This window comes from Hydra vulgaris, chromosome 02, assembly GCF_038396675.1.
Source record: "Hydra vulgaris chromosome 02, alternate assembly HydraT2T_AEP".
NCBI classification, from domain to species: Eukaryota; Metazoa; Cnidaria; class Hydrozoa; order Anthoathecata; family Hydridae; genus Hydra; species Hydra vulgaris.
Genome location: NC_088921.1, coordinates 71,040,634 through 71,184,812, shown reverse-complemented (window position 1 = coordinate 71,184,812; position 144,179 = coordinate 71,040,634). Strand labels below are relative to the sequence as shown.

General features: G+C 27.4%; 3 protein-coding genes across 4 annotated transcripts in view; 1 reads left to right on the top strand and 2 right to left on the bottom strand.

The window, feature by feature from the left end:
• LOC100208676 (collagen alpha-2(I) chain) overlaps positions 1–6,277 on the top strand; it is an 85,127-nt gene extending 78,850 nt beyond the window's left edge. The window contains exon 65 of the mRNA XM_065791853.1: positions 5,913–6,277. Coding sequence (XP_065647925.1) covers positions 5,913–6,068 — 156 coding nt within the window. The 3' untranslated portion in view covers positions 6,069–6,277. The remainder of the gene's footprint in view (positions 1–5,912) is intronic.
• Positions 6,278–38,298: 32,021 nt separating this feature from the next.
• Positions 38,299–86,238, bottom strand: LOC136077149 (uncharacterized). Of its 2 annotated transcripts, none has more exons than XM_065791852.1 (5): positions 86,025–86,238; positions 85,376–85,715; positions 54,646–54,766; positions 38,833–39,124; positions 38,299–38,641 (listed from the first exon to the last, which is right to left on the bottom strand). In XM_065791852.1, the coding sequence occupies exons 1-5, from the start codon at positions 86,048–86,050 to the stop codon at positions 38,464–38,466; spliced, it is 957 nt and encodes a 318-aa protein (XP_065647924.1). In that variant the 5' UTR covers positions 86,051–86,238; the 3' UTR covers positions 38,299–38,463. The 2 variants fall into 2 exon arrangements, with proteins under 2 accessions (XP_065647924.1, XP_065647923.1); XM_065791851.1 differs by having other exon boundaries at positions 85,376–85,727; positions 86,025–86,236.
• Positions 86,239–114,059: 27,821 nt separating this feature from the next.
• LOC136077148 (uncharacterized) lies at positions 114,060–116,282 on the bottom strand. Its single transcript, XM_065791850.1, has 3 exons — positions 115,837–116,282; positions 115,458–115,692; positions 114,060–115,359 (listed from the first exon to the last, which is right to left on the bottom strand). Exons 2-3 carry the CDS (start codon positions 115,531–115,533, stop codon positions 114,896–114,898), a joined length of 540 nt encoding a protein of 179 aa, XP_065647922.1. The 5' UTR covers positions 115,534–115,692; positions 115,837–116,282; the 3' UTR covers positions 114,060–114,895.
• Between the last annotated feature and the right edge of the window lie 27,897 nt (positions 116,283–144,179).

Here is a 144,179-nt window from a genome sequence, read left to right as displayed (position 1 = left end):
TTGATATATGACTTTTGTGATTGTCCTTTTTAAAAATTATGGATGATCCTTGATAGAAAGTCTATACTCCACAAAATGATCAAACCATTTGAAAAAATTTTCCAGTTTTCTGATATTTTGATATTATTTTTTATTGCTTATTGGTATACATATTGCTTTATTTCTCTAAAAGTTCATATTGCATATTAAATGCTTGATGAAGATATATTAAAAGATCATCTTCTAAAGTATATTATAAATATACTTATGCTGTTCATCAAAATATAGGTTATAGTAAGAAGTTTCTTTATAAACCTTTATTTTCTCCTGTAAACATGACTTTGAAATTTGTACTCTTGTGCAGCAGCTCGTAGTGATAAGCTCCTAGATTCAACAGCCATCACAGTGGCTTGTTTGTTTAATCATCATGCTTTAACTGATTTGTCGCCTGTTTGTACTTTCTTGGGTTCTGAAAAAATATTAGGCGTGTCACTCAATAAGTTGTCGAAAATTTTTTTAATTGCATTAGCTTAAATCCAGATGAAGTTATAAATTTTGATTTTAATGAAAATAAAATAGTCCCACTAAAAAACATATAATGAGATTAAAAATGAGATTAAACTTAAAAAGGGTGAAGACCTAAAAAAGATAATAATTTAATCTGAATTTAAAAAGTGTTAAAAAAATATTTGTCAACAAAACAATACTTACTGTGAAAAATGTTTTTATTAATCAGGGTAAAATTTAAAGACAAAGAAATCCTATATAATTAATTTTTTTTCTTCCATAAAAAAAGCAATCACAGTAACATAAAGTAAACATTGATATCTTATCATAAACATAAATAAATTTTTTTTGTTTACTTTCAAATTTTTTGCTTCTTTACAAAAATTTTAATTATAAAAGTTAAAGTAAAGTAAATTTAAAAAGTGATGAAATTGAATAGTCCCATTTCACTCCCATTCTTCTGTTCCGATTCATCCCATCACTAGTAGGTGTGAGATTAGGAGAGAAAACCTTTTTTTATAGTTCTCTAAACAATATGTTCATTATTTTTCGTCAGTAGTTAAATTAGACAATAGTGATTAATTAAAAACTATAGACATAAAAATACATAACAACACATTAATATTTAATATTAACGATATCTTCAAAATCCAGAAAACCTGTTAGATTTTTACATATTTACAATTAATTTGAAAAAAAAAATTCTGAAACTCAAAAACACAATAATATGAAGTAGTTTTTGTAAACTTATCACAAATATAAAAAAACATTATTACTGCTGAGATATTGCCTTGCCTTAGGTACCTTATGTCCCTTATGCACTTTATGTACTTATGTACCATATGTCTTATGTACCTTTTGTCCTTATGTACCTTATGCTTTATACACCTTATGTACCTTATGTATACCTTATGTATACCTTATGTATACCTTATGTACCTTATGGCTTATGTACCTTATGTCCCATTTCACTCCGTTTTTCCCTAACTGTTTTATAATAATGTAAATAAGCTGATTTTAAATTTGAAGTTTGTTTACCTCCATAGCGCACAACATTTTTGAAAAATTATAATTTATTTTTGAGATTTGTTGGAGATTTTTTTGTTTTGAAAATTATGAATTTTAAAAACATTTTTCTACTATAGTACATTATACAGTACTTAACAAACTATAGTAATTACACAGTTCTTACAAAAACTTTCTATGAGCACTAGAAGTGTTTAGTGTATAATTTCTGCATATCTTGTTGGATTTACTCTACATGCTGAATATTTCCCATACGGTCAGGGAAAAAGCCCATGCGTGTCATAAAATTGAATTTTAGGGACATTTTGCATCCTAAAGCTCCATATAAGTGGAGCAGTTGTTGAACAAGACCCATGTAGTTGGAAGAATGATGGTTACCAAGGAATACTTTACATATAGTTTGGAATGCTTTCCAAAATGTCAATTGAGAGTTATCTATGGTTTACTCAAACTGATCATCTGTCTTACGCCAGGCCCCACAAAAACTCTCTTTTTTAATCTTGGCCTTTGTTCAATGCAGGAAATTTATAAACCAGGTATCTGGAGGCTGCACTTTCCTTAACCAAAGCTTTTACCAGTTGCTTAATAAGACCCAGTTTGATTTGTAGAGGTGGCAATATTACATTATTGTAAATAGGTATTGGAATTATTTAATGAAATGAACTTTATTTGTTATGTGTAATTTTTATAGGAAGTGCATTTTGTTTATTTTGGTTTTATAAATATATTTTTGAATTCTTTACTTTTTTCATGTCTTCGACAGAATTAAACGAATAACTGACCTGAGTAACCCTAAAATTAGCTTAACTTGAGTTAGGTACAAAATGATTCAAAATCACAGCAATAATTTTATGTCACAATCTATATTTGCAGTAGAAAAAAAGGTGTTAATAAGGTTATTATTAATATATAATAACCAATTCTGTAGATATTATGCATTAAAAATTATTAGGTAAGATGTTTCATTTTTGACCCAAGTAACCTCATTTTATGGTGCGTTGCACAGTGGCCAATTTTCCTTGTATAGTGCTTAACTCAGTTTTAAGGAATCCAGAGGCAAAAATAACAACAGTATTTGGTGTATCCTGACTGTAGTCCTAACAAAATGATCTAACAAAATGGGGATGATCTTGAAGTCAGCACAGATAGTCTTTTGCTCTCATCATGGCAGATACACTGTAGAATTGTCGTAATAGGTTTCTTTAACTGAGACAGAAAGAGCAACAGGAACAGATGAATGTACATTACAATTGATAAGAATAACAACAATTATTCTGGATTTTGATGCATCAATGATGGTGCCATTCTTGTGTTTTACAGTCAAACAGAATAGGTATGTTATTAGAATTACCCAAATCTCCACTCATAGAAAATAGAGATGTTAGGTTGGTAGTTGGCTTCCAAAATAATGTAACTTTTCCTCAACAGCACAATCAAAGTACAGTTTGTAGTGGTTTTTGAGTTTGTTCATGAAGGCTCATTCATATTTATTCACTGTATATTTACCGCATATACAACAAAAACTCAGGATGGTTCATGCAGCCTCGAGAAGCTATAATAATGCACAGACAATAATGATGAGATAAAATTTAAAGTGGTTTGTTATAAAATAAAATTAAAAGTCGTTTGTTATAAAATAAAGTTAAATGTGGTTTGTTATACTATCTAAAAAGCAAAAAACAATAAGCAATGTGTAAAACAAGCGGTCAGGTGAATCAATAGATATGTATACACATAATTACATTCAAATATTTTGCTGTGCTATACAAAAGAAATTTTTTTTTGAAAAGGTGGTGATTAATGGACATGATTTTACAGTAGAAAATCTCAATAAAATCACAGTAGAATTAGTATAAAAAAGATAATGACTTTCATGAATTTTTTTAAAACCTTATATTTGTTCTTAGGGTAAGTAATGGTAATTTATAAGTGCTACTTTTTTTTTTCTGTTGACTTGAAAATTGCACTTCATGTGTATTTAAATACAAATTGTGAAATTATTATTTATATAATCTTGCATGTATAATCTATGCATCTTTGATTGCAAGATTATATCTTTTGTTGATCTATTGACTTTTATTGGTTGTTAAGCTTTTTTTTTTTTCTTTTTTTTTTACCTAAAGCAATATTTTAACAACCTTTTCTTCATTGAATATACCTTAATAAGATACTTAACTGGAAAATAAACTATGAGCTAACTGGACTAATTTTAAATAACTGGAGAATAACCTATAAATAAAAATTTTGTAATTATAATAGTAAACAATTAAATGAATTTTACATCTATTTTTTTACTTCTTAATTTATTCTAAACACAACTTTTTTTTCCTAAATTTTTTTATTTGAATTTATAAGCATATTAAAATTGTTGATAAGATGACATGATTAATAACGAATCTATTAGCAACTTGGCTATTGATATTTAAGATTTTGAAGCAACTTTTTTTTAATTTAAAATCATCTTTACTGTTGTGAAAGCTTAATAAAATAGTAAAACAATGTCCTCTCTCTATACAGGTTTTAAAATTGACTTTTTTAAAGTATAAATTAAATTCTATTAAGAATACTTGATTTAGAATTTTATTATCACAGAACTAATAAAGTATTGCTATTAAATAAATTAACTAAATTGAACATTCTAGTACATAAGTTAAACATTCTTTTTTAATTAAACATAAATTAAACGTTCTAGTACATAAATTAAACATGCAGTAGTACATAAGTTAATTAAATTAAACATTTAATTAATTTTTTTTACATTGAGTATTCATAATTTTTTCATCTTGAATGTTTTTTTTTTTTTTTAAATTAAAAATCAGTACTCAAATGACTCTAGTACAAGAGTATTCTTGTACAAATACTTTTTTCCTCTGAACAACTTACGAAATGTTAATAAGAATTTTTTTCCTTTTTTAAAACAAGTTTTTTTAAAACAAGTTTTGACCTACAAATGTTAGTTGTGGTTTTACACCAATTTGACCCATTTTAATAGTGAGTTTTATGAGAATCTTCAACATATGGAAAATTTTGTAGATGATTAAAGATAAAAAATTTGTTCTCTTTGACAGATGGATTTCAACGAAAGGTTTAAGTGTAGTATAGAAAAGTTCAAACGGAAAGTTTAAATGTAGGGTAGAAGAGTTCAAACGGAAGATTTAAGTGTAGAAAAGTTCAAACAAAAAGTTCAAGTGTAGAAGAAAGGTTTAAGTGTAGAAGAAAGGTTTAAGTGTAGAAGAAAGGTTTAAGTGTAGAAGAAAGGTTTAAGTGTAGAAGAAAGGTTTAAGTGTAGAAGAAAGGTTTTAGTGTAGAAGAAAGGTTTAAGTGTAGAAGAAAGGTTTAAGTGTAGAAAAGTTCAAACAAAAAGTTCAAGTGTAGAAGAAAGGTTTAAGTGTAGAAGAAGGTTTAAGTGTAGAAGAGTTAAAGTTTATAAAGAATAAGATTGGAAATGAGGTTTAAAATTTTTTGGCTATGATTTATCATTTATAAAAAAGGTGTTTAAATAAGTGTAAAAATGACGTAATCAATGTTCTAAAAATGATGAATGTGCAAAATTTAAATATAAATAAATAAAAATATGCAAAATTTATAAAATTATGAATATACTGGGGCATGGCTAAATTTGTGCCATGACTTAAAAATTTACATCAAATACAAGAATATTTAACTTGAAAAAATCTTTTTGAGGTTGGCATTTTATAATCAACCGTGGTGTAGTGGTTAGAGTTCTGACTTCAGAACTGAAGGTCCGTTATTTGAAGCCGGCTCTGGGCATAAATGCAACATTAGTAAGGAAAGAGGCGTTAACCTCCTCGTTAAATGCTATTCCGTTATAAGACTTTTAGGGCTTGGAGCACCTAAAATAACTTAAAAAAAACAAAAACAACATTAATTATTATTCAAAAAACATTTGCTCTAAAATGTTTTACAATTAATTCAAAGATTTATTACGTAAAAGGGTCCAAGAATTTTTTTGTATTAATTTTTACTAAATTTTATTATAAGGTTCTAGTTTTTTATTATAAAGCACTATTTTTTATCATTATGTACAACTAATTTTTGTTATAAGATTCCCGGAAGTTTATAATATTATTACCAACTTTTATTATTAGATTCCAGGAATTTTTTATTATTAGATTCCAAAAAGTTTTTATTATTTAGTACCTCTAATCCTCTCTTGTTTTTATTGTAATGAATTTACACAATTTGTTTTTGTATTATATAGAAGACATTTAGTTTAGAGCAGCAGACTATTTTTAAAAAAGTTGTTTTTTGAACCACCCTAATATATATCATATATAATTGATATGTTTAAATTATGTTTATTTATATGAAATATATAATTAAATTATTTAAATTTATAAAATATATTATGAAAATATATTTTATGTTTTTCATTATAGGGAATCACTTGCACCATATCTATGTTCTTAACGTCGTCTGACTTGCACTTGTTGCCTATTACAGACTTTCAAATTTATAGTGTTTACAAAGATCAAAACGGAAGTATGAATAGTTCACTCCTTTCATTTAAAGTGGGACCTGTGTGTTTTAAGTAGCAGATAATGGAAGAAAAAAAAAAGCCATTTTCGGGAAAAAAATTTCATTTATAAGATATATTCATATAAATATTGCTCCAACGTTCGAAAAGTTACATTCGCTTTCTACGCATCTCGCTGATTTGATAAAAATGTTATACATTTATACCTAAGGAATCACGAAAAAAGATGTAAAACCTTTTTAAAAAAAGCAAAAATATTTAATAAAACTTGAATTTTATGCGCAAAGATTTTAGGAATTAAAGATTTTTTTCACGCCAAGCAACATTGTGCGGACTTCGTAATTCTTGCGCAATTTTCGGAAACCGAACGCTGACTTATTTTTTCGTAACTATTTGATATTCACAGATATTTCGCATCGTTAGTTACGCAAACTTACTAGAAAAATCTATTAATTTTGAGTTAAATTACAAACAAATAAAACATTATTAGTTTAAATTTTTAACTAAAATAAACAAGGTAGTATAAATGTATTAATTAAAGAGAAACTACTATATATACTCAGAGAAGAGTACTATATAAACTCAGTCAAGAGTACTATATAAACTCTTTAATTTTAATAATTTCAAAATTTTAGCTCAAAATATTAGCACCAAAAATTTTAGCTTTAGTAGGCCTAAACGGAAGAACGATCAGTCCCACTTTTGCTACTTTGAGAAAATCAACTTTTAAGATTTAAAACACCATTATGTAGTTCAATCAATTCAAATCACACAAAAAATCTTTTTATTTTAGAAAATATTTATTTCGCAATATAGCAATTCAAAATTTTATGTGAAAATATTGATTTATATGTTTGATATTGATACTGTAAGAGGGGAACTGCTGTTCGGCCTTTGATCGTTTTTCTGTTGCATTGGTCCAATACAAGCCAAAATATTCAACAGGTTAGTTCCTAGTCATTCATTCTTATAACAGGTTTTCTTAATTGATTACTACTCACACCAAACACAACAGAATTGAAATGCACTAAAAAAATGCTTTACAATAATATTATTATTACATGAGTGTCATCTTTATTGCAGGTACCAAATCGAAGAATAAAAGAAAGAAAGAAAATAATAAATACTAATGTTTATATTGCAATAATTCCATAATTATAGATTGATTGATTCAATCATCAGCATAATATGGCATGTCTGTTGAAGAACCATCATCACAATCAGAGGGTCCAACAACTGGGAGATTGTTATAAAATTTCTGGTTCACACGATTGCATAGTTTTTTCAGATACTGCAAGTCCTTGAATTTCTCCCGACTGTTTGGTATCAGGGCAGTATTTAAACACTCAAGTGGCCTTGTTTGCAGAGGGTTTGTTTTTGTTTACCTTTAGGTCTCAATGTAACAATCACAGTTTCGATGGTGTCGTTCCAGGAACCTCTAAAGTTGATGTATTGCGGATGAGCGACTTCAATGTAGACTTCTAGTAAAGGTCTTGTTTTAAAGGGATAAGATATCTTGCAGCCTGGCTTCTGGAAATCTTTGAATGCCTTGAACATATTCTGGTCACAGGGAATCACTCTAAAGGGAGATAGCTTGACACGTGCATTCCTAAACACTTGAACCCACTGGCTGGGAGGACCCAGACCTGTTGACTGTTTGATCAGGGCCATGTCACAATTACATTCAAGAGTGACCACGAATTGGAAAACAGATTGAAATGCGCTAAAATCGCCTTTTTGTGTTTACCAACCAATGCATAAATATTAGTAGAGCACACCAATCACAAAACAATACCAGTCTTGTCACTTCCTGCGGGATGTATGTCTCTATGAAGTAATAAAGCATGGAGCGCATTTCATCAGCGCCCTTTTTGTCAACAATCTCATCGTAAAAGTGAAAGAACACATCATCTGTTGACAGCATGTGAACCTTGAACGAGACACAGGTCACTTGACGCTTGTAATAAACATCGTTGGAAGTTTTGTTTAGAGTGCATAGATTTTCTGAAAATCGTAAACGACTGCCTCTGTAGAATTATCTATCCGGGATCTTTTGCCTCAGGTTTTTTTTTTTTGTAGAAAGTTGTAGCTTTTCTTTAATGAAGCTCCGTTTCTTGCTTCATTTTGTCACTTTCTGAGTTGTTTTCTGACTTTCTGCATGTAACATCTTCTGCTTCCGCTCACCACAGATATCACATGTATTTTTTCTTGGTTATCCAAATCCAATATTAAATTTAGTGTTGAAGATATGTCTATATCTTTTATAAGAAACTTCGCGTGCAGGGCAAGAGTTTACAAACATTTGATGCATCTTTGCAATATTCAAATCCTCTGGAAAGTATATTTTTCTTATAGCACCCTTGGGATAGTGTAATCTCTGCCACGGAAGAACCGGATATGATCAATCACTGCTTGTAACTCTTCTCGCTTTAGTCGATAAGGTTGATTTCTCCTTCTCATGTTTATAAGTGGAAGTCCTGTGGTAAAACAGATATACCAACAATATTTAAATAGTATTATTATTTGAAAAACCAACACAGCATGAGCCTACGAAAACTTTGTTTTTAAGTTACAGTTTAAGTTTAAGTAACTTTAAGTTTAAGTAAAAGAGTAACCAATCACTCAGCATTATTTTACAACCTTTGCGACACATAGATTTATTACAAATAAAATGAAGCTTAGCTATCTTTGACAGAGCAAATTTTATAGTTTGAATCCTCCTGTTTGTTATTCCAAACAGAGCTACTAATGCTTTGTGACACACTCTTGCTTCAAATGGCACACCAACTCAAATAAACCAGACCTTGTGCTCATAGGAGAGGTCCCTGAATTTGGTTTTCTCTTCACCTTTGCGAGGTCTTCGCTTCTCCACTACTTTAAATAAAAATCAGTTCACTTATTTTCAAGAATCAAGATGTAATAAGTGTGGAGAACTTTTTTTACTCGATGTTATGATTATTTTAAAAGATGTTTACAAAATTAATGCCAGATAACTAAGGCATTGTTTTAGCTGCATAATCAATATTTGTCACACAATATTTTGAGTGACAAAATTATGTTTAATCTGTTATAACCGCGTTATTAATTTTAATTAGTTTTAAAATGGCTCGTAAACACCGCCACAACACAATAAAAGTGTATTAAATAAATCAACTAAGTCGAATTAGGGTTTGGGAAAACCCGGCATTTTTAGACCCGACGAGTCCGAGTCGAGTCTAAAAATATTTATCGGGTCCGGGTCCAATAAGTCTTTTTAACTTGCAATTTTAACAATAGCATGAAAGGATTTTTTGTTCTCACACCGATTTTTATAAATGGACTTTTATTATAATCTTTAACTACCAAATAAACATGACATTACATTTTTTAAAAAATCGCATTTTATAAAATGCATGTAAATATACTAGCAAAAATAAACTCAACTCAATTAAAATACTTGCAAGTGTTTAATACAAACAGAGCAATAATTTTTACATAAAAAATAAAACTTTAAAAAAACTAATGCACTTAATGAATTGTCCGAATATCTAGAATGAATTCTTGTTCAGAAGTTGGATGCTACAGAAAATGTTCGTTCGGAATTTGTTGATGTTGGTTTTATCGTCATCAACGCTTGATAAAATTTTTCTAAATATACAGTTCTTTTTTTAGCTTTTGAAAATAATAAAAATTCTTTTTTAATATCAGCTAATTTATCTCCGCAACTTGGCAAAATTGGACATTTCGCACTTTCTAATATTTTATGTAGTTCTTCCTCCAGTGTTAATGGTAGTGTGTTTCCTTTAGTATTTTCGTTATTTTCAGCTGAATGCCCCTGTTCATGTGTGCTTTGCTGTTCTTCATCTTCACCAAATAATCTCTTCAGTAAATCTGTTGTAAATAATTGTATTTTCTTTGAAGCCATACCGTACCATTTACAAGAGAATCTAATAGCTCTTCAATTTCTTCGTTTTTACGGCTATTTATTCGAGTTTTCATCGTCATTTATAGCTCTCTACTTAAAATACCATTGGATTCTTTTAATTTTCTTAACACAAAATCAATTTCTAATCGGGCTGTTGCAAGATTAGCATCGTCTCTGCTAAGAGCTTCAACAGTTAATTTAATAGAGTATTTTCCAACTCATTTAATAATCCAATATTAACATTTTCTATTAAATGTACACTTCCAATATCTTGCAAAGCTTCTTTAATGATATAAAATAATTTTAAAAACTTAGATATCATTTCGATCATTGAGTTCCAACAAGTTTTTAGGTCTTACACTAGCTGAAGTTCATTTCCTAAAACTATTTTGATCTTTTCTTGCAAAATATTATTTCTCACAGAAGAACTTTTAAAAAATTTAACAATTATACAAACACTTTTTATATTTTTTTCTACATTGCCTAATTTTGTTAGTTCAACTTGTCTGTACTCTTCGACGTCACCGTCGCTCTCGTCAGAATAATAATTTTCATCTTGATCATCATTAATATCATCTTGACCATGGTTATTTCTATCTCCATCAACGTCATCTTCATCTTGCAAGACGGTAATATTTATCTTTTTCTTTGTTTATCACAAACAGCTAAGTGTATAGTGTGATTCAAACACAAATTATAGAGACTAGGAGATTCTCGTCCAAATTTTATCATAACATTTGCACCGTCGCCGGTTGAACCACCTATATGTTTTTTAAAATTGATATTATCTGTGTTTAAATGTTGTTCTACTTTTTCAACTAACTGTACAGCTGTACACGAGTTAAAAATTCTCACTAAACCCAGATTATAAACTTCAGAGTCAATTCCATGCAAACTGATATTAAGGTATTTCCGAACTTTTATACTCGTCCATTCATCAAGTGTAATTCTAAATCGTCGGCCTTCTTTAATTTTTTCTTGTAACAATTCTACTATTTCCAACTTCCTTTTTTCATAAAACTTATGAATTAAATTCATAACATCTCTTTCGGCTTTAGGAAGATTATAACTTGATTTTACTAAACTTTCACGAAGAAAACTAGACTTTCAAAGTCTAATTTTATTCGTCAATGGCCGCTCTTAATGGTATATCAGTTAGGGCGATTACAAAGTGACTTTGTAATCGCCCTAACTGATATACCATCATAAGCGGCCATTTTAGAGACAATTTCTTTAAAAGGCTTTTTTGCGACGGAAACGAAAGTGCCGATAGTTTTGAATCGTTTGGTGCCAGAATTTTCTCCTATTTCTTCCCGTGTTGGTGAAGAAATTCTATATTTAACTTTTAAATGTTTAATCATTGATGAAGTATTTCATCTTTGTTTGATATTATCGTTGAACACTTATTGCATTTTCCACTTTTCAAATCAGTACATTGAGTGAAATACTCACACACTTTGGAGTGTTTCGGCATAATGGGGCTGTAAAAAATGTTCTAGTAAAATTATGATATTTCACTTTTTTCCTAAACCAGAGAAGTAATTAATGAAAAGTGCTTTTTTTTAAGTTTTTTAAATACGCGCAAAAAGAATTAACTTATTAACTTCAACCTTTCTAATCAAAAGTTTTTATATTAGCGAATGCTTTTAAAACATTTTCTAATATAGAAACATATTATATTAGCAAATTCTTTAAAGCATTCGCTTATATATAAAAACATTCGATTAGAAAAAATTTAAGTTATGAAGTTAGTTCTTTTAGTGTGTATTCGGACATATATGGAAACATACATAAACTTAAATGTTCTCAAAACATCTAAAAAGCCGTGGCCAAGTTCAATTTCAAGTTAGATTCACAAACCCTACTACTATATTTTTCTATAAAAGGTAGGGCTTGACAACGCACCGCTGCCTACGAAACAAGGCAAAACATTCAAACCATGAGACTCGCCGAGCCTTAAACCGGGTATCGGATCCTGGTATTTATCAGCAGACTCGCCGAGTCCGGGTACCCGGAACCGAAAAACCATAGTTCTACGTACCATAAAAGTGCACCAACATGTTTACAGCAACCAGAGATTCTAAAATTTAAAAGTGAAAATTGCAGAAAACAATGAAAAAACAATTTTAATGATCAAAATATTAAAATCTTTCTATCAATATAAAAAGTTTCAAAATTTCAAAATATTTGCAGAAATAAATTTTTCTTTAAACTAGATTCCATAACATAGATTTTGAAATAATTTTTATTTATCAATAAAATAAAGTTAGTTATTCAGACTGACATAAAACCAAAAAATTGTCGAAAAATTTAATTCAGAGAAACATATTACTTTGAAATAAATTTTAATAAACATACCCAGCTGCACAATCACAATCTGCTGATTTTATTGTACCATGCTATTTGTTAATGAATACCCAAACATTATAAACAGGTTTATTGCTTTTTTGTTCAGGTAAACAATAAGCTGTAATGTAGCAATACTTAGAGTCAGAGTTGATATTGTGATACCGAATATTGGAAAGATGGTCTAATTTAAATAAACTTTTGCCACCTCTAAAAGCTTGTCTAGAATTTCTTTTTTTTAAATATAACTGAACTTCTGCATATGTTACATCTGGGAATAGCGAAGGACCAATAACCCAACCATAAGTTAATGATTTTGGGTCTACAATTATTTTTGATGAAGTTTTTCTTTTATTCAACTTGTCATTTTAAAATTCACTTTCTTTATCCTGAACACTCTGCACTTGAGCTTGCAAGTTCAAGCAATAAGCATAGTAAGCAATCTTTGCTAAAGTTGCTTTATTTCTGGTTTGATTAATGAATCGTTTTGATAAAAAGTTCTGTAGGTCAGATATATTCCATTTTAAAAAGTCATCTTCAGTCATAGTGTCTGTAATTTGTTTGAAAAAACATTTCTTTGCTTTTAAAACTAAAGCTAAATTTTCATTACTAACACACAAATTGTCATCAAATTTATTTTCTTCTAAATCATATGAGTAATAAAGTAGAGACATTATTTGAAAAGAATTTACAGCCAAAAGCTTTTAATAAAAGTGTAAACAATCACTATCACCCCTTAAGCGATACAAGAATGCAATGCAATAAGTTTACGGCAACCGGACTGGGAACAGATCTGTTATATTAGGATCTATTATACCACGTTTAGTTTATTACCTCATATTTATTAAGTTACCTAAAGTAATTGATTTTTCCATTTTAGAAGTATGGAGTTATACCACTATTTAGTATTTTAAATTCTCTATTTTGGTATATCGTTTGATATACCACACAAATTTAATAAATCAATTATTTATGAGTTTTTTTAAGAACTTTTTATTTCAGCTATTACGCAAAAACTTAATTGTTTATTATCTCAAAATGATGATTATGGATATTTCCCTTGTATACCGACGATATTAAACTCTTCTTTAATTGATCAAATTATTTTTATGATAGTATAGATCATTTTAAATGCTTTTACATTTGGTTTTGATTAGATTTATTTTTAGTTTTGATTAAATTATCTTTAAGTAATCATTGTTTTAACAAAGATATTATTTTTAAAAAAACTATAAAGCAAACTTTTGCAATGAAAAGATGTTTTTCTAATTCCTCTCGTTACTTTTTTATATAAGTTAAATGTTAATTTATGATAATTTATTGATTAATTGCATCGAGACTTTCTTGCTTCTCCACTACTTATTGCATTTTATATTGCTAAATATGTTATTGATATTGTTTTGTTTTTTTTTTTAAGGAGTTTGGAAATATATAAACTTCGAGACAAACTTCGAGAAAATCTACAATTTAATTATACTAAATTTTCAAGAAATCTACTAAACTAATAATTGATATGTGACTGACTGCCGTGCTATTAATTAGGGGCTAAATTATGATACTATCTTTTTTAGTCGTATAGTTTATTATATTTATCCATATATATTATATATCATCATTATACGTTATAAATGCGTTGAAAAAATCAGGAGAAATGCCTCAGCGGTAAACAAGTTGTCATTCTTATATAATACATGGAGTATGAAAAACTTTTCAGCAGATTTAGGTCTTTATTTTTTAGCAGAATTGTTAAATGTCCTTTGCTCGATATTTTGAAAGCGCGACGTATTAATGTTATATATTTTGCAAAATTTTATTCCAATTGAATCCAAGTCTGCTTTTTTAATAATAGTAGGAGCGTGTCAGATGTCTGGGGTTGTCCGTCGATTAATTAATTAAAGAATTTTGCGTAAGAATTTTGCGAGCACCACCGTATTGTATAATTTTACCCTTAATTTAACCGTTAAAGAAAGGATTCTAACCATTTTTTTTTACACATTTTTAGTTTTACCAAAAATATGAATAAAGGGGTTGTCCATAAAGTACGTACGCTCGGAGGGTAAGATGGGTTTGCAATTTTTTTATTTTTTTATTTTTTGTTTAATTCATAGTCAACAAAATTTACATAATGTTGACAAAGAGTGGCACACCAGGCCACTCTGTGATGAAAACAGCTTTACAGTTGTATTTTAAGTGGAGTTGCTGGAGCAAGAAAGTTCATACTTAAAAGTATTTAAGTTTTTTGAGTTCACTGCTTTTTGGCTTAAAGCCAAAAAGCAGTGATGAAGTTGTTTCTTTCAACGCAATTTCTAATAAATTGTGCCTTTAATTGTTTTGTGTGTCCACGCGGACGAAGACTGTACTTTGAGACCTCGATGATTGGTTGAAATTTGGGGACCTGGAAGTTACCTTTGTCGATTTCGTTTGTAATTTTGTGTTACTCAATTAGATCTCTTTCACGTCGTTCGGTTAGTGTTGTTAGGTTAAGGCTTGCTAATCTCTAAGTATACGGCAGGTGTTTTAAAGTGGCAGTATGTTTTGTGGCTCGGCGTTAAACTTGCTCGAGCTTGGCTATGTTTTGAGCTAGAAATGGCTTGTACTGCAAATTCAAGGTGTGGGGGCACGTATGAAGTGTACAGTGTGCGACATAATGCTGAACCTCGACCTCTAAAAGCCTTCTTGAGCCTGCCAAGCATTCAATTGCCAGCTGATGCAGCCGTGCAGACTTGTTTTTTAAATTTCAAATCGTTTGTCATAACAACGTCTAGGTCTCGTTCAGATGATGTACATGAAAGCTGGTGCGGTTGGCCTACTAGGTTGTTCATTGTATAAGTTTTTTTCTAAGTTTAGTTTTAGTTTACATTATTTACATGTCGTGATTTACATGTAATATATAAATATATAAACTTGAAATCTGGAAGAAGATCATAACGATCTTGTCGCCAGAACCATATAAAAATTACAATATAAATATAATGTAAAATAATACAAGTAGATTATGACAAAATAACAATCCAAAACATTTCAAATAATAAATCGTTAAAATAATCTCTCAAAATTATTTCAATATATTATCCGTTGAAAAAATAATATTCTTTAATTTGTTTTTAAAAACAGAAAAAGAGATAGATGAATCAAAATTAGGCTGGACAATTTTATTCCAGAGATAAAGTGCTCGATAATCTATACAAAATTGATTAAACTTTGTTTGACAAAAGGGTTCTTTTAAATAGTTTTTATTTCGCAAACTATATTTATTCTTTTCTTTAAAGGTAAATAGATCTTTAAAAATATGTAATTAAGGGTTGTTTATACAACAAAACGTAAAACATAAAGTATTATACAAATTAGGTTCAAAAACGTTTAATACATTGATATCTTTGAATAAAGGTTTTGTCTTTGAAAAACGATTTAAAAATTGTATTATTCGCATTGCGTGTTTCTGATGGCGGTAAAGACATTGCAACTTACTTTTACCTGTACTTCTCCAGGCAATATTTGCATAGTTTATATAGCTATGAATAAATGAGTAGTATAGTTGTTTTAAATTATTTTTATTTAAATAATTTCTGGCTTTATAGAGGATTCTAATACTTTTTGCAACTTTTGTTGATATATAATCAATATGAGTTTTCCACTTCATATTTTCGTCAAGATAAATACCTAGGAATTTTAAAACGGAATCTTTTTTTATTTCTACTTCATCAATATAAAGTTTTGGTAAATCATTAGGCAAAAACGCTTTTTTGTTGAGGAATGGAAAAGGATTCACTTTGTTTTGTCAATATTTAAGGTTAGTTTGTTGCATTTAAACCAAGTCGAAATTTGATAAAAATTAATTTGTATCGTCTGCAAACATGATGCTCATAAGGTTCGAGGCCTTATTTAGATCGTTGATGTATACTAAAAAGAGAAGTGGACCAAGTATAGTTCAAGTTGCAGTTGATATTTTATTTTTGCTGCGCCCAGTGTGCATGACTTTGCACTTGTCAACAATAAAAGATATGAGCCAGGTTTGCGACCACTTCACAGCTTCGTTGATGTCGGCTTGGAGTTTTATGTCATGATTTGATTATTTTACAGTCATCTGCGTACATTTTGTACGCAGACAACTGCTTGTGTAGCAGGCGTCGGTGTGGAACTTTGTCGAATGCTTTTGCAAAGTCTGTAAATATGATGTCGGTTGAGTAATCTTTGCGGGCAGCTTCGGTCAGGATGTCGTAAGTTTCAAGTAGGTTTGTGACGCAACCTTTTCCCTTTCGGAACTCGTGTTGAGCAGAGCTGATAAGTTTATTTTTGTTCAAGTGGTCAGTTATGTGTCTGTGTACAAGACTTTCCATGACCTTGCAAGGAACAGAAGTACGTGAGATAGGTCGATAGTTTGTGGGGTTCGACTTGCAGTCTTTTTTGAAGATGGGAGCTATTTCAGTTTTCTTCCATTGAAACGGTACTTCGCCAGCTTCAAGCAATTCAGAGAATATAACTGTTAGTGGGGTAGCAAAGCCTGCAGCACAGTATTTCAGAACGCGAGGGTGAATACCGTCAAAGCCTATTGATTTGGTTTTGTTCAGGTCTGAAGGTTTTTCTTTAACGGATTCGTATGATGCGAGTGTGGTTGGTTGGTGTATGCTAAGCGGCTCGATTTCGAAAACTGATTGAAAATAATCGTTAAGTTTGTTGCATATTACTTTAGGATCTGTTGTAGTTTGATTGTAAGTTGTTTCAATATGAATATAATAATGATTTTTTAATTATTTCTTAAGTGCCAATTTAAAAATTATTTAAGCAAAAAATTTTGCAAAGAGTGTTATGTAGTTTGGCTTTAGGCACGTCCATTAATTTATCGTGTAGATAAATTTAAAAATAATTAAATAAAAAATTTCAAAAAGGTATTTTAAACGCATATATTTATTTAAAAAAAGATATTAAAAATAAAATGTTCTTTAAATTGTAATTAATTAATGTAAATTAATTTTTTTTTTCCTCTTTTCTTTCATTTTTTCATTCATAAATGGTTTTAAGCAAAAAAAATTTTTTTCAGAAATTTTGAAAGTTCGATTTAACCCATGTGTGCACAACCGGGTACCCGGGTGCCCACCACAGCACATTTTTTAATGTAAATAAGTTTGTAGATAATATTTTACTTTGGGCATTTAGATATACATTATATGGCTCAAATTTAACATATTTGTGCATAAAAAATACCAGAAACAAAAAAATTTCTCAAAATAATTAAGTTTGAAGTAAACATGCTTTATGGACGCAACCGGGTACCCTGGTAGCCGCAATAAGAAATCTCAAGATTGGTTGAACTTAAAAACTCGGTTATCAATTTGCTACATTTTTCTAAATAAAATGTAAAGTTTATAAAAAAAGTTAACAAAAAAACACTCATATATTACATTCAATACATTTAACAAAACCAAATGAATGTTCGTCGCACACAGGATTATTGCATTGAGAGCAACTCTTTCTTGTTTTTCTTCTCTTTTTTGTTGGCTGTTGGTAACAAATATGGCAAGAACCAGTAATTTTTTTTCTTCCAGATGAATCTCTTTCAACTGATGGAATTAAAACTTGATCCACTAAAACACTTTGCTGTCCAATCACACTTTCAATAGCCATCTTAGTATTGTAATGCCTTCTTACCTGCAAGTTGTGATACCTAATGTTTATCATTGGTTTAGCAAGCTCTTCACTTAATTGGCGCATAAACAACCTTCGCTGATTGGTTTTTTTTTTAATCGTCATTATTTTCATAATAAATCAAATACGATGCAAGTGTACTGATGTCTAACATGTTAAAAAAAATTACCAGTGGCCATCTCAAAGTGCGACGTTGTGTAGTGTATCTACTTATCATTTGGTCCATGGTATCAACTCCTGTTTTATTTGTTATAATAAACAATAATGTGTGGCTTTTTTTTTAGATCCTCATTTACAGCAATATCAGAGTGCATTGTTGATAAAAGAATTACTGATTTTTTTTTTTTTGGTACGTAAGAGCACATTGTTATGTTTTCATGGAAGGCAAATATAGATGAGTAAAATTCTCTTGGTTTATTTGGACCCATTATCGGTGGAAAGTATGGTTTGCTTTTCTTTAATGTGCCAACTATAGTCAAGTTTCATGAGAGCAATTGTTGAGCAAGAGATAAACTAGTAAAAAAATTATCCATGCAAATGTTTCTCCCACTGCTTTGTACGTCGACCGGCCGGAAAACACCTCGATTTACGTTACTGCCATAAGACTGTGAAGCATGGTGGAGGCAATGTAATGGTCTGGGGGTGTTTTTCTACTAACGGTCTAGGTCCAATACATCAAAACGATGGAATAATGGATTGTTTCATGTATAAAAATATCCTGAAAGATGTTATGTTACTTCACGCTGAATGGAATATGCCAATAAAATGGGTTTTTCAGCAAGACAACGATCTGAAACACACTGCAAAAGTTTCAAGACAACCACCTATCGATGATGGATTGGCTGCCTCAATCACCGGATCTCAACTCTATCGAGAAGCTGTGGGAGATCGTCAACCGCAGAATTATTCGTGAAGGTGTTCGTAATAAGGATCAACTGTTTGAACAAATCCAAAAGGCCTGGGCAGCGATTCCACAAAGTTTCATTGATCACCTGATCGAATCTATGCCTCGAAGATGTAAGGCTGTGATCGACAACAAAGGATTCGCCACGAAATATTGATAGCAAAATATAGCTTGGCCAACATTTTGTCGAGTTGCACTTGTTTTGTCCAAAAGGAAATCAACTTTTTTTACTACTTTTGATTAATTTATTAATTTTCGTGTACAAATAATGAACTTTGTGATGAATAAAACTTGATGAACTTTGTCTCTAAACAGTTACATAGTTATTTCTCTAAATTGAAAAAATGCAGCACTTTTATATAAAGAAACTAAATTAGCATTATTTCGTTGCACTCGTTTTGTCCGATACTGTATATATATATATATATATATATATATATATATATATATATATATATATATATATATATATATATATATATATATATATATATATATATATATATATATATATATATATATATATATATATATATATATATATATATATATATATATATATATATATTTTTTTTTTTTTTTCCTGATGAATCTTTGTCGATGAAACACAGTGTTAAATGGAAAAAATTTTTGTTAAGTGATTTTCTACTACTAATATATATATACATATATAAAAGTAAAATAGATAACAATTCGTTGTCTTTTAAAGAAAAATTTAAAGAATCAAAATTTAAGGAATGAGAAAGATCAAGTGAATAAGAAAAAATAAACAAGATATTATCATTCGCTTAAAACTTAAAAATTTAAACTAAGATTTAAAAATAAAAAGTAAATAAATTGATATACACCAAAAAAATAAAATAAATAAATTAGCGAACGCCATAGAGGTAATACAATAATAAAGGTAATAAAAAAAAATGTCGGTACACTCAGTGACATAATTTTTGTATTAATTTTTTTTTGTATTTGAGTTTTAATTGATAAAAACATTTAAAATCGGATATATTAAAATCCATAAGTAAGAATGCCTGTTTTGATTCATTTTTAAACTGCTCTTAACTAGTTTTATGTGTATTTACAATTTTGGGAAACATTTTCCACAGGTAAGGTCTACGATAAAGAATTGAATATGAAGTTAGTTTTGAATTATATTTTGGGACAACAAACTTGAAAATTTTGTTGGATATTTATAAACTATTTTGTCACAATAAGATTGAAATATTTTAGGAGATAACCCTATATTTGTTTTATACATGAATATTAAAACTTGGTGTAAGTTGATTTTATATATATTTAATTCTCCAAGTATACGCAGATGAGGCTCACAAGGTAGAGTTCTATTAGCTCCAAAAATTACTCAGCACGCGTGTTTTTGTTTACAGTACAATTTTTTTAATTTTGTATGGTTTGTACTTGTCCATGCAATATTGCAATAAATTAAGTAACAATAAATAAAAGAGAAATATAAACTTTTTAAAGAACGACTGTTTAAAAATGGTTTAGTCCTATATATCATTGCTAAATTTTTTGATATTTTATTTTCAATACTTTTTATATGTAAACTCCAACCTAAATGTTCATCTAAGATTACGCCTAGAAAGTTTACTGAGATTTCTTTTTTAATGTTAGTGTTATTGATTATGAGATTAGGCAATTTGATGGGAATATTTTTTTGATTTATTCACTTTGTGAAACAAAATAAATTTGGTTTTATCCACATTTAGAGAAAGTTTATTACTTTTGACGTTACGGCAGTCGGAAATGTTTGTTTTTGTTCATAAACTATAAATTGTTTTCTGTCGGTCAAATAACTTTTGAATTAAAGTAAGTTGTTATTTTTTACACCATAGCGTTCAAGTTTTTTTATTAATATATTTAGATTAACAGTATCGAAAGCTTTTGACAGGTCAATGAAAACTCCTAAGGTAGTTACTACTGAATGCACTTGATATTTTATTTACTAGTTCAATCACTGCATGCTCCATTGAATTTTTTTGTTGAAAACAAATTGTTTTGAATACGGCATGTCGTTTTCTGATAAGTGATTAAAAAGGCTATTGTACATTATTCTCTCAAGTAATTTTGAAAAACAAGGTAAAATAGATATAGGCCTGTAATTAGAGATATTTGAGCCATCTCCGGACTTAAATATTGGCGTGATTTGTGCAATTTTTAGCTTTTTAGGGACGATACCTGTTTTAAATGAAAGATTATGTGAAATAACGAGGTTTCTATTATATTATATACTGATTTTACAACATTAACGTTAATTTTATCAAACCCAGCACTTTGTTAGTTTTAAGGTAAAAAAAGGCGGTTTGCAATTCAATTAGTTTTAAATTAGGTTCATCCATAACTTTATCGTAATTTTTTAAATAAGATTCAAATGGTGTTGAATTCATAGGAATTTTTAATGCCAAATTCGGACCAGTATTAGTAAAGAAGCTGTTTAGTTTTTCAGCAATAATTGGTTTATCATAAATTGTGTTTTTATTAATTGTTATTTTTTTTTGGCAGAATGTTTCTCGCATAATTATTTTTTCCTATTATTTCCTTAATTACACTCCATGTTTTTTTAGTGTTTCAGGTGGCTTTACTTAATAGCTTTGCATAATAAAGCTTTTTTGAGTTCCTTTTTGTTTTTTCAAATATATTTTTATAATTTTTATATGTCATTTTGTTTTTATAAGTTTTTTTTTTTATGTACTTATCATATAACTTTTGTTTTCTTTTTGAAGATTTTTGTAACCCGTTAGACATCGATGGAGTTAAAACAGTTTAGGTTATTACCACATTTTTTTTTTCGCAAATCCAATTTCTTATTTTACGCGATTTCTAATTATAAAGTATCTTTTAAAACGGTTATTAGTTTTTTTGAATGCTTTTCATTACTTGTAATAAAATAAATGAATACTTGTAAAAGTAAATAAGTAATCGGTAAGCGCAACTTTATAAAATGATATTTCAAAATGGTAGCAAACTTTTCAGCGACTAGTTTTTTCAAGGATGTTTAATAATAGGGGACGGCATAGTTTATATTTTGTATAAAACGCGCTGAAGCCACTTTTAAAATTCAGTCGCAATCTTGGTTAACCCAAAACACTGTTATGCTTTGCGAGCAACTTTATATTTTATCAGAAGTTTTTGCTGAAATCAAATGAAAACATTGCAACAAATGATTAAATAATTAGGCAGTTATGATTTCTAGATTATATTTTTCTACAAAGAATTGTTTCCTACCTGATTATTTGTTTCAGTTCATTCCAAATATATGGAATACTGAAATCGACATTCAGATAGTCAATAAATTATTTGCGGATTACCATATATTTTTTATACGGTAGGAAGATCTTGAGGAATAAAAACAATTGTATGTGAGTTTTTTCAAATAATATCTAAAAATAAATTGAAAAAAAATTAAATATACATATCTGTCTATCTTTCTATCTCTTTCGATGATATAGTATAATACTTTTGATATTATAAATAAATAAATATACTTGTGTATATATATTTAAATATATAAATATATATGTATATATATTATATATATATATATATATATATATATAAATATATATATATATATATATATATATATAAATATATATATGTATATATATATATATATATATATATATATATATATATATATATATATATATATATATATATATATATATGTGTGGGGGAGACCGGGGCTAGTTGCAACAAAATTAAAAAAACTGCATTTACCTCCTTAAACTTTAATATTTTTGAAATTTTTTTTTCATGGTTATAAAATAGATCTTAGAGACATGTTAATCCAACATTGATAAATATAATATAAAAACTTAGTTATTCCGCAATAGTGAAACAAAAATGAAAAAAAAATTGTTGCAACTTACCCCGCGTCGGGGCAAGTTGCAACAGTGAACGGGGCAAGTTGCAACACATTACTTTAAAAGAATAAGCCTTGTAGAGTTCACAGAAAAATTACTAGTCAATCTGTAATTTCTATCTGGCAACAAAAATTTTATAATTACAATAAAAGTAGTATTTTCCTTGAGTTGCAATACATTTATTATGCTCGACTTCACATATACCTGACTTGTTTAGTAAACTAAAAACTGTTTTTTTAAAAAAAAATTTCTCTTGGTCAAATAAATAACAATTAAGTTTAAAAAAAGACAAGAGGAGTATTTAGGATATTTAAGTTCTGTTTTTTTCTGTTTTTAGGATATAAAAACACAATAACATTTTGTTTAAAAAACAATTTTTTTAATGCAAAAAATTACATTAATTCCATTTTAATTCACCTTTAATGTTTTTCTTTTTGATTGTTGATGTGGAAGTATTTTTCTCTTTCTCTGTGGAAGTAACTTTCTTTTTTTAGAACTAACTTCTTTTTCAGCCATAAGTCCCTGTTTTACTGGAGTATCTGTAAGAACTTCTGCATACTTTCTCTTTGATCTAATGAGTATTTCTTTCCTAGGTTGTGCTTTTGGCAGAGGTCTTACATTCTCTGGGAAAAATAGATGGAATTGCATCTGAGATTGAAGTTGATATACTAATATCAATACCTGCTTTAGATTGAGTTGCTGGACGATCAGTAACAAATGATGGAGCAAAATCTGCCTCTGAAAATATATCCTTATCATATGGGAATATTCCTGCCACTCTAAAATCAGATGTTCTGTTTTGTTGTGTAAGAGGATGCTGTAAGACTATTTTTGCAATTCCAGGCAAGTCATAGATACTCATTGTTTTACCTGGCCATTTTTTCATCCATGAGTCTTGTGCATTAGCTACGCATTTTTTGAATGGTCCGAATACAGATCTATCTAGAGGTTGCAACTTATGTGAGCAATAAGGAGGGAAGGAAAGCAAAACTATACCATTATTTTTACACAATGTTATTAATTGACCAGATAAATGAGACTGATGGTTGTCTAAAAGTAATAGCACAGGACTTTCTTTTTTAGGTTTGACATGCCGAATAAAGTGGTTTAAGTAAGTAACAAAGCACTCTTCATTCATCCACCCTGACCCATTCGAAGCACCAATGCATTCATTTGGTCTATCACGAATAAAGTGATCATAAATTTTCTTTCTCGGAAATAGAAACATTGGAGGCTCACTATTGCCACATGCATTTACAGCTAAAACAATTGTCACTAGTGTCCCCCATTCTTGAGATGTTAATGCTCCAACTTGCTTAATACCTTTACGAGCAATTACCTTGTTTGGTTTTTGCACAGTGGTGATACCAGTCTCATCAACATTGTAAATATTAGATGCAGAAAATTGATTTCTATCTAAAACATCTGATAATTTTTGAAAAAGTACACCTACATTAGCACGATTAAAACTAGTTGCTTGCACAAGACTTGTTGCTTCTGGAGTTCTGATAGACAATCCTGAATATCAATTTAAAAACCCTCTCATCCAGTCAGGACCAGCCATTGAAAGTTTTAACAAAGATTTTGGAAAATTAAGGTTATACTTTATAGCACATTCAAATCCAAGTTTTCGTACTTCATAAGGTGATAATCCATAATAAATATCAGAAGCTGTTGATATAAATGAAGCAATAGCTTTTTCTTGTTCTAGATTGAAAACTTGGCGTGACTTTTTATAACCAGGAATAGGTAGCGGCATTTCCATATTAATAGCTTTTTTTTCTTTATTTATGTAACGAAAAAGAGTTGAATAGTGGATTCCATACTTTTTTGCTGATGCTCTAATCGATATTTCTTTTCCATCAATAACATGGTTTGCTGCCTCTATTACCACTGCTGTTGGATAAAGTCCTTTTTCAGTTTTTCTCTTACAAGTTCTCATTTACAATTTCCACTTTAGCACAAAATAACAGTTTAATCAAATAACAATACAATAAAAAAACATTTAAGTCATTTTACACAACTTAACCTACATCATCATTTATTTATATATGAATGATTAATGTATCTTTGCATATATTTATGCATGTATATATATATATATATATATATATATATATATATATATATATATATAAATTTATATATATATATATATAAATTTATATATATATAAATTTATACATAATACAAATATAACATATATATATATATACATATATATAAATATATATATATATATATATATATATATATATATATATATATATATATATATCTATTCATGTATTATATATTGTGTATATATATACATGTATGTAATATGTATATTAAACATAATATACATATAAAATACATGTATATATACATAATATGTAACATAACATAAACATATATACGTATATATACATATGCTTTATATATATATTATATACATTTACAATTTATTTAAACTTATCTTCATCATAAAATTTTTGTTTTCGTTTATATTTGTTTGCGCTCTTACATAAAAAAAGCGTCTATTATTTTAGAAAAAACTAGTTAAGTGCGTAAAATCAACAAAACCCGCAGCTAATTTATGATTCAACTAACCCCAAGCAATTTGATGCAACTTACCCTAAAGGCATCATTATCATATTAATCATTGTATATAATTATTTTTATTAAAAATTTTTTTTTTTTTTTTGACTTATCGTGTTTGAAAAAGATTTTTTTACAGCTGACGCGTTAAAGTTATAGTTATATTATTTAAGAAAAATTTAGGAAAAATATACAAAAACCATTCTTTAAACCGCATTGTTGCAACTTACCCCTGTTGCAACTAGCCTCGGTCTCCCCTATATATATATATATATATATATATATATATATATATATATATATATATATATATATATATATATATATATATATATATATATATATATGTAAATTATGTTAGTGTATTTTACAAATAGAGTGCTCTTAAGAACATCAAATAGATGTTCTTAAAGAACAGAGCAATAATTAATTAGTAAAAAACACTTATCTAACTTTTATCTTCGACTTGGAGTTTCACCATTGCTGGATCATCAGGAAGAACTCTTCCTGATGATCCAGCAATGGATCTAACTAATTATATATATATATATATATATATATATATATATATATGTATATATATATATATATATATATATATATATATATATATATATATATATATATATATATATAAAACCGAACCAAAATATTGAAACAAAATCCATATAATTACGAGAAGGTGCACATAGTATAGCTAAAAATAATTTTTTAACAGGTGATCTTACTGACCAGTTTAAGTATAAACTTTTTGTGCTGTTGTCTACTCAACATTTTTTTTCTACTCTTCACCCAAGCAGAATAGCATTCTCTGCATACCAATATCTGACTTGTAAGTACTTTTTTGCAATAGTTTTTATTAACAAAACATGGTGATTTTCCATTGGGCTGTACTCCATCATATGATTAGTTAGTGAAGAAAATATAAAAACATACAAGTAAGTTTTCGATATAGACTGCATAATTGCATGGCACCTTACACTTGAAAAAGATAATGAATCATTGCTGTTGTGTTTTACGTTGATTCTGAACAACTTGTCGCACAAAATGCAAATGTCAAGTGCATCCTTTGAGGGAAATATCAAAGCCCCTTTTGTTTTCAAGTTTATTAATGCATGTTGCTCATATTTGGCATTTGTATTTAGGGCTGAAATTCACAATGCAGCGAACTTCCCAGCTTAAATACAACAAATCCAGCAATATAAGCCACAATACTTTGAGAACATGTAGACAAACAACTAGAATCAGGAACTAAGAAATAATCGTGATCTGTAACAGATTTTTTTTGTGGTTCAATAATCATATTTCTGCTAGTAGAGTTATTCAAAACACTAACAGAAAGAACATCAATATTTTCATTGCCTATGTATTTACTAGAAACTGTCAAAATAGGTATAATTGCGAAGGCAAACAGTTTTCACGAACAATATATATATAACAACAATTATAAATGTATTCTATAAAATAGAGTGCTCAATGTTCTTATAAGAAGAGAGCGATAATAAATTATTAGAAATCACTTATTAATTTCAATTTTTTTACACAATGTTTAGTCAATAAAGACTCTTAAGAAAATCAATTTTCTGAGTTTTATTGACGAAACATTGTGTAAAAAAATTGAAATTAATAAGTGATTTCTAATAATTTATATATATATATATATATATATATATATATATATATATATATATATATATATATATATATATATATATATATATACATACATATATATATATATATATATATATATATATATATATATATATATATATATATATATATATATATATATATATATATATATATATATATATGTATATATATATATATATATATATAGGTACGCGGAAATCGCGATTTACGGAACCGATTTTAATGCTAAAATTTTGGTTCTCATTTTTTTTAACACTTTTTTAGGCAGCGTGGGACAGACGTGTTTTTGTAGAATTTTTTTTTAGAAACATTTATACACAAGATACTTTTTTGAAAGAAGAAGAGCTAATCTTGATTTTTCAAGACTTTTATGTATGGTTACTGAACTTTTTTATGGATTAATTTGCTCCTGAATATTTGGTTGATGTTCACACATGAAATTGCAGTAGAAGAAATGTCGATCCCCCTTTTTTTAATAATAAAATAGTTTTCTACATGCATTTGTTATTCACTTGCCAAATTTCAACGAAAAAAAAATACCAGCAAATAGTTTAATTTGTGTTAGATTAAGTTTACCACTTTTTTTAGGTAGTTCTAGGCAAACGTTAATTTGTGGTGATTCTTATTAGAAACATATATGAACCTAGACTATTTTTAAAAAACGAAAGGTTAATCTTGATTTTTTTATAACTATAATGTATGGTTAGCATACTTTTTTATGGATTATTTTTTCGAAAATTTTGCATGAAAATTTGGTTGATGTTCGCACATAAAATTGCAGTCGTAAAAATGTCGATCCCCCTTTTTTTAATAATAAAATAATTTTCTACATGCATTTCCTATTCACATGCCAATTTTCAACGAAAAATAAATACCAGCAAATCACTGTGTCACGAAATGATTTTTAATTCGAACCTCTTGTCCCGAGAAAACCCTTTTGAGGTTTGAGAGTACACATGTGTAGAATTACACTAGAGTTGGTTTTGAAATCTTTCATCATCGTCCGAGAAAGAAAAATCAGTTTAAAGTTTTTAATTTTATGCTTATTTAATAAGGTTAATAAACTAAGAGTTTTTTTTTCTTTCTCAAAAAAACTGTCTATTTTGGTTATTTGTTTTACAAATAGTACATACAAAATATTTTAGCAAAAAAATAATTAACTAAAAAATTCCGGGAAAAACCTGCAAACGGTTTAGAAACCGTTTTAAAAGAACAAGGTGTGCGTCATTTTTCAAAATGCCTAACCAAGCAAAAACTCATAAAGACAACAGGAAAACTGTCTGTTTTCTCTGTATGAACAAAGCTAACAGGCAGCTGACTGATTTTATGATTAAACGCAGTCAAGAAATTTTGGGCCAAAGAATCAACTTTGAAGACCAAAGAGTACCAATTGGAATCTGTGAAAACTATCGAGTAAGTCTCAGAAGAAAAGGTGAAGGGAGAGATGTCCAACTTCCTTCTTTGCCAGACTATCAAAACATAAAGATCCGTCCTGCAACAAGAGAATCAGCATGTGATTGCTTGATTTGTAGTGTGGGAAAAGCAAAATTCAGAAGCCCTCAGATAAGTGGAGCAACAAACACTGCCAGTCAGCTTATAGAACAGCCAATTGTTGAGAAAAGATGTTCAGCATGCTTTTCATTGATAGGAAGAGGCATCCCTCATGTCTGTACTAAAGCATTGTTATGACAGAACTTACTCGAAGTTGCAGAAAAGGACAAAAAAGCAGCAGAAAGAGTGGCTGTTTCTGTAATTGCCAACAAAGTTCCTTCCCCCCATGGCACTATCCGTCTCAATCAAGGAGTAGGAAGACCCTTTCCAGTAACTCCAGGTAAAAACTGTACTTTTTAAACAAAAAAAAATTTTGTCAAAGGGCATAGCAATAAAATATACACTATGAATTTCGGAAATGATACAATGGTAACTTTCTGTGATTTTTTGCAGGTCCATCGCGACAAAGAGAATTATTTCCTTCATCTACGCCCACCTTGACTGCACAACATCTAGTACAAGTTCAAAACCAGATTGGTCTTTCAAATAGAGGAATGAATATGCTTGCTTCAACTCTAAACAAAGTAGTTCCACAGCGTGTTGTGGAGAAAAATTTCAGAGAAAAGTTTGAATCTCTTGGAAAGCAACTTTCTGACCTCTTTGTCACCTCAGAAATTGCTGATACATCCAAAAGCACTAGCCAAGAGTCTAAACATTTATTGGTGTACTGCAATGATATGGAGGCATTAAGAAACACTGTTGCTGAAGTCAGAGGTCCTCAGTCAGACCAGCTTATTAAGGTGGCTATAGATGGTGGAGGCGGGTTCGTGAAAGTTTATTTTGGTATTATGAGCTTAGAAACACCAGATACTTCTCCTCCATCAAAGAAACCTCTCTTTAAAAATTTCAAAGACTCAGGAGTGAAGCGTCAACTTTTGGTGGCCATTGCAGAAAATGTCTCTGAAAACTATGACAATGTCAAACAAATCCTGGATAAACTGTGTTTAGAGAGAATGTCTTTTGTGTTGTCATGCGACATGAAGCTTGCTAACATAATTTGTGGCTTGCAATCTCACTCTAGTGCACACCCTTGCACCTGGTGTGACATTGAGTCAAAGAATCTTCATCACAGTGGTGAGCTTCGAAAATTTGGCTCCATTTGTTCTGATTTTGAAGGCTTCCAAGCAGCCGGTACCCAAACAAAAAAGGCAAGGGACTTTCAAAATGTTGTTCACCAGCCAATAATAAGACTTTCTGATGATACTCTTGTCCTAGATTTTATTACTCCTATAGAACTTCACCTTCTTATTGGTGTTGTGAACCACCTCTTTAAGAACCTCTGTCAGGTTTGGCAAAATGCAGATGAGTGGCCAAAGATGATCAACATTCAACAACAATCTTTTCATGGAGGACGATTTGCTGGCAATGAGTGTTGAAAGCTTTTGAGAAATGTTGACTCACTTCAACAACTTGCAGAGAAGCATGCTTGCTTTTTGGCATTTCCATTTATTGAAACCCTCAGAAAATTTAATGCTGTTGTTCATGCCTGCTTTGGGAATACACTCCAACAAAACTACTGTGAGCTTATTGAAGAGTTTAAAGCTTTCTATCTCAACCTTCCAAACACAAGTGTTACCCCCAAAGCACATGCTGTTTTCTTCCATGTGACACAGTTTATTGATCGCCACAACCACTCTCTGGGCATCTTTTCTGAGCAAGCCACAGAGTCACTTCACCACAACTTCAGTCTTCATTGGCAACGTTTCAAGAGGCCAGCCATCCATCGGGATTATCCCAGGAATCTTCGAAACTGTTTGATCAAGTATAACAGTAAACATTTATTTTGATTTCTATTTGTGGAAGAGACATTTAGAGTTATTAATTACATATGCTTTGTAAGAGTTTAATAAAGGCTTGCTTCTTAATCAATTGAGTAGAATAACTTTGTATAAGTATCTAGAATCATTAATGTTTTTCACAGCTTGAATTTCAAAGCTGAAAGTAGAAAACTGTTTGTCTTTCAAGAATAGTTTGTATGTATTTTTTTTGGTTTTGCTTTGTTTAGAGTTGCAAACACATTATATGTTGAAGAAATTTATATGTTATAATAAAGAACAAGATTTTTTTAAAGAAATTGTTTTTTTGTAAAATTTTTATTCTGAGCAATTAAATTAAAAACTTTAAACTGATTTTTCTTTCTCGGACGATGATGAAAGATTTCAAAACCAACTCTAGTGTTATTCGACACATGTGTACTCTCAAACCTCCAAAGGGTTTTCTCGGGACAAGAGGTTCGAATTAAAAGTCATTTCGTGACACTGTGAAATAGTTTAATTAGAGTAGAACTTTTGGTGCCTATTTTCGTTTTTTTGTTGTTGTTGTTTTTTTCGGTAAGCGAAATACGGGGGCGGATAAGGGGGGGCCGACTCTACAAAAACTATTGCAATTTTGTATTATGTTGATTTTTATTATTAGATTAAAATTAAAGTGCAAAATATAAATAAAAGTTTTGAATTCTCTAACAGATTAAAGTTAATTTCTTTTATTTCATAATAATATTATAGTTAACTTATGTTTGAAACAAAAAATAATGATAAATGTAAAAACTTATTGTTTTCTTAGGTTACATATAAAAAGAATAATGTTTCAGATAAAGACTCTTGCTTTTGAATGGATTGTTAAGTGATAGTATCAGTTGAAAATTTTATTAACACACCATATATAAATAAGTATACAAATCAGATTCTTCACTGGTTTATTCCTAACAAAAAATTTGTTAGTGTTTTTCAACTATAATAAAAGATATTATTGTTATTATCTTTTTTTACTTCGATTGCATACTTCTATAACTGGACTATTATTTAAATCATTATACTAGCATGCCTTATGTTTACTTATTGTTTAGACTCTACTAAATATTATGCTTATTTTTAAGATTTCATAAGTATAAATAACATCGTTTATATATAACTACAACCAAATTAACATAATTTATATATAAACAAAGTATGCATAATAAATACCATTATACCATTATAAACCAAGGTATATACATTCCTAATGTTAGCGTATTGTTTAATAAATATATATTTTTATATTTTTACTGTTATACTTTGATTGTTTATTTTCATTTTATTAATAAGGTTGTATCTTACACAGAACTGATTTGACGATTGTTACTTTTGTAACTTACTTTTGACAATTACATAGTGTTTTGTGAAATTTTACAATTTTTTTGTTATCTTTAGTCCAATCTACACAGTCTACCACTGGTAAATTTGTATAGGATAATTTTTAGTATTGATTATAAAATTAAAAATACAATCAGCAATGAGTGGTAAGTTTAACAATTGTTACTTTTTAATATGTATGCATTTCTCGACATTTGCAAATTTGTTTATTATTACAACTTTGTTAACCTTGAGATACATCTTCAGCTGCTACAATTGGTAAGTTTAAAAAAGCTATTATTTTCTAATCTGTTTATGCATGATGTATGCGTAAAACAATTATTTCTAATATGTGTATGCCTTTCTTATCAATAGCAAATAAAATTTATTTTATTACAACTTATTTTTTTATTTAGTTTCACAACCTTCTCTATAATCAGCACAACCTTCTGCTAGTAAAATTATGATTTAATTATTTTTCTGAATGATTATTGAATTCATAATATTTCTATTTACATACACTATTTAATACATTTTTATTATGTTATCCATCAAAGTGCAGTAGAAGTAAAATCAAGAGTAGTATTTAAATTTTTACTTTGATTAACATTTTTAAAATATATAGTTGATTGTCTTTCATTTTATTTGTTCAGCCAATGACTTTCACAAATAGTTGGTTTATATTAAATGTTACATAATACCATTCACAAAAATGAGCGACTGCTAGTCGGTCCAGGGTGCTGATACATGTATCTCTGATAGACACCATATGTAAGATCTAATGACATTGAATTGTAAATAGATTAGTACTGAATGGTATTATGTAACATTTAATATAAACCAACTATTTGTGAAAATAACTAATCTATTTACAATTCAATGTCATTAGATCTTACATATGGTGTCTATCAGAGATACATGTATCAGCATCCTGGACCGACTAGCAGTCGCTCATTTTTGTGATGGGTCCGGTTAGGAGTGAGAGACGGGGAATCATTTAGCTGGACCTATCATTCCCTAACAAGGGTGCTAGGAGCTACAGCAGAAGAAATCTGTTGTGAAGAAGTTTGCAGGCGAAGACAGCATGGTAGCAGCTTTGTGGTTAATGGTGGCATACACAATCATTAGGCACCACCATTCTTGTTTTTTTATTAAAAATTTATATGTAATATCATCAAGTTTGTTTTCCATTTTGTCTCAATTTTTTCAAACATTTGAATTATTTATTTAAAATTTTTTTACCCAAAATAATTTAAAAATGAAGCATTGACAAGTGTAATAGTTTTAATAAAATATTTTGTATGTTTTCAATGTGATTAAAAGTTGTAGTATAAAAAGTAATCAAGTTGTACTTATAAATAGTTATAAACTTTTAGATACGATCAGGACTTTTTGAGGATTTCATAGCCCATATTAAATACAGTGTTAAATTTATGTGTAATATTTTATTGAGTTGATAAATATGAAAAGTCTTTTTTTTAGGGTGGATACTCCAAACTGCATTTTGTAATGTGATAAGATTTGTAAAGTTATGTATTTATTTTATTTAAAAGCAATTTAAAAACGTTTTTAAATTTCTGTTGACATTTTTTTCAAGTTTGAATATGAAAGGAATATGAAAAGGGGGGGGGGGCGTTAGTTGTGGCACACGCCTAAAGAAGATGGGGAGGGGGGGAGGAGGAGGAGGAGTTAGGCGTGGCACATATCCCACCCCTAATGCCAATTTATACACCACTTGTTAACGCTGTAGAGTAAGAAAGTATAATTTATACTTTTGAACACAAAATATAATCAGTGTTTTTAAAATTAAAGTATTTATAAGAATGAAACATTTCACTATGAGGGTGTTAAAACGTAACGAAAACATCCACCCTTTAATATAAGATAGACCACTAATATTTGAAAATGGAATGGAAGCAAATTAGAACACATTTTTGTGTATAAAGATAAAAAAATTTATCAGAAAAAACAATCTTTCAGATAAAAAACTTGTATTTTTTAAGGCTTACGATAGTGTGCTGAACCCCCTCTGGCCCTCTAGACACCCCCTATATCTATAGACTAATATAAAATTGTAGCCTACTCTTACATCTATCTTTTGATACCAAGTTATAGGCATTTAGATAAGATTTGACAAAGTTATAACAATTTCAGTGAAAAAAATAATAATTTTGGAACCAGTTTATTCAATAAATCCATATATCTAAAATTTGCTACTAAAAACGTCATAACTTTTTTTTGAATAGTTTGTTTTTGATAATTTTTTCATCTTTAAAATACTGTATTGAAGGGCTTTCTAATGATATATAACATTCTAGTATATCCTTAATTTAAAAATTTCAGTCCACGTACCTAATATATATATATATATATATATATATATATATATATATATATATATATATATATATATATATATATATATATATATATATATATATATATATATATATATATATATATATATATATATTATTTGTTTAAATACAGTAAAGGCTCACAAACATTTGGTATAATTTTTTCAAGAATTGTTTATACTCTCTGAAATAAAATATCTTCTTGCATCATTTTGAAATAAAGCTATCTGAATGTCTATTTCAGTATTCCGAATGTCATTGAAATAAACTGAAAAAAATAATCAGTTAGCAAATAATTCACAATAAGATAGTATAAGCTGCCAAACATAAACTAATGAATAATAAAATTTTTTGGCGCAATATTTCGACTTGGTTTTATAAAACATTTAGTAAACTTCTAATCTACGTAAAATGTTTTGGGTTAACCAAGATGGCGGCTGTTTTTCAAAACTGGCTTCAAAAAAATCACGTGATACCGTCTCCTGTTATTAAACCTCCTTGAGTTTTTTATACTCAAGAATTATCGCAGAAGGGTGTCGCAAATTCTGTCTAATCTTTATTTAAAAGTTTTAAACTTCCTAACTAAAAATAAATAATCCTAATCCTAACTTAAATATCCTAACTTAAATATCCTAACTTATAATATCTTAACTTATAGTATCTTAGCTTATAATATCTTAACTTGTAATATCTTAACTTATTATTTAACATTAAGCTCTAAAATATTTACTTAAAACAAATATCTCAAAAACAAATCAGAAACAAAAACACTTAGTTGATAATCCTGATAATCTTTTGCAACGAACGAATTCTCCACAAAGAGTTTCTTTAGTAATACTAAATCAAAGAATGCATAAAATGTAGTAATGAAATCTTAAGTAAATAATAAATAAATAATCATTATTCGCAATAAATTTAATAAATATAGAAAAAACACTTAGCTGTTTAATCTTCAAATATCTTCTTAGTCATGAGTTCTATAACAAGCATGATCTTTCCGTGGGCTCCATAAAAAGACTAAATACTACGTGATGCAAGTATTATCTTTAGGTGTAATAAAGGTGCGATTTAATTATTATATATATATTTCAGGCTGCTTGATACAAATTACAACAGTCCAAATATACAAGAGCTGAGTACAAAGAAAGAGCGTAACCGCAAAAAGTGGAGTGAAGAGAAGAGAATTCAGCGCATGCCCCATTTGTTTAAATAATATAAATTCGCGGGCATGCGCAAGAAGCTAATGTCTGTAACGTTATCGATCTAACGGAACAGCAACAAAACGTCAGGTCACGGATCAATTCAAGTATCACTTAACTGTACTTGAGAAACGGTCTATAATAATTTGAATGCTTTCGCGATGAAACTTCAAGCTAAAGGTATTATGAAAAATGCTATAATAAAAGAATATGGTGTATGGACGGCTGATATTGACAACTCAAGAAATCTTAAATAATGACGAGATATAGCAGTTTATGAATTATCGTGTTGATAAAGCTTCAACAAGTTTGATATATGCAGGGAAAACTAAACATTGCTTAAAAATGGAAAAAAAAATAAAAACAGCAAATGTGTAACCTCAGCAAATGTGTAACATCAGCAAATGTGTAACCGTCAGCCGATTTGTTTCATTCTCAGGTGATGCTTGTACATATAAATTTTCTCTTCTGTTGGAATAGAAAATCAGATTGTACCACAAATAGCTGTAAAAAAAAATTAACCATCTCCTCGTTACATCTTAAGGAAATGTGATGACAAAAAGTGCCACTTAAAAGGTTGCTTTTTGAGAACTCGACCGTTTATTATAATTTATTAAATTTAAGAGTATTTGTATTGTTAAGTATGTATTTGCAACCAAAAAGTGTCAAGTTTGTGGAATTAAGCAATGTCTTATTTGTAGTCATCAACCAAAATTCTGTTTCGGTATCGGATTTGACCAAAACTTCATTTTGAACCAATATTAGGCTTTTGGTTTCGGTAGTTTTTATAAATTCGGTAAAAAGCAAAATTTTGGTTAAAAAACATATTAAAAACTGAAAAATTTTGTAAGATTTCAAATTTTTATCTAATTTAGAAAAACAGTTATTTTTGAGGATTTTCACAAAATATTTTAAGAATTTTTGCTAAAAATTTGGGATTTTTCACAAAATACCTCGAAAAAAAATTTTGCAGAGAAAATCTGCCAGATGTTAACTTTAGCTATTAACTTATAGTACCGCGCCTAACTTGTTTCTCCGCGCAGCGGCCTTGTTTGTCAAGGTTCGTGTTTCGGAGTTATAGAGTTGAGAAAGGGTTATAACCACTATTAAGTAGCCTCCTCATCTGTAGTGGCTTTACCGGCCTTGAGGAGGTGAATAACAAAAAAAAAAAAAAAAAAAAAAAAAAAAAAAAAAAAAAAAAAACTTATATTACTAACTTAAGTACTAAATCTCACTTTGTGGTACGCGTGTAATTAATTTTAACATAATACGAGTATATAAAAACAACAAATGTAAAATTGTATATTTAAATAAATTTTTCTAATAAAATTAGTTTGGTAAGGTGAAATGTCGGTATCGGTTTTGGTGAAATATTTGCCGAAATGTCAGGTTCGGATTTGGCACCAAACTAGAGTACCCGCAATTTCGGTTTATTTCGGTTTCGGATTTTTATCTGTTTTGGTCGATCACTTCTTATTTATCTTGATGTTCTTCATTCAATTTATATCAAAGTCAGTTGCAGAGTTGACGATGTCGGTTACAGAGTTGACGATGTCGGTTACAGAGTTTACGATGTCGGTTACAGAGTTGAAGATGTAAAACTTGAGTTGATTTTACTAGCTAATCACTTCTCTATTTGGAAAACGCTGTTTTACATATACCATGCTATTTTCGGCTCACATCTTATATATGCATGCCAGGTATGGGGGCAGTCCCATCAACAAGCTCTTATTAGGTTATCCCACCTCCAAAACAAGGCTTTAAAAATTATTTTATTTTCAGAATATTAAGTTTAATTCTAATGTGCTCTATCTAACTTCTAAAGCATTAAAACTATGTGACTATATTCAATTTTCAAACTACCAATTTGTTTGGAACCACCAACACAATAACCTACCTTTAACTTTCATCAATTTCTTTTCCAAAAGTGCCAACACTCGTTATCACCTTCGTTCCAATAGTAATTTAAACCTGTCTGTCTCTAAACATTGCTCTCATAAATACGGACATTTAACTTCTATTATATATTTTGTTGTCATTACTATTGCTTATTGTTATTTCTATAAATATTTACATTACTATTATTAACTACTTTTAACTATTACTACTAATATTAATATTGTTATTATTATTATTATTATTATTATTATTACTATTTTTGTTATTATTACTATTATTATTGTTGTTATTATTGTTATATTATTATTGTTATTATTTTTAGTGGCATTATTAACACCGAATAAAGCAGTCTTCAACCATATTAGAAAACCGCAGTTGTGTTCAAATATTGTTTTTACATAAGCATATACTAATATGTCAAAAAAAAAATCACTTTTGAATGTAATTTTATGAGATTTTGTGAGTTTTTCACAATATTAAATAAAATAATGAATTAATAAAAAATAATAAAATAATAAAAATAAAAAATAAGTAAATTCTACCAAATGTATCGCAAAAACCATGATACTACTCTCTTCTTTTGGATAATGCTATATAGGTTTATCATTACTTTGTGGAAAACTTTTTTTTCACATTTTCTCATAATCCATTGGCAATAGAAAGAAAACATTTTGCTAACTAAATGTAACTTTCGTTCTCTTGGTTTCTACAAAACAAAAAACTACCACTTCAAAAAACCAATAAAAAGATTCATCAAACGTTTAAAATTTATTTTTGAAAAACTATTTAAAAAATTCCAAGATTTTAAATCTCTCTACTAAGTCAAAATCCAAATCCATTATCAAATTCTAAACCAACTACAACTCACCTAAACCAACCTAAACTCACCCAGAACGTTTAAAAAAAGATTGTTTAGATGACTTGATTTTCGTGAACAAAAATCTTAGCAGTTGAGTTTAAGAATAGCATTTTTTTAAAGTTGAGTCAACTGTAAAAAATTATTAAATATTATTTTAAATAAAGTTTAAAAATTCTTTATAAAGATGATTTTAAAAAACAAATGATCTCCAGTTATTACAATAAAATCTTTATATAAATATAATAATAATATAAAATAAAATCTTTATATAAAGTTTTTTGTTATAATTGAAAAACAAGCAGTATGTTTTTAATATAAAATGATTATTTAGTTGAAATAATTTATTGATTATTTAGTTGAAATAATTTCAAAAAGAAAATTTTAACAAATATACACAGCTTAAACTCCTTTAATCACTTAATATTTTTACGTTTTTTTTATACTACTTTTTTTAAAAATTAATTTTTAAAATCGTATTTTAAATATTAAAGTACCGAATCGTGATTTAATTGTGCATTGTGCAAATGTAAATATATAAACTTTAATAAAATTCATTTTGATTTTTTAAAATCTTGATGCCAAATACCGGTTGTCAACTGGATCAGATACTGTTCCATTTGGAAAAGTAACACCCAATGAAAATGAAGTTGAGTACCCATTACCATCATTTTGCCGAATAGCAATCAACATTTCAAGAAATTTTACATTGCTTTCCTTTATATATATTCCTCGACCTTTACCTCTAAAAAATGAGTTTTAATAGAAGTCTAATTATAAATAAGAATTATAAATACAGTAGAAACTAAAATATATTCATTAAAGCAAAAAATTTAAACATAAGACATTAAAAGAAACACACAGATATTTAAGTAGTAAAATAATTCTTATGTAACTTTTATTTTACTTTAAGAACAAAAAAAAAGAAAAACTTACGGATCTTTTATATAGATTTGCCTGTCTTGCTTACCAACCGTCGAAATGTATAAATTGCAGTTGTAAACACATTTAATAGTAAAATAATAGATTCCTGTTTCCGGTGGTACAAAGTAAGCAAATACTTGACCCCCCAAATTGTTATTTATAGAACTTCCATCGTTAAAAGTTAACAAACACGTTGAGCTTGGCAACGATGGTTTACTTTTAAAAGTTGTTTCTTGCATAAAATGTTGAACGGTGGGTCCATAATTATATCCTCTATTGTATCTTAGCAGCACAACTTTAATTTCTAGAAATACAAAAGTTAAAAAGATACAAAAGACTTACAACTTTGAATCATCTTTTCTGTATAATTTAAAAAGGTCTATTTTGTATAAATATTTTGAAAATAACTTTTTTAATATATAAATTTAATACTCATTTTAACAATAAAAATATCAATAACAAGAAGCCTCTTTGCATTGTTCGAGTTTTCATATATACACTTATTTTCATTTTGAATTTTTTGTTGTTGTTTTTCTTTCAAGCAAAGATCACATTAAGGTGGTATCTAAGACCATTGTCTTCGATATATTTATACCAAATTATTCATTTGACTTATATCATTATATTAAAAAGCAAATAGAAAGTAAAAAGTAGTAAATGGCATTTTCATGATTCACTCATGACACATTCCTTTTGATAAATTCAAGTATATTTATGCTTATGTCCAATAAAAATGTTTTGAAAAAAAAAACGCAGTTATTAGCGCAGTTTCTCAAAACTTCAAAAGAGCTGCTACTATCCTTCTAACACATCATGCATCTATATCTACAAGATTTAAACCAGAAGCTGTAGCTGCATTAAAGGGTCAGCAATTATTTCATTTATTTTGATTTTTTTTTCATAAAAAAAGGTTGTGGGGTAGGCAGCAGTTTAAAATGTTCAGTAATTTTGATATAAATGGTTTCCCCGATATCAGTGCGTTGAATAGGGAAATAGTTCTTATGGAAAAATATTAGGAAAGATTCTCTGGAACTACTCCTGACAATATATCCTTATCTCTTAAATCGATATCACTTCCTGGATTTAAAAATATAAAGATACCTTTAAGGATCAAGGGACACTTCCTGTTACTTTATGTGAGTGTGAGAGGAGTTTTTCTGTTATGCATCAGTTAAAAAGACTAAACTATACAAGAACAACGACTTACTGAACAACTGCTAAAACTATACAAGAATGTCAGAAAATCAACTTAATGGTTCGCATTAATGTATACCCATCAAGAAATTATTCCTTTTATTGATTATGCTAGTAACATATTTTCTATAAAAAATCAACGACTTCAATGATTAGTGTTTGTGCAGCTTATTCTAACACACTCCAACTACTTGACATTAAGAGCTTCTTGTTAAGTATCACCGTTCTACATATAACACTCCAACTACTTGACATTAAGAGTTTCTTGTTAATTATCACCGTTCTACATATAACACTCCAACTACTTGACATTAAGAGTTTCTTGTTAATTATCACCGTTCTACATATAACACTCCAACTACTTGACATTAAGAGTTTCTTGTTAATTAGCACCGTTCTACATATAACACTCCATCTACTTGACATTAAGAGTTTCTTGTTAATTATCACCGTTCTACATATAACACTCCAACTACTTGACATTAAGAGTTTCTTGTTAAGTATCACCGTTCTACATATAACACTCCAACTACTTGACATTAAGAGTTTCTTGTTAAGTATCACCGTTCTACATATAACACTCCAACTACTTGACATTAAGAGTTTCTTGTTAAGTATCACCGTTCTACATATAACACTCCAACTACTTGACATTAAGAGTTTCTTGTTAAGTATCACCGTTCTACTTATAACAGCTAACAAATAGGCATGGAAACCCCTGGAAAGGCCAAGACATCAATGGTGTTCTTAACATAACAGGTTATTTTTAACCCCATATTTCTGTTTTGGACAAGCTATATGATTAGTAGTTATCGTTCAGGTAAATATTGACATTTTCTTTTTGACATTGACAATCTCTTTCTATCACTTTATAACTTTGCAACATAATAAAAAACAATAAAAATAATTTTAAATAAATTTTCTCTTAATTAACCTAATAATATTTTTAAGTTTTTGTGCTATTTAATCCAGTTTTTTACTGTAACTGTTCAAAAACGGTTACCTTTTTTTTCACTGGATTGAAAATGATCTCCTTTCTTGTTTTAAAAATTAAACTTGGTTTAATTTTATTTTAAAATCTTGTAATATAAAAATATATATAACCTTTTGTTTAATTATGCATATAAATATATTTGTATTTCTGTCTTTTGTTTTCTATTCTTACTTTTTCTTTTTTTGATTGTCCATGTTTGGAATAAAATGTGTTCCATGTTAAAATAAATGTGATATTGGGCGAAACAAGCATTTGTTGTTTTATATATTTTTTATTGTAATGTGTTAACCCAAAATGGTAAAGAATCTACAGCTCTATACTCTTTTATTAAGAAGCTCTTTTTGCTATAATAAGTAATTTGGGGAGGATGTTCAAAAAAGGTTTGAAATTTGAATAAAATTATAAAGTGCAAATTTTTTCTTTTTTTTTGCTTGCTTGCTTAAAAAGTTATTAAACCTGTAAATCGCCCCACCTTTATAGATAATTTGGATCAATCAAATTAAAATATTGTCCCCTTCCTCTTTTACTGCATAATCCAAATCCGCCCTTGCTACAGCCTCCCTCTTCTTTTTTTATAAATACCTTGTGGTGGGCGTAGTTGCGTCCATTACAACATGGCGTAAGGTGCTTTATGACGAGGTAAATTAAAAACCTGCGTCCGTTTCAGTTAACTTATGTATTGCTCAAAAATATCAGCATTTTCTAAGGTTTAAACTACTGTCAAAATGCATGATAAAGTTAAAAAAGGTTTGAAAAGCTTATATAAACACACCTACATAAAAAAATAGAATAATTTAGATAATATAACTAAACTAATAACTTAGATAATTTAAATAATTGGCTAAATTAAATAAATAAAAGTTTAAAGGGACATTCACAGAAAAATTTTATAAATGGAAAAATAGTCCTATCAAGAGCAGAAAAAAATCTTTTGTAGATATGTGTCATTAAATAGAATTATGTGTCATTAAATAAAATTATGTGTCATTAAATAAAATTATGTGTCATTAAATAAAATTATGTGTCATTAAATAAAATTATGTGTCATTAAATAAAATTATGTGTCATTAAATAAAATTATGTGTCATTAAATAAAATTATGTGTCATTAAATAAAATTTGTTCTAAGTTGTCAATAAGTATGACAAGTATCATTAACTTAAACAATTATTTCCTTCAAAGGAAAGAAATAGGTAAGAATTGTTTCCTTCAAGTTAAAGTAATTATTTTCTTGACTTTAATGGTTTGTATTTAATAAAATTTGTAGATATTTTAATGATTTTTTGTCCAATATAAATTCAGGTTAAAATCTGTAAAAGTGATAGTTCGATTTGGTAAAGTTAGATTTATTGCATTGCCACAATACCAAATAAAGCAAAGGCTTAGAATGAATATTGAAATCTTTGTGTGCTTGCTCTCTCTGAAAAAATTTTCAAGACAGCGTACTGCATTCCAAGCAGATTGATTATGCCAACTATATAAGACAAAGATGAATATAATTTTTCGGTAACTATACGAAACAAAGATCAATATCATGATTCTCGGGTAGGTACCGCAAAGACTCTGCGCAAAGCATGCTCCTTGGGACCCTATAGTGAACAAAATATCTGTTCATAACGACATTTATAAACATTGGTCAAGGTATAAAAAAACAATAATTATCCAGGGTACAAACCCAGCTAGTTGTTGGCTTAATATACGAAATTTCACTGGCAAATAACTTGAATTGGGCTAATGCTAATCCAGTTCATGAGCGTTAAGTTTTATTTTTAAATAATATATGCCGACGCAAATGTACGAAGCAGTTTTTTTTATCCTACGTGATTTGTTTAGGCTACGCGTTTTTTTAACCTATTCCCCTTTACATAAATAAGTTTTCAAGTAAGTAAAGTTTTTAATAGTTATTTGAAAGTTTTGAGCAAGACTTCCTTCTTCAAATATAACAACTGTTTAATAAACTTATTGCATTTTATTTAAATAAAATTTATTACATCAAGTATGAAATTGTTTTTTTTAATTTTATATTTTATATAAATAAAATTTATTACATAACAACATAAAATTATTTTTCATGAAGTAAAAAAACTTTGTAATATCTTTTACTATAGAAATAAAAACGTAAATGCCAACTCTTCTTATATTAAATTATTATTTATAAATGGCTTACTACTCAAAACATTTTTCACACTCTACCATTCGCCGAAAAGTTAAAAAACAAGTTGAGCTTTATTTATAAAAAGTATAAAACAACCTTCCAAACCGTACTGATTTTTGTTATATCAAGCAAATGATTCAGCAGGAAGATTTTTTGTTCATAAACAAAACATCTTCATCTTTAAGTTTAAAGATGAAATTATTTTGTTTTAACATTTTAGCAAAATTAAAACATGATACACAGACATCAAGTTTTTATTAAAGTAGTAACTTTGGTTCAGATCCTGACAAAGTTGTCAGGGTCTAAACAATTTTAATTAGTTCAAACTTTTCTTTTATAACAAGGTTAAAAAGGTGCTTTATCTAAACAACTTTAAAATATTTTTAAATTTTTAAGTGCTCTACTTGTGAAATTTATAAGTGTTTTAAAAATTTTATTATTTTCTTTATTAAAAAATATGCTTTAATATATTTATAATTAAAAGTTTTTCATTTAACGTGAGAGTAAAACGATGAATTCATCAGGTAAATAAATTTATAATAAATTTTTTTGCAATAAATCAATTTTTCATGATTATTTTACAGTTTATGATATTCATTTAATAAAAGTTATAATTACATGTGTTTTAATTATTATATTTTTATTAATTTGTTTTGTTTTGTATTACATTATCTTGCTTTGTTTAGTATTTATACTTATGGTTTTTATGGTTTTAATGCTTAATTTCAATAGTTTCGAATTAAACATGAAATTAAACATGTAAAATGAATTAAACATCTAAAAAGCTTGTAGCGTTAACCTACTTCACACATGAAATGGTCATTCTACAAGTATGCCATAATGGCTATTTATAATTATTTATTATGAAATAAATTTATAATGTAATGGCTATAAATAAAACCATATTATAGTTTATAATACTATAATATGATAAATTGTTTGTGCAATTCATTGACAAGTATTCTATGAATTGTTTTGCATAATAACTTTATAAAAATAATGAGCATATCTTTTAATTGATTTATTTTTAATAGATTAATAACTACTCTAAACTTAAGACAACGCAAGTTCAGCATACCTGATAAAGAAAATAAGGATGATTACATTGTACAAATTTTGATCACAATACATTCTATGATCAATTAATCTCAGACAAGTTTTAGTCTATTCATTCCCAAATGTATGACTAATTCATTGTTATTTTCAACAGCCGGTCTTAAGGTAATGTTTTTTCTGCAAAGTATTGCAGTTTCATGTTTAAAAAAAAAAGTTAGTTTATATATATAAATATATATATAAATATATAAACATATATATATATATATATATATATATATATATATATATATATATATATATTATATATATATATATATATATATATATATATATATATATATATATATATATATATATATATATATATATATATATATATATATATATATACATTAGGTTGTCACAGAAAAAAAAATTTTTTAACTTAATAATGTGCATAATGTCAGTCCTCCTTATTTGGTCCCAGTATACCACCATAAAAGTATCTGGGCTCAATATTGTAGAAAATGCTTATTAGGAATTAATACTGAAGAATCTTTATCTAAACATAAACTGTATTGTGACACACATAATTTAGTACGTATTGAACTTCCAAAACCAAATTCAACAATGCAGTTCAATATTCATAACAAATCTATGAGAGTACTGTTTGTAGTATATGCTGACTTTGAAAGGTTTATCAAACCAATTAACACTTATACACCAAATGCGAATGATTCCTATACTAAGCAATTTCAAAGACTTATTCCAAGTTCATTCTGTTATTATATTAAATGTTTTGACAAAAGTATTTATCAAAGCAGTCTAGTTACCTTTATTGCGAGTAATGAAACGGATGATGTTGCACAAATTTTTGTTGACATCTTAGAAGATTTTAAGAAAATTTGTAACATGATTAAGTTTAAACAAAAAGATGATTAAAAACGAGAATGATTTTAATGCTGCAATATCATGTCATATTTGAGGAGAAAAACTTGAAAAAGTACGTGACCACTGCCATATTACTGGAAAATATAGAGGCGCTGCTCATCAAAATTGTAACAAAAATTATGAAATTCCAAATTTCTTTCCGGTTATATTTAACAATTTATATGGTTATGATTGTCACTTGTTAATAAACAAATTATTAGGAGGAAAGTTGAGTTGTATACCAAACAGTTTGGAAAAGTATATTAGCTTTTCTAGAGGAATTAAAGTTGGTGATTTTATTAATAAAGATGGTAAGAAGGTTGAAATTTGGCGTGAACTCCGTTTCTTAAATAGTTATAGATTTATGCCTTCTAATTTAGATAGTTTATCAAAGAATTTAACAAAAGATCAATGTAAAAGTATTGTAAAATTATATTCAGGTAAAAAATTTGATTTGTTACTAAGAAAAGGTGTGTACCCATTTGATTGGATTGATTCTATTAATAAATTGTCTGAAACACAATTACCACCAAAAGAATTGTTCTTTTCAAAATTAAATGATGAAGGTAAAATTGATGATGATTACTCACATGCACAAATTGTATGGAACGAGTTTAATTGTAAAACATTTAGAGATTACCATTATTTGTACAATGTTTCAGGTATGCTGTTACTAAATGATGTATTTGAAAATTTTAAAGATGTCTGTATTAATTGTTGTTAATTAAATTCTGCTTGATAATATACATCACCAGGATTAGCTTCGGATGCACCATTAAAGAAAACAAAAGTAAAATTAGAACTACTAAGTGATTATGATATGATATTGATTAAAAAGCAAAGAATAAGAGGTGGAATTAGTATGATATCTAATAGATTAGGAACTTCTAATAATAAGTATATGAATGATAAGTATGATCAAAGCAAACAAACAACATATATACAGGATCTTGATGGTAATTATTTATATGGGTGGGCAATGAATAAACAACTTCCAACATATGATTTTAAGAGAGTGGATAAAAACGAGTTAACAAACTGCAAATCAATCTCCTGTTTACTAGAAGTTAATTTAGATTACCCTAAAAATCTACATGATGATCATTGTGATTATCCATCTGCACCCAAAAGAATAGCGGTTATTCTTTTGGGTGCAAGTGGATAACCATTATGATCATCATGCAGATTTAGGTAAAGTTGAAAAACTAGTACCTAACTTGAATAATAAGAAAAATTTTATAGTTCATTATGAAAATCTTAAATTGTGTAAAATATTAGGATTAAAGATTACAAAAATTCATAGGATATAAAGTTTGAAGAGCGAGCATGGTTAAATGAATACATTGAACTAAATACAAATCTAAGAACTAAAGTAACTAATGATTTTGAAAAATACTTTTTTAAAGTAATGAATAATTCAGTATTTGGAAAAACAATGGAGAATATTGAAAACAGAGTTAAAATTAGATTAGTTACAAGCAGAGATGAGGCTATAAAATTAGTATCTAAACCAAACTATGAAAGTAGAAAGTAGAAGTTACATTATAACATACCAATTTACTTAGGCATGTGTATATTAGATTTAAGTAAAACACTAATGCATGAATTTCACTATGATTACATAAAAAATAAATATTCTGATCGAGCAAAACTATTATTTACAGATACAGATTTTTTAGCATACGAAATAAAAACAGAAGACTTTTATGCAGATATGTCTAACGATGTTGAAAGCAAGTTTGATACAAGTGAATTTGACCCAAAGCACCCAGCAATTAATTACATAGGTTTTAAAGTTGATGCTAATAAGAAAGTATTAGGGATGTTTAAAGGTGAAACAGTAGGAACACAAATTGAAGAACTTATAGGACTCACATCAAAGTTGTATTCTTACGAAGTACACGGAAAAGATAACAAAAAATGTAAAGGAGGAAAGAAAAATGTTGTTAAAAAGTATATAACACATGAAGATTACAAAGATTGTTAATTAAGTAAGAGGAATCATATTAAAAAAATGACTGTAATAAGATCCCGTTTACATTAAACTTACCCAGAAGAGATCAATAAAATAGCATTAAGCGCAGAAGACGATAAAAGGGTTATTTTAGAAGATGGCATATACACATTAGCATATGGACACTACAAACTAAAAGAAGAAAAAAAAAAAGTTTATAAGCAAAAATGAACAAACTTATCAATGTTGAAGGAAAAATTTTACCAAATGAGCCACTAACAAACTTTCAGTTAATCAAAGCAGCAAAAATTCTAAAATTAAAACATTTTAAAGGTGTATTTGTATGAGATGAATTACCTAACAACACACAACAAAAAATGTGACATATTAAATATAGGAAATTCAAGTACGCAGGGATTACATTGGATTTGCTTGTACAAAGACGGAGATAAAAATTTTTTGACTCTCATGCACAATCACAACCAGTTGAAATTGTTAATTATTTAAAAAGTTTTGTTTATTATAACAGTGAATGAGTTCAGTTTGGAAATACCTCATTCGGTGCACACTTGTTTCTATATGTTTTAAAAAAACTAGATGAAGGATATGATTTTCAGAATATTGATAATAGTCTATGGTAAAAAAACTTTATATATATATATTAAAATGACTGCTGATAAATTCGGACGCAATAATAATTCAACAACAAATTAAGTAGCAAATGGTTGAACAACATCTCAACCTACTAACTTGTTTATTAGGAGAGATGGAGAAAATAATGCAACTAGTAATATTATCTTGAATTCTAATAAATTGATAAATGTAGCAGAACCTACTAACTCAAATGACGCTGCTACAAAAAATTATATAGATAATATAATACCTAATTCTAGCAGTTTACAAATAATACCAAATTCAAGATTAAAATGCATGGGATTAAAATTACAGACTCTTGCACACATACAGGTGCTGATGGAGCAGCAATTTTTATTCAAAATGACGGTCCTAGTACTCTCAGAAAACTATGGTTAGCAAATACTGGAACGAGTGCTACTGGAACTGTACCATGAAACGTATTTATTGAAATATACGCAGATAATACACTTTGCATAGGAAATTTTCTTCTACATCTAATACGGAATAAATGGTATTGGTTTAACCAGTGATTTTTTATTTTCTTCACTTGGTAGACCATTTTATGCAAACTCGTTACATAGTTGTAATGTATCTACCAATACTGGATTAAGAGGACACTTTACACTTGATTTACCATTTAAAACCAATTTAGCAATTGAATTGCTTAATAAAACTGGTAATACATTCACATATTGGCTACAACTTTTTATTACATTTCGTCCATCAATACCGCAACCAATTTAATCTCTAAAATTATACTCATCACTATTTAGGTATTTGAATACATTTAATGGTAGAGAATATATATTATTGGATACTGTAGTTAATAATAATGGTGTTAATCTAAAATATGCTAGATTTCATGTTGTTGGTGCATCTGAAAATTGTTGGGAATCAAGAGTACATATGTAAGACGCACTCAATTCTCCTGTAAATACTAACTCTGTTATACAACCTTAGACGCCATGTTAATATAGTAATTACACAATATATCCTGGTTATGATGTTAATAGTTCATGTTTTTACTGTTGATCTAGGAAAATTTTTTCTTCACGGAACGGTGCTTATGTAGCCTCATCTAATAATACATCATCTGGACTATTTTATCAATCAAAAGCAACAGTTGATTCTACAACTACTGACTCGTTTTAAGTAAATTATACCAATTCTATGCCTAGCATTGCTAATGGAAAAAGATTAGTGGTTATATTAAACTCTGGAGATGAAAAAATTGGACAATCGAGGTTTTTATGCTTTAAAAGGATACTTTTGCTATTACGCTAAAGCTACATTTACACTTGAACTATATGAGCCACCTAGAATAACAATTTAACAAAGATAATTATAAAATTAATTTTTTAGTTTAGAAATTTTTATTATTTTTCTTTATATTATTTTATTTTTTTTGTTTTTACTTTTTATTATTGTCTCAGAAATTATGGATGAGATCATGGTTGAAATATGATGTGAGATTATGGTTGGGATCATGGTTGAAATATGATGTGATATTATAGTTACTATCATTGTTGAAGTTATAGCTTAAATATGGATATGATTATAGCTGGAAAAAAAAATGAAACAGAATCCGCATTTTACACCTATTCATCTATATCTAATTCCTCTGGTTTTTTATCTGCTATTTTGAAATTTTATTAAATTTCTTATTATATTATTATTAATATTAGTACTAACATTTTTTCATTCTTTCTATATCTATCTATTTGTTTATCTCTTTTAACTCAGCTACTCTCTACTTGGTACTAAACCTTTGTTGTTGCTGTCATTATTTACTAAATTTTTGTTGCTGCTGTTATTGTCTTTGTTTATGAGATTCTCCTTTTATTATAATTGTTTTATTATAATTGAGTTCGATTCCCACCACGTCCCTGGTAGTACCGCGCTCAACTTGTTTCTGCGCGCAGCGGCCTTATTCGTCAAAGTTCGTGTTTCGGAGTTATAGAGTTGAGAGAGGGTTATAACCACAAGTAGCCTCCTATTTTGTAGTAGCCTTTTTGGCCTTGGGGAGGTGAATTACAAAAAATTAAAAAATTAAAAATTGTTAACTTTTTTTTACTATTATTGTTACTATTATTTATTATTGTTGTTATTATTGTTACTATTGTTCTTGTTACAATTATTATTATTGTTATTATTTTTATTGTTATAATTGTTTTTGTTATCATTACTATTTTTATTATTTATCAGTTATTATTACTATTTTCATCATTAACTAAAACGTTATGTTGTATATTCAGGCATTTACATTAAAACGTTATGTTGTATATTCAGGCATTTATATTAGTACTCGTGATACTGTAAATTTCCTTGAAATGTTAAAACTTATTTCGAAATATATTTTATATATATATATATATATATATACATATATATATATATATATATATATATATATATATATATATATATATATATATATATATATATATATATATATATATATATATATATATATATATATATGTATAAGTAATGATTCCTATAACTTTAAGATATAAAAAGGTATTATTGTTAAATTTTAGGAAACCGTATATTGAACATAGATTTGAGTTTGCTAAATTTATTTTAAGATAAAAAAAATCTTTATGTGTACATAACAGAAGATGACGCGATTGTTATGTGTGACGGAAAGATTGTTTTACGTCTTTTTTCATTTCTGACGCCGTGATTGGGAGTTATTGGAATACACTAGGTCACGGACATAGGAGGAGTATTACCGCTTGACCGCATGACCTATAATCGGACCGTATGACCAATAATCGGACCGCATGACCAATAATCGGACATTCTAAAGAATAAAAAGTGTTATTTCGATTATGAGAGTTTTTGTTTAAATGTATAAATATTCTTAGTTTTTATCATCCGAACATTCAAATAATGCTTTTTTATTTCCATTAATATGTACTTTTGTTGTTTTATAGCCCAGGGGTAATTTCATTGAAACAAGAAAATAGATTCTTATTTTAGGCACAAATGGCGGACAAGTCTTTTTTTTCTTGTTTTAAGACATTTTTTGATTAAAACAAGTATTGCTGTGTAGTTTTGATTCTTTGATTTTTTTAATTCAAAGTTGTTAGATAAGAATCAAATCTTAGACAAGTAAAAGGAATATTTTTTGTTGAGTTAAACCTTAAATTAATATCTAGGGGAGAGTTGCCGAAATCGGAACAGCTCCTTAATTGGAACACTTAGCTTTATTTAGAAACTGGAACTTATTCTACTTTCATGAATATTTTTTCTTGTAAAAAAAATAATTTTATTTATTTATTAAAACTTCTAGTGTTTAAACTTAAAAACTGCACGTATGTGAACAAAATTACTTTTTTTTAAAGAAAATTTTTTTTGCGATCTAATTTTATCGTTGCATTTAAACGATTACAGAAGCTTAACGATATTGAGTTTGATGATAATTTTTTTTAAATTTTAAATTTTAAGGGTTTCAAGTCTATGTGATATTAAGAGCTTATATCGTAAGTTGTTACATGTATGTAAGTATTTTGCTACAACACCATGGTCCTATGTTGCCCAGAATGGAACTTCAAAAGTTGCCGTAATTGAAACGATGTCATCTCATAACACGCTACTTGACGTCCGAATTATCAGAAAATTTCATTAGTCCGACTGTATAATATTTTTTAAACCGAATTTCTTTTATAGACATAGTATTATTGTTAGACATTGGTTGCTTTTTTGGAATTGGTATTTAGTCTTGCTTTAAAGTATGAAATGATTTTTCACAAAATTTTTTTCATAGTCTAAAGTCTAGTCATAGTCTAAGGATATAAAGTTGATTGTAAACATCGTATACTTTAATTAACAAATCATTTTATCTTTTAGTAAAAAATAAAATGTGAAAGTTTTACAAAAGTTATACATTTCTATTTAACGGATAAACTTGTAAGACAACATAAAGTATATACCCAGCATAAGTTTTTTACTGTATATAGAAGTTAATATATAAAGTTGCAAACTTTATATAGTTTATATAGATTTTGATTTATATAGTTAATGATTAATTAAACAAAAATGATGAAAAATAATGATTATATAATGAGTATATAATTAACTTAATCATATATGAATAACAAATAAATATATGAAAAAATAAGCCTGTAATAAGATTATAAAACTCTCCTTATGTATCTTCATAGTAATTTGCTTTTATTTTAGATGCAAACACCACGAAAATATGGAAAATGGAAAGTAGAAAACTTGAAAAAGGCTGTTGAAGCAATAACAAGGAGAAATCAGCTTAAATGAAGCCGCTTATGAATTGTATTCCAAAAGCAACTTTGTTAAGGCATATAAATGAAAAAAACAAAGTTGCTGTTGCAAATGTGAAATTTCATGGTCGACTTACCACCTTACCTAATGAAATTGAAACAGAACTAGCTGATCACTGTTTATTATTAGAATCGATGTACTTTGGATTAAGGATTGATGATCTTCGTCGTCTAGCATTTGATATCGCTTTGTGGGCCTGAATCAACATCAATTGCACATGCACAAGGTTTTAATAAAGAGCGAGTGCAATCTTTCTTTAATTTACTTTCAAAGTTATACATGGAAGAAAAGTTAACTCCAGACAGACTTTATAATATGGATGAAACTAGTTTATCAACAGTACAAGATGGTCAGATAAAAATTATTAGTGCAAGGGGCAAAAAACGAGTTGGAATTATGACTAGTAGTGAACGAGGAAATTCAGTAACAGCTGTAGTTTGTGTATCTGCAGCAGGATTTTACGTTCCACCAATGTTAATATATAAACGCAAAAGAATGAAGCCAGAAATAACAAATGGTGCACCTCCAGGAACTGTATTTAGTACTCAAGAGAAAGGATGGATGTCAAATGAAAGTTTTTTAGATTGGATCAATCATTTCATTAAAGTTGTTAAACCTTTAAAACAATCAAAAGTTTTGTTGATACTTGATGGTCATGTTACACATTCAAAAAATTTATCTATAATCTAGCACGAAATGCTGGAGTGCGTATGGTATCACTACCTCCCCATACTACACACAGACTGCAACCATTACACGTTGCGTTCTTTGGACCACTTGGTACATACTATGATGAAGCTATGCGAAAATGGATGCGGTCACATATATCACAACCAGTAACAACTTAGCAAGTTGCAGAATTATTTGGTGACGCATATAGTCAGGCAGCATCATTGAGAATTGCTATGAAAGGATTTCAGGCTAGTGGGTTGTGGCCTTTGGACATAAATGTATTCACTGATTCTGATTTTACAGCCTCTTCATTTACTGATGTAGGTCCTTCAAACAATCTTCAGTCATCTGATGGTATAGATGGGATGACAAAACTATCTACAGATAAATCAAGTGAAAAAAAAATTGAAAAAAATGTCATGTTTCACTTTCAACTTTGTCTCTTTTGCCAGTGGTTTCACTTGAAGTAAAAAACAAAAAAAGAAGATCACGAACAACTCAGGCGGCTGATCTTACAAGCTCCCCATATAGACGTGCTCTAGAAATTACACCAAGAAATCAAAAGCACACACTAAATCAAATAGCTTCCAAACAAATTAAAAAATCTACAAAAAAAATGCTCACACTAAATCCAATAACTGCCAAACTATTGCAAAAACCACAGGAAAGCAAAGTAGCACTTGACTCAATCACCATGGACCAAATGAAAATGAGCACATCAAATAAAATCACCATCGCCACCACAGCACACCACATATCACCACTACCATCCCAAGTGCAGAAGCTGCAAGAAAAAAAGACTTATGAATTGCGAAAAAAGGATTAAATATTTGTTGTAATTTTTATTTGTTATTATATCTTTTAAATATCTTTTATTAAAAAGCTAATCAATAAATTTTTCCTTTGAGCCATAAGTTTTAAAGCTGTAATTTATTCAAATATTAGAACTGTTCTAATTAAAGAATATATGTGTTCCATTCAAGGAGACCAGTTGCTTTTATTGGAACAAAATGGTGCCTTGAAAAATCAAAGTTTATATCCAATAAGGGTGCGATCAATAGAGTCGAATCATTAATAAAAGCATAGTAGGGTTGTATACCTATATTATTTAATTCATAAATGTTTTCATAGTTAAGCCATCTTTGGTTAATAAATATTTTTTCCTAAAGTGTTCCAATTAAGGCAACTCTCCCCTATATATAATCAATTTTTTAGCTATTAAAACTTTATCATAAAATAGATCACCTTCAATTATAATTTTTTTCGGTAGAACTTAATTTTTATATTTGTTTTGACCAATTATTTCTTTATTAGCATTGTTTTTTTTTTATTGCCATACAATATAATATAAGTTTATTAATGTCGCAAACCATAATATAAATACAAATAGCAGATGCAAGAATACGACATAATTGGTATTGTCACCAAGATTTGATTTTGGTTTTAGATTTTTTTATTTTTTTTGAATCAAGTTTTTTTTAGTATTTTTTGATTTTTTTAAATACTATTTTATAGTTTTTTTTATTTAATTTCATCTGAATAAGTAAAAGTTTCTGTTTTCTCATTGACGGTTTTAGTAAACCTTCTGCTACCCAAAGAGGTAAAACTTTTTTTAAATGAAACAATTTAATTTTTTGTTAACAAATTTGTGATAAAAAAAAGTTTATACGCATTGCTAGCATCATGTAATTGAACAACCAGCTCCCAATCAACGCAGCTGATTAAAAGGTTTTGACATCGTTATGTGGAGTTTTCATTGTTCTGTCATTTGAATATAAATCGTTTTGAGGGAGTATTATTTGGTGTTTTTCTGTTTGTATTAAAAAATGTTGGAATAATGATCAGTCAAATCAGTTATATTATTACTATTCTACCTGTATAAACAGCTAATATGGTTTCGTACTTGGTGCAGAATAGCCCAATATATTTATTTTTTAATATAGTATTTTACCTCTTTCACAAAAAGTGCCATCAAAAATTGAAGAAACACACTTGCAAGTACTGGTGTCGTCGTTATAGTTTGGCACACATGTCGAATTGTTCAAACATAAATCTTTATCACAACCTGCGTTCTTAAAAAAAAAAAAGCTATCACTTTATCTACAAATTTAAGAAAGCAGTTAAAACTTTTGAAACAATAAATTGAATGTAACTTGTTTGGCAGCAACAGACTTTAACATGGTAAGCCCAACATCTTGTGTTTAAATATATAGTATATATATATATATATATATATATATATATATATATATATATATATATATATATATATATATATATATATATATATATATATATAGTATATATATATATATATATATATATATATATATATATATATATATATATATATATATATATATATATATATATATATATATATATATATATATAGTATATATATATATATATATATATATATATATATATATATATATATATATATATATATATATAGTATATATATATATATATATATATATATATATATATATATATATATATGAGCGATTCCGCGAGTGTGATGGTTGTAATTAAACGCTCTTTAAGCTATTAAAAATGAACTAAAAACGAAAACGACTTAAGACTTTCCGTATATGTGAAACACCATCATAAAATTTAGTGCACAAAAGTAAAAACATAGAAGTCTTAAACTTTTTTCAAAAATTAATTCTACGTAGCCTATGATATCAAATGAGATATGATGATATCAAACGAGGATGGTTTCCGAAGAATTGCCGCAATAAGAACTTTGGGAAAAAATATCCCAATGATTTTTCCATTTTTACCCCCGTCAGGGAAAAAAATGTCTAACTTGAAGAAAAATAAAAATTTTAGCTTGAAAAAAAGAGGGAAAAAAAATTCTAACTTGAAAAAAGAAGATTTTTAAAATGTGCACCATTTTGAAAGGATGGCTTTTTAAGTTTGTTTAGAAGTAAATTTGCCTGATAACAGAAAAATATTAAAGTCTCTACAGTTTATGCATAGTATTGCAGTTCAATTAGGATTGCATTTTTATTGTTATAAAATATATCCCAAACAAAATTACACGCACTAAATGCGTATTTGCGCAAAATAATACGTAAGGTACATAAATTTACGTTCATAGGGCGTATGTAATAATACGTATCTGTTAATCCGTATGTTTAAGTTTTAATTCGTATTTAAAACTAACAAATAATATCCAAAGATTAAAATGCGTACTTTTAAGTATTTTAAAATACTAACAAAAATTTATTTTTGGTTAAAAATTGTAGCAAAACGATTTGACGGTTATTTTTATAATTGAGATAAATGACTCAAGGCATGTGATTTTTTTTTCAGCAACTGTACTGTATCAGTGAGTATTTACTCAAGTTATATTTAATTTTTAATAACTTAATTTAATATTTGAGGCAATTTTTAACAAAAAACACACAATGTCATTGGAAGTTTTTATAAAATTCAACTAAAATTACGTAAAATTATAACTTTAATTTTCATCATTGAAATAATAACGATAGTGTTATATAATATGTAGGGTAAAGCAGGATAATTAGATCAGCGGGGTAACAGAACGTTATTGCTATATATACCAAGTCGAATTCGTTAATACATGTTTTTTAATAAGCATAGCGTTTGCAATAGTTTTAAAAGTTTAGTTTCATATAAAATTAGCTGTAAGATCTTATTACCCTACTGTATCTTTCTATATTTTAATTTTTTTAAAACTATATATAAAAGTATAATAAGCATTTGATTGATATCCTTAATTAAAGAAAACAGCATAGAAGAATTTGATTGATATCCTTAATTAAAGAAAACAGCAAATATATTTATATCCTGCTTTACACTCTGCTATGTGTACGTACGTCTGTATGTATGTATGTATGTATGTATGTATGTATGTATGTATGTATGTATGTATGTATGTATGTATGTATGTATGTATGTATGTATGTATGTATGTATGTATGTATGTATGTATGTATGTATGTATGTATGTATGTATGTATGTATGTATGTATGTATGTATGTATGTATGTATGTATGTAATGTATGTATGTATATATGTATATATGTATAAATATATACATATGTGTATATATATATATATATAAATATATATTTATATATAATATATATATATATATATATGTATATATATATACATATAAATATATATATATATATATATATATATATATAAATATATATATATATATATATATTTATATATGCATATGTATGTATACATATGTATATATCCATATGTATATATATATATATATATATATATATATATATATATATATATATATATATATATATATATATATATATATATATATATATATGTAGATGTATGTACTTTATTTGTAGATCCTAAAAGGTAGATTCTTATTTTACAATAATTCCATATAAAATGAAACACTCGTAGAAGAGTTGCCATTGCAGGTTTGTTTTATCATAATTTCTTTACAAAATTCTTTCTATTAATCAGTTAAAATATTTATACAAGTCATTATCCATGTTTTTTATAATATTTATAACATCACAATTTGTGTTTGATTGTAATTTGAATTGTTGTTTAGTATTAGTTTCAGGAAATTAAGATGGTAGATTACATTAATAGAAATCCGAAGACTTAAACGTCTATTATGATTGTTCTAATTTTGAAACTGTTTTAGATTATGAGCCTTTATTATATTCTTTATGCAATGATGCTTCAACTAGCAGTGATTCTGGAGGCGATAACGTATGTGAATTTGAGTTGCAAATTAAGTTAATGGGTTGTGCTATTGAAAACAATGTACACTTTGCAACAATAGACCAATTGTTATGTATTTTAAAACCTTCTCATCCTCTGTTACCAAAGTGTTTAAAAACATTATTGAATTCAAAACCTGCAACAATTAGAATTGTAACTCATGGTGAACTTTTGTAAAAAGTTGTTGCTACTTTAATTTAAACGGGAAAATCAAATTACAAAAGTTTTTTTTCCAATTTGTGACTGAAATAAATCTTAAAAACAATGGCGTTACAATTAACTCACATTTGTGCAATATTCATAAAACTAATATTATATGTAATGCCCCTGCACGTGCATTTATTAAGTGCATAAAATGTCTTTCGGGGTATTCCAGCTGAGACAAGTGCACTGTAATAGGTGAATGACTAAACAAGGTTTATATTTTTAGAAACAGATGCACCCCTAAGAACATTAGGAAGTTTTGTTTCTAATGAAGACAATAGTCGTCACAATGGTGTGACACCTTTATTGGGAATTCCTATTCGGCCAATCAACAGTTTTCCAAATGACTATATGCATTCTGTCTGTTTAGGGGTAGTACGAAGACTTCTAAAATATTTGTCTTCTGGAACAGTCAGTGTTAAGCTATCTTCGCAATTACTAAAAACAATATCAACTTGGCTAATTTATGTTTCATCATTCCTTCCATCAGATTTTAATAGAAGGCCACGTTCATTAGAGAGTATAAATAAGTGTAAGGCAACAGAATTCTAATCATTTCTCTTTTAATTAGGACCTATTTTTTTGTATGATATTCTTAGTAAACCAGTTTAATGGTAGGAAAAAAATGCTTTTAAACAGTTAACATATTTGCATAAGACTTAAAAAATCCCTTATTCTTAGCCAGGTGTTTTATTGTGCAAACAAACTTTTATGACATGCTACTTGCAAGTTAAAAACTTTCTATTTTTAAAGTTAGCTATTTCAGTCGCATTTTGCATACTATTCCATTTTCTGATATTGTTGTTTAACGTTGTTGTCTTCAATATTCTTCTTCTTTTGTGGTTATTCCATTATCAGAGATTTGAGTTTCTATTATATTTTAGAATTCTGTATATTTTTTTCAAATGAGATAATAAATTTTTATTACCATACTGTGTTTGTAATTTGTTCCATATTTATTTATGACATACAGCATGTACTTTTGATTGTTGTATTTATGTATACATTCCTTACAATTACTTTAAATTATTTGGGCAGCTTTTTAAATATGTATTGTCAAAATTTTGAAAAACACATTTACAAATTATATTGTTTCTTCATTTTGAAGTTTAAGTTTGCAGAGTGTTAGTTCTTGAATTGAACGCTGTTTAACAGCATGTAGTTGTATTACATGCTGCTATTTAGGGTGCAACTTTTTATTTTATTTTACTTTATTTAAATCGAGCAAATGTTTTAAAAAAGGCTTTTTTTTTTATTTGAAGTTTTTATTTATCACAGATGTCTTTTATAGTAGTTATTTTTAATAATAATAATGAAGTGGGAACAGTGTCCAGTAAATGGTATAAAGATTAGGGATGTTTTTTGTGGCCCAACAATAGAATAAGGAAGAAATTGCAAAACATGTTACTAAACTATGAGCCAATTTGGCTGGATTTCCTATGAATTACGAGTGTTGTCCAATAACATCTGTAGCTATTTATACTGACAATGTGAGAGTAAGCATTTCAACTCCCTAAAGGAGATTTATTTTCTTACTTTTTATAATACGGAACTGCTTAATTTAATATATTTATAATTTTATTTTTTAAGTAACTCTCAAATCAGCAAGGGCAAAGAAGCGACTAGCTAAGGAAAAATTTGATCTTAGTTCGGCTGAAGATGGTAGCAGAATTTTATATGCCCCTAGCAGATTTCTCATCCATCCTTAATTCAAACTTCAGCACCGTTTCCTAGTAGGCTAATTTTTTTATTTTTTACAAGAGCAGATTATGTTGACTAATCAATCATTTGATAATCTTAAGAAGCATTTTTTTAATTTTTTTCATATCTTCATATATAGCTGGGAATATGTTTGATTTATGTAATTTTTTATGTAGCTAGTCAACACTAAAAAATATTTTTCGATGATGTTCATAGCATACTTATTATGCAAGAGTTTTTACAACCCTTAGCCAAAAATAGAAAATATAATTCTAACTGCTAAATCACTTCATCTAAAAACCATTCTGCATTTCCAATTAAATCAGCACTTGTTTTTGAATTTTCATTTTTAAACTCTATTCAAACTACGACATCAATTTCTTTTTAGTTACTTAATTTTATTTTGTTGAAAATTTTTTTTTTAAATATATTGACCAATAGCTTTTTGCTATAATTTATTGATGTATTTAAGATGGTTTTAGTTATTAAAATATTTTTGTTTTATGGCTTGTTTTCTAATAAAGATAGTTTATATGTATATATATCTAAAAACATTTCCAATGCAGAATACCATTAATGAGTAATAAATATAAATACCTTCTGAACTTTCTTGCATTATGATTTAGTTTTATTTTAACTCCTACATTACAAAAAAAATGAAGACCTGACCTAAAACATTGTGTGATAAAACCGGATTTTGGTACATTAAATATTCTGTGTGTACCACAAGGTTCAATTCTCAGCCCTCTTCTTTTTTTAATATATATAAATTACTTCTTTATTGTATCTGCAAATTTAAATTCAGTTATGTATGCTGATGACACTTACTTGTTTATGTGCAATAGTTATATTAATCAGCTATATGGTGAAATGAGTAGTAATATTAATCAGCTATATGGTGAAATGAGTAGTGATATTAATCAGCTATATGGTGAAATGAGTAGTGATTTTATTCAGTTATATGGTGAAATGAGTAGTGATATTAATCAGTTATATGGTGAAATGAGTAGTGATATTAATCAGCTATATGGTGAAATGAGTAGTGATATTAATCAGCTATATGGTGAAATGAATATTGAGCTACTAAAAGTAAATAAATGGTTCAGAGATAAACTCATAATAAACTCTCAATAAACTCTCAATAAACTCTCAATAAACTCTCAATAAACTCTCAATAAACTCTCAATAAACTTTCAATAAACTCTCAATAAACTCTCAATAAACTCTCAATAAACTCTCAATAAACTCTCAATAAACTCTCAATAAACTCTCAATAAACGTAGACGAAACTCATTATAAATTATTTTAGGAAGAAAACCTGCCACTTAAATTACCGTTTCTTCTATATATAGTAAACGAATTAAAAACAAGAATGTTTAAAGTATCTAGGAGTCTATGTAGATGAAAACTTATCTTGGCTTTCCCAAAAAAAATTCATTGAATCAAAATTTGAAAAAATTATTGGTATATGTTATAGAGTTGGTCCTTTAATAAATACTCAAAGTCTTAAAATAATATACTTGAGCCTAATTCATAGCTATATTATTTATGGCAACATAGCGTGGGCAAGCACACAACTCTCTAAAATTTAAAGGATACTTAGTGTACAAAAACATGCTTGCAGAATGATATACGAAAAAATCAAATTTGAGCATGCAAAGTCATAAATGAGGGAAATGAAGATGACAAATGTATACGAGATAATGAAATTTTAACACATGATCTTTATGTATTATCATTTAAAAAATCTCACACCAAAAAGCTTTGAAACAATTTATAAGATAAGTCAAAACAATAATTATTCTCTGAGATCAAACGAGAGGCTCACATACACATTACCAAGTAAACTAACTAAATACGAAGAATATAGTATAACATATTGAGAGCCTAATATGTGGAACAGTTTTAAAAATAATCACATCAATATGGTGAAAACAGTAAATTCATTTAAGTTTTAAATAAAAAAAGAAATTTTGAAATCAAATGACAGCTTTGAAACTTAATATATATACTATCATTTTTTTAATATACACTCTCGTTTATTAACCTAATTTTTTGATATATGTAAAGAAATTTATTCCTCTTATAGTCTTTTTTTCTTTACTTTTTTTTTACAGAGTTTTCTTATTTTTTTAAAGATCTTAACGGAGTTTTTATTTTTTTTGTTTTTATTTTTTGTTATTTTATTATACTAACTTCAATTTCTCTGCACTTGTTAAAGCTCACATAGGGCTTTATGAAAAGGTTGTCGTGACTCTGGTAATCTAAATCTTCTATGAGACCCTGTCTGTTTATATATATATATATATATATATATATATATATATATATATATATATATATATATATATATATATATATATATATATATATATATATATATATATATATATATATATATATATATATATATATATATATATATATATATATATATATATATATATATATATATATATATATATATATATATATATATATATATAAATTAGAAAAAAACACTTATCTAACTTTTATCTTCGACTTGAAGTTTCACCATTGCTGGATCATCAGGAAGAGTACTCTTCCTGATGATCCAGCAATGGTGAAACTTCAAGTTTCACCATTGCTGGATCAGTAAACCACTTCTTAACTGTTTTAGCTGTATGACAAGGTGCTGAATCTTGCTGGAAAATGCTGGTTTTAGTAATTTTCATGTGCAGTTTCACTTTGTCTTTCAATACACTTAGATACTTTTGCGCCTTGACTTTTTCACCTTTTTTAAAGATGTGCAACCCGCATTGGCCTTGCGCTGTGATTGCTCCCCATACCATGACTGAAGGAGGATGTTTTACTGTTTTTATGGTATACTATGGATTCAGGCATTCTCCCACAGGTTTTCTAACATAGTTATAGCCAGTGATTCTAATTTGTTGAAACATACTTTCGTCTGTAAACATTACGCGTTCCCACCATTCCAGTGTCTTGTCTTTTAAACTCTTACAAAATTTAATCCTAGCTTGTAATTGAGATGGATTTAATAAAGGTTTTTTAGCTGGTCTTCTTGTAACTAGACCAAAGTCATAACACAACCTTCTTCTAATTGTTCTCGAATTAATAGTAAGTCCCCTTTCCATAACAAGTTGCAGATGTTGTATTTCCATAACCTTGCACGTGTTGTGTGGGGCTCACTATTAACAACATTCTTTAAAAAACGGTCTTCTCGTGATGTACTCACATGTTTTCTACCACAATTTTTGCGATTTGAATAGTCTTGCACATGTAAAGTATTTTGCACGGCACATCTTGATATTTTTAATTGTTTTGCTATACTACTTTGAAAATAGCCCTCAAAGTAGTATAGCAAAACAATTAAAAATTTCAAGATGCAAAATAGTGCATTTATTTTACCTTTAACAAAGTTATTAACATCACGCTTTTTATCCATAATATCACAACTATGGCAACCTGACGGTGTAAAATAAATCAAAATATCTTCAAAAATCAAAATATAATAAAATTATTATTTGTATCCAAGGTAATAACGCCATAAATAAACAATAAGTTAAAAAAAGTTTAAAAAACGTAGCCTGCCTTAATTTTTTGGCCACTACTGTATATATATCTATATATATATATATATATATATATATATATATATATATATATATATATATATATATGTAAATTAAAAAATATCAAGATGTGCCGTGCAAAATACTTTACATGTGCAAGACTATTCAAATCGCAAAAATTGTGGTAGAAAACATGTGAGTACATCACGAGAAGACCGTTTTTTAAAGAATGTTGTTAATAGTGAGCCCCACACAACACGTGCAAGGTTATGGAAATACAACATCTGCAACTTGTTATGGAAAGGGGACTTACTATTAATTCGAGAACAATTAGAAGAAGGTTGTGTTATGACTTTGGTCTAGTTACAAGAAGACCAGCTAAAAAACCTTTATTAAATCCATCTCAATTACAAGCTAGGATTAAATTTTGTAAGAGTTTAAAAGACAAGACACTGGAATGGTGGGAACGCGTAATGTATACAGACGAAAGTATGTTTCAACAAATTAGAATCACTGGCTATAACTATGTTAGAAAACCTGTGGGAGAATGCCTGAATCCATAGTATACCATAAAAACAGTAAAACATCCTCCTTCAGTCATTGTATGGGGAGCAATCACAGCGCAAGGCCAATGCGGGTTGCACATCTTTAAAAAAGGTGAAAAAGTCAAGGCGCAAAAGTATCTAAGTGTATTGAAAGACAAAGTGAAACTGCACATGAAAATTACTAAAACCAGCATTTTCCAGCAAGATTCAGCACCTTGTCATACAGCTAAAACAGTTAAGAAGTGGTTTACTGATAATAAAATTAATATTATTATCTAATTGGCCCTCAAGTTCACCCAACCATAATGTTACCGAGAACTGCTGGAATATAATGAAGCAGAAAGTTGCGGCACATAAGCCAAAATCTGAAGAACATCTTCAAAAAATTCTTAAAGAAGTGTGCACTAATGAAATCACTTTTGTAAAACATTAGTACATAGTATGCCAAGAAGAATACAAGCTGTGCTTGATAATAAGGGACATCCGACAAAGTATTGAACTATAACATTCAAGTCATTTAAACTTTTGCTATAATTTGGTGCTATAACTATTATTTTATTGAATATTAACAACTTTTGATAAGTTTTATCTATTTTTTTTCATTTATTTTACATTTTCTATTGTGTTTATTCAATAAAAAATTGACACTGCAAAATTTGAGTTATTTTATATGACATGCCTTAATTTTTTGGCCACTACTGTATATATATATATATATATATATATATATATATATATATATATATATATATATATATAAATATATATATATATATATATATATATATATATATATATATATATATATATATATATATATATATATATGTATATATATATATATATATATATACATTTGTATATATATATATATATGTATATATATATATATATATATATATATATATATATATATATATATATATATATATATATATATGTATATATATATATATATATATATATATATATATATATATATACATTTGTATATATATATATATATATATATATATATATATATATATATATATATATATATATGTATATATATTTTTTTTTATTTATGGAATAATTTTTTTTATATTATTGAATAAACAGCAAAATGAAAATAAAAAATTGTTCTGATATGAATCTGGCAAGGGTTGAGACGTTGTTTAATAGAGATCAACAAAATTACAGTAATACTGACCAAGACCAAGTTTTCGCGCGATCACATTTTTTTTTTTTTTTTTTTTTGTAATTCACCTTTCCAAGGCCAAGAAGGCCACTACAGATTTTTTTTTTTTTTTTTTTGGTGCCTTAAGAAGTCCTAACGGTCTTGTCACAGAGTACCGCGGAAGTGCATTTAACCAGGAAGTTCACGCCTCCTTCCTTACCGTGATGCGAAAATATGTCCAGAGCTCGTTTCGAACATGGATCTCCTGCTTAAAAAGCAAGCGTTCTAACCATTGCGCCACGGCCGCACAATCATGAGGAGGCTACTTGTGGTTATAACCCTCTCCCAACTCTATAACTCCGAAACATGAACCTTGACGAACAAAGCCGCTGCGCGGAGAAACAAGTTGAGCGCGGTACTACCAGGGACGTGGTGGGAACCGAACTCGGAACCTCTCGCTTATGAAACGAGCGCTTTACCACCACCTACATTATGTACTATTTAAAATGAAAAAATATTGGACTTATGTCATTGAAAAGCAAAACAATTTATGAAAAAGTAACTTTAAACGTAAGATTTGTAAAATTTTTATATTGTGGTGCTTGCATGCGCATTTCTTTTATATTGACTATGCCTTTTCAGTATAACTTAATTGAAAAAATTCTTTTAGCATATAAAAATGTTAACCTTTCTAAAAAGCTTAAACCTCAAAATAGTTCACATGCCAAGTTTGGTGGAGATATGACTAATAGGTAAAAGTTATGAATTTTGTCTCAAAAACCGGTATTCTGACCCACTGTGTGCTATTTTCTTTCTTACTCACGACCTGAAGCTCACTAGCTAATTAAAATAATTTATAAAAATTTATTAGTAGTAAATAATTATTGATTTTTTATTTTATAATGATAATCTGGAAAATAATTTGTTAAAATAATAGTTATTACCATATATGCTTGCGTTTAAGCCAGGAAAATTTCAAGACAAATTAGCAACTTCGACTTATGCAAAGATCTTAAAAATTACAAATTAATTTTTTAAGTTTAATTTTATTATGTTAACGTACTGTATACTTGCTTATAAGTCTACAAGTTACTTTCTCAAAAAATTAACAATATTAAAACAAAAGAAATTGAAAAAAGAACAAAAACAGATGCACTTATTCCAGTTAAAATATGTACTTGGTTTTGAAATCACGTTAAAGAAATTGACTTTAAAGAAGTAAATTTAAACACGAATTAAAACCCAATGCTTTAAGATGTTATTAAAACACAAACTTTGCATTCAATTTTTTCTGATATTACTGTTTTATTTTATTAACATTCGGCTCTATGTGTTTGTAAAAAAACAAATAAGTTCAGAAAGATGCGGGTCTCAAACCGTTTCTAAAGTAAACGCATTATTCAAATATGCTAAATGCACACATAAGTATGAAAGATACTTATTTAAAAAAAAAAAAATTTCATATAAAAAACAAGTTTAACTAAAATTAACTTAATTAATTGGCTTTTAACAAAACTAGGTATTGAATATTGTATTGTGATCTAGCAAGAGTATGTATGCAAAATTAGAAGAAAATCTATCGTCAGAAGTGACTCAAAAATTAATTACAAGATTTGATGCTCACAGACAAACAAGCAAATAAACACGAGACAACGAGTTAAGAAAAGTATTAGTAAAAAATAAAAGTATAATAAAACAACTATGAATTTTGTGGGTAATTTCAGGCTCTTTGTCAGAACAGAACTTATTGTCCATAGAGCGCGAAATTTTGCACAGAAATTAACCATACATAGGGGCGTTTTTTGTACACTACCGCAAAGTGCTGTGACGTTTAAAAAATTTTTTTAAATATATAAATGTATAGATATTTGAATAAATTTTTGAAATTTCATGTCTCTCGCCAACAAAAAAGACATTATACTTGAGTGACAAAATTTTGCACAGAAGTTACTTATGTTTAGGGACAAGTTTTCCGCTCTAACCCAAAAGCATTATGAAAAAAAATGTTTTATTTTGACTACAATCTCATTCATTTGCAATAACTTCTGGGGTACCTTAAGGTTCTATCCTTGGTCCTGTTTTGTTTTTTACCTACATTAATAATCGTCTTGATAACCTTAAATTTAAACTCTATTTGCTGACGACTCAACATTTTCTTTTTGAACACGCAGCCGATCTTGAATCTGATCTCACTCTTGTTACAGATTACGGCTAGCATTTTCAAGTAAATTATACCTGCAAAAAAACTCACAAGCCTTACTAAAGACAACTTTCGTAATAATTTCGACATACCAATATTAATAAATGACAACCCTCTCTCTGGCTCCACTTTTTTACGTATTCTTGGATTACTGTTCACAATCGATATTTCATGCAAAACATATCGTGCATTCGATAGAAACTTTGAAAAAATAGTGATTTAAAAATTTTTCTTTGACTGTTTATGCCTATGGATTAGTATTATATATACTTTATATCTTCTAAAATTGATAGAAATTTTAAATTTAGCTATGAGACACCTCCACGCTGCTAAAACTTGGAAATTTTCTTATTTTCTAAAATCAATAAAGCACATTTAATAATGCTATACTTTAAGTATATGTGATTGCAATTTTTCAAAAGTTTTTTGATACGTAAAGGAAGAAGGTTGATGCGCTATTTCATAGCAAAACGATTTTTAACGATTTTTAACGATTTTGTTTTTATCATATAGTAAGACACCAAAAAAAAAGTCTGTAAAATGAAGAAAACAGAATCCAGAGAAAAACAAAATTCCTAATGCAGGTTATTCAAAAACTTAAAGACAAAGATTAAAAATTTCACTCAATGATGAGCAAAGGAAAATAAGAAGTACAAAAAATAGCAAAAGACAGAAGAAGTATAGAGAGAAGAAGAGAACTGCTGCGCGTCAACAAATAAGACAAATCTCTTTTCTTCCTCAAGTCAAAGGTAAGTTAATAAAAAGTAAGAAATGCTTTAGTTAGATTTCCAGAACAAAATACCTCCATTTTAAAAACATTATTAGCTGAAAATCAACCGTTTAAGTTAAATCGCAGCAACTGTAAAAGTGTATCAAATGGTACTACAAAATTAGCGCAACGTTTTTATCTAAGCGATGATATAAAACATCACAAAACATATTAGAAGTTATTGAAGCTTGTGAAGGCGGAATTAAAAAAACTTAGTGTTAAACATATGAGCTAACCTATAAAGAAAGTTTATGGAATGTTTTAAAAATATTCCAAGTATTATTATTGGATTAACAAACTTTTTTTACTTAAGACCATGTAATTTTTTGTTAATCACTAAAGTACCACATAACGTTTGTGTCTGTGCTATTCATGAAAATATGCGTTTTGAATTAGTAACTTTAAAAAAGTCACATCCCATATTTGATTATTTGTTGACAGACAATGACATGCTTTAAAACTTCACATGTGAGAATCCGCTTATTGAGTATTTTATGAACCATTGCGAATATTGTATGGATGCACTTAACATTCAAATATTGGAATATGAAATTGTGAGTTTAAATAATCAAGTAACTTCGCAAAAATGGGTTAAAACTGAATTAATAAAAAATTGTCCTTGCGTTTATTGCAGTATCGAGAAAATTTCTAAGTTTGGACCGATATGTAAAAATTAATCAAGCTAAACTATATCGTCAAAGGGTTGATATATACAACAAAATTCTAACCAAGCTGTCGTAGGAATTGATTTTGCAGAAAACTTTAAATGCGGCTAGACCTCAATTTCAATCTTTACCTCTGTTGCATATTATCGATTTTATTTGCAGTCACATGCAGTTGCATCGGACCATCAAAAACATTCAAAAGAAACCGTGATTCAGTTTATTGATGTCATTATGGAGCAGCTGCCAGAAACAGTCCAACAAGTTAGATTTTAGAGTGATAATGCAACATCTCAGTCCAAAAATACGTTTATAATACAGTCTTTAAAAATGTTACAAAAACGACTCAAGATGAAAGTTAAATGGGCTTTTGTTGCACCACTGCACGGCAAATCTGTTAAAAACGGAATTGGAGGGTTTGTTAAAAGATTTGTAAAAACCAGAATTTTGGCTCAAAATATCAAAGTAACAACAGCCTCCCAATTTGCAAAGGCAGTAGAAAATATGAATGTCAAGGTTATTATGGTTTATGTTGATGAAATTAAAAAACGCAATGAAGAGATTGGATTGTCAAAATTAATTTCTTCCTCAAAATCGTAACCAGGAGTAAAAAAAAACAACATTATTTCGAAGTTTAAACTGTTACCAAAAAAAGAATGTTATTGAGAATATTGTTGGTAAAAAAATCGCATCTTGTTTGATTTAAAATATCAATTTGCTTGTTAACTAACTAAAGTTTATATTATGAAACTGTGATTTGAGTGGAAAGAGAATAAGAAAACAAAAATGGGTTTTTTTCATTTTTGGGTTATTTGGTGTAATTATTTCTGATCAATGACAGCCTTTTACTGCCTTTACTCTCGAAGCATTTATAAAGGAGTTACAAAAATATTTACCAAATTTTAAAATTAAAGTTAAAGCAACCAATAGTTAAATTTTGTTATTAGAATTTTTATTTCAAATTAAAAAAAAAATCTTTGACGTTTAACCGTCTTTTCATTTTGGCGCCAACAGGCTACGCCCCAAGCTTTACTGGAATTATATAAATATCTTTAATATACTAATTTTATCAATAATAAATGTTATTAAAAATTAACATAAAACTTGACTAAATTAGCATGTTTTTAAACAACTATGATTTTCTGAGTTAGAGCGTTATGTCAGCAACGTAACGTCAGTAATTAATGAATTTTAAAATATGTATATATACATATATATATATTTGTCGTTTTTAAAATTTTGTTTTATTTTATACTGACTTTTATTATTAGATAAAACAAAATTTTAAAAACGACAAATTTTGCAAACGCAGCTATTACCATACCAATTCTTGATATGCTTTTTGAACACCTCAAAACTTTTTGCGGACATGGTCTCATTCTTTTGAGTGTTCCAGAGCGAGGTGACTCTATACAATGTACATCATGAATCATTATATATAGAGCCTTTAAGAGATAGAATAAGTTTTTGCAACAACGGAGTTTATACATAAGATTTTATATAGTAAATAGGTTTTTCATAAATATTGGATTTAGACGATTAATAGATTGAAAAGTGTCGGTCATAAGAAATCTTAAATTTCTTAGATGGATTCTTGGACTATTTTCAAAGTTTAATAATTCATCCAGGGACAAATCAAATCATTTATAGACTATACTCGAGCTTTTTTATGAATTCTTTTTATTTGTTTGTCATTTTTTTTTGAACAAAACATTCAAATTAGAGGGCAATAGGAAAAGTTAGACAAAATAAAAGTAATAAACAGCAAAATAACGAGACAAAAAATTTCTTATGCGTGAAAAAGCAAAATATTTACCATTAGCTTTACTGTTTAATGTGTTCTCCAATCTTAAGATCTTAATCAATTGTTATACTAAGTAGTTTTACCTTATTGGAGGTAAAAACCCTTATATTACCTAATTTTAGCGATAGATTTTTTGTGTTTTTAAGCCAACTTAAAAAAATTGAAACTTATCTGGGTTAGCAACCATCGAGTTTAACTGAAACCAATTGATGTTATTGGTTGCTTCTTTTTGTAAACGAAAAACAACCTTATCAAAGCCAAAATCACAAGCATAAATGATGTTATAATTAGCAAAATTACAAAGTTCCGTATCTTTAATAAATAAAAATAAATCATTTATAAAGATGTTGAACAAAATAGGTCCAAGGATTGACCCTTGAGACACTTGAGAAAATATATATCCACCCAATTTGAGGCAGATGAACCTACTTTTACCCTCTGTTTACGGCCACAAACATAGGATAGCAAGAGATTAAGACTTTCTTTCGAAAAACCTTAAGCGTTTAATTTAGCAATTAGTAAGTCATGCGGGATATAGTCGTAAGCTTTTGAGAGTTCTAATAATATTGATCCAACAACATCTCCATTATTAATGCAATCATGCCACTTATTTAGTAACAAAAAAAGGACATGCTGCGTACTATAACCTCTTCCAAAACCACTCAAAGTAAATAAAATACTTATTGGACGGTAATTCGACTTATAAGTTGGGTCGTTCTTCTTAAAACATGGTATAACATCAGCCATTTTTAAAAAAGACGGGAATTTACCATCAAGGATACTATTATTTATGCAATTTGCAGGACTATCCCTAAAGTGAACAATATAAGATTTTAACATAAAAGTTGGTATATCACCACTAGTTTCTTTCTTATTATTCATAGACCCTATAATTTTTGTAATATCATCAGGAGTGATTTGACGGAACTGGAAACTATGTGTACACGAACTAAATTTTTTCTTTATGTTTATTATACTGGGATAATCAATATACTTTTTGATAGCTGCATCAACTGGGTCTGTAAAATCAGAGAAAAAAGACAAATGTATGGAGTCTGCACTATTAGATGGCTCTTCAATATTTATGAAATAGTTATTAAAAAAATTATTTAATAAAGGGTTGTCAGAGATGATGTTACGATTTTCAACTAAAGTGTTTTGTTTGTTAGAGTTACCTGATTTATCTTAAAGGTAAGGTTTAGCTAACTTCCAGAGAGATGTATCTGAAATCGAAAGCGTGTTAATTTGCTCAAAATAAATTTTCTTTAGTTTACAGTTTAATTTTACTACCCTATTTCTTTGCTTTTTGTACATTAGCGCCAAAATATCAGATTTATCACTAAAAAAATTTTTATATAATGTAGAGCGGAGCATAATTGCTTTTCGTAAGTCTTTAGTTATAAAAGGTTTATTATTACCTCTAAATATTTTAGACTTAAGTGGGGCATACGAATTTAAAATTTTGCTAAATATTTTATTAAAAGTATCTATATCGTAACAAGAGTTTAGGTTTTTATGGAGTGCTGTTGCAAAATTTTTACTTGAAAAATTTTTAAACGATCTATATATTAGTTTTTTAGGTGGTAATTTACAAAACCTAGATCAAAGCATTGTGAATATTAGTTGATAATGATCACTCACACCCGTAGAAAAGGTATTCGAATGTTGAAAGCATAACTTTTTATTAGTGAGTATAAGATCTATACATGGTTTATTAGTAAAGGTTTATTAACCGATTTAAAACAAGTTGGTTCTTTAATAAAATTAGTGCATTGATAAAGTTGAAGGAATTCCTTCATTATTTTTTCCGAAGGTTGCATATTAATATCACCAATTAGAATATAATCTATATATGATTGTAAGTAAAAGTCAAGCACTCCTTTTAGGTAATTGAAGAAATAGTCACAATTCTGATTTCGGGGTTTATAAACAGCAATTACTTGCCATTTCCGCATTCTTAGTTTAATTTCAAATTAAATTAGTTTTGTTTATAAAAGTAGTAAAATCAGAAAATTTATTACGGATCAAATTTATATTTTAAACGCTAGACTGACATTATTTAGATATTTGGCCCTTAATTTATCAAAATCAGAATTAAAATCTTCATTAATACTTGGTAAACGCGTTTGGTGATCAAAAATCACATAAGAATGTCTATCAAATAGACTTCAGATATGCAATAAAGTTTATGGCTAATCTACCAGATCCTCGTATATCAAGGTGGAGACCACGTAACCCCAAGTGTTCGTTAGATAAATTTGAGTTTTCAATAATAATATAATTACTCAACTTTAATTTATTGGTAAAATGTATTGTGGTAAGTTGAGCTTTTGCGTTATCGAATCGACGAATTGGTGTAGATAAGATTATTGAACAAGTTAGGTCCGGTTTCAAAATAAAGGAAACAAGATCTTTTAGTTTTTCTAAGGCATTTTTAGACGAATTATTTATACCATTATTTATCATAATTTATTAAAATATAATTTATCAAAATCAGAATTTATCAAAATCAGATAGTTTATCAAAATCAGAATTAAAATCTTCATTAATACTTGGTAAATAAGTTTGGTAATCAAAAATCACATAGGAATGTCTATCAAATAGACTTCAGATGCAATAAAGTTAATGGCTAATCTACCAGATCTTCGTATAACAAGGTGGAGACTACATAACCCCAAGTGTTCGTTAGATAAATTTGAGTTTTCAATAATATTATAATTACTCAACTTTAATTTATTGGTAAAATGTATCGTCGTAAGTTGAGCTTTTGCGTTATCGAATCAACGAATTGGTGTAGATAAGATTATTGAACAAGTTGGGTCCGGTTTCAAAATAAAGGAAACAAGATCTTTTAGTTTTTCTAAGACATTTTTAGACGAATTGTTTATACCATTATTTGTTCCAATATGAAGGATAACTTTAGCTGGTTCTTTTTTTAAAAGATGAATTAGATTAGAATGCATCTCTTCTATGGTAGCACCATGGAAGACTCGAACTTTAACTTTTCCTTACTTATGCTTTTTTTTTTCCGTTAATTCCCATTAAGACAGAATCTCCACATGTTAAGGTTGTTCCTGCAGGCCGTTTATAATCGTCAGTTTGGTAATCGTGAGGATAATCTTTATCAGCATTGCTTACTTATATTTTATTATTATCGTAAGGATAAACTTTGACAACATGGCTAATTTGTTTTTTTTTTAGTTTTCACTTTTTTTTTTTTTCCTATTTTGCAAAAGCAGAGCGAGTATCTCAGAAATAATAGACTTTTTAAAACTTAAACATTTAAGATTTAACTGATGACGAACTTTAACTAACTCGTTACATACACTATCTTTTATTTTTAACATCAATTGCATTGTTAACATATTCTTTTTGAAGGAAGTCATTAATAGTTTTGTCATTTATTGAATTAATTAAATTTTTATTTAGTGGGTCGTTAAAACTAATATCGCCTAAAAAGTTTAACCTATGAATCAATTTTAAATCAGACACGGTTGATTTGAAATCAAGCTTATTAACTTAGACAACAATAATTTTCCTCAATTCTGATGACTCTTCTTTTAGAAAATGAATTTTCTTCTTTTTTGATTGACTATATTTTGAAAATGAATTTTCTTCTATTTTGAAGACTATATTCACTACTTTTCAAGTTTTCGTAGTTCATAATTTTAAGCTCAGATTCTAATGTTTTGATTTTTTTTATCGTTGGCTATATATATATATATATATATATATATATATATATATATATATATATATATATATATATATATATCTTTATAGCTTATATGTTTTACAAATCATCTTCATGAATGAGTCTTTAATTCAAAGTAATTTTTTCAGTTTTTTTTTTAACTTTCAGAAAAATTTGAAGTCAAATGTTGATATTAGAAAAATAGTAGATCGCAGCGTTACGTCAGTAACGAACAAATATTTTTCTATTTGAAGATAAATACGAATAGTCTGGAAATTTTATATATAATCCAATAGTACCCATATATATTAATACATTTTGACTTTTATTACGAAGATCTAAATTATTTAAATTAGGTATGAAATTTGCAAACGTCACATCAATAACTATGGAATGCACCATATATATAATTGGTTGCAAATTAGCATGTATGGAATACTATAGTCATAATTGTTAGAAGTTTGTGCTTTTTATGATGCTCTTTCGCTTTTAGACAAGGTTCAAAATTGTAAACGTAGTTGGACCTGCTTTATCTGCAAAGCTTGAGCCTTTGTGAAGCAGGTCTTTTTAAAGTTACATATTTCTCTTTTTCCTGCAAATGCTCATGATCGCTGCTCAAACGAGCTATCATCTCTAGCTCCGTCAACAATAACTCGCTATTATTTGATTCGCTATTTCGCAAAGTTGCATCTTTTTACTGTATCTGTCCCTGCATGTTTTTATTTTTATGGTTCTAGTTTTATTTCCCGCACTTCAAAACTTTGGAAATCTCTTCAATCATAATTTTTTCTGACACAAACAACCTACAATTTTTCAAATTATCTCTCAACCGTTTATTTTCTCGTTAACTCTTTGATTCTAAAAAAAAATCGAAAAATAACTCCTAATTAAACTGTAATATAAAGTGTTACTACACCAAAACGAGGCAATTTTTCTAATAATTTTGGCAAAACTTCTTTTAACTATACATGGTATTTAATGGTATTTCTTGGTTTATACATGGTATTTACTTGGTTTATACATGGTATTTCTTGGTTTATACATGGTATTTACTTGGTTTATACATGGTATTTCTTGGTTTATACATGGTATTTACTTGGTTTATACATGGTATTTACTTGGTTTTCTAATTATATTTAGTTCTAACAGATAAAGGTTTATGTAGATTTCACAGAGCTTTGTATTAAACTATATATAAAGTTTTATTGCTCACCCAATCTATATTTTCAAAATATATATGCAGGGCCATAGCAGCAAAATATGAATAGGGTGGGCAATGAAGCTTTATATAGAGTGATAGACAGATTATAACTAAACTTGTATAAACTATGGGAAACATTTTGACCTTGAAAACAAAAATGCGTAAAAACGTTTCACTGATTTATCTTTTTAATAACAATCTCAATAGTCTTCAATTTTAGTTGTTTATTCTACTAATAAAACACTTTTCTTTATTTTTAACTTAAAGTTACTTTGTTTAATTGTGTTTATCTTGTAACTGATGTTATTTTTGCCACAAATAATGACTTAATCATAGCCAAATGTCAATCTATTCATGGCCATGAAAAAGGTTTGGTTATTATATAAATTTATTTAAAATAAAAACGTTTTTTTTAACTATAAATTATTAAAAAGCATATATATTGAAATTTTTATGTAACGTTGACTTCTTATAAACTGCCACTTTATGATATTATAAAAAATGTCTCAGCATAGCAATCACATAAGTTTACGTTTCAAATTACATTTGCAAGAATTCTTCTTTTCCAAGCAATTGAAGCAACATACAACTAGAGCTAAAGTTATGACTCTGGTGGACTCTTTTTATGAAGAAGGTCCAGAATGGAAATGTGTTTGCGGTATCTGTACAGATGGTGCTCCATCAATGATGGGTATACATGTTGGTTTTGTTGGACTTGCAAATGATAAAAATTCTGAAATTTTGATAAACTACTGTATCCAAAGACAAGTTTTAGCTTCCAAAACGTTGTCGGATACACTGCTAAAAATACTGAATGATATAATAAATGCTGTGAATTATGTGAAGTCTAGTGCACTTAGTACAAGACTTTTTAAAGAATTATGTAAAAATATGGATGCTGAATACCATAATCTTTTGTATCACACAAAGTACGTTGGTTGTCAAAATGGAAATACTCTCGCCCAACTATTGATGTTGCAAAAAGAAATAAAAGCTTCTCTACAAAGTAACATTGATGCTGCGGAGGCTGAGAAAACTCAAACTTCAAAACAATTTAGAGTAGGAAAAGATGATAGAAATTAAATTGATAAATGTCATGCATGATGATTATTTTGACCGGAAACTTTAACTTAGATATTTTCTAAACTAAATGGATATTCAACTTACATATTTTCTAAACTAAATGGATATTTAACTTACATATTTTCTAAACTAAATTATCTTAATTTGCAACTGCAGGATAGAAAAACAAATATCATTGATTTTAGAGACACAATTTAGCTTTCATCAAAAAATTTAAAAAATTGCACAAAAACGTTGATTTAAAAAATGTTGCAATGTTTTCAAAACTGTCAGATATATTAAACAATGTTAATGTGATACTATCTTCAAAAATTAAAGAAATGATAACTGAACGTTTAAAGCAGTTGCCATTTGAAATCAATAACCATTTTCCAGAGCTGTTAAACGAAATAGCAATATTGAATAATGGTTCATTGAATGCTCCTGTGAAATGCATTCCAGATAAAAAAGGCGTTGCGCAGGCACAATTAATGCAGCTGCAAGAAGTTAAATCTTCAAGATTGATGTTCAAAAAGAAGAACTTAGTTGCATTCTGGTCAAAAATTGGTGCCAGTTACCCAATGTTATCTGAAATAATTATGCCAGTTCTATTGCCGTTTAAGTCAACTTAAAAGTGTGAATGTGGACTTTCTACAATTCTTATATTGAAGACAAAACAAAGAAGTGTATTGATTATTGAATATGGTTATTGAATATGGTTATTGAATATGATTATTGAATATGATTATTGAATATTGAATATGAGGCAAGCACTATCAAAGACAAAGCCAAAAATTAAAAAACTGTTTGCCAAAAAGCAACAGCAGCCATTACACTAACCAAATGTATAAATAAAATAAATAATTTTTGTTTTAAATTAAAAATCGGTACTTTTATTGCTTTTTTGGGAAATTAATTAAATATTTGCTAGCGGGGTCACTGTTTTCTGTTAAATCTCAAAAGGGGTTCTGGACTAAAAAAGGTTGAGAACTCCTGAATATATATTATATATTATATATATATATATATATATATATATATATATATATATATATATATATATATATATATATATATATATATATATTTATATATAAATATATTGACGTAGGAAGGTTTATAAATATCGTAAAAAAAATTTCGTAAATTTTTTTTTATTCATAGGTATGACGAAATGATTTATGAAAATTTTACTACAGTTGATTTAGTTTATAAGAGTTACTTTAATTTACTTGAAAGTCTTACGACTTATGTTTTATTTTATAGTTAATTTACCATTTCTGGCAAGCCGTTGAAAGCAATAATTAATGAGATGATTGGTAAATGGGAGTTTATTACATTTATATAATAAGTCACATGTCAATAAGTCACAACAATAAGTTACATTTATATAACAAGTCACATCTTAACGTTTTTTGTTAGTTAAAACATTCAAAATTTTAAAAGAAAATTTAAACACATTTTGTTTTCTATTAAAATTAAAATCAGAATTTCAAACATTTTTGAATTTAATTTTAATATAAAACTATAAAGTTTATATAATAATAATAAACTATAACTTGTTATAAAATTTTTTCAATTTTATTTGTTGTACATGTCTTATTCAACTTAACTAAATTTGTTCAAAAATTTATTTATTTTTAATTATTGTTCAATAAAGTTTTTTTTAAATAACTTTATTTATAAAATCCAAACTTAAACCATTAAACAATAGCTTAGTTTAGTAGTTTAGTCAGGAGAACAACACCAGAACTCATTTCGACATCTACTAAAAGTAGTTCTACCCCACCGATTCATTTTCTTTTATTAAAAGAAAATGCCATTTTAAAAAAAAATACTTTTTACGAATCAGAACAAATCATTCACTATAATTTAAAAAGACAAAATTTAAAAAATTTAAAAGATAAAGTTCTTTAAAAAAAAAGTATTCAATTACACAATATTCAAAAACTAAAAACGTATATTTAACAAATATTTCTGTGTCCCTACAACCTCAGCTCATGTTAAGCGTATCTTTTGTCAAAGTGGATTGATAATATGCCCTCATAGAGCTTAGATGGTCTGATTCGTTGTTTGAAACTTTGATGTTTCTTAAATGTAATAAAAACTTATAGAATAATGACTGTTAATGGTTATGGCTATAGGTACATATATATATATATATATATATATATATATATATATATATATATATATATATATATATATATATATATATATATATATATATATATATATATAAATATATATATATATATATATATATATATATATATATGTATATATATATATACAAATTTATATATATATATATATATATACAAATATATATATATATATATATATATATATATATATATATATATATATATATATATATATATATATATATATATATATATATATATATATATATATATATATGTATATATATATATAAGTATATATATAAATAAATATATATATATATTTATAAGTATATACATAAATATATATATATATATATATATATATATATATATATATATATATATATATATATATATATATATATATATATATATATATATACATATATATAAATACATTATTGGACAAAACATTTGCAACCAACATCGAACAATGCTAAAAAGTGTTCCTAATTTTACATGTCTTAAAAACGAAACGACCTATAATACCTCAGCAAACAGTTCAGGAGTCTGGAGTCATACCATGCCATGATATGAGCAATCAGCTGACAAGTGACAGCACACAGGCAGAATTTCGTTGACAAGTGCCATTTTGCAGCGGACAAAACAAACGCAACTTTTTTGGTTTGTTTCATTTTCTTAAGTCTGGTCCGTGTCAACGTCACGGAAGTTTTTTAATAAATAAAGAAAGTATCCAGAAGTTTCCAGATGTTTCCAGAAGCATGCAGAAGCTCCCAGAAGTTTCCAGAAGAAGCATCTGGAAGCATCCAGTAGCATCCAGAAATATCCAGAAACATTCAGAAGCATCCAGACGCATCCAGAAGCTTCCAGAAGCATCAAAAAGAAAATGCCATTTAAAAAAAAAATACTTTTTACGAATCAGAACAAATCATTCACTATATTTTAAAAAGACAAAATTTAAAAAATTTAAAAGATAAAGTTCTTTAAAAAAATAGTATTCAATTACACAATATTCAAAAACTAAAAACGTATATTTAACAAATATTTCTGTGTCCCTACAACCTCAGCTCATGTTAAGCGTATCTTTTGTCAAAGTGGATTGATAATATGCCCTCATAGAGCTTGGATGGTCTGATTCGTTGTTTGAAACTTTGATGTTTCTTAAATGTAATAAAAACTTATAGAATAATGACTGTTAATGGTTATGGCTATAGGTACATATATATATATATATATATATATATATATATATATATATATATATATATATATATATATATATATATATATATATATATATATATATATATATATATATATATATATATATATGTATATATATATATACAAATTTATATATATATATATATACAAATATATATATATATATATATATATATATATATATATATATATATATATATATATATATATATATATATATATATATGTATATATATATATAAGTATATATATAAATAAATATATATATATTTATAAGTATATATATAAATATATATATATATATATATATATATATATATATATATATATATATATATATATATATACATATATATAAATACATTATTGGACAAAACATTTGCAACCAACATCGAACAATGCTAAAAAGTGTTCCTAATTTTACATGTCTTAAAAACGAAACGAACTATAATACCTCAGCAAACAGTTCAGGAGTCTGGAGTCATACCATGCCATGATATGAGCAATCAGCTGACAATCGACAGCACACAGGCAGAATTTCGTTGACAAGTGCCATTTTGCAGCGGACAAAACAAACGCAACTTTTTTGGTTTGTTTCATTTTCTTAAGTCTGGTCCGTGTCAACGTCACGGAAGTTTTTTAATAAATAAAGAAAGTATCCAGAAGTTTCCAGATGTTTCCAGAAGCATGCAGAAGCTTCCAGAAGTTTCCAGAAGAAGCATCTGGAAGCATCCAGTAGCATCCAGAAATATCCAGAAACATTCAGAAGCATCCAGACGCATCCAGAAGCTTCCAGAAGCATCAAAAAGAAGCATCTAGAATCTTCCAGAACAGGTTCACACAGGCTCATTTTACTATATAAGAGACATGTAAATCGACATTAGTTCAGTCAGTATATGGAAGTCAACCAGTCAGTATTTTCAAGTGAGTTAATCGAGGTGAGTTTTATCAAAGTTTTTTCTCAAAGAACATCAATACATGAAGCGAAATACAACAAGTGTTTCATTACATCAATACAGTCCACATCCAACCAAGCCGTTGTGTTCCACAGAGCATGATTGTATCATCACAAGGTAAATGTAACACGTTAAGTCTTGAGAAGCGTGATTATTTACTTTTATTATTTTTATGATTTTAAGTGCAATGATGGCTCCCGACAGTCTTGGATTGGAACTAAGAAAGAAAATTATTGGGGATTACGTAAGGAAAATATCACAAAAAAGTATTTGCAATAAATATCGCGTGAAAAAATGGACCGTATCAAGACTATGTTCCAAATATCGTTCTTCGGGGAAGTTGGCAGCAGATAACAAAGTTGGAACACCGCGTTCCACCACTTCTATGATCTTCAGATCCGTCAAGAAGGATCCCTGGATATCATCAGTCGAAATACAAATGCAATTAGAGCTGCCAGTATCGGACCGAACAATCAGACGACATGCTGTTGAAGCCGGATTGTTTTGTTGACGCCCTGCAAAGAAACCGCTGATTTCACTAAAAAACCAGAAAAAAAGACTCATGTTTGCTACATCTCATATTGACTGGAATGTGTAGAAATGGCGAACTGTCCTGTTCAATGATGAATTGAAGTTCAACATCATTGGGAGCAATGATATTTGCCGTGTACGTCGACCGGCCGGAAAATGCCTCGATTTACGTTACTGCCATACGTTACACCATGAAGCATGGTGGAGGCAACGTAATGGTCTGGGGGTGTTTTTATGCTAACGGTCTAGGTCCAATACATCGAAACGATGGAATAATGGACCGTTTCATAAATAAAAATATCCTGAAAGATGTTATGTTACCTCATGCTGAATGGAATATGCCAATAAAATGGGTTTTTCAGCAAGACAACAATCCGAAACACACTGCAAAAGTAGTCAAGCAGTGGTTTCAAGACAACCACTAAATGGTGTTGGATTGGCCGCCTCAATCTCCGGATCTCAACTCTCTCGAGAACCTGTGGGAGATTGTCAACCGCATAATTAGGTCATGAAAGTGAGAGGGGTTTGCTTTTTATTAATGGGCAAGGGAACGTATACTGCCAAATCAATTTTTTGTCCCTACAAATATACATCTGTACCTACCTATACACACTAATTTGTAAATTTCTTTTCTTGGGACACCCTACCCTCTCCTTTGGTGCGTTTGCGTTTAAAAGAAAAATTTTAACATAACGGTTTGTAAAAGTCTAAATTTTAGTTATTCAACTTAATTTTGCTTAAACTTTGCATCCCTGCGGCTACACTTGTGGGTGTGCATATTTTTGACTCTCCTGCATTTTGTTCCAACTATATTTTGACAACGAAGCAACAAAAAAATAAAATACATCCCGACCTTATCTTCAATGAATATTTTAACTGTAGGTACTGACTTTTGCTATGCGATTAATTACATCTTAGTATTTATAAAAATTTTAGCATTTAAAATTTAAAAAGTCAATATTCTATGCATTGTCATAAGTTTTAGCACAGGAAATCCAAGACCTCCACGACTAAACTTGTTGCTCAGAGCTTCTGAATGAAAAGGAATGATAATTTGGAAAGAAAACGAAAAGCGAAAACAAACAAAAGCTTTTAAATTGCGATCGTTCGACAAAAATTGAAAATCAATGCAACCAGGAAGGTAATTTATTTTAAAACCTTGTGATATCGATAAAAGAATAACTTAAACAACTCTGTTTACCAATATTTCTTTATAAGTTCTATGAAACAGGAATTGGTATTAATAACCCTAATGAGTTGTCAGGTTATAATTCCGATAAACCTTTTTCTTACCAATGACATCGACGACTCCTAAAATACGTCATCACCTTAAAAAAAATCAGTTGGATTTTGTAGTTGGTTGTCACAATGACCAACAAATATATAAAAACGATTTTTCCCTTTAAACTAGACCAATATCTAACAATTATGCTCTATGGAAATCAATATCAGACACTGATCGTTCGAACATAATTTTAATGAGACCTTCTTCAAATCCTTGCAATTTTAAAAGAGATCAAAAAGAACACAAATTCCCTACTTACTTCTTTATAGAGGAACAAAGAAACGGAAAAAAAAATAAAAGAGATTGGCTCGTTTGGAGTAAGACTGAGGCATTACCTTTTTGTTTCACTTGCTCCCTTTTTGGTTCGTTTAATTTAACCAGACCCAGTGATCAATCCAGTTTGTTGTCTTTAAATAGAGGTATACATGGAAATAGGAGAAAGCTTTCAGATTGCATTGAAAGTTGTCAACAAAGCAATACTCATCATAGCTATTCTATAGAATTGAACACAGCTTCATGTCAACGGTTCATGAAAAAAAGTCAAAAGTCCATTGATCATCAATTAAAAATCAAAATTTTAAATTAATTGGATATAAATTTAGATGACTATTTTGATTATATTTTGTTTGCAATTAGGATCCAATCAAAAGTGTTCAAAAATAGAAATGGAAACTTCATTGGAACGCTCGGATTAATAGCTTGCCATAACAAAACGTTAGAAGATCAATGCATGTTATTGCTATGCACCAAAAATAAGAAAATTGCATGCAAGTTCATTACTGGTCCTGGAAATCACAAATGAATTTATCGATGAGTGCGGCAAATTAGTGGTTATTTCAGAATGAGAGTGGCAAATGGAGGAGTTCTTCGAGAAATCAATATATTTCAGCATCATCACGGACAGCACAAACCATTCGTCCCACAGCAAGCAAATTACTTTCGTATTTCATTTTTTGCATTTCATTGATAATCAGCTGTTGGAGGTTAAAAAAAGGTTTCTTAAAATACAAGAACTTGATTAGAAGAAGGGATCTGATATAATAAAGTTGATATTGAATGTGTTGGAAGAGAATGAGTTTAATATAATAAGTTGTCGTGGTTAAGGCTACGGCAATAGCGCTAATATGGCAGGTATTTACAATGGAGTTTAAGCTTTAATAAGGCAGAATAGTCCACAAGCAATTTTCTTTCCTTGCTCTACTCAAAGTTTGAACTTATTGCCGTACACGCTATTAAATCATCGTCTCCTGAGAAATCCTATTTTAGAAATATTCAAAAGCTGTATAATCTGTTCAACTGCAACCCATTTCGTAAAAAAAATTCTTCAGGAGGAGGTAGGCCAATCACCACATAAACCCTTGAACTCCATTGCTCAATGGAGTTCAAGGGTTGAAGCATTCAAGCTTCTACCCTTGAACGATAATATAATTAAAGATTCTAAATGGCCTTTTGACAGATCCGGACTAAAACCATTTGTCTTGAGACCTGATTTTTATAAAGGCAACAGAAGTTGCAAAGAATTTGAAATTTGATAAAATTATGTTTGCTTTAAAGAGAACGCGAAAAAGAAGGTCTTTCTTAATACAATAGTTACAACCGCGAAAAAGAACCGCATCAAAAAGCTTTGAGTGTAATGTCTTTAATGTTGCGCTCAACTATCTGACTAGTCAAATGAGATCAATATTTAAAGTAATAGAGGAGAATTATAACAAGTTTTTCTTCCTTCAGTCTTCACAGAAATCTCAAACAAATGAAGAACTAGGTTTAAAAGCTGAGAATCTGGTTAAACTTTACCCCGAAGACTTATGTAAAAACAAACTTTTTGATGAAGTTCGGCATTTCTTTCCAAAAGAAGAAGTATTTTAGCCAGCGAAAACCCTGTCAAACTTCTAAATAAAATATATGCAAAGGATATATTCAATATTTTTACAAGTGTGCGTTTTACTGTTTCTAACATTGCCCGTTTTAATATCTGAAGGTGAAAGATCCTTTAGTAAGCCATCATCAAAGACTTTTTTCGTTTCACAATGGACAAGGAGCGTTGGTGCTACTTAATGATTTTTAAAATTGAATCAGATTTAGCTTAAAACGTTTCTTAAGAAGAAGATACTTCAAAATTTGCCACTTGAAGGCCCGGAAGATGTGTTTGTCTATTAAGGCTTAATTTTACCATAGTTTGTTTTTACAAACCAGAATTAATTAAGTGTGATGTTAGGCTTTCTATAAAAGTAAACAAAAAATAACTATACTAATTTATTTAATCACTTTAATACCTAAAGTATAATAGAGCATCCATATAACTTTTGGACCCGGGCATCACAAAAGCTCTAGACGGGCGTGCTTTTGAAAGTACTGTTACTAGAGGCTCTGTTGTAGTATTAATTTAAAAGAAAAATGAGCTTAAAATTTTGTCTGTTAAAAAACCATTTGCCGGTTTAAAAACACTAAAGTGCAGTTTTTCAAAATTAATTATTTATATTAGTCATTATTTTAAGTTAAATCAGCGCTATTAAAACTTCGCGTGTCTCTCGAGAATCTCTTCAATAAATTTTATCAACTTTTTATTAAATATAAATATATTACTAAGTATAAATTTTCATCATAAAAAAGTCTTACGGTTAATTGATCTGATTAGGGCAATATCACTTTCTAAGCATTTTTTTATCATAAGATTTGTCAAACTTTGAAAATTATAAATTATTTCTGCTAATCTAATAAACGCGTCTGGCAAAAAACCACAAAACAGTGTTACCCTTGACGTACCACCCGTCATCATTAACTCCATTAATAATATATACATTTTTAACTTAAAAATAGACTTTTGTGTTTATCACGTTAACAATGTTTTAAAAGTTAAATGATACTCTAAATTAACTTTAAATAATTTTCTATCTATCTTTCGTTTTATCATTGAGTTGTCATACATTGACGTTTTATTGAAGGTTTTAATTTATCTATTCTTTTGCATTTCTTCCTACCTCTTTCGGTGTTATTTAAATACAAGTTAAATAAAATAGTGTTCACAACGCGTCAGGGAAAAAAGAGCTTAAACAAACTTGATAAAAAAAACTTTTTTTGTTTCAAAAAATGCGTTTTTTTGTTTCAAAAAATGCGTTTTTTTGTTTAAAAAAATGCCTTTTTTTCTTTAAAAGTATGCGTTTTTTTTGTTTAAAAAAAGATAAAAAATCACAAAAAAAAATTTCACGAAAAAAGCTGTTACATAAACTCACCAGTGCTGTATAATGGGTGGAATTCGCTTGATAAACAAGTTTATCTTTATTCGAATACGCTTGTTGACCAAGAAGTTGACATTCTATTTCCATGTTTGCAGAGATGTTACTTAAAACATTGATTGAAAAACAGGTTGATAAAGCATAGCATTTCTTGAGGCAATGCTGGTCATTTTTTGCTTTTGTAATTTCAAGAGCGGAACTGTTTAAAAAAGTAAACGACATTCGCTTTGCACTTATATAACTACTCGATGTTGTGAGCGATGATGTTAACGTTGCCGGTCGACATAGTTTGTTAGAAGGACATACAACCGATAAAACCAAATGTAACGATATAAAGCTGAAGCATTCTCTTAATTAATATATATATATATATATATATATATATATATATATATATATATATATATATATAAATATAATATAAATATATATATATATATATATATATATATATATATATATATATATATATATATATATATATATATATATATATATATATATATATATATATATATATATATATATATATATATTAGGAAGTTCATTACCAAAAAAAGCTTCATATAAAAGTTTTTAACTTTTTATAACTAATAAAATAAATTTAGCTTTATATACATTAATGATAAAAAGTTACTTAACGTACCTTAAAAGGTATTTAACCAAACTCATTTTTTAAAATTTTTCCTGTTCAATAAGAGTGTGCTATCTTTTATAATTAAAACAACTTCTACTTTGCTCTATAAAAAACCTAACTGGTTTGAGAAAATTTGACAACTGATAAAATGATTCATTAACTATCAATTTTTATTATGTATTAACTTTAAATAGCAATCCAGCAGTTTTTATATCTATGACTTTGAAAATTCTATGTTGTCTGTAAACAGGAAGTTATATTTTTCGAATATACATAATTTACAACTTTATGAAAAAATAATTGTGGTAGAATTTTTTAGAATATGAACAATTTTAGTTTAGACATTTGTTTCTAAAAATTTTTAAAAGGTACTTATGTTGTTGTCAATATTTAGAAAATAGTTTCTACTTTGAATTTAATATTTCATTTTATCTAAATGGGTGGCTAATTTATTTTAAATATTTTATGCAAACATAACATAATTTTATTTATAACGTTATTTAAGGGAGAATATGGTTTTAGAAAAAAACAATTTAATTCAAAATTGTTATTAAATTTTTTTAATTCTAAAACAAGTTTTGTTGGCAGAGTGTCTTTTAAATATTTTTCATGTTTAAAAGAATGTTTGAGGCTTTTTCATTCACTCTCAGTTAACCCAATATAGTGATTATTGTTGTATAAAAATTGCCCCATCCATTGGGCAATCAATTTTTATTTCGCAAGTATAACTATTTGTAACTTTTTCTCTTATCAATTCATTTTTTTTAGTAATATTGTTAGTTTTTATAATTCTTTTTATATTTTCATCCTCTTTTTGAATCTGGTTTTGAAAAAATAGCTGAAATTAAATTTTTTGAATAATATTAATTTTAGTAAAATGACTTTTGTGGTGCGTATCGGGACAACAAGTTATTTATATAATTGACTATATTACTACTTTTTCGTGATGCTGTTTACAGTTTGATGATTGTGTTTTTAATCTAAAATATTATTTTCCTAATCTAGAAAAGCAATATTTGCAATAAATTCAAAGAAATTCTTATAACTTAACCTGACTATAAGTAGTGCTTAATGCAAACAGATGGTAAGAAATTTTATAAGAAAGATCAATTAGGGATGGGATGAAATGCAGTTTTAGTTGTGAGTAAAAAGGAGCTTAAAACTAGAAAAGCTACTAATAAATATGGCATATTTAAGTTTGCTCTGCATTAACATATTGCTAATTAATCAGCCATCTCATCAAAAATGTTGTCAAATAGTTTTAGGATATTTTTGTGTTATTTATTTGATTTATATTTGTTTAGTTTGAATATAGACGTAGTTACCAATTTAATAATATATTGGTTCAAGCAGATCGGAGAAACTTTATAAATTTTTTTATTTTAGTTATTATTTCTTTTCTGTGGTGCATGGGCGTGTAAGTTTCTAAGGGTATGTTACTTTTTTGAGAGTTTAATGTCTAAACATGTTTAAACAATAAACAATCTTCAGTTTTTATTATTTTTAAAGCTTTGCAATTAAGGAATAACTGCCCCTTTTACATTTTGAAAGACTAAAGTTTCGTTGCTTAAGTTGTAGTTTGTTTTGTTTGTAGCTTTTTGGCTGTTGTAGCTTAATTTTAGATTTTTTTGTTTTTTTGTTTTTTAATTTTCTTATATCAATGAATTTTAGGACATCAATAAAATACAGTGCTAACTATGATTTTTTTATCTGCAACTAGCATTTGTTGCTTAAGTATCCCTATATGCCCCTCTTTATCCTAGTTTTTAAAACGTTAAGCAAACTTTTATTTTAATTTAAGATATAGCAACATTTTAAACTTAATTGGAAACAGCTTGAAATTTAAAATACCATACAAAAAAAAAAGTAGCAACCTAATTTCAAGCAATAATCATCTGTATCAAATAAAAATTAAAATTTGATTTTTAATTAAAAGACCATACTCCTAATAAGTTATAAAATTATATTTAGCCTTTAAGTTATAAAGGCATTTAGTTCAATATATGTGTTACGATTCTATTAATCACTCGCTGTAAAATATATTTACAAGGTAAAATTACAAAATAAGAGAGATAAAAAAAGTATTGCTTAGGAATATTTTCTTCAAGTGTGTTTTTAAAAATTGTTTGCTGCTGTTTTACATTCAAACATTAAACCGCCTGTAGCAAAATATGAAGAGTAGCTTAAGGAATTACATTCTCTGAGTGTCTAAGTTTTGCTTTTTTTAAATCAGCACTAAGGTTTTAAAATTCAGTTTATGGGTATTAGACAATTCTTTTATATCATCTAAAAAAGAAGGTTTAGCTGAACAGTAGTAAGTTGGGAATTAATAATTTCAAAGGTTACTTTATTGTTTAAAAGGCGGATAAATAGGTTTATTTTTTTTTATGGTGTATATAATTTGACATCTCCTTATTTTTACATGGAGAGTGTATATAGTTTTAACTATACTTCGAAACAATAAAAGTTGAATTAACTGCGTTCCTTCCAGGTGTGGGGAGTCTTTTCATTGTTGGTTCTATATTTTCACAGAGCTCTAGACCGTGGGATAGCGTAGGAACTGCTAATGTCATGTAAATGAATAATAGACCTTGGATGGGCAAACCGAATGCCAGATTGAATAAGAGTTTGCGCCATTGCCTAGAAATTTGATAGCCTACTGTCAATATTCATTCTATTAAGTCAAGCAAAATTTGATTTTTTTGTATCCCAAGTAAAGCCGAGATGATTAGTAGTAGTAGTAGTAGTAGTAGTAGTAGTAGTAGTAGTAGTAGTAGTAGTAGTAGTAGTAGTAGTAATAGTAGTGGTGGTGCTGGTGCTGGTGGTGGTGGTTGTGGCGCCCTTTTCAGCGTGTTTGGGACAAAACTCTATGTAGCCATTGTAACCGAGGTAATGGCGAGAAGCGTTTTTTTTAAAGTAAAATGTGAACGAAAGTGTATTTTATATAAACTGTGAAAGTCTAGTTATATAAACTATAAGCTTTAAGCTATGTAAAGTTAAAACATTTACTTGAAAATTGCAGGGTTCTCCTTAACATCTCCTTAATTTTGGTCTATAGCATTTATTTCCGTTTTATAAAGTCTTTTACTTGTTAAATTGTATTAAAATTGTCCTCAGATAACACGCTTGAGTGCAGAGTTTCAGAAGCAAAACGCCTAGATTTGAATCATAACAAAGGAACCTTTTTTTTTTTTTAAATTTGCTTATGATTTTTTTACTATACACAGTAAAACACTTTTAAAGTTTTCACGATATTATATACATAAAATATGTAAAGATATTATACATCATAATGTATTAAATTATAGATATTATGCTGTAACAATCGAATGGGAGATATTTTTTAAAAATACCGAAAGTTTCTAAAAACATTAAAACAAAGGTAGAGAATTGTTGCGCATATGTCAAGGTAGTTATGTTATCAATGTACTCAGGTAATAGTCCTAATAGGCTGCGGATAGTCCAAAAAAAGCTATGTGTGAAACTTAATAAGACAAAAAATAATAAAGTCCATCTTGCTACTTTAAAAGGTGCTGTTGTGGAGGCGAAAAAAAAAATAGCCCGTAGCCAGCAAAAACTTTAAAGCTTTAATTTAACAATAAACTCTTTATTACTACATTATATTTTATGCTATAAATATATACGCCCATATCGAAAAAAATTAAAAATGCTCTGCATTAAGGGGCGGATTTCAAATACCTACCTCCCCATGACACGTTTTCCTGGTGTTCTTTAACTTTGTGTATTTATTATAATCTTAATGAATGATTAAAATTTTATTTTCTTAGCCTAACTTTTAATAAACGTCGAAAGAAATATCACGTAACTGCCGTCTTCATTAGAGATATTAAATGTTTAGTTGATCAATAAGCTTAACCTGCGCATCTTAGACATTAAAAAGACAATTTTCTATTTGAAAGATGGTGTTTTTATTCAACTGAAACTTTTTCATTCGAAAATAAACGTGTTGAGATTTCTAATGAGGTCTAAGCATGCGAATAAAGTGCGCATATTTTTTTTTTTTTTTTTGCTCTAAGAGCATTTAGGTCTAAGCATGGGTCTAAGCATACGAATAAAATGCGCATATTTTTTTTTTTTTGTTGTTGCTCTAAGAGCATTTAAACATTAACTGAATTACTTTTCTACCATGTATTCGAAAAACAATAAAGTGAAGAAATTGAGGATAGATAAATAGCTGATTAAGTATAAAAATAGATGTAAAAATAAGTCCCCTAGACCTGTATTTTACAGCTAATACTTTATGAATATTTAATAGTTTTATGGTGTAAGTGTGAAGTTATATTAAAAGAGAAATACAAGATAGAAAAGATAATATAAAGTAAAATTGATCAAATTGCACATTTATCTATAAAAACTATCTAAATAATTTTTTTATTTATCATTCTTTTTTTCATTAGATAGGCTTTAAAAAACTACACAAGGTTATATAAAAATATTTTAAACAAAAATTAATAAAATTATCAAAAATATGAAATGTAAAAAAAAAAAAATGTGCGGTTTTAGGCGATATTCTGGTAAAACCGCACACTTGAGAAAACCTATAGTCTATAGAAAAATACCCTGGTCTAAAACTATTCTTTTATTCTTTTGTTTTCCGTGTTTTGAAAAATAAGTCACGTGGTCAATGTAGTTGGTAAACAAAGATTTAAATAGCTAACGCTTGCAGTTACTTTAAAGAATATACACTAGAAACGAATGAAAAAAAAATAGTTGATTTCTTAAATAAAAACAGTTTTGAAGAAGAAATTGAAATAGAAACGAAAGTCAAGGTAAAATCTTAAAACAAAAATAAATTTAGATCTTGTTTCTTACAGTTTTAAACTAGATAAGTGTTAATAATTACTTATGTTAAATAAATTTCTTTCTTATGTAAGGAGTTTTATGTTACTTTTTAGATCTCTAAGCCATTAAACCAACTTTTTCTTCAATTTTTCCAATAAAACTTATGGAGGTATCAAAAGATACATACGATCAAAGCATATGACCAATAAAGATGAAATTTTTTGTACCAGCATTGAAGATATTGATTCATTAATTGCATATGCCAAAAAAAAGATGTTAAGTAAATCCTATTAACCAAATGACTTAACAGAACCTATTGTAAAATTTAATTTTGAATTAAATCCTATAATAGATTCTTTTCATAATAGAGTCTGATCACCAGACTAAGTAAGCCTGGTGATCATAATCCTACTTTTTGATTTTAAAAAAGCCTTATTGCACTCTTTTTGTAATCACATTCAAAAAAGTAAAGAAGTTTTGTCATAAAGAACCACTCAAGTTAACCCAATTAGAGAGTCTGAAATGGATGCTTGACAGTTTCTAGCTGGTTATGTGATTATAAAGTTTAAAAATACATCTAAATGAAGCAAAGCTTAAAAAACTATCAGTCTCTTATCTTGTTACTAGAAAGTAGGAATACATAATCACGCACTTCATTTTTTTCCGTCCATTTCTTACCAAAACCGCTGCAGAAATGTAACAATCTGTAACAGTCTACCTGAAGCTTCTCAATAAAATCTAAACAAACTTCAACGTGTTCAAACAAGTTAGCTCGTGTTGTTTGTCACTCTCCCATCCGTTCACAATCAGAAAATTTGCTTCAATTGCTCCATTAGTTACCTTTACGTCAAAGAACAATCTACAAAATGTTTTCATTTATAAAGCTATATCAACCAAGTCTCCTACATACCTTTCCAATCTCTTCAAAATTCAAACCTCTCAGCTCCCTAACGCAAGATTGTCAGACAGTTGTCAACTTGTACGTCGTTGAGCAAGAACATCGCTTGGTACAAAATCTTTATACCATCTGCACCACGAACTTGGAACAATCAAAGTAAAAAAACGCGTGATTTAACATCGTTAAATCACGCCTTTTTTTACTTGATTGCTACAAACATTTAAAAAAATATCGTTAGAAATATTTAAAAAAAGATTAATCACCGAACTTTTCAAAACTGCTTACTCGACCTAAACAAATGCTTGTTTTTTAGTGCATCTGAATCACTTCATCATATCTAAGATTGTTGCTATGACACTTTATTCTCTAATTAATATTATTATTATTATTGTTATTTTATATATATATATATATATATATATATATATATATATATATATATATATATATATATATATATAAATCTCTGTGTGTATAAATGAAATCAAAATAAGTTCAACCCAATAAAGTATTAGGGTTGAATTTTGAATATAGTCATTAAGACCATTGAGTTTAAAATATTTGTGTGAAAAAACTTACATGTACTGCTGTCTCCTTTTAGAGACTGGAAGAAAAACATTTAAACTTGGTGTTGTGCCTACCCTATATTTACCTTTTAAATCACATCCAACTACGAAACCAACTGGAAGAAGACACTCAAATATAGTTAAAGATAAAACAGCAATGAATAAAAATGCCAGCAAGCCTGTGTACAATACTTTTGAAAAATTTAAAATTCGTATTCGAATGTGAAAGTTGAATGAAATTAGTATTTTTGATGAAGCAACTCTGATTAAGCACATCTGTTTTTATGATCAAAATTCACTTTGCATGAGTGATGTAAACTTTTGTTGACAAAAGTTTACATCACTCATACATAGTGTTTGGTTCCTCCATACCAATCTGCACTGAATAATAAAAATTACAGTCAAGATCCTTAAAAAATATAACAACTTTTTTTTGCTCCTTCAGGTTTTTTTTTAATATGTCTGAGTTTTGTCTTATAATATATATGATAGTATAAGAAACATAAATTCTCCTGATATGCTGTCACATACAGCCTCATGCAAAACTAATTTAAATCACATTATTATTGGTTTCATTATTTGGATCATCTTCCTGTTTTCTTTGTGTTAAGAAGTGAAACCAATGTATAGATTATGAAAACTTTGTTTTGAAATATAAGTTTGAAAAATTAAAATTAAATGGTTCACTTCAGTTTGCTCACTGCAATACGCAAATATGGTATACTGAATAAAAGCATTGTAGTTCGTGAAGAATTAAAAAATGATTTTGCATTTGATATGAAATCAAATGCAGAAAAACTTACACGTTTCGTGAAACTTTTTTGGGATGAACAAAAAAAGGCTGCCAGTTGTCATTCTAATGCAGAAAGTATCATCGTATGATTATGAGATTTTGTTTGACTTTTTGCATTAAACCTGCATCAGCTTATAATGAATTAACATTCTTATAAGAAATTAGAATTAACATCTAATATTTAAACCCTTTCTAGTTCCACAACTTTAAGGGATTACAAAAACGTAATTGAACTTTCTGCTGGTTTTACATCCAAGATATAATAAAAGTACCATTTAAGCTCGTCATAAAAAGATCATCTGAGATATGTTGTTTTATTATTTGATAAAAATAAAGTTCAATCAGATTTAGTATTTGATAAACATTCTGATATCATAATTGGACATATGAAATTAGGAGAACCCGATCAAAATTATTGTAGTTTTGATTTGAATGAGTTAGCAAAACATGTATTTGTATATTATGTTCGTGGGTTATCTTCAGATTTAAAATACGCTTTAGCATTTTGGTAACTACAGATAAAAATGCCAGTTAAATTTCCAAAACATTTTGGGAAGCAGTGTTAGTTCTTGAAGTTGTTTCTAATTTATTTGTTGTAGTATGTGTTTTTATAGTACATCTGCAAATCGATTACTTTTTAGAATGATCGAATACATGGCTAACTGTATTGTCGAAGATTTGGAATCCAATATTCTTTATGTGCTGGTCCACAGAGAGTGCTAAATATAAGGTAATACCAAGGTTTACCAAATTTGATACAGCAAGATTTGCACCTGAAAATAAGAATTGGGTTTTGTCTTTAAATCTAAATGTTTGTTTACTAGTTCCAAATAAGACAGCTTCTGTTTTGTTTTAAATTAAGCAGTCTCAGTGGTCTATACCTGGTCTGAAGGCAGTATCCAATTGAGTACCACCAGCATATTGATGAGAATTATATCCAAATTTAGCAATAATGCAATTTACATAAAACATAAATATGGAAAATAGAAATTAGCCAATAACACCACCTTGTTGTACTCCTTTAGAAATGTCAACATAATAGGACTAAAAGCTTCAGCACAAAGTTTTAGGATGTTGATAGGAATAAGATTGAATCAGTAGGAATAAATTCAAATTAAATTGAATATGCCAGTAGGAATAAAATCTAAAAAAGTGGTGATGTCTTTAGTTTAAGATTTTTCAATCTTTTAAAGACATCTTTAGGTGTAACTGCGCCAAGTATTGACAGTAAAGTTGCGGCAGGGAGTGATAACTCTGAAATGGTATATGATTTTGGCAGGGTAGTCACTCTTTCTTGGATTGTATTATTTAGATTTTCAAGTTTGGGTAATGAAATATTAATTTATTTTTTTACAATTTTCCTCTGGTATTATATTGTTATCAGTTACATTTTTAGAGTTTGTGTGCAGTGACTTTTTAGCAGTACTTAATATTTCTTTTTGATTACTCTAAGCCAAATTTAGCTTTTGTTTACAGTAAGTACGGCCAGACTTGTTGATTGCTGCAGATGCCTTACGACATGCGTTTCGGGAGAGTTTTTTATCTACCAAAAAGTCACTTTTTTTGAACAGCGTTCCAGTTTTTGACGTCTGCTTTTACTTTTCTTGGCATCTGCTGATAGTCCTTTATCATCGTGCATACTAAGTCTTTTTGCATATTTATGGATTGGTGCCAATCTATTAAAAACGTTGTTACGTTAGTTTTTATTTGTTCTGTATAACCGTCAACACATGTTGCCGGTGAAGTGCAACATGGCTTTATTTGTAATTCTATTATGATACGGGGTATATCTAATTTAAGAAAATTGCTTTAAAGAACCAAACAGTTTCGTTTTTCGAAGTTTGGTGTGTAATGCAACTTAAATCATGTAGTGGTCTGAAGTACCCAGATCTTTGACCTTAAGGTTGTTAACCAAATCGTCGTCACCGCGCTTATCAAAAGGTCAAGTAGATTAGCGGTACCGGAAATTGAAGATATACGAGCTGGAGTATGAATCTGTTGTATCATCAGTAAGTTGCGAGTCTATAGTTGTTGGTATATTGCCTGGAAAGTTAAAATCACCACACAACAAAACTTCACCAGAAATATTGTGAAGTTCTTCGAAGAGCTCGTATAACTCTTAAAAGTAAATTCCAGTTGGAATAATAGTATTTGATCTACAAATGCTAATGATTATATACAAACTGTTAACTAAGTTTATTTTTATGGCTATGCGTTCGAAGGAAGGGCAGGTGAATGACAGTAACAAGGGTTTAAGATTTAGGTAGTCTTGGTAAACTATAGCTACACCTCCTCCGCGACGGTCTGATTAACAATATTGAACTTTTTTGAGTTCTGGTGCCGCCACACTACTTCGAATTTCAGGAGGCCCGTCTGGTTTTATCCATGTCATAGTGACTATGAAAATATCTAAAAATTGATTACTAATAGTGTCATAAATTTCGGCAGATTTATTTATTGCAGATTGAAAGTTTTGGATACCTAAGTTGATTGTATTTTTTATAAAAGTTTATATATATATATATATATATATATATATATATAATATATATATATATATATATATATATATATATATATATATATATATATATATATGTATATATACATATATATATATATATATATATATGTATTTATACATATATATATATATATATATATATATATACATATATATATATATATATATACATATAAATATATGTATATATATATATATATATGTATATATATATATATATATATATATATATATATATATATATATATATATATATATATATATGTATATATGTATACACACATCTATATATAAATATATGTATATATATATAAATATATGTATATATAAATATATATATATATATATATATATATATATATATATATATATATATATATATATATATTACACACATATATATACAAATATATATATATATATATATATATATATATATATATATATATATTAATATTATGTATGTATATGTATATATATTTTATTTATGTATACATATATATATATACAAACATATTTATATAAATATATGTATATATATATATATATATATATATATTTACATTTCTTTACATTTATATATATATATATATATTTTTATATATTTATAAATGCATATATATATATATATATATATACATATAGTTATATGTATATATATATATATATGTATATATATATATATATATATGTATATATATATATATATATATATATATATACATATATATATATATATATATATATATATATATATATATATATATATATATATATATATTCATTTATAAATATATAAAAATATATATATATATATATATATATATATATATATATATATGTATATATATATATATATATATGTATATATATATATATATTTATATGTGTGTATATATATATATATATATGTATATATATTATTGATTGACTGATTGATTGTTGATTTATTACATTATATTAAAATAATACAAAAACTCTTAAACGTAAAACAGTGCAGCATTGTTTTATTATCATGAAGATACTAATTTGTTTTTGCTTAATGAAATTTTGAAATTTAAAACTTTATCAAAACTAAATATTATGAAACAGCTATGAACCACTTATTCATTTATAAGCTGATTAAAGATTTTTTCTGGGATTTAATATGAACCAAGAAATTTTGAATAAATTAAAAAATTTTAATTAAACTTCTTGATACGGATTCTCTAAGAGACAAATTTTGTCAAGAAAAAAAGAGGGCAAAAATTTCTATAAGTAAAAAATTGTGAAACTTTATATTTATGCTGTAAACTTACTTATTTTCTAGTTTGGTTTCCATTCATAAAATCTCCTTACATATATGTGTACAGTATTATACTGTCAGTATACTTATGCAATATGTTTTTTTATGTAGTAAAATGAAAAATTGACATTAGAAAATTTTACACTTTTTTATATAAGGATCCCAAAAAACAATTTGACTTAGGGCCCCAAAGGGCGTAAATCCAGTCCTGGCAGTGCTCAATATGACTGAACAAAAAATATTAAATTGTTAATATAAAAGTAATATATTATATAAAAGATTGTTGCTTAAACTAACAGCTCATAAAATATAATACAAAAGTTTTAAGAACTACTGAAACATTCATTATGACAGATGAAGGTTTTACATATGGAAATGTCTATCTAAGGTTAAAAAACTTAAAAGATAAGAAATCAAGTGGTGTTGATAATTTACATTCAGCCATTTTACAGAATTGTGCATCAGCCTTTGCCATTCCACTTACAAATGTTTTTAAAGAATCGTTTATAACCAGCACATTGCCAGTGCAATTTAGATCAGTAAGTATCACTCCTATGTTCAAGAAAGGCGAAAAAACTTTAGCAGGAAACTATCAACCGGAATCACTCACCTCAATTGTATGTAAAATAATGAAAGGTATAATCAGATGTAAACTTGGAACTTTTCTATTTAAGTTCAAACTAATGGTCAAGTAACAGAACGGTTTTGTTAAAAATAAATCATGCTTAACAAATCTACTTGAAACACTTGATTTTATTTCAACCGCCTTAGAGAATGGTAAACGTGTTGATGCTACTTTTTTGGGTTTTGCCAGGGCATTTGACATATTGCCATATAAAAGATTGTTGCTTAAACTAACAGTTTATGGAATATCTGGTCAATAACTGTCAATAGCTGGACAAAACAATGGATTGAAGCATTTTTAAAAGAAAGAAAACAAAGAGTTGTGATAAACAAAAATGAATCCACTTGGGCAGAAATGACCAGTGGTGTGCCACAAGGGTCATTAACTGGACCACTCGTGTTTGTACTATTTATAAACAATTTGCCAAAAACTCTAAAAAATCTAACCAAGCTGTATGCAGATGACACCAAAATTTTGAATGAAATTCTTTCTAGTGCATCAACTCTATCGATGCAATCAGATCTTGATTTAGCTTTTAAGTGGACTCAAGACTGGCTTGTGAAATTTAATATTTCAAAATGTACGGTCATGCACTTTGGCCGGAATAACAAAAATCACCCCTTTATATCAATAAACAAAAGTTAGACTTTACAGAATCTGAAGTTATAATCGAGTAATCTTCTCAAGCAATCTGAAATGGAAAAATCATGTGAAAAAATGCGCAGGCAAAGCCAACCAAATGTTGCGTCAGGTTAGAAAATGCCTAGTTTGCTTAGATATTAGACTGCTGAGAATGCTTTACGTTTCTTTTGTGCAACCACTGTTAGAGTTTGCAGTACAAGTTTGGTCACCTATTCGAAAGATAGAAATTAAGATATTAGAATGAATTGAACATCGTGCAACTCGAATAATATCATCATTTATTGAAATCAACTATGAGTATCGTCAAAAGGCTCTCAACTTAACTACTTAGACAAAAAGGAGACAACGAGGAGATATGATTCAACTTTTTAAATTCTTCAATGGTTTTAACGATTTGGAAACAATCAAAAAAATTAGTATTCAACAAATTCAAGCGAGAGGTCACAGCTTTAAATATGTCAAAGAAATCACTAACCAAGCATGTCGTGAAAACTTTTTATTTAATAGATTGGCCAGGTTATAGTATAGCTTGCCAAGCGAGTTGGTTAAAGCACAATCAATTTATAGTTGTAAAGCAGGTCTTGATTGCTGAATGATCAGCAATCAAGTAAATTGACTGTCATAGTGTATCAATACCACACTCACTGACTCACACGAGTTACTGCCAGTACTAATACTAATACTAAGTATTAAAAAATGCAAAACATTATCTAAGTGTCAACATTCCAACAAATTTCTACTGTCCTCTTTAGATACCGGAGACTAAATAATTACTTATTTATCTTATCAGAAATATTTATATATTAATATAAATTTTGTTCCGATGAAAAACAAGAATAATAATAATATCTAAAGTTTTGTGCCATATATATCTAACCCTAATATATGTATAAATGTATATATATATATACATATATATACGTCACTTTTAATTACTTTTGACTTTCGTCCAACATTTGCGTGTTGGACGAAAGTAAAAACCATTCATTTAATTACAAATAAATCGTTTTTAAAAAAACCCACAAAAACGCAAATTTAATTGACCAGAATGTTTTAAAAACATTCTGAATGTTTTTAACAATATAAACAATGTTTTCATTTTTATTTTTTTTAATAAAATGTTTTTATTTTTAACTTTTTTAATAAAATGTTTTTATTTTAATTTTTTTTTACTGTAAATCATGCGCGGAGTGTTGCTACATCGACTATCTTATAGCCTGACTCGCAAGGGAGTGCTGCTACATCGACTGACAAATAGCCTGACTCGCAAGGGAGTGCTGCTACATCGACCGACAAATAGCCTGACCCGCAAGGGAGTGCTGCTACATCGACTGAGGGTTTGGTTGGGGCAGGCAGTCTATCATTAATAAAAAAAAAAAATTCCGGTCTTGCATTTTAATTTTTATTTTTTGTCAATAAAATATGGAAAAAACTTTCGGACAACATCTAAGGGTTCTATATATACCAGATATATATGTATAAATTATTAAAGAATCATTTAACAGAATTATTTTATTTAAACAATAAATTGCATTATATTTTTGTTTAATAGTTTCATGAATGTTTTCGTATCTTTTCCGTAAGAGCACATTTCGAAAGGCTCCTTCTGAAAGGAATTGTTTTGCAAGTATTCTTTCGAAATTATTTGTTCCGCAAATTACATTTCGTAAAGGGTTACTACAAATATATTTTTTTTTTTCGTATTATGCGTTAATTAAGGTGAATTTGCAGATGCACAACATCCGCAATAAAAATTTGACATTCGGAAGATAAAAGTGCGAAAGTTTTTGTTTTCGGCGAACAACAGTATGTCTTAATTTCAACTTACTTCTCTATATTATTTACAAAATAGTTTTAAGTAGGACTAAAGTTCTTGAACTTATTGCTTAAGATAGTAAAAACCTATTCTTCAACTTCAAAGACAAAAACAAAATTTTAAAAAACAGTTTAGTTACTTTATAAACTTATAAACTTACTACCATTCTCCTTATTACTGTTGTCAAATAAACAGAAAAACAAACAAACAATTGATAGTAAATCTTCACTTTAGTAGTAGGTTATTAAGTAGATTAAATAGACGTTTAATATATTTAATCTACTCTAATAATCTATTACCTTATTAATAAACTTTAATTATTTTTCTACAACTTAGTGTAATTTTAATATATATATATTTTTTTAATTAAAAAAAAAAATTATTATTTTAAAACTTATGATCAATAGATCGTGTCAAGTTTTTTAAAACCTGAAAACTTAAATTTATTTCAAAGAAAGCAGATATATAAAAAAAAATTTCGTTTTAAAAAAGAAAATCTTTTTTTACTTCAATATTTCTGTAATCATCTAAACAGATAAATAAACAAACATTTAAGTCGATTCCTAATCTACTTTAATTACTTCAATAATAGTAAAAACTTTTAATAAACTTCTGGATTGAATTTATTTACAAAAATTTAAAGTTCTTTTTAACTATTTTAATATTGTAAATTAAAAACATATTAACAAATGATAAAATAAAGTTAATGAAAGTGAACAAAACAGTTTCATTATTATGTTATCTATGTTATAATATACACAAACCTCTGTAATCGGCGAGGTTGGCGAGGACCTTAACTCCGAGGGTTCAGCCCATTTATAAATATATATATATATATAAATATATATATATATATATATTTATATATATATATATATATATATATATATATATATATTATATATATATATATATATATATATAATATATATATATATATATATATATATATATTTATATAAATATATATATATATATTTATAAATATATATGTATATATATATATAAATATATATAAATTGATAAATATGAATTTCTTTGTTTTCTTAGATGAAGACAACAGGATATGTCAATTTGGAACCCTAATATCAATAAGGCATCTTATGAAAACTCTATTTATAAGTACATGGGTAGCAATTTTGAAATACTAGATTGACATTTCATGGCTTTGCTGAACATGTGAACATATAATTTTTCACTCTTGTTGTCTTTTTTAGCTCCGCTGTTATCAATTTGATGTTGTTTTACCAATCACATACTGATTAATTGAGTTAATCGCCGAGTTAGTAAGATTGATTTAAACTTGTAAAGATAATGCACAGCTTTTGTTTTACTTTTAGAGAGTTTGCCAATTTAAATTCTGTCATAATGTCATCATTGAAATTTGATTTCTAGATTGATTAAATAGTCAAGTATTTATATTAGAACAGCTGTATATACACACATTGTGTGTATACAGCTTTATTTTCCCTTTAATAAATAATTTTCTATTAAAACGTCAAAGCTTCTAAAAATTTTTGAATGGTAATGCAGGATTTTAAGTTTAAATGTTATGGGTTCCAACTAGCATGTACTGTAGCCTGTAAAAAGGATTATCATATTCAAAATAATATCATCATTATATATTTTATTGGCAAAGCGGTCCTCAATTGAAAAACTGCAATAAAGCTAAAACAAAAGAACTTGAAATTACTAAATTTCCTTTTTTTTTCCCTTTATTTATTTCCTGCTTAAATAGAGATATTAGATAGTTAATGATTGCAAAATTTTAGTTTCAGTGCTGGTTTCGACAAAAGCTTTTAGTTTTAATTAAAACTAATAATTGATTTATTGTTTTGCTTAAGTCTTATATTAATATCTCTTGATTGTCTTAATCTACTAAACCTTAAAAAAAAAAAAACACTAAATTGAAGTTATGTGGACATTACTTTAACTTTCAGCAAAATATTAGTGCGATTTTACACTTATATTCTACTTTTCAGGTTTGAAAAAAAAACTTTTGTTTTTTGTAAATTCATAGTAATGAACCATAAGTTGAATGATTTAGTTTGTAGTAATTTTACTTAAAACTTAAACTTAGATCACTATATATATATTTTTTAATTAAACAAGTATTTTTATATTTTCCAATTCCATGAGATAGAAACACAAACCTCAAAACTCGTTAAATTAGCTATAGCGTTTTTTGAAAATAGTATTTTTCTTCATTATGTAAATCTATAAAAAATCATATTTTTAATAGGTATAATATGCATTTAAGTAAAAAAAAGTCTTGCAGTTTTCTATAAAAAGTGTCTAATTAAAAAAAACAAAGTTAAATAGTAGTAAAAATTCTTATAAAAAATAAATTCACTCATTTAATTATTTTTATTTCAAAGAATTTATCGAACTATATTTACAGGATTATTGCTATTTCAAGGGTTAAGGAGCAATACCTTGTATATGCCAAAAACTAAACTATTCCGGAGAGCATTTAAATGGTTAGATATATACTACAACAAACCATGAAAAATTTGTTTGCACCTTATTCAAATATATATGATACAAGGTATTGCATAATAATTTAGAAATGATCTAATATAGCAAAAAGTCTCATTATAACCCTCATTATAACTAGTTTTTTGAAAAGTTTTTTGTTAAAAAGTAATTGTATTTTTTATTTACATTTGTATTATGAAAATCTGTCAAATCATAAATTTGTGTCAAACCATAGAAAAATTGCTACATTAAAGTATGTTTTTTAAACAATACCTAGTTGAGTTTTGTGGTTTAATTTAGTGTTCTTTGTTATATAAAAACAACTGTCAACCTAAATATTTATGCTTATTAATATATGTTTATGTTTAATTATTTTAATAAAAAGAAAGCTTTAATTTAGATGTTATGTTTGAAATTTTTAAAATGTTAATACTTGTTAGTTGTTTGAATAAATGTTTTTTGGTGTTCTTCTTTTAATTTTTGCATTCTCAACGCAAAAATTGCATACTCAAATATAAACAAAATGTGGTTTTGTTTAAAAGATAAAAATAAATCAATGTGAAAATAAATAAAACAGTTTCATTATTTTGTTATCTATGTTATAATATACACTCACCTCTGTAATTGGCGATGCTGGTAATGTTTCTTCCACTGGAATGTTTTTTTCAATACCTAAATCTGTTAAAGTAAATAAAAAAAGTTAATACATATTTTGAAATTAGATCTTATTGTTCAAACTCGTTTTATTATCAATTGTTTAATCTCATTTTAATATCAAATTTAGAGTGTCGTTTTTTGTTTTATTAATTTCTAGTAAAAACTTAAAATATTTGTGAAAAATATTTAAACTACACCATTTTTGATTTCTTAAACCAAAGTTATGTTTTTTGAAGAACTATCTTTGGAGTTAAATAGTTAAGGAGAGGATGATACACACAGTATTAAAAAAAGAGAAAGAGTAGCCTATTTGACAATAGTGACCCTTTGACCTTGAGGAAATAAACAGAAAAAAATAATAACAAAATTTTAGCATATGTGAGGGTCCTCTGTCAACTGTTATCTTGCTCTTAAACTCCATTCTTTGTTTTGAACGTAACTTCAATTTAATATTGGTTGCTTGCAACTTTGTTGAGAGTGAATTAGATTTGAAAAAAAAAGAAGCAGGTTTTACTTTTCTTGCAGAAAATGTTCAATGATTAGGGTTATGGCCTCTGTTATAGCAGACTTAGTGGGCACAAGACATGTTTAAGACATCTAAAACGTGTTTTAAAACTTTTATACATTTTATAAACATGTAAAACAGGTCTTGTGCTCTTCAGAGAAAGAAGCATAGTTTCAGGACTAAATTTCTAGTCTATTTTAAAATATTTTTTTTTGCATTTTTACGTACCCTTTTTACATAGTGGTTCACCTTTGATTTATTTATTTTTTGATGTTTTCTTTTAAACTCTTGTAAAGATTTAAGTAGATGTCAAAAAAAGTTTAATATAACTTTAAAAATATGTTTTTAAAAATTACCTCAGGATGCCATGATAAATTATTAACACCATAGAAATACAGTATTTCTTCATTTGGCCTAATATCTTTTAATGAAAACAAGCATAAGGATGGAGTGTTGTTGATTAAAACTTGTTTCATCACAGCATTTGGAAAATATTTAGAATCATTAATGTAAAGACCAACATAATTCAAATGTAATGTGGCATCAATACTAAACAGTTTCAACAAAGTTATAACATATTCACCATCAATTTTTTTAACACAGCAAAATTTATTCAATAAAATTTAAAGTTACCTGTATTCAATATTATTGTGTATAAAGTTTTAAACGTAGCTTCCAGCGTTTGTTTCTTTGTAATATTTTATTTTATCATTCATTTCCTTTTTTGGCACTAACTCTCCTCATGGCTTACTATATTATACAGACTTGTTTGTTACTTTTTAGAGGCCGATTCTCAGAGGCCTATTTACGCAACCAAAAAAAACGACATTGCAATATTGAAAATAATTTTAATACATGAAATACTAATATTTATATATATACATATATATATATATATATATATATATATATATATATATATATATATATATATATATATATATAAATGCTACTTTAGGCTATTTATTAATATTGACAAAGGTGAATATCAGCGCAACCACCTTTTTTTATAAAAAGGCCTCTAAGATTTGGCCTCTAAAATGTAACATACGCTATCGTGTAATATAGTAGGCCATGGTCTCCTCTATGTTGAGCAATAAACTGACCTTTATGAATTTTTTCAAAAGAAAAGATGCCAAAACCTTTATTTAAAAATGAAAAAGATTTGAAGTAATTTTAACACCTCTTTACAAATTGTAAAATAATTTGGAAAGGAAGACCGTACATTGTTATTTGATTTTATTGGGACACCTTTATGATTTTTATTTTATTTTACTGAGACATCTTTGTTCTTTTACATATATTTAAAAAATATAAATATAAATAAGTGCGCTATCACAAATAGCCACATTGTTTTGATACAGCAGCTTTTTTTAAAAATGCTCCTTTAAGCATATAATCCCTTGTTTCTCCTATTTTAAATATGTTAATCTATTTTTTAGTATTTCCAAAAAATTTTAATTTTCAGTTATGGTAAACAAAATCAAATAATTGCAGGTCCTTCATTGTAAAAATTAGCTTGAACCATCCAAATTATGACTAAAACATCATTGGAAAATTATCAAATTATGCAATTTTATGATAAATTGAAACGCATATTAATAAAAATAATACTCTATTTAACTTTTATTTTGTCTATTTGTGTTTTTGTAGTTTTTCTGGGTCCTTTTCTTTTTCTATATAGTTCTTTGCAGTTTTGATTGGAGACAGGCGTTGTTTCTGTAATTAAGTTTTTTAAATTATTGTTGTAAATATATAACGTCTATATTTTTAATTTAATACTTTTTTTAGAATCAAGTTATAAAATCACTTTTCTTAGACAAATAAAATGCATTTCTTTTAAATGTTGCTTCAAATATGGTTTAAAGGTATGTTTTTAAGACCAAGTTGTTTTGTGTGTAAATAAAAATAAAGTATATTTTAAAATGGCATAAATTAATAAATCATAGATGAAGTAAGTTATTATAAAAAATAAGTTTGTTTAGTTTAAGTGGATTAAAAATATCTTTTATTTGATAAATATTAGATTAATAAAGTAAACCAGAAAAATGAATTTTTATGCTCAAAAGCGTAAGTGTATTAAATTGTTTTTAAAATCTAAACTTTTAACAATCAAAAAAAAATTCGAAAATATTTTATAAAAATTTATAATTATGTTCTGAGTTAGCTTCTTATGATTATACCATTTATTCAATTGGTAAAATATAAGAAACAGTTGTTTTGAAACAGATGTACGAATGTTTTGTTTTACAAATAGTGGTTCTTAAAGTAATCCTAAGACTCAGATTCTCGTTAAAATGCACCCTTATCAACTTTGTTTAAAAAAACCTTCAAAAAGGGTACACTTATTAAAGCAAATACTGCAATATTCAAAATTTATTTTCAAGAGTACTGTGGCTTATTGTGAAAAATTAAATACAAAACTGCAAATAAACAAGTACTATAAATTTTAGGAAATTTAACAAAAAATGCTAACACTGACTAATGCACTTCTCTTTTCATTTTTTGAATGAAACGCTTTTAATAGCTAAAATATTAAAAACATTTGCTTGCAACCTAATTAGTTTAATTTTATTATAAAATTTTATTATAAAATTATATTTTAGTTTATATTTTGCTAGTGCCAGGAGCGGATCCAGGCTGTAGCAAGTGTAGCAAATGCTACAGTCAGTCTTTCTTCTCTTTTTTTTTTTTTTTATACATACATTTTTTTTTTTCATACAAAAGAGAAAAATAATTTAAATAAGATATGCAGGTTACCAGTAATCAAAATGCGGCGCTTTAAAATTCTATTCAAAACTGTATTTGAGCCAAGTTGACTATGTTACGGAAATATTTCATTTGGAAAAATGGAATGCTTCACAGAAAAACTCATGGTCGGGTTTTGTCTCACATGCCCATAAATTTTCAAAAGAGTGTCAAACATTTCGCAGCGTATCAACTTAAATTGAACTGGGAGTTAAATAAAATGGCAAATCGCCTGTAGCAACTGTAGCAAAAGTTAATTTGTCATACTTTGAAACAACTCTATACATACCCCCGATTATTTTTTATATATTGAGCCTATTTACGTGCAATCTTTTTATTAACAAGGAGGTCTTACGTTGTGATTAAAAGTCATCAAGCGAGAACCTGTAGCAAAAAAAAAAATTATGTAGCAAAGACAGAAATTCTGCAAAATATCCACTCTCCGTTAATAAAACTTTTTTTAATAAAGCGGGTAGCAAACATTAAATGAAGAGGCTTTATAATTATAAAGACTAAATTAAATAGCACCGTCTGTTGGTTAGGCTAAATAAATATATTTTTATACTACTATTTTTAATTTGTAAATTTCTAATAGGAAATTACTACTGTTAATCTCTGTGACAAGGTGTATGTTACAAAAATGTTACTGTATCAGGAAGTTGCTGTTTTTGGAAAACCAATGAAGTAAATTCTCTTTCGAAAATGATTATAATATAGATATAAATCAATGTAATAAACATCTTTCCATGTTACTGACGCATTTCTGATCAAGATGGATAGACTAGTATTTAAAGAATCTGCACGAATATCATAAGTCCTCTAAAGTTAAAGGCTCAGCTCTAATTAAAAATTACAATACAGTTTTGTTAGACAAACCTCATAGGAGTTGTAAATAAAACTGTATCAAAGGAGTTTTTTATTACTTTTTTTTTAACTTCTACTAGGAACTATTGTTCCCTTCGACAAGGTGTTACAAAAATGTTATAGTATTAAGAAGTTGATGTTTTGGGAAAACCATTGATATAAATTCTCTTTCGAATAGTATTTTAGATGTTATGATAGCTTGTAATACAAATTATGTGTTTGATGGTCCTAAATTACTTTTGAAAATGTTGTGAAAACCTGTAAACATATAAATTCCTAATTTTTATGTAATCAAATTCGTTTAACTTTAAAATCAGTAAGAAAGTCAAATTGCAAAGCAAAAGCAATTAAATGTGATAAAAATCTAACTTTAACATTTAATGAAAAACCTTGGTTAACTACAGATAGAACTCTTTTGTTGTTTGACTATTGTCCACGTTATCAAAAACATGCAAAATAAATGGGCTCAAAAAGCAAAACCTTTTTTTCTGAAAATACCTACAATGTTCTTCTTAATCAACCTAAAACCTCTACTATCTCTAGCGCTAACAAGACTGGTGATTAAACTTGCTTTCACATAATGGAAACTTTTAATCTAAAAAGTGTGGGCATATATTTTAGGTTCAATAATGATCAAAAAGCTTCCTCAGAGATAAATGATAAACAAAGAAAATTTGTTTCAGATTTTGACAATACAGCATTACGAATGAAAAAAATCAGAAAATAGGTATAAAATATCATCGCATGTCACTAGGCATTTTGCAAAATATTCACGCGAAGAAATACTTTAGCTGATTAAAACGCTATTAAAAGAAACACTTTTGTTACAAATATGTTACGTTAGGAAAATTTGTTACAGGACTACTTAAAACATAATTTAGAAATTTAAGAAAAGTATCGTTAGGCATTTTTTTAAAGCGTTCTTCGAAACACAGAAGTCTCTTGTTTACATTAACATGTATTTTGAAATTATGACTTGCTTAACGAATATGAAATTTTGTCAGTATAATGTTTTTTTTTTTAAACTTTGGTCAATATCTAAAATCATTTGAAATAGGTGGACTAAAATGTACTTTTGACTATACTATTCAATGGCTTTTCTTCAATTTGATTAAAGATAAAGTTTATTTGACTTCCATATTCAATACTTTTATGCTTTAATGCATAACTTAATTGAAATTGAGTGTTATTGTCACAATATACTTTCCTATATTCATTTATAAAATCTGAAAACTTTCTAAACCCAAATCAAACAAAGAACTATGTTGTTTTAAACAAAAAACGATCATATTAAGTTTGTCTTGTTAGGCTGACATTTATTCATTGACACTTTTGTTTTTATTATTTTCTTACATTTATTGATTATATCGTTGTTAACTGTAATATGCCTGGAGTTTGCTATTTTGAGATTTTAAAAGCATTATTTATTTATTTAAAGCAATATATTTTTATTGAAACGTTTATTTACCTTTTTTTATTAAATTTGAAACCTGTTTCTTTTTTTCATTATTTGACAAAAAGTTTATTGTAATGAAGTAATGAAGTATATTATTAAAAATATGAAAATATATATAAACTGTTTTTATAAATTTATATAAATTGTTAAAGTGTCTATTTTAATTTTCAGATATTTTATAAGGTAAGTCATTAAAAAAAGTATGTGTTTTAAAACAAATTTTGATAAAATAAAAAAATTGAATTTTAAACAAATTTAGATTATATTTGTCGTTTTCATTTTCAAATATCAACCTCCAATTGTTTTGCAGACCAAAACATATTAACAACCACAAATATTTTGTTAATTTAAATATATAGATAAATTTATGTGATAACGTTTTGTGTATTAATTGGCATAAATACATTGACTGGCAATAGGAATACCAAGAACTAAATTTAAATACATTGACTGAGGATAAGGGTTCTGCTCTAATCGGACGAAAGAAGAAAGTAGTGGTATGAAAAAATTAGTGAAAGTAGTGGAGACCTCATTTATTACTACAAGCCACTGTACATCCAAGGCTGGCGTAAATGGTGTGTGATTACCTCCCCCACCCCCTATCAATGAAATGCGAGGACCTTTTTTTTTTTTTAGACTAAAAAAATTTTTTGTCATTTTTGCTACAGTCAATAAAAATCCTGGATCCGCTCCTGAGTGCTATAAATTATATTATGTATATTAGCACTTATAGAAATTTTAGGTTTCTAATTTTTAACTCTAAACTGTTGTGGGAGCACAGGTGTCAAATGTGTCTTTGAAATTACAATACTATTAGCCTAATTGCTTCCCAAGGGTTTACACTTTGTTTCTTTTTTTATTTTATTTTAGAATATTAATTTTATGTCATAATCTTATTTATAACATTCTTATTTTAAAAACTTTATTCTACAATTCTTAGGAAATGAGGTTTTTTTATAAGAAAGTGTCTTGGAAGTCTTTTTATCAGAAAGTCTCTTGATAGTCTTCAACAGATAAAAATATTTTGATAGCTACAAATTAAGACACTATCATTTACATTTTTGATAATCTTTCTTCTGGTGATGATTTCCAGCCTAATTTTATTGCTTTAGTTATTTTTTTAATATCTTTTTCATTATTTTGTAAAGAAAACTGAGTTTACAAGAATCTGGTCTTTCAGTGTGTTTTATTGCTCGGAGGATAAAACATCATTAATTATAGAAAGATTTTTTTCCCATGGCAAATATAGGGATGACAAAAATTCAAAACTTGAAATAGAAAAGGCATAAATGTCAGTAAACACCGAAAGTTTAATTGTGTTTTGGTCTAAAAGCTCTGGTGCTACATAACATTTTGTTATTCATTTTAAGTTGTCTTTGAAAGTGCATGTAACTGTGTTTTTTATTGTTATCATATCACCAAAATCTGATATTTTTATTATCAAATTTTGAATGGAACCAACATGTTGGTTGATTTAATGCCTCTATGAATAATGTTTTTTTCATGAAGGTACATTATTCCTTCGCAAGCTTGCGCTAAATAAGATATTCTTTCAGTTAGATTAAAGTAGTCATTGCCATTAAAAATATTTATTAATTCTTTTCGAGAATAGACAAGAGTATCATAGACATGAACACAGCATATTTCAAAACAAAGATCTAGTGGTCGAACACTGTATCCAATAAAATTAACAATATTTTTATGCCAAATTTGTCTAAGCTCTTCACAGACTGTAAACACTCTTTTTTTTGAAAACTGTGTCTTGAAAACTTTTACTGCTAATTGTTGTTTTCTTATGGTTGATTAGTATAATTTAGTAGCGCTGCCTTCACCAATTAGCTGGTCAAAGTTAATTGATAGTTCTGGGATCTCCAGAGGTGGTACTTTTTTTTCTAATTCGCTAATTTTAAAAGTAAAAAAACTCATTTTTTTCAGGTACAAACTTTTCAAAGTTAGCAGTATTGATAAATCAGGTTGCTGATCAGACAACTGATGCACGATCCAAATAGCTGAAGAAATAAAATGTCATATTCAATTAATAATATCTTCAATCATTAAAACATCTTAAAATCATTTTTTTTAAAGGTGGATATTTAAAAAAACAAAGAAGCTAAATTTCTGCAATTTTAATAAACTATATATTATATTATGGGATTTAGTGATTTTTTTCTTGGTACAATATAAGAGTAAAAGTATCATAGAAATTATAACCATCAATTTCTCTTAGTATGAAGTAAATGAAAAATGGAGAAATAAAAATTTCCATTTTACAAATAAGTTATTCGACCTAGACTATCAAAACTATACTTTTTCTTTCGTCATTCATTAAGTATTAAATGTTTTCGTTACAGTTTCTTTTGCATAAAAGTTCATGTCTTGTAGTGTAATCAATGAATGATTTTACTTTTTATTTCATAAAAAGTTATTATTTAAAAAATAAAGCTTTTAAAGCCATTCAGTCTATTCAATATTCAACTATGATAAATTTATCAGTTTTATGTTAAAATTCAGTGGAAAACGGACATATACTTATATGAAATAAACCTTGTATTTTTTCTTTTTTTGTTCAATATAAAAATTTATAAAATATATTTATACACATAAATAAAATTAATTAATTAATTAACGAAATGAATACGCAGATTTTTTTCACGTAAAAACAATTTTCGGTTTACTGAATAAGTATATATAAGTATATTTAAAAGTTAAGTGCGTTAAAAGCAAACGTAAAACAGTCTTTGAAAGAAAGCAACAACAACAAAAAAAACAAAAGATTTTATCTTTTCTCTTAATTATAAAAAATTAACTATAATAAAAACAAATAACAGAAACAAAACACAATAATATTTCGTATTCTTTTCTTAAGATAAACTTGGTATATAATTGCAACCTCTTATTGTTTGCAATTGGCTCTTTATTCAATCAGTAATGAGTTAAAAATTAACTTAAAGCGAATATTTATGAAAAATTGAAATTATGAATAAAAAAGCTAATAAAGGAGAGTTTAGATTCTTAATAACTTGAATGTTAACACTAACAATAACAATGTTAATACTTAATTTGCTAACTAATAAGTTTTCATGTCAATAACGTTTTAGAGGAATAGTAAAAACTGTTCTGTTTTCTACGTTTAAAATTGATTGAATATGTTGTTTAAGATATACTCTTTACAAAATATTGGATTATTTTTTTTTTTTGCGTAAGTTTTTGTTTACATTTGACGTAATATATAAAAATTACATTTTTTTTTTTCAAATACAAACAAGGCTTCTAAAAGAACATCAAATGATCTTATCGTCAGAAGCCTTTTACAAAACAGAGTACGTAAAGTATTATAAAAACGCCTTTTTACAATAAGAGAACGTAAAAAATTAACATAAAAATATTAAAATAGCACTTAGATAAATAGAAACAAATTGGCAACAAAATATATAAAATGTATAAAACAAAGATTGAACATACATTTCAAAATTATTATATATCATAAGACAAACTAAAAATATTCTAAGATATTTTCAATAGAGAGAATAAGATCTTTTAATTTAATTTTAAAAACAGAATAAGTTAGGGGTAAGCCGAAGTTAGGCAAAATAATTTTGTTCCAGAGAAGAGCTGCACGATAAGTGATACAGAATTGATTGAATTTTGTTCGACAGAGTGGTTCATTTAAATAGTTATTATTCCTCATGTTAAACTTGCTTAAAGGTTTCAAAATAAAAAAGGTCTTTAAAAATTTAAGGAGATAACTCATACTTCCACATATAAACAAAAGATAAATTTTTACATACGTTTAGTTTATAAATATCGAGGATTTTCATTTGATTGAAAAATATTGAGGAATTTGAGAACCGATCCGCAAAATTAATTACACGGATCGCATGTTTCTGACTATTGTTTTATAAAAGGTTTTTCTGATTATTTTTTTTCTGATTATTGTTTTATATGAGGTATCACTAAACTTATATAGAAAATAAATATTATTTATTAACAATTATAACCTAGATAAAGAAGAAGAATTTCACATAACCTATGAAAAACAAGAATTTTATAAATGTCTCTGTAAGGACACGTTTTTATTATTTTATTATTACCCTGACCCTAACCCTAACCCTGACACGTTTTTATTATTAGGAAATATACACGGATAATTAAATAAAGTCAAAATTTTGAAGAGATCCTGCAACCAATCGCTTTTTCTTTAACTCTATTTACTTCATAAACAATTTTAAAACTATAGTCTAATTTTTATAAACTTAAACCAAGTAACTTTGCTAAAATTTAATTGCAAAACACAAAGCGGACAGCATATTGTCCGCTTTACGAAACGGTTCGTTTTAGGATGGATTTTTTATGCATATATGCCCGTTTTAAGCTTATTTACAAACATATATATACATATATACATATATACATATATATATATATATATATATATATATATATATATATATATATATATATATATATATATATATATATATATATATATATATATATATATATATATATATATATATATATATATATATATATATATATATATGTATTTCATGTTTTTTTCCTTAATCATACTTATAAATTAAAATTACTATGTGCAATCTCCGTTTTATCCAATCAAAAGTTGTTTACGTCAAAATAGTAACTGCGGAAGTTTTTATTACAGAAAAACATCAACGAAATTTTTAAGGTAAATCATGTTATTGTTCAAAAAATCAATATTTTCTCTATTAAAAGCAAAAAAAGTTTTTTTGATTTGTGGAGATCGAACAAAATAATTCTAACCACGCGATATGATGTATTCATACATTATATGAAGAGCTCATTTTTAAAACGCTGTAAATCCATTTTTTGGGTTTTGAGTAAATCGAATTTTTCTCCTGCATAAAGAAATTAAGTATTTTAGAATAAGTTATTATTGATTTAGTTAAACATGTACTTTATTAATAAGACTATAATGTCTACTGAAATCGAGCGGTATGAAATCGATGTATATTTTCAGTGGTTATTTTTGTTTTGTTTCAAAACGCTGTATATCCAAGTATTATTTATTAACAAAACGCTTTATATCCATTTCATTAATAAAATATATCTATTAATGAAACAAAATATTATTTTATTATGCATTCTAAGATCTACTTTAAAATTTTGTTATCCTTTAATATAAATCAGCAACTTTTTTTAAACAACTCACAAGTGCAACTATAAAAATGTATAAGGTGTTAATGAGTATTTTATCTTGTATTCAATAACGTTAATAAAAAAAACAACAAATTAAATCATGTTATGCTAGAAATTTTTTAAAATATTTGTATCTTAAATTAAACATGTTTACAAAATTCACAGCTAAAAAGCATTTAAATCAAATTATGAACTATCTTCTTCACTAAGGCTAGCATTATCTTCAGTGGCATTACAGAGTAGTATTTTATACATACTAAGACCGATAAGACGAAAAACATCGTCTTTCTTAGCAAGTTTAACACAGTTATTTAATTCCAAACGTTGAGGTCTAAATGTCTCCCATTTCTTTCGTTTTTTAGGCTCAGAATGGCAACTAAATGCAACTACTTCGAGCTTGTCTGAATTTATAAGAAGTTTTTTTGCTTCACTGATTTTAAATGATTTTTTGCTCATGACATTTTTGACTTCTGATTTGAAGTCATGTGCTGACCAATTCTGCCCGTAAACCATGACTTTTCCATGCCGGCTAAGTATGTTTATGTATTCATTAGGCTCAAAAATTTGGTCTCTTTTTTTAATATCTAGCTGAACTCGACCAAACACGCGATCAGCTAGCAGATATGAGTGACCTGGTTCTGGAAAAGTATGTGTAATCTGCAGTTTATTAAAATATTGTTTTCTTAGAGCTAGAAGCATACATGTCATATTTATGTTTTTGTTCTGGCCATAGCATGCATCAGAAAACAATCGAAGTGACGAGGCGTTGAAACATTTATCTTTTAAAACATTTTTAAGTAGATGTTCTATAGCTGAACAGATCATATTCGAATCTTTCCTATTTTTACACTCCATCCAAGTAAAAAAATATATATCGTTAACAGACTGAGACTTATCACCTTTATGAATAACAACACCAAGGACATAAAAATAAAGCTGTCTAGAATAGTAGGCTTCTCCGATTGATAATTTTGGTAGTACAAGGTTCTCCATCATGTCAAAACAGATAGTGATCTTATTGGGATGAATATCATTGAGAAGACTATAAAATTTTCTGGCTTTCCTTCGATGAAGAATGAAAAGAGCAGTTTTTAATTTTTTTTTGGTTATCAGTAATATTTTGGTTTTTCATAGCCAACTTATATGTTTGACATGTAGAGCATGTAACTGTTGCTGGGTATCCAAAAGCTAAATTGAAATGATTCATAAATACCCCATAATAATAATGGTAGCCTACAGTAGCTACAGTATAAGCATTGTTTTTATCCAAAAAAAGTTCGTACATCCGCTTTACATTTAAATCAGAGGGCAAATATTTACGTCCTGGAGCACCTTTTCTTCCATAATGAATTGCTCTACAATTAAAAGACTGAATATGGTTTTTAATAACTTCTTTCTTTTCAAAAAAAGCTATTTTCTTCCTGTCTCCTCCTCTATTTTCAGGTCTGGTTGTTCCATGTTCATACCAGTGTCTTGCAATTCTTAAAACTCTATCAGGTTTTATGGCTGGAATAAATTAATAAAATATTAACTTTTACTCATTAATTTTTTTTACAGGTAATTTTAAAGTAAATTTATTTTATACAAAGTAATTTTATACTTACACAATACTGAACAAAATGAAGCTTGGCAAACTCGTACTTTAATTCCCTCGCAGCATAAAAAGTACTCAATACTCATATTTCTTAACTTTATTCGATTATTTTATTTCACTCTGACTCTTTTAACACTGATTATATTAAGCATTGACAGTATAGTAGCATCTTGTGATACTTTATTTGCAATACTATAGAATTCTGTATGATGTTTTAGCAAATTATCCTTTGTTATATCTCGAGCCTGAAATAAGTCAATCAATAAATAATTATTTTGCCATAAACACAAATTATACCAAGTAATCTTACATTGTGTATAATAAAACTTTAAACTCATAACTAAATTATAATTTCAACATACGAAGATCATTAAATTAAAAAAACTCACTTTGCAGTAACCTGAAACATGATTACATGATATAGTAGGAATTTTTCCTCCGCTTGAATGTCTAAATAACTTATTTTTCTCTCTTGCAGAGCATTGTTTTTTTTTTTTTTTTCGTGATTTTATCGTTGACACAACACTTTCATCTAAACCATCCAAATCAGCCATATTTATTATTATTATTTAAATATGACTATTGCGCTTGCGTGGAGTTAACTTTATATAAGCACGGATTGGTCAAAAAAATATACAGCACATTGAAAATAAACTAAAAAAATTATACAGCGTTTTGAAAATAAATAACTTTTAGAGCCTAAATAAAAAAAAAAAATTAAACCTAATTAACTAGTTACAAACATGACTTAAAAGTATCTAACTTTCTCTTCAAAATTATCCACGTAAGACTTAAAGGAATGAACATTTATATCAACGAGGATTTCTGTTACAAACCTGCTCAAATACGAAAAGATTTAAGAGATAAAATGTTAAGAGAAAGAAAACTAGGAAAGTATGCGTTTATCTCCTACGACAAACTTATCGTTCGTGAATGGGCAGAAAAGAAAATTGTCGCAAAAAATCGCCAAGTATAAATTAATTTTTTATTTTTTTATACTTAATATTTTATGGGATATTTTTAAATTTTTTATTCTTCAAATTTTTAACTTGATATTTTTAAATGAATGTAACATTTACATTTATCTTAAGCTTAAATTCTTACCGAAATTCTTTTATTTCTATATTTAAAAACTAAAAAATGCACTCAAAACATGCAAATAATTTTGAGTTTAATTCTTTTGACTTTTTTCAAACAATAAACAATGAAACTGATTCAATTTATTTTAGTAAAGCAGGTGCTTCGTTAAACAATTGTTTTTATTTTTACAACAATGAACTAAGAAAATTCTTGAGCGAGATCGCTTAAATGTGATACATTTTAACATAAGAAGTTTAAAAAAGAATTTTGAAAATTTTAAGAATAATATTGAGGAAACTTAAATTTTTTTAACGTTATATGCCTAACAGAAACTTGGTGTAGTTCTGACGAGGCTATATCTAACTCGAATCTTCACCTGCCAGGTTTTAATCCTGATTTTTTAGCACGTAAAACAAAAAAAAGAGGCGGTTGAGTACTTTTTTATGTAAGTGAAGGAATGCGGTTTATAATTAGGCCTGACATGAGTATTTCTGATGCCGATAAAGAGGTTTTAACAATAATTAGTTTCAAGTCCTTTTTAATTACTGATATTATAACAAAATGTACAAGAGAAAAGAAATTAAATTACAATATTGGTGACATAAATTTAGACGCATTAAAATATCACGTAAATTACAAAATTAATAGTTTTTATAATGATTTATTTGAAAACGGTGCAATTCCGCTTTTTATTAACCAACAAGAGTAACTTTAAAGTCAGTATCTTTAATAGATAATATTATGACAACAGACACTTTTAATGAATCTCTTAAAAAAGGGTTAATTAAAAATGATGTTTCAGATCATTTTCCTATCTTCTTTTCAATAAATACTGATATTGAACAATTACAAATAAAAAAAACAAGTTATCCTAAAACGCTGTTTCAGTGAAGTAAATATTGCATCATTTAATGAACAACTATCATTACTACATTGGAAACATATAAATTTTTTGTCGGAAGCAAATGTGGTTTATAACTCATTCTTTAGAACATTCTATGAAGTTTATGATGCAAACTTTCCACAATACAAAGTTAACTTAAACAAAAAAAGCTTAAAGTCACCATGGATTACTAAAGAACTCAGGAAATCTTCCAAAGTTAAACAAAAATTGTATATAAAGTATTTAAAGTCAAAAACAGATAAAAATAAGGAAATTTATAAAAATTATGTAAAGCTTTTTGAAAGTCAAAAAAAAAAACTTAAAAAAAAAATACTATTCAAACTTATTAGAGAAGTTTAAGAATAATGCTAAACGCACATGGCACATTTTAAATAAAATTACTGGCAATCAAAAAATTAAAACATGCAACTTACCAAAATTTATTAAAAACAATAATGATTTCTTATAAAATCCTAAAGATATAGCAAATCAAATAAATAATTTTTTTGTAACAATTGGTCCAAATTTAGAAAAAAATATTCCAATTATAACTAACACAATTAATGATCTTAATCTTCCGATAATTTCTATATTTAATAACTTTGAACTTTCGATTAAAGAGTTTGAATGTGCTTACAAAATGCTAAAAATCAATAAATCGATAGGCCCAGATCAAATAAATGGTAACGTTATAATCAGTTCTTACGAGGTCATAAAAACTATACTCTTTCAGGTCTTTAGTTGTTCAATTAAAGAAGGTATATTTCCTGATCAACTAAAGATAGCCAAAGTTACACCAATATTTAAAGGAGTGGGGGGGGGGGGGATTATCAAATATAACTAATTATTGTCCAATTTCTGTACTTTCTGGTTTTTCAAAGATTTATTAAAGGATCCTTTACAAAAAAATTTATGATCATCTTTCTAAAAATAAAATACTAAGTACAACCCAATATGGGTTTAAAAATCATAATTCCACTGAACACGCAGTGCTTTATCTGACTCGAAATATTGCAGATTCGTTTGAAAAATCACAATTTACTCTTGCAGTGTTCATAGATCTATCAAAAGCCTTCTATACGATAAATCATGAGATTCTTATTAAAAAACTAGAAAATTATGGAATCTGTGGTAATTTTCTAAAATTACTTAAGAGCTATTTAAGCAATCGTAAACAGTTTGTGCAAATTGATGTATCCTCTACAACAAATTTACTAGATATAACATGTGGTGTCCCCCAAGGGTCTATACTAGGACCACTTCTTTTTCTCATTTATATCAATGATCTTTGTAATGCCTCAAATTTAAAAACAGTAATGTTTGCTGATGACACAAACTTTTTTTTGTCTAGCAATAATATCATAACACTATTTAATGACATGAACATAGAGCTAATTAAAATTTCAAAATGGTTTAAGTCTAATAAATCAATTAACATAGAAAAAAACTAAATGGACTCTATTTCATCCAAAATCCAAAAAGCATCTTTTGCAAAATGATATGCCTCAATTATATATAGATAATATTCAAATAAAACAATCAAAAGTTATACTTTTTCTTGGTGTTTTTATTGATAAAAACCTTACGTGGAAAAATCATATTGAAAAACATACAAGGCGCAACAAAGTTTCAAAAAATATTGGGGTATAATATAAAGCGAGAAGTTTTGTAAATAGACACGCATTAATTTAACTTTATTACTCACTTATTCAATGCCATCTAAATTATTCAAATATCGCATGGGGCAGTGTTAAAAAATTTCAATTAGATCCTCTTTATCGGCAACAGAAGCATCTAGCACGACTAATAAATTTAAAAAGATCGTTTTACTCATGCAAAACCACTTTTATTCAAAATGAGTATTCTTAATATATACCAACTAAATGTTTTTAACACTCTTTGCTTTATATTTAAATGTAAGATAAACTTAGCCCCAATACCTTTTCAAAATTTATATGCAATAAAGCCCAAAAACAAATATAATCTAAGAAATGACAATTTTATTTATCAACATTATTCGCATACAAATTTTGGAAGGTCTCTTAAGGCCGTTTTCCACACGACGAAAAAAATCGCGCGAAGCAAATTTTTTCGCCATGACGAAACGCTATTTTGATTTCCACTTATAATTTTAATTATAAATCGCGCTACATTTTGTCTATATCAACAATAAAAATGGTAGCAATAAATCTACGCTGTATGCTTCTAAAAACAAAATTATTAAATTTAAAAATTTATCATTTAATTAAAGTTAGTTTTTTTATATATAAGAATTTAATTTAATATTTTAAAGGAATTTTAAAGAAAATAAACGCTAATAACCTCTGATAGGACAAGTTCTGTTGAAAAACTCTTACTGCAAGAAGCAACATTTGGTTCAACTCTACATGGAGAAACCTCTTCTTGTGAAATAAAACTTTCGGAATTGAAAGAATTATTAAATTCATCTTTATTTGATGAATTTACAAATGTTGACAAATATTCAGGGTGAATTCTAAGCAAGTCGATTAGAACGCTAAGTTGAGCATTTTGTTCAGTTGCCATTTTTAAAAAACAACGTGCTTTCGTTTTTTTTCACTGTTGACATCACGTGAAATAATATTCAAAATTTGATTGGTTTTCGCCGATGGCGATTCGCAAAAAGTCGAAATGATTTCGACTTTTTTTTTTCGCTGCAGCGAAATGCTTGATCAGCAAAATTGTCAAAAATGTTTAATGTGCGCATGCTTATCGACGAAAAAATTCGCTTCGCGCGAATATTTCGCTGTGTGGAAAACGGCCTTTATATCTTATCGCGCAGCTTATTTGTGGAACCAAATAGTGTTAAAAAATTTTGATTTTTCCCAAAGTTGGAATTTTTCTTCTTTCAAAAACAAACTGAAAAAAGTTATTTTCTCAATAGAAAATATTTTCGAGTTCTTCTGATCTCGTTTACTTTTATAAGTGTTTCTAAATGTAATTAAAAATATTTGTTTTTATTTTTTATTGTTTTTTTAATCGGTATTTTATTTGTATGACGGTTTTCATAAAAACGGTATTTACTAATTTCAAATATTTAATTTTATTTTTTTATTGTTTAGTTAAACGGTGTTTTATAATTGAGGTTATTTTATTTGTATGAAGGTTTTCTTAAACGGTATTTACTTTTTATTTTATATTTTTTTGAAATAATTGGTTTATAATTTTTGTATTGTTAAACGGTTCTCGCTGACAGGATCTTATGATCCTCTTCGGGTTTCCGTGTTCTTCATATATTATGTACCAACGACACTTTTACCAGAGAATATTGTTAAATGAACAAAAAAAAAGGAAAAATATATATATATATATATATATATATATATATATATATATATATATATATATATATATATATATATATATATATATATATATACATATATAAATTGATTTCTTTATTTCGGAAATTTTTTGGTAATTTGTTAAAAAGATAATAATTAATTCAATTTTTTAAATATATTTTCTTTTTTATGCTCAATAATTTGTTGTACGTATCGTTGGTGATCATCGTAAACGAGGGTTCATAATTAAAAACAAATTTTAGAATTTTCAATAACACAGGGAAGTTATTGTAATTTTATGCATCGTTAAATATTGAGTTTTATTTAACTTCTTTTTAATCTAGTTAATTTCAGTCTGCATTAGCATCATTCTTAAGGAAAGAAAAAAATTCTTATATATGAAAATCATTGTTGTACATTTTATTCGTAAAAGATCTTTATCAAAAATTTGATTACTCTTAATAAAAATAACTTTACTCGCCTGGCCACTATAAAAATATTAAAAGGGAAGGGGGCTCTTAATTAGCGATGTTGTGAAAATATTAACGAAACTTAAATTTCGAATAACAAAAGGAAGTTTTAGTAAATTGCAAAAAATTAAATTACCGTTTACTAAAAAATATTGAGATAAAAAGACCGTATTATAGAGATGTTTTGAGCAGACTTCAACAAGACCCGAGTCCGGTCAACTTGGTTTAAAAGATGAGATTATGTCACGTTAGCAACTATTAACGTAACATGACCTCAAAAGTCAATTTAAAACATTTTTGGCAGTAAAATGTGATAGTACTTATTAAGTATAATTGTGATAGTATAGTGAAAATACTATTTTAAGATTTTTTGGCTCATAAAATGGATTAATGACTTGAATTGAATTGGTTTTGGTATCTTGCTATAGTTTGTTGTTAATGTTTGTTAATTTGTATTTAATTTACAATATTAAAATAGTTTAAAAGAACTTTAAAATTTTGTAAATTAATTCAATCCAGAAGTTTAAAAAGTTTTTACTTTTATTGGAGTAATTAAAGTGGATTAGGAATCGACTTAAATGTTTGTTTATTTTTCTGTTTAGATGATTACAGAAATATTGAAGTAAAAAAAGATTTTCTTTTTTAAAACGAAATTAAAGTACTTTTTTATATATATCTGCTTTCTTTGTAATAAGTTTAAATTTTTAGGTTTTAAAAAACTTGACACTTTAATTATAAACTTTTTATCATAAGTTTTAAAATAATATTTTTTTTTTAATTAAAAAAATATATATATACATATTAAAATTACACTGAGTTGTAGAAAAATAATTACAGTTTATTAATAAAGTAATAGATTATTAGAGTAGATTAAATAGATTAAACTTCTAATTAATCTACTTAATAACCTACTACTAAAATAAAGATTTACTATCAATTGTTTGTTTGTTTTTCTGTTTATTTGACAGTAATAAGGAGAATGGTAGTACGTTTAAAAATTTATAAAGTAACTAAACTGTTTTTTAAAATTTTGTTTTGTCTTTGAAGTTGAAGAATAGGTTTTTAATATCTTAAGCAATAAGTCCAAGAACTTCAGTCCTACTTAAAACTATTTTGTAAATAATAAAGAGAAGTAAGTTGAAATTCTTAGTAAGACATACTGTTGTTCGCCGAAATCAAAAAGTAACGAAAATTTCGAAATTTTATCTTCTGTATTTCAAATTTTTATTGTGGATGTTGTACACATTGTACGAGAAAAAAATTTTGTAATAACCATTTACGAAAACCAACTTTGGAAACAAATCATTTCGAAAGAATAATTGCAAAACAGACTTTTCAGAAGGAGCATTTCGAAATGTGCGCTTACGGAAACGGCACAAAAGCATTCATAAAACTGTTATACAAAAAATGTTGCTATTTATTGTTTAAATAAAATAATTCTGTTAAATGATTCTTTAATAATTTATACATATATATCTGGTATATATATCATATATATACCAGATATATTTTTTCTAATTTACTTATATGCTTTATATGAAAACATTTATAACTGATTTATATATACTTTCTCAAAGCTTTTTAAATATGACCCTGCAGTGTTTTCCCGTGTACTCATCTTATATATATATATATATATATATATATATATATATATATATATATATATATATATATATATATATATATATATATATATATATATATATATATAATATATATATATATACATATATATATATATATATATATATATATATATATATATATATATATATATATATATATATATATATATATATATATATATATATATATATATATATATATATATATATATATATATATATATTTATATCAAATGAATAACAACAACTTTTGATGGAACTCTGAGTTTCATATTAGTAAGTTTTACTCCTTTATATGACAATATATGAAATTTCTCGCGGAGACAAAGGTTGCAAACTTTAGAGGGTTGATTGTATGGCTTACATCGTGCTATTATTTTCCATGTAACAACAGGTTTTATTTTTTTCGATTTTAGCTTCCATATTTCTTTAAAAAGTTCAGTGTCCTTTTTATATCTGGGTACATTGAAAGATTTAAAATGGTTGGCATATCTTAATTTATATGTGGTTTCACTTATACCGAAATAAACATTATCTTTGAATTGAGGATCTCCAGAATTTACAGTGGCTTGGTATACTACATTGTTAGAAAGGCATTGGTTATTTAACGGACAAATTTTTTTGTCTATGTAGTTGCATAGACAAAAAAAATTTTATTTTAAAAAGTTTTATTTTTTATTTTTAACGAAAAGTTTTATTTTTATCGCTTTGTAAAATTTTATTGTTGTGTTCATTTATTAAAGACTTGACATTAGGCATACAATTATAGCTAATTTTAATATAGTTTCGATTAAAACTTTTATGAAGCTTGTGTCCTACTGGAAAGTGTTGGTCAATTAAAGCTAAGAAGCGATTTCCAATTTTAGTTTCAATATTTTTGATAAACGGGGGTTTGTACCATATAATTTTACGTTTGCGATGTCTTTTTTAATTTTTGTTTGTTTGCGGTTGGTAAGTGAGTTTTGAATTGTACCCTGATTTACGTAAAGCCTCTCATACAGAAGAATGGCATTATTGAAAACAGTTTCATTTACTGCCATAGTCGATAATCTTAACTCAATTGTGCGAGGGATCTCTTTTATTATATTAGGTGGATGGTTTGATTCAGAATGAATATACAAAAGCATGACCGTCGTCAAGTTACAAGCCAAAATAATTTTTATCGAAATGTTGAGAGGGCTGAAACAATACAAAAATACCAACTAGTTTGCACACTTCAGCTCCATCAAATGCTTCCATTGTGACATCAAATAATCCGCCTTTTTTCTTTTTCCAAGCTTCATCGTTTTTAAGAATTAAAGAGTTTCTTGCATAATATATTAATTTTTTATCGTCGTCATTTATAATAACATGTTGTTCGGCGAAATTGATTGCATTGGTAAGTGTGTTTTCACTAATAGATGGGTAAAAATAATTTATATCAAAAATTAGAAATTTGCAAAGGTGTTTATTATTGATTTTTTTAAACCAATCTATAACAAATTGGGTGCTTTGCCATTGAATAAACTGTAGTTACTGATTAAACTGTTGTTTGTATTTTTTAATTCGTAAATATTTTTAGATAATATGATTTTACTAATTCTTTTTTCTCGTTTTTCGAACGATTCAAAAGGCAAACTAAAGGGTTGTTAATAAAGTTATCATTATGGTCTTTTAAAGTGAAAAAACAGCCGGACGATCCGTTTATCTCAATATTTTTAAACGCTTCATGGTAGATTAAAAGGTTTTTTCTTCTTTATTTATTCAATCTTTTAATTCTGGCATCGATTTTTTTTAGGTAAAACTATTTGCATTTATTAGCAATTTTTTGTATTCATCTTTAGATAATTTATACAAATTAGATGTTTTGTCTGCCCTTATTAATGTTTTATGCGACGTACGTATGGATTTTAAATCTTTTTGCATATTATTTAGAAACTTGCAGTTTATGTTGCAAAATTTCTTTAATAAATGCACATAACAATAAAATTTTACAAAGCGATAAAAATAAAACATAAAAAAAATGCAACTGCATATACAAAAAAATTTGTCCGTTAAATAACCAATGCTTTTCTAACAATGTCGTATACCAAGCCACTGTAAATTCTGGAGATCCTCAATTCGAAGATAAAGTTTATTTCGGTATAAGTGAAACCACATTTAAATTAAGATATGCCAACCATCTTAAATCTTTCAATGTACCCAGATATAAAAAGGACACTGAACTTTCCAAAGAAATATGGAAGCTAAAATCGAAACAAATAAAACCTGTTGTTACATCGAAAATAATAGCACGGTGTAAGCCGTACAATCAACCATCTAAAGTTTGCAACCTTTTTCTCCGCGAGAAAATTCATATATTGTCATATAAAGGAGTAAAACTAACTAAATAAAAGATATGAAATAGTATCAAAAGTGCCGGCATTCACAAGAAATTTTTACTATCCTTATTCGACACCAGGGACTAAAAGCCTTTGAGGTCTTGTTGTTTTTGATTTGTTTTGCTTTTGTCAAGTCAGAACTCGTTCCTCCTTAATTTTAATTTGTAATTTTTAAACGGTTTTGTGACGTGACGAAATACACAATGGGTGATGATTGCCGAAAGGCATGAAACTTAGAGTTCCATCAAAAGTTGTTTTTATATATATTTATATATATATTTTATATAAATAAATATTGCTCTATTATTTAATAACATTAAACACTCTTAAACGCACAAGAGTATTATTATTATCATTATTATTATATAATAATACATTATCTATTTTGTATATATATATATATATATATATATATATATATATATATATATATATATATATATATATATATATATATATATATATATATATATATGCATTTATTTACAAAATAGATAATGTATTACTATGGTATAATAATAATAATACAAATACTCTTGTGCGTTTAAGAGTGCTCAATATTATTATATAATAGAGCAATATTGCGCGACAAAATGATAAGGCACCCCAAAAAAATTTTTTAAAACTCTACTTCACATTTATATTTAAAAACTAATTTTTGTATTAAAGGAGAACAATAGGATTACAAGACGAAACAACATTTAAAAAAGTTTATATTTACCCTAGCTCGAATTTTATATAAAAAAAAATTGGTTTTTTAGTGTGACAAAATTATAAGAGGCTTTTTGAAAATAATCATATAAATTGACATTTATACAAAAAGACGTCTCATTTATAAACAATCAATCGTGGGTACTTTTACCACTTTTTTTAAATCACTTCAATCATTTTCAAAGGTAAAGAATTGTACAGTTTTTTTATGTACGAAATGCCAATTGCATCCTTTGCAGATTCGATCGACGATTTCAAGTCAGCTGGTGAACTATATTGTTAAACACCTTTCAACACTGTATGTGACAGCTGTGCTTAAGCATTTTCCATAATGTTCTTGTCTTAAGATCTAGGTGAGCAATTCAATGTTTCAATTTTACCGCTGTTTAAATATTCGTTTACTATCTTAGCTGTATGAACGCTATTATTATCTTGCTGAAAAACAAAGTTTTTACCACCAATTACAGATGCTTTATGTTTTAAAAATTATTGAACAACTAAAAGATCATATTTAGCTTTCCTTTTACCGTCAATTAAATGAGTTTTTGATTTACCATGATACCCAATCGCACACCAAATCATTACACCACCATCACCCATTTGTCGCCGTTGCTGTGTTACTGGTCCTTTACGCAAATTGTGAAAATAATTACATTTTGCCGCCCCATCAAGACAAAGTTATTTTTTGCCAGAATATACTAGTTGTTGCCACTCTTCTTTCCATGTTACGTGGTCCTTTGCAATAGTTATTCGATTGTTTATGTTATTTGTTGTCAGAGGTGGTTTTCACTTTAGTATTTTGCGCGAAAGATTAAAAGCATAATGAATAACTTACTGAAGTGCACATAAATTAGCAATCACACCTTCTTCTGCATTAACTTGACGTGCAGTTAATGAAGAATTTGAAACTTTTCTCAACAACTTTTGCCTATCACAGTCACTCATTGTTGATGGGCACCCGGGACTACTTTTTACTCCATACTTAAGAGGACTATTAACGTAGTTTTTGATCACAGTTCGGCTGCGTCCTATAGCTCTAACCATAAAACTAACGGAATGAGCCATATTTGATAAGTTAGAAAACACTTTTTCTTATCTGGACTCAACGGTGCAGCACGACCCATTATTAACTAATTTGTTATTTTATTCTCAATAAAAAAAAAACCTAAACTAAAATTTTAGCAGTTCACAAAAGTTTACTGTTAAATAACCTTCTGTGGTATTTACATCAAATAAATATTCTTTTGACCAAAACTTTGTTTTGCAAACAAAACGTTTTTTGTAAAATTGCGTTATAATTTTGTCACACTGAAAAAACTTGTTCTTTTCTTTATAAAATGAACCCGTCGTTTCGTAAAGGGCACAAGTCCATTTATTCAAACTTTTCAGGATCAACAAAAATAAGTTTTTTAGAGAAGAAGTCTATGGTCCTAAAGAAACAAAACATATGAGTAGATAAAAAAAAAAGCATACATAAATTTTTGAGTTTTATTTATTATAAAAATTTAACATATAATACATATATCTTTAATTAAAATTTATGAGCTTATGCCTTTTTCATAATGAACACTTTGTTATATATAAAAATCCCAAGATTATCAAAATAGTAATGATTTATTATTACATTAAAACAATTATTGTTAGTTAATCATCACTTATTTCCTGGAAATCATTGTTTGTCAAAGTTGTTGGCCATACAAAAAGCTCTGTATAGAAGTTTTTATACTCTTCTATTGAATATATTTTTTTATTTTTTTCAAATCTGATATTTTTTTATCATTGACAGACAATTTTTCAGCATATGCAGGAGTACTACTTAATGGTAAGGTTGATCTTGTACCCATCCTTTGTAATGGCTGGAAATCATAACTGACTAAGGAATCTATGGATTCATGTGTTGCCACTAAACCTGGTGTGGTCTTAGAGAACGTGAAATGTGAAACTTTTGAAATACCAAATGTTACTTTTTTGTCCTTGACTACTCCTCTTCCATAGGAATCCACAGATAACACAACTTTCATATAATAATTTGGCCACCATTTTTTTACATCAATAATGTCTTCAGTTTTAGGCCTTCTAATATCAAATTTTTTGTTTGCCGCAGCTATAAGATTTTCATACTCTGTTGGTGTGTAAATTCGGTGTTTTTTTTGAATATGTCGCTTTGCTGTTTCAAACATTCTATCGTTTGGCAAGAATAAGTGACCTCTTTTTGGTATGTAATATTGTATCTCATTTATATTGCTACCTAGTTCAGCTATCAGTGATAAAAGTATGCGGATTATGGCATGATTTCTATTTTGGCCTGCACAACCATCAGAAAATAGGTGCAGTTATTTGACTTCGTTGACAATGTTTTTTTTAAATATAATCCAGCACAAAGGTACATATTTCGTTGAGACCTTTGTTAGCAACTCCTTCGCAATATGAATAAAATAATGATTTACCCGTTTTAAAATTGTATATGCAAAACTCATACAGCCATGTTGACGTAGGTAAAATATTTCCTGGACAGGGATATGTGGAAGTGGCAAATTTTGCATAAAATCAAATGCAATCTCATACACATTTGGATTATTTTTGCACTTAATTTCAACTTCCTGTATTTTTTTGTAAAATTTGTATGCTTGTCTTTTCTGGATCTCAATATTTGCTTGATAGATTCTTTTTGCATTCTCATTAACGTGTGGGTTTTTAGTTTAATTTTTAACTCTTCACACAGTCCACAAACATCAACTTGCTTTCTACCAAAGGATAAACTAAAATATTTTTGGAAATATTTAAAGTAAAACTTATATTTAACAGGATGATCTGGATATTTTTGTTCGTATATGATGTTTTACTTCCAATCATTGGTGATAAAACATGAGTGAATAAACAAAAATTTGAGAACAAATACAGTATATATTATATATTAAAAAACAAAAAGCTAATCTGCAAGAAGCACCTGTCTGTCTTGGTGCCACATCATTTTCTTTGTGGTTTTTATAAGCTTCTCCTGCAGTTTTGGCTTTTTTTATTTTTTCATGCTTGTAATTTTCACTATTCCTTATACCAGGCACTATTTTTTTAGATGCATATACATTTTCAGCAAGCTCAAGACTTTCCATTTTTGTAAAAAATAAAGTGAGATTACATCACTTCAATTGCGCTTCGTTTTACTTGAAAAAGACCGGAACTTGTGCCATTTTCGATCAGACTTTAATTTTCATATTCATTTAAAGTTGACTTGTGGTATATGAAAATGTGTCTCCTTCAAAGTAAATATGTAAAACACTTTAATAAAAAAAATGGCATTAAAAGTGAAATTCGAAAAAAGTGTGACATATGACCTTTTCGAAATGACGGGTTCAAATGCAAGTTACGTTTAAAATAAATTTGTTAAAATATTGTTTAGTGTTGTAAACTTTTTGCTTTCATTTACAATAAAAATTAGTTTTTAAATATAAATGTATAGTAGAGATTTACAAATCTTTTTGGTTGTCCCATCATTATGTCGCGCAGTATATATATATATTGATATTTATATATATATATATATATATATATATATATATATATATATCTTTATTATGTAATTACAAATTTAAAATATCATGGAACAAAAAATAGATTTAAAATAAAAAAGAAATAAATAAATAAAAAAATAACCTATGTTTTGTATTTTATTTTCAAACCCTAAAAGTTTTTAAGCGCAGCAAGTTTTTATTTTTAAATTTTTCTGAAAGATGAACTTCTTCTATTTTTAATATTATCTACTGTTCTATATGTATATATATATATATATATATATATATATATATATATATATATATATATATATATATATATATATATCTATATATCTATATATATATATATATATATATATATATATATATATATATATATATATATATATATATATATATATATATATATATATATATATATATATATATATAAAACAGTAGATAATCTAAAAAATAGAAGAAGTTCATCTATCAGAAAAATTAAAAAATAAAAACTTGCTGCGCTCAAAAACTTTTAGGATTTGAAAATAAAATACAAAACATAGGTTATTTTTTTATTTATTTATTTCTTTTTTATTTTAAATTTATTTTTTGTTCCATGATATTTTAAATTTGTAATTACATAATAAAGATTCGCTAACAGTGAAATGTATAAACAAAAACAAAATATTACAAAGTGGTTTACAAAAATAATATATTCACTCTAAAAATGCGATAAACTTGCCGAAGAACAAATGGTCTTATCATCAGGTACCGCTTTACATTGCGGCTAATATAAATACATATTCACAAAACTTTTACATTAAATCTTTAGATTGTAATGGTATTAAAATGTCAGATAACAAGTATACAAATATATGTTTTAACAAATATTGCTTTTTTTTTTTAATAATATTTACACATTTATTACTAATGTAATCACCCAGTGGGCAAGCGTTGTCCGGAGGTCGTTCGTAAGACGTCTCCTGAACGTCCAGACGTTCGTAAGACGTTCGATGGACGTCCCCCAGACGACGCATGCCCACTAAGCAGGGTTGTTATCTGTCAAATATGTCTGAGACAATTTTTCTGCCAACATAAAATATGTCCCACATATTTTCTGACGACATATTTTGACATAATTTTATGACTGAATTATTCTCTGCTGACATAAAGTATGTCAGACATAATTTTTATTGACGTATTTTGACGTTTGACTGTTTTATGTCTGACTTATTTGCTACATGATATTCTTGAATAAAAAATCAATCTAACAAATCTATTACGCATTTCAGCTTAATTTAAAGAGTAAAGTGAAAATAGTTTAAGAAACTTGTTGCTTTTTTGCAATCAATTAAGCTTCATAAAACTTCAATTTTAAACCCTATAGAAGTCATTCCATGCCAACTGTAGGGAGTTTAGGCAATATTTATAGCAAATGTAAATATTTTTTATATTAAATGCATTATATTCCTTAATATATTTCCTTTTCAAAATGGTTTCAACCACCTCTGTAGCTTATTTAGTTCCAAAGATATACGTGTTTTATTATTTTCAATTCATAGACTTTTTATGAAATATTTTCTTTAAGTATCTCGTTCAATTTTTGGCACCGAAAAAAAAAACTTTTTTATCTTTTTTTTTTTGCGTAAAAAATTGCGTAAACTAACTTATAACAAAATTTTATTAGAAAATAAATTGTAAATCTAAATTATTTGAACAATTCATAAGTAGAATTTTTTGGGGGGTTAACGCAGACGTACCATGAAGTAGTCAAATAACTGTATAATATGTTTGAATATGTTTTAAACCTTTTTGACACAAAATAAATTTTCAAATGTTTTAATTTATAATACGTTGAGTGTAACAAAACTTTGATGATAAATATTAACTTAAATTAATTTTATTTTTCTTTAATAAATTATCAATTAAACAACGTGGACCCAAATAAAACACGCCGAAAACGTCAAAATACGTACAAAATAAAAATAAATCTAAAATTTATTTTTACACAAACAAAAAAAGAAATTAGTCGAAGACTAGTTAATAATTTCAGTATTGTTATAGATTCAAAAAAAGATTTAACCACTTATAGTCTACTGATTCGACTAATTTATTGTTTTCAGCACCTATCGTAATATAAAAAATGTTATATTTTTTAATGGGGTTAGGGTTTTTAACTTTTTAAAAATTTTGAAAACAATGAATGAAAAACTCGTTGAATTGTTCTATTTCATTGTGTTTGGCTTTGTTTGATTGTGTACTCTCGAGTCCTTAACTAAAGGGGGGGGGGCGTTTATTATTTTTGGGAAAATTTGACACTAAGCTTATTAAGACCCCCTCCCGTTTATTAATTTTTACTTGTTTTAACAAAAAAATTATATCTAAAAATTAAAAAAAATCAGTGAAAATCAGCTTTAAAAATCAAAAAATACATACTAGTTACTGATAAGTAATAAAACTTTCAGTGTAAATTCTGACCCTCCCCTCCCCCGGTTCATTAAATCTTGACTAAACCCCCCATCCACTTTTATTACCCCCCTCTTGTATTAAGAAATTGAGATTACATAGATTAACAGACACATGGAAATACTTATACGGATTATCTTATCTATCTATTTGTCTTAAACTTTTTAATAGACGTTTTAAATCGCTTTTGTCTTTGAAATAAATTATCGCACTATTAATGTACCCAAATTTGACTATATGTTGCAAATTATTTGAACTCAGAAAAAATATTTTAATTATCGAATTTCAATTCAAACTTCAGAGTAGGCTGTGTCTGTATTGTTAACAAACAATTTTATACATAATTTGCCTTGGCTATTCCGTTCATAAATTAGACAAAATTGTCTAACTTACTTAACGAAGTGCACCAACGAGAAGCTAAGCCATAGGACTTTGCACTCCATCCGTGAGCTGCCATGTTGCCAAAGGTTAGCCCTCCATTTCTGGATTCTTTCCTTTACTTGATAGGCAGTTCATGTAAAAGTAATAGTAAATTAGCCTAAGGTTAGCCCTCCATTTCTAGATTCTTTCCTTTACTTGATAGGCAGATCATGTAAAAGTAATAGTAAATTAGCCTAAGGTTAGCCCTCCATTTCTGGATTCTTTCCTTTACTTGATAGGCAGTTAATGTAAAAGTAATAGTATTTTTGCATAAGCTTTTTTTTTTTTTTTTTTTAATAATAAAAATGTGCAGTTAAGCTGCAAATAAACAACAACAAATAAACAAAATTGGTACAGATAAACATACCAGATATGATTCATACTATTTGTAAAGATAAAAACCACTGAACTCAAATGCAGTAAAAACAAACTATTGGAACATAACAAAAAAAAATAAGATTAATATATACTGTAACATAATTCTAAATTTAAATTAAATAAAATTACCTTGCAACCCTAGCTACAAAGAATAAGATCACCTTTTTTAAAATCAATCAATAAAGGAAATGACCATACTTCATCAGGTTCGTTATCATACTTAACAAGGTATGTAGTTCTTCTACCGTTTAATTGATCAATTTGAACCACTTGCGCACGTTCCCAAGATACTTTAAGAGCATCTTCTTCTCTAACACGGTGTTGTATAGAAAAACCTACAAAATCAGATGGATTGTTAATAAATTTTGATAAGGAGTGCTTTTTTTGTTGCTCTATTAGTTTGTTTAGTCTTGCATCCTGAATTTTTTCCATTTATTCTTTTTTTTTTGTTTTCAACAGCTGCATCACGTATTGTACGAGGCTTTAAATTATTACTTATATTATTACTTAAAGATTGTTTGTTTGGTGTTAAATTTGCTTGAATATCAATAAGAAGATTTTGATATAATTCCTCTGAAGACAAGTTTATTCTTTTTCTTCCTTCTACTTTTGTTTTACAAAAATTTTTTTTGTCACATTCAACACATAAGATTATGCGATAGAAATTAAGTTGAGCAAGGAGTACTTTTGATTTCAATGGCTCTTCTATACTAGAAACTGTTTTCTCTGCTTCCTCTAATGATATCCATGTCCTTACATTTAAATTTATCAAATCATTACAAGCTGCAACCTTTTTATGTTGTAGTTTAATTTCTTCTCGATTTTTTTCTTCTTGCTTTGCTAGAAGGTGCATAGCTTTATCTTTTTTAAGAGCTTCTTTTCTTTCATCATATTTGCTTTTCATTAATGTTACTTTAGTTCTTGAATATTCAAGCAATTGTTTTCTTTCTTCATCTGATTTACTATTAAGCCATTCTAATGTTTGGTTCTGAGACCACCTTGTCAAAGCCTGGATAGTTTGAACATTTGCATTAGGTTTGAGCGAACCATTAAATCCAAAATGGCAAAGTCGCTTTCTGATGCTTTATTAGTGACAAGGACATTAGAAGCAGCTTCAGAAACAGAATTAGATGGATTCCAATATTTACCACCTGGTAATTGATCAGCACACTGATGTTCCAAAATAACAAGAATTGAGTCGAAAATAATTTCAAGTGATTGAACAGTTACAGAATCAAACTCATCATTTTCAGTGCATTCAAACAGCTTGGTGTAAACCACATCTTGATGAAGAAGATTGGTATCCTCAAAAAATTTTCCATTAGCAAACAATAAAGAAGATGCATCGATACAAAGAGATGAAAGTCTAACTTTCAAGCGAAGTAGGTAGGGGTTTAAAAATAATATACTATCAAGTGATTCGATAATTCTCCATATTGGACCAGTAAGTAGTTTGTCAATAATACCTAATGCACGGACTTCAGCAATAAATACAAGATTTGTGATATCTTCCTTAATTGCTTTTAATAAATTATTAGGGTTAGGCCAAGCATTAAGAAATTCTGTTATAGAATCCTTATGATAGTATAGGGCAGCTGCATTGTAATACAAAATATTAAATCGATTTCCAATAAATAGAACAAAATAAGATTTATCGTTACGAGAGGAAAGAAAAGAATTAAACCATGATGCAACACCAGCTTCCTCACTACCCTTTGAATGAAATGCCTTACATGTAGTACGAACTAACCGTACAGCACCATCTTTGCACAGAATGTCGAAAAATGTTGTACTTAAAAAATAACAAAAAACATTATGGAATCGATTCATGTCAACATAAAGATAATGATTTTAATGAGACTAACATTTAAAAGAAAATTTGATTCTAGCAGTAATATCCTTGGTTGTTCACCTTCAAAACTAGAAGCTGATAAAGACAGGGTCACCTATGCAAAAAGAAAAATGAACACAATCCATACTGCAACCCAAAAGAATATAGCAACTGCTTTGGGAGTCTCTCCAGATTTAATTAAGGATAAACCAAAAACAAAAGAGCTGTGTTGCAAAAGTTAAACGAGTTGGATTCATTAATGGAATTTATTATAGCAAAGTTTCATGGTTCTTCGAAATCAAAAAAACTTACTGACTTTGGTTCCTGAGAGTTGGAGCATTAATTATGCACAAAACTATTTTTCTGCTTCCCTTAGAATGATAAAAGCTGTAAGGTATTTGAAACAAATGTTTGACATAATGGTAGAACCATCTAAAAAAGAAAGAAGATCTATTAGTGATAAAGTAAAACATCAAGTTCATGAATTTTACCAATCAGATGAATACTCTTGAATGCGTCCAGGTATGAAACAATATGTCTCAATCCAAGTTAATGGTAAAAGACAACATTTTCAAAAATAATTCTTTTAGTTAATATAAAAGAACTTTATTTAGAGTTCATTAAAATTTCCGTTGACGTCAAGATTGGCTTTTATAAGTTTTGTGAACTTAGACCTAGGTAGTGTATTCCTATTGGAGGTGCTTCAGGTCTCCGTTCATTCTGTATTTGTGAGTACCACCAAAATGCAAAACTTTTAGCATTAAAAATACCAGATATTTTAGACTAAAAAGACCTCTTAACATTAGTTGTATGTGACTTAACAAATTGAGATTGCATGCTGCACAATTGTCATAACTGCCCAGATACCAACAAACTTAAAGAGTATTCTACTGCTTTATTTGATAAACACAGCTTGGAAAAAATCATCTTTAATCAGTGGCAAAAAGCCAACAAAAAACATGATAGAGTTCCACTAACTCTTGCAGTGAGGATTTTATTAAAAAAGCTCGTCAACAAGTAGACCAATTAAGAGATCATCATTTCGTAGCCAAAAATCAAGCAGCATATTTGCAGCGTCTAAAAATAACATTACCAAGTAATCATATTTTAGTATTACTAGACTTTGCTGAAAATTGCAGTTTTTTAGTTCAAGATGCAGTACAACGTTTTTATTGGAACAACAGTCAAGCAATATTGCATTCTATTGTTATTTACTATATTGGAAGAAAATGTAATAACATTTAAAAGTGTTTGTATTATTTCAGATACTTTGCAACACAATACAAACTCAACTGATTGTTTCATTTATGAAGTAATAAAACATTTAAAAGAGTTGATGACTTACTTTAACTACTGCATTTATTTTAGAGATGGTGCAGGTTCACAATATAAAAATTATAAAAATATATCTTACCTATGTCACCATGAACTAGATCATAAAGTATCTGCAGAATGGCATTTTTTTGCCACATCACATGGAAAGAGTGCTTGTAATGGTGTTGGGGGCTCTGTCAAAAGACTTGTAGCTAGAGCCAGTTTACAATCATTAACAGATCTTATCAATTCACCTGAAAAAATGTATAATTGGTGTAGACAAATAATTAAGGAATACATTTTCAATACATTTCAAATGACGTAATTGTAATACATTGCACATAAAGTTTAAATTAGAAGAACGTTATGCTACTTGTTCAACAATTCCAGGAACAAGAAGCCGCCATTGTTTTATACCACAATCATTAACTACTTTACTGATGAGACGGGTATCATTTGATAATATGTATACTAATGTTTCTGAAATGCATCATATGTTTCCACTTGCTTCTCTTTCACCAGGAATTAATATAGCATGTGTTTATGATGCAAAATGGTTTTTAGCCAATATTGTGGAAATATCTGAAGAAAATCAATTAGTTCTTATCCAGTTCATGAAGCAGTTTATTTTGTTAAACGCTTTTACTTGGCGACATAAAGAAGATAATTGCTGGGTTCGAATAACGCACGTTTTATGCAAAATTTCATCTTTAAAAGTTCAATCAACAACTGGTAGATGCTATGAACTATCAGTTCAAGAAAAAACTGAAATATTACATTTTTACAATAGCATAATTAACATAATTAAATAACAGTTTAGAAAAATTATTACAAATTAGATTTAGTTGTTTTAAACATAGTTTTTTAGCAAAAATTTGATTGAAAGATTCAATGTTTATATTGATTGTTTATTAAATAATATTTTCTATTACATAATCAACTTGTGCATTGTGTTGACAAATCAAATAAATTATATAAGTTATTATATTAACTTGGTATAAGTTGTAATTTAAGTTTGAACATGGTAATCAAACAAGTCAAATTAATGGGGAGGGGTGAAATGGGGCAGGTAAGAGCTAGGGGTATTTAAAAACTGAGTTTAATTCAAGCTTAATTAAAATCTTATTTCTAGTACTTATTGTGAAATACTTTTACATTCATACATACTTTGTATTAGAATATATAGCACAAACTAAAGTACAACAATAACTTTATTTTTATTGTTTTTAATGCATTTTAGGGAATTTTCATTGTTTTGATTTTGTAACTTCCCCATCAGCACCCGCTATTTTCTTTTTTGAATTCACTGAAATAAAGTCTATTAAATTAGAAGGAAAAATTATTATTATTATTGTTATTATTATTATTAAAATCAGTGTTGGTTCTTGGTTACCGGTGGTTTAAAGTGGAGGCACATTTTCATAAGATTTAGCCGCAGCCATTTTTAGCCTATAATTTTTTACTAATTTGTATCTTATCAGTAAATTTTAAAAAGTTTGGAAGCCTACCATATATAGAAACTAAATAAATATGTCCTAATATTTACTTCTTAAACTGCAAATTAAGTATATTGACTTATCAAAAATCAACTTTTTATATTTGCAAACACTTGTTTAACTTTTTTAGGTAGCCATTATCAAAAAACTGTGACATTTGAGAATTCAATGTCAAAGTTTTATTAAAGTAAGTCAAGAGTTGTATACATTAAAAAAAATTAGTTTTCTGAAAATTTGTTTTTAAAATATAGAGCTTCAAAGTATGAGCAAGATATGTTTTTGCTATTGAAGTTTTTATTTTTGGAAAAATCAGAAATTTCAAGCGACTGTACCTTATGAACCACAAAAGATTTTATGCTGAAATTTTCAAGACTTGCTTTTCTAATTGATCTCAACAAACCTACTAAGTTTCATCAAAATCTGAGGGGTCCATGTTGAAATCTTAAAATTTTGGTCCATTTGGCATGGAATGACTCAAAGGCAAACATCAGTTGTTTCATAAAGGTCTTTTTTGACCTTTTTAGCGATGTATCATTTGATAGTATTGACAAATATTGACTAGTTTTGATGCATCATTTGATAATATTTGATTGTATTGATTAGTATTGGCGATCTCCCTTATTAGAGCTTCTCAAGCTTATTAGAATCTTCTCAAGCTGAATTTTTAATACTGAAAGTGGTTTTTGTTAGTATGACTAAACTTAAAATTTTTATTTTAAATAAAATAATAATAAAAAAAAACATTATCAGTTATTTTTAACTAATAGTTGAATCTAAAAAAGATTTCATTATGAAAAATTGAATTCAAAAGACTTTTCGAAAAAAACGGTTCTCAGAATTTCAAAAGTTTCGTAGGAAAACAAATGTTTGACTAAAAGAAAATGCGAGTTGTTGAGTTTTTTAAACAAATTTTATTTAATCAATTAAATCCATATTATTTTTTACCACCATGATAGAGTTTAAAATAGCTTTTGAAATGCGAGTACGTAGATGCCTAATAAACAAGTAAATTCAGAGAAATCACGTTCAACTGTTACGCTGGAGAACGCTGCACCGTAAACGAAATTTTATAAAGCCGATCCCATTTTGTTTTTTGATTTTACTTCGAGTAAGCAAGAATGTTGAATTTAACATCTATGTCACTCGGGCTTCATTAAGAGCCAATTTTAAAAATATTTGATGAATACTGTCATCTGATTCTGAAAATGCATTTACAACGTCCCTGACTAATCCTAACCCACGTCTTGTTCGTCCAGTATATTCAATGAATATACTGGACAAACTTTTTTAGTATAAAAAAAATTTCTGAGTTCGTCGGAATCATCTCTTCAGAAGTATTTGACAAATATGACGCATTTAATTGTATGGATTCTTCTTTTGATGAAGAATTTGATTGTTCTTGTTGAGTGCAAAGTTTTTGATGGATTTTGATCAACAATATGATTCCTCTATTCAACAGTTCTGTATTAAACAGTTGATGACCCAATGTTAAGTAAAATCTAGGATCCAGAACTAAAGCAGCAATAAATGCTTCACATTTAAAAAAGCTTGTTCTCGAGTATTGATTGCGTTGGTCAGTAACAATTTTTATCCCAAATCATCTGCCGGAACGTCCTCGATTTCTATTTTCAATTGAATCCATCGAACATAGAATTCACTCATTGATAATTTTGGTGATTGAAAATCCATCATGGTTGAATGCAGAGATAAAAATGCGTTGAAATATTCATCTTTTAAGCTCTATGATGTATCATTTAATTTTAACTTGTCGTGTCTTATCCTTTGATATAATTCTGCGTTAGTATGAAAAACTTTTATCATCAAAAAAGTGGAATCTCATCGTGGTGCAATGTCTATACGAGACTTATTTACATTTTTTTATGTTTGAATATATGCTACTTTTCTGGATTCAATAGCAATCTTTCATATATTATTCAATGCATCTTCAAACATTGACATTACGTCTTTAGCAGCTAGCTAACACACTTGTGTGCCACAAAACATGGCTGCACAGAACAATCCAACCAATTTTTCAACGCAGACAGTGTGGGCTTCACCATAATTTCCTTCTTCTTTCTCAAAAGTGCCAATATCAATTTCCTCGTCTTTGAAATTTATAAATTTGTCACCATAAACTTCAAGAGTTACTTTTATTTAATCTTTGCATTTTAGAGAATATTTGAAGCCTTCATCATATTCTCTCCCTGATCTCGGCAAGAAGCGTTGATATCATTAGCACATTTTCCAATTTTTCCAATCACATTTCCAATTTAGCAGCCAAAATTTCGCCAAACTTTTAACCTTCTTGAGTAATTATGCCTAAGATTATGTCAACAGAAAATATGCCTGAAAATATATCGACAGATCTGCGAAACATATTACGTCTTAACAACCCTGAATGCAATGTTGAAAATTTATTTGTATATAATAAAAGATAAGAAATTAAAAAGCTTCCAGAGAATATACTTAGAAAAAATCAATAAATAAATTTTTTTACTTTAAAATACTCTTTTTAAGAAACTTAGATTGCTTAAAATAGTTTTTTAAGCAATCTAAGTTTCTTAAATCAATTTTTTTTAATTTATTAGTAAAAACCTATTTCCGATATGAGCTACGCGATAAGTAATTTTGAAGAGCTCAAGCTGATATTTTTAAAACATCAGATAATACGAATTCTCTCAGAACTAAATTATATATGTGAAATTTTTGCCGGAATATAGGCACCAGATTATAGGCTTGAATGGGATAGGGCAGAAACACCTAAAGTTAAGGATAAAAATTAAAAAAAAAGTCCGTTAAAAAAAGCCATTATAATGGTGACGTAAAAATTTAAAGTTTTGTTGTTATTATTATTATAACGGACACAACTTTTCTAATTATATAACATTATATGCTAATGAGTGTAATTATATGAATATTATATGCTATATTCTGGCAAAAATTTCAAATAAATTATGTAGCATTGAGAGAATTCGTATTATCTGATGTTTTTTATTAGTTATATATATATATATATATATATATATATATATATATATATATATATATATATATATATATATATATATATATATATATATATATATATATATATATATATATATATATATATATATATATATATATATATATATATATATATATATATATATATATACTCTTCGACAAGATATCAATATTAAAATCACATATATATATATATATATATATATATATATATATATATATATATATATATATATATATATATATATTAGTAACCAGACTAGTCTATGGATAGACTTACAACACAGACATAGACAATTCTGTATGTTGTAATGGACACAACAAATGTTTAATTTTTTGTCCTTGTTGTGTCTATCAAATTTTTGGTGGTGTCCTAAGATTGCTCAGTTAAAAAATAATTTTCACTTCATAAGTCTACAAAGCATAATTTTTTGTCTATTTGGTGTCTATGATTTTGTCTAAATTTACTTGATTTCATAAAACCAGAAATATTGATTTTTGCCAATAAAATCTAAATTACCCAAAAAATCCCTTAGAAACAAAAAAGAAAATATACGATACATTATATTTGAATTTTATTTCATGGTAAAAATGACTTTTATGGTGACAAATTTAAAAATAAAAAAACGGAATATGACAATAATGTTTACACAAATAGTTGATTTTCCAAAACTTAGATCCAATCATAGTCAGATTCATCAATAAAATAAAAGTAAAAAACATTTTTCTTTTTCACTTTTGTTTTATTCACAAACCTAAATAAATTTTACCACCTATTGGAATCTCTACTTACTAATCCACATTTTATAAAGGACAACTCCTTGATCACATATTTTTAAAATAATTTTATTTGAAGGTGATAAAGATTTTAGTGACTAAGGAAAATTTTTTAAATGATAAACTTACCTTCAACTTTTTTGAAGTAATCCCAAACTGGAGAGGGCATTTTAAAAATAAATTTTCACGCACATTCACTGAGAATTGAAAAACAACTGAACTGAGTAATTAATGAACTTCAATTGAGCACAAAATAGTCTATTTTGAGGTTTTTAAATAGACATTAACTTTTTAATCAACAGCACACGCTGGACAAAAAATTAAAAAATGAACTTCTGTTAGAAAAATTGTATTTTTAATTTTGTGCTCGTTTTCAGTTTTTGAAACGATGCTGCAGTGAAAATTTAATTACTCGTTATAAGTCCAAATTATATATTAAATAGATCTTCTATACCTCATTAAAAAATTGAGATTGTTCATTTAGTGTCCGTTTTTAAAATGATTGTCTAGAAAGACAAACATTTTTTATAGACAATTCATTTTTGATAGTTGTAATTAAAATTGTTGCAATTAGTGCTTTGTCGAAGTCTATTTTTGTCCTTTTATAATAAGGCCATTAGAGATTGTCTGGTTGCTAATATATATATATATATATATATATATATATATATATATATATATATATATATATATATATATATATATATATATATATATATATACATATATAAATACACAAATATATATATATATATATATATATATATATATATATATATATATATATATATATATATATATATATAAACATATATATATATACATAAATATATATATATATATATATATATATATATATATATATATATATATATATATATATATATATATATATATATATATATATTTATGTATATACGTATAAATAAATCCGAAAGTATATAAAAAGAAGTCAAAAGAGTCAGAAAAAAAAAGCAACAGTTGAATGAAGATACTTCTGAAGAAGTTTTCCTGCTAGCAAGATGAATTTCGAGCTAATGTGCTGATTGCTATTATCAATCAATTATTAGCAGCACTCGCTCACAGATCTGCCGCATATTCAGATGTGGCTAGCAGATTTGGGTTTATGAATAATTTGCAAACATTATCTTGTATGGAAGTGATAAATCAATGTGATACTTTAGCAGCACATTTCTTCAATTGCATTGAATTCACAACACAAATGATATCTCATGATACAAAAACAAGCAAGGAGTTGATGCACCGCATTTTGCTCAATGACGGTCAGTAGAAACTTTTCCGAATCTTGCAATAGCTTTTAGAGATTACCTCAGTCTAATAGTAGCAAATTGTGCCGAATTAGAATTAATCAAGAGAGGCTCGACATGTTTTCTTTGATGTGTATTAAAAGTGAGTTGACCAGGCAACTCTCATTCGATGATATTGTTAAACAATTTGCTAGACAAAAATCCAGAAAATGTCACTTTAATTTTTAACTAAATGACTGAAATATTAAATGGTTCATGCCTAAAACCTTTACTTTAGTAAAAATGGCCTCTAAATAGTTTGTGTCTTTGGCCCCAGGTATCTCTAATTCGTCCCCGTTAATAAAGTTATTACAATTCTTTTAAAAAAACTCACAAAGTTAGATATAGAAAAGGTTCCCTTGATTCGTTCAAAACCTAGATTTAGACTGAAGCAAAAGTGCAGGCTCTTGGAGTAATTGATAAAATGATTAGATGCCTACTACGGTGGATAATTAAATCACAAAAGAGCATTCTTGATATGTATCCATTTTTGCTGACCCTAAAAATGAAGCTTTCAGACTTGTGTAAAAGTGTATTGTTGATTATGATTTTAAAAGCACCTATATTCAGTATAAGTAATGCTAATATTCATTAATACATTTTTATGATAAAATATTTAAAGAGACTACTGACACCGTTTTGAATATTTTAACACTGCAGACATTAGAAGTGATTTATCATTTTTTGTTCAACTTCCTGGAGGTAAATATTGACATCCTTCTGTTGATATAAGTAAGTCCATAAAAAAAGTCTCAATAGCAAACAGAGCATCAGAATATGGCTTTGCTGCATTAGATCTCTTAATATGTACAAAACCTAATGCCAAAATACAAACTATACAAGCTTATACAATGTGGAATAAAAATAAAACACTACACTAGTTGGATAAAAAAGACTTTAGATAAGCGTGACTCGTAGCTTATTAAAACTTCAATTAACCTTAATAAGGTAGGTTAATTTACAAACATCATCATTTAGAATTATAAAGATAAGTGAAAAAAACATTTAAAAATAAAGTTCGAAACAAATGAAAAGTTTTCTGAAAAACATGAAGTTAAAAAAAAGCTAAAAAGGTTTCTTTAAATGCTGAATTGATTAATCTGTAGTTAAAATTAAAAGCAAAGGTGTAAATGACTTCAAAAAAAGGCAGATGTTGAATATATATATTGTTAAGTGGCACATTAAAAAACCCAATAAGTATCAGGAACACAGTTGGATTTTTATAGATATGTAATGGAAGCAAATCGTGAACCTAAATTTTTTTACAAAACTAAAATGCTAAGTGGTACATCAAAAGTTTGATGAACTACTAAAGTTCTTAAAATAAACAATTTATTCCCTAATTTAAAAAAACTTTGTTTGATGTGGTCTATGAGCCTGAAGAAAGTCAAGTATGGTCTTTTCCAATGCTTGCTGACCTTGAAAAAAGGAGAGATTATCATATTGTAAAAGCTTACAATGTATTTAATTGCAAAACAAAAAATAATCATATAGTAGATACATTATTTAAGGAAACTAAAAGTTTGTCAGCATAGCTTTAGTTGTTCAAAATAAAATTTTTTAATAGAGTAAAATCAGGGCTATAAGTATACTAATTTGCATAACTTTTTCGCTGTTATAAAGGTTAGTTAGTTGTGACCTGAAAGTTGTTTCATTTGCTTATTATTGTTTAAAAGTTATGCATTTAAAAATAGGAGATTATTGCCTAAAGTTGTTGCTTCAAATTTTTACGCAGATATCTCTACTAAAAAAAAAAAAAAAGAAAAATATGTAAAGAAAATCTGAATAATAATAACGGATTTTTTTGTT

Bases quoted from the DNA above. Each gene is read 5' to 3' on its own strand.
- LOC136077149 (XM_065791851.1), bottom strand. From the start codon at position 86,050: ATGAGTTTGGTTAAATACCTTTTAAG. The intron at 54,767-85,375 runs GTGAGTTTATGT...TTTTTTTTTAAG, and splicing joins CCACCCATTATACAGCACTG to AACGCAGGTTGTGATAAAGA. The intron at 39,125-54,645 runs GTAAAATACTAT...TTGTATTTCTAG, and splicing joins TGGCACTTTTTGTGAAAGAG to AAATTAAAGTTGTGCTGCTA.
- LOC136077148 (XM_065791850.1), bottom strand. From the start codon at position 115,533: ATGAGTATTGAGTACTTTTTATGCTGCGAGGGAATTAAAGTACGAGTT. The intron at 115,360-115,457 runs GTAAGTATAAAA...AATTTATTCCAG, and splicing joins TTCATTTTGTTCAGTATTGT to CCATAAAACCTGATAGAGTT.